This window comes from Hyaena hyaena, unplaced genomic scaffold (genome assembly GCF_003009895.1).
Source record: "Hyaena hyaena isolate Hyena2069 unplaced genomic scaffold, ASM300989v1 scaffold_289, whole genome shotgun sequence".
Classification (NCBI taxonomy): Eukaryota; Metazoa; Chordata; class Mammalia; order Carnivora; family Hyaenidae; genus Hyaena; species Hyaena hyaena.
Window position 1 is genome coordinate 215089 of NW_024080920.1, and position 136647 is coordinate 351735.

The window sequence follows — 136647 nt, forward strand, 5'->3', positions numbered from 1 at the left end:
TGTCTTAGCACTGAAGGGTGGTCAAATAAATAAATGAATGGGATGGATGGATGGATGGATGGATGGATGGATGGATCGATGGATCGATGGATGGATAAATGAATAGGTGGATGGACATATGTAGGTAGTGTATCAGAGTTTGCTCCAAATTCCAATGTTCTGCCACTTATAAGCTGGGAGACCTTGGAAAGCTTAATCTTTCTGGGTCTTAGTTTCCTTATTATAAAATGGAAATAATAATGCAGTGATTATTTTTCAGAGCTCTTTTCATTGCAAATTACAAAATCCCAACATAAAGTAGTTGAAGCAAAAAGTTAAATTTGTCATATCACATAATTAGGTCCATTAAAAATAGATTTTAGTCTACTTCAGCCCTGCTTGGATAAAGGGGTTCAAATGATGTTATCTCCATCTCTTAATTCAACCTTGAAATCCTTTTAGGGTGCTTCCTATTATAGATACGTACTCTTCTAGCAGCAGGAAATATGGGCCCTAGAAGCCTCATGTCTACATTTTTATAGTGAGCAATCTAAAACAGAGTCTCTCTGGGGTGCCTGGCTGGCTCAGTTGTAGAGCATGTGACTCTTGATCTTGAATTTATAAGTTTAAGCCCCATGTTGTGTGTAGAGATTACCTAAAAATAAAATACTGGGGGGCATCTGGGTGGCTCAGTCAGTTGGGTGTCTGACTGTGGCTCAGGTCATGATCTCATGAGTTCCAGCCCCATGCTGGGCTCTATGCTGACAGCTAAGAGCCTGGAACCTGGTTCGGATTCTCTGTCTCCCTCATTCTCTGCCCCTCCCCTGCTCATGTTCTGTCCCACTCCTTCAAAAGTAAACATTAAAAAAACCTTTTTTTGTAATCTTAAAAATAAATAAATAAATAAAACAGAGGCCCTCTTTCTCCTAACAGCAAATCTCATGAAAAGCTCCGACTAACTGTGTTATTAACACATACGCAGTTTCTCAATGTATTATAGCGGCCAGAAAATGGAGTACTCTGATCAGACCACTGTGATTGACAGACCCACCAAAGCCACATGAGGTGGGACAGGGGTTCCTTAAAGAAAACATAAAAAAGAGTATAGCGGGGCACCTGGGTGCCTCAGTTGGCTGAACATCTGACTCTTGATCTTGGCTCAGGTCTTGATCTCAGGGTTCAGGCCCCACACTAGGCTTTGCACTGGGCATGAAGCCTACTTTAAAAAAAAAAAAAAAAAAAGGAGAGGCAAGATGGCAGAACAGCATAGAAGTTTTTGCGTCTGGTGTCCATGAAATACAGCCATGTCAACACTAAGCCATCCTGCACAGCGAGAAAACTGATTTGAGGATTAATACATGGTCTGCACAGTCTGAACCACAAAACTCAGCCGATATATGGCATGGAGAGGTGAACTGGGGGAGAGAGAAGCGCCGGAGGGCAGGGAGCTGTTTTTGCTTGCAGAGAGAGGACAGAGATGGGGGGCGAGGGGGGGGAGGGCGGGGGCGGGGAGGAGTTCGGGAACAGCACCTCCAACAAAAGCAGCTGGAGAGAAAGTGGAAAAGTAGAAAAAGCTGCAGGGCCTGAACTAAAATGGGAGAAAGGAGAAAGGAAAGGGCTTAAATTCCATTAAGACTCTATAAACAGGAGGATGACAGAGTCTGAAACTCTGTAGCTTGATACCTGGCAGTGCTCTGGTGGGAAGGGCAGATCCCCAGGATCAGAGCAAATTCCGAGGGGTCCTTGGGCCCCACAGGGAGAGGCAGTTCCCCTGCTGGGAGGACATATGATAGAGGCTGTGCAGCTCCCCACAGGCAAAGGTCCCAGCAGACTCCAGAGAACAACCACATTTGCTGGTGCTAGAACAAGGTTGTTAAGGGTGAAGCCTGGTGCCAGATGTAGGTTGTGATTTTCCATAATCCCTGAAATGCTGCTGCTACACGATTGCACGAACTTTTTCTGGGGTAGGCTGGCACCCAGCTGCAGTCTCTGGGCATCAGCAGCAGCACGGTCCCGTGAACATTCCTGGGTACAGCCAGCACGCAGCCGTCGCTCACTGAGACTCTCCTGCAGAGGGTCAGAATGGGTCAAAGCTGCAGTTCCTCAGAAATGAGGGAAACACAGCTGCATCTGAGATAAAATTTAGGAGGGAGGTGCCACCTGGCAACCTGACAGCTTGGTCATCACAGTGTAAAAGTGGGGAGTGGACGGAAGCTGGAGACAAAGGACGGGAGCACAATTGCTGATCAGGGAGAACAGAGTTCTGATACTAGAGACTGGGTAGCTGGATGATGACTTTTTCCCCCCTCCCACGCATGAGCATACACCTACAAGTGCCACAACAATCCACCCCAGTAAGCTAAGCAGCGCCATCTAGTGGGAAATGGAGCCATTACACTAAGCCGCGCCCAACTGGGCCTACCTTGCTCTTCAGGAACACCACAAGTCTCATCTCCTGCTTAGTTTACGACTACAAAGTGCTTCATAGCGTGACTTCTAGGAAAAAATGATGTAATTTCAATCATATTTCAGTCTGTTCTCTGGTCCATGTATTCAATTTTCTTTTTTCCTTTTTTTTCTTTTTCATTTATTTTCTTTTTCTTGAATACAGAAAGAGAAAAAATATTTTTATTTTCAATTTTTATTAAAAATATTTTTCTTTAAATTTTTTCTACATTTTTTACTTTTTAAAAAATTCTTCAATTTTTATTTTACTTACATCATTCATTTTATTCTATTTCATTGTATTTCTTTTTTTCTTTTTCCCTTTTTGCTCTAATCTATCAAGCTCCTTTCAACACCCAGATCAAAACATACCTAGGATCTAGCATCATTTATTTGGCTTTGTGTTTGTGTTGTTTTTAATTTTTTAATTTTTTTACCTTATTAATTCCTTTTCTTCCTTCAAAATGATGATATGAAGGCATTCACCCCAAATGACACACCAAAGGAAGAAATGACAGCCAGGGACTTAATCAACACAGATACAAGTAAGACATCTGAACCAGAATTTAGAATCATGATAATAAGAATACTAGTAGCTGGGGTCAAAAATAGATTAGAATCGGGGCGCCTGGGTGGCTTAGTCGGTTAAGCGTCCGACTTTCGCTTAGGTCATGATCTCGCGGTTCGTGGGTTCGAGCCCCGCGTCGGGCTCTGTGCTGACTGTCAGCTCAGAGCCTGGAGCCTGTTTCAGTCTGTGACTCCCTCTCTCTCTGACCCTCCCCTGCTCATGCTGTCTCTCTCTCCTAAAAATAAATAAAACATTAAAAAAAAATAGATTAGAATCCCTTTCTGTGGAGATAAAAGAAGTAAAAGCTAGTCAGGATAAAATAAAAAATGCTCTAACTGAGCTGCAATCTCAAATGGATGCCATGGTGGCAAGGACTGATAAGGCAGAGCAGTGAATCAGCAATATAGAGGACAATCTCATGGAGAATAATGAAGCAGAAGAAAAGAGGGCGACTAAGGCAAAAGAGCACGATTTAAGAATTAGAGAAATCAGGGGCGCGTGGGTGCCTCAGTTGTTTAAGTGTATGACTTTGGCTCAGCTCCTGATCTCACAGTTCATGGGTCTGAACTTTGCATCAGGCTCTGTGCTGACAGCTCAGAGCCTGGAGCCTGCTTGGGATTCTGTGTCTCCCTCTCTCTCTGCCCCTCCCCTCTCTCAAAAATAAATAAATATTTAAAAAAAGAATTAGCGAAATCAGTGACTCATTAAAAAGGAACGACATCAGAATCAGAATCATAAGGGTCCCACAAGATGAAGAGAGAGAGAGAAAGGGGTAGAAGGGTTATGTGAGCAAATCATAATGGAAAACTTGCCTAACCTGGGGAAAGACATGGACATAAAAATTCAGGAAGCACTGGAGGACTTTCCATTAGATTCTACAAAAAATGACCAATAACAAGGCATATCATAGTCAAATTCACAAAATACTCAGGCAAGGAAAGAATCATGAAAGCAGCAAGGAAAAATTACAAGTCCTTAACCTACAAGGGAAGACAGATCAGGTTTGCAGCAGACCTATCCACAGAAACTTGGCAGGCCAGAAAGGAGTGGCAGGATATATTCAATGTGTTGAAATGGAAAAATATGCAGGCCAAGAATTCTTTATCCAGCAAGGCTGTCATTCAGAATAGGAGAGATTAAAAGTTTCCCAGACAAACAAAAATTAAAGGAGTTCGTGACCACTAAACCAGCCCTGCAAGAAATTTTAAGGGGGACTCTCTGAGGGGAGAAAAGACAAAACAAAACAACAACAACAACAACAAAAGACCAAAAGCAACTATGACTAGAAAGGACCAGAGAACACCACCATTAACTCCAACTCTACAAGAAACATAATGGCAATAAATTCACATCTTTCAATACTTACTCTAAACATCAGTGGACTAAATGCTGCAATCAAAAGACATAGGGTAACAGAATGGATGAGAAAACAAGATCTATCTATATGCTGTTTACAAGAGATCCACTTTAGACCTAAAGACACCTTCAGATTGAAAGTATAGGAATGGAGAACCATCTATCATGCTAATGGTCGGCAAAAGAAAGCCAGTGTAGCCATACTTTTATCAGCTATATACTTATATCAGACTTATATATACAATATAGACTTTAAAATAATGACTGTAACAAGAGATGAAGAAGGGCATTATACCATAATTAAGGGGTCTATCCACCAAGACCTAACAATTGGAACATTTATGTTCCAAATGTGGAACACCCAAATATATGAATCAATTAATCACAAACATAAAGAAACTCATTGATAATAATACCATAATGGTAGGGGACTTTAACACCCCACTTACAGCAATGGACAGATCATCTAAACAAAAAATCAACAAGGAAGCAATGGCTTTGAATGGCACACTGGACCAGATGGACTTAACAGATAAATTCAGAACATTTCATTCTAAAGGAGCAGAATATACATTCTTCTCCAGTGCACACGAAACGTTCTCCAGAATAGATCACATACTGGGACACAAATCAGCCCTCAACAAGTACAAAAAGATTGAGATCTTATTGTGCATATTTTCAGATCACAACACTATGAAGCTCAAAATCAACCATAAGAAAAAAATTGGAAAAGTAACAAATACTTGGAGACTAAAGAACATTGTACTAAAGAATGGATGGGCTAACCAAGAAGTTAAAGAGAAAATTAAAAAGTACATGGAAGGGGTGCCTGCGTCGGTTAAGTGTCCAACTTCGGCTCAGGTCATGATCTCACGGTTCATGCGTTCGAGCCCTGTGTCGGGCTCTGTGCTAACAGCTAGCTCAGAGCCTGAAGCCTGCTTCAGATTCTGTATCTCCCTCTCTCTCTGATCCTCCCCTGCTCACACTGTCTCTCTCTCTCATGTTTTAAATAAAAAACATTTTTAAAAAAAAAAGTACATGGAAGACAATGAAACTGGTAACACCACAGCCCAAAACCTATGGGACGCAACAAAGGTGATCATAAGAGTAAAGTATATAGCAATCCAGGCCTTCCTAAGAAAAAAAGTCTCAGATACACAACCCAAGCTTACACCTTAAAGAGTTGGAAAAAGAACAGCAAATAAAACCCAAAACCAGGAGAAGACAAGAAATAATAAAAATTAGGGCAGAAATCAATGCTATTGAAACAAACAAACAAAAAAATAGTAGAACAGATCAATGAAACCAAAAGCTGGTTTGAAAGAATTAACAACATTGATAAACTGCTAGCCAGTTTGATCAAAAACAAAAAGGACCCAAATAAATATAATCAAGAAGGAAAGAGGAGAGATCACAACCAACACAGCAGAAATAAAAACAATAATGAGAGAATATTATGAGCAATTATACTCCAATAAAATGGGCAATCTGAAAGAAATGGACAAATTCCTAGAAACATATAAACTATCAAAACTGAAACAGGAAGAAATAGGAAATCTGAACAGACCCATAACCAGTAAAGAAATCGAATTAGTAATCAAAAACCTCCCCATACCAAGAGTCCAGTGCCAGATGGCCAGGGAAATTCTACCAAACATGTAAGGAAAAGTTAACATCTACCCTCTCAAAGCTGTTCTAAAGAAATATAAATGAAAGGAAAACATCCAAACCCTTTCTGTGAAGTCAGCATTACCTTGATTCCAAAACCAGACAAAGACCTCACTGAAAAAGAGAACTATAGACCAATTTCCCTGTTGGACATGGATGTAAAAATCCTCAACAAGAGGAGCACATAGGTGGCTCAGTCAGTTAAGTGTCCAACTTTGGCTTAGGTCATGATCTCGCGGTTCATGAGTTCAGGCCCCATGTCAGGCTCTGTGCTGACAGCTCAGAGCCTGGAGCCTGCTTAGGATTCTGTCTCTCCCTCTCTCTCTGCCCTCCCCCACTTATGCACTCTCTCTCTCTCTCTCTCTCTCTCTGCCTCTCTCTGTCTCTCTCTCAAAGTTAATGAATAAACTTTAAAAAAAATCCTCAACAAGATATTAGCCAACTGGATTCAGCAATACACTAAAAAAGTTATTCATCATAACTAAATGGGATTTATACCTGGGATGCAGGGCTGGTTCAAAATCCACCAAGACAATCAATGTGATTCATCACATCAATAAAAGAAAGGACAAGAACCACATGACCCTCTCAATAGAGGCAGAGGAAGTATTTGACAAAATACAGCATCCATTCTTGATAAAAACCCTCAAGAAAGTAGGGATAGAAGGATCATACCTCAAGATCATAAAAGCCATACATGAAAGACTCAACACTAATATCATCCTCAATGGGGAAAAACTGAGCGCTTTCAAGGTCAAGAACAAGATAGGCATGTCCATTCTCACCACTGTTATTCAACATAGTATTGGAAGTCTTAGCCTCAGCAATCAGACAACACAAAGAAATAAAAGCACCCAAATCGGCCAGGAGGAGGTTAAACTTTCCTTCCTATTTCCTTGTCTCTGGGAGCTGACCAGCCCTTTTCCTCAAAAATCCTCTCTCAATTTCCAGGATAGGGAAGGCATGGTAGAAGTGGGTATTCTAGGCCAGGTTTCCCTCACGCTATTGCTCTGACTCAGCTTGGCGCATAGGAAAATGGGGTCAATTGGGGAAAGGGTCAGTGTTGGCTGGGCCAGGAAGGTGAAACCATAGAGTCCTTAGATGTGAGATACAGGAATTAGACATGCTTCCAAAAAACTTTCCCATTAGCAATGCTTGTCCAAGGAAAGACCAGGTCTCAGATGACAGATGCATAGGCACTGTGATGGGCCTCGGGGAGATTTTTTTTAAGTTTTTTTAAATGTTTTTTTATTTATTTCTGAGAGAGAGAGAGAGAGAGACAGCATAAGCAGGGGAGGGTCAGAGAGAGAGGGAGACATAGACTCCGAAATAGGCTCTAGGCTCTGAGCTGGCAGTCAGCACAGAGCCCGACGCGGGGCTCGAACCCACGAACCGCGAGATCGTGACCTAAGCGAAAGTCAGACACTTAACCGACTAAGCCACCCAGGCGCCCCAAGTTTCTTATAAAAGATATGAATCAGGAACAGCCAATGAAGACACAGAGGGCAGTCTGGGAGGGTCTCAAATGCAGAATTTCATGCTCTAACCCCACTAACACACATAAGGCACATCACCCTCCTGGCACATCGGTGTGTTCACCAACCAGGAAGTTCTATGAGCTTTGCTGTCCAGAGTTTTGTGGTTTTTTAATGTTTATTCATTTATTTTGAGAGAGTTCGTGTGGGTGAGAGCAGGGGAGGGGCAGAGAGAGAAGAGATAAAGAATCCCAAGCAGGCTCTGCACTGTCCACACAGAGCCCAACACAGGGCTTGAACTCATAAACCGTAAGATCATGACCTGAGCCAAAATCAAGAGTTGGATGCCCAACTGACTGAGCCACCCAAGCACCTCAGGTGTCCAGAATTTTTACTGAGATTTCATCGTGTAGGCATGACTGAATTATTGGCTGAACTCAATCTCCAGCGCACCTGCCCTTCCCAGAGGTTGCCCAGGCTCAAAGCTCCAGCTCTCCGGTAATATGGTTGGTCTTTCTGGTGACCAGCCCCCAGATGATCCTAAGTCATCTCATCTCTTAGCATAAACTCAGGTGTAACAATCCAAGGGGCTCATAAATAACAAAGACACTCCTATTACTCAGGAAATTCAAAGATTTGGGGCATCTGGGTGGCTCAGTAGGTTAAACATCCGACTTCAGTTCAGGTCATGATCTCAGTTTGTGGGTTCGAGCCCTGCATCAGGCTCTGTGCTGACAGCTAGCTCAGAGACTGGAGCCTGCTTCAGATTCTGTGTCTCCCTCTCTCTCTGACTCTCCCCTGCTCACGCTGTCTCTCTCTCTCTCTCTCTCTCTCTCAGAAATAAATAAAAACATTTAAAAAAAAAGATTTAAGGTCTCACTTTCAGAAATCAGGAACAAAGAGCAGTCAAAATTCTTTATTACGCAACAGAAAGGAAGAAATTTCTGGATGTAAAAAAAGAAAGCTTCAGGAGGCCATAACCAGAGATAGCTACAGCCTCACACAGGCTCACACACACATCACAGAACCCCCATGGACTCCCTCACCTTTACCCTCACTCTTCCATGCAGTCTCAGTCTTACACAGGCTCCACACAAGCAGGACTCTTGCTCTGCACCCATACATTTGCTGCTTCCAAAGATTCTACCCATTTGTCCATCTCTATCCGTCTTCCATGGCCTCCTGCACAGCACCGCTGCTCTTCTTAGCATACTGATTTCTTGGTCTCCCCTGGAAAGTAAGTAAGCAAATGATAAGATGAGGGGCAGAAGAGGGATCAGGGAATCTGCGAAGGAGACTGTGAATTCAGGTCAACACCCAGGTCCAAGTGTGTCTGTGAACCTGAGAGTGTACATGTGCCAAATGGGTGTGTCCAGTGATTGTATGTCCTTGTGTACTGTGGGTTTACATGCATTGTGTATACTTCTATGCAATCTATACATGGGTGTGTGTGGTGTCGGTGTGACTGTGTCCCATGTGTGCACCTGTGTGATACAGATGTGCTTCTGTCCCCAGTATTCCTATGTGTCAGTACCTGGATGGGTTCTGGGGCCTCTGGCTGCCCTTCTCTCTAGTGGCTCTATCTCTTTTAGCCTGGGTTTCCAGAGGAAGAAAAGGACAGTGCACATGGAAGGGAAAGAAAGGAACATTAAAGCTATGACCCTGGACACAGGCATCCTGAGTTCCAGTCAGGGCTGTGGTCTTTCCCACCTTAAAGCCCCTCAAGCCCTAACCCCTACACCTACCCACTCCCCCAGCTCTGATGATGCCAACAACTCTGAGGGCTCTGTCTCTTGGTGAACCAATGCCAATTCCCGGAAACATCTTTGGTGTCTTTTTACTCCTATCTCCTCCTCAACGATGGCTACAAGGTGCTGATGTCTTGTGGGTGGGGGGTGAAGAGTAACCAGTCTCTATCTCTCCCAATTACTTCCTCCATCACCTGGGCCTCCACTCACTATCTTACTCCTCTTCTCCTTGCCAAGCTCCTCCCCACGAGGAAGCCCCCGAAACAGGTTCCCAGATATGGTCCTCAGTTTCTGCCCCTCACACCAGGGCCTGCCAGGAAGTTTCAGGGCTGTTCCATTCCTTTTGATTCCAGGTTCACTGTCCTGAGAGGTCACCAGCTCTGTGCACCCCAGAACAGCCCTGGGTGAACCACATCATCTGAAGATCTCAGAAGAACTCTACAAAGGCAAGTCCAGCTCTTCCTAGCCCTGCCTTCTCCCTCAGAGCCCATGCCCAAGACATCCGTGACCCTGCCTCTCCTTCCCCTAGAACAAGTACCACAGTCATTAACCCGTGACAGCCCCAGAGAGAGCCCTGTGCCTGGGTATAAGGATGTGAATCATCGAGACTCCGAGGAACCAAGGACCAGAAGAGAGCACCAGGCTTCCAGCAACTCTGCACCAGACCTGACTTGGTGGGGACAGGGCCTGCAGTGTCAATGTGAGTCTGAGTGTGAGCAGGGATGAGTGTGGCAGGAGTACAGCTTCTCCTCCACACTCAGACTGCAGTGTATCCAATTAACCCCAACTGGTACCCACGGATGTCTGCCATCTTGTTTGTGGCCCAAGCAGGGCAAGAGAGGTATGAGAGAGGGAGAAAGAAAGTGTGGGGGGGGGGGGGAGGTAGGGGGGGGGGGCAGAGTAGTTGTATCCTTTCTCCACACTTCAGCCTGAGGGAACTTTCACTTCACTTATTTCTTTTTTTTTTTTTTTTTTCTAGGAGAGAGAGAGAGACAGTGTGAGCAGGGGAGGATCAGAGAGAGAGGGAGTCACAGACTGAAACAGGCTCCAGGCTCCGAGCTGGCTGTCAGCACAGAGCCCGACGCGGGGCTCGAACCCACGAACCGCGAGATCATGACCTAAGTGAAAGTCGGACGCTTAACCGACTAAGCCACCCAGGCGCCCCTCACTTCACTTATTTCTGGTCACTCTCTCCCTTACGTCCAGCCAGAAGGCTCCCTTCCTCTATCCCCAGACCAACTGGGACAGCTATTTCCAACACCTTACAATGGGTTAATTGCTCTTTCTGGGCTCTACTGCAGCACCCTCTGTTGCCTCCAACCAGTGTACCATTTATTGTAATAATCTGCCTTCTCTAATGCTCTATACCCATTCCTAGCATGATATATTTGCTGAATTGAATGACACTAGGAACAAAATTCACAGGAAGATAGCTTTCAGCTCAGAGAGGAAGGGCTGTAACCCTCTGGCCATTAACCAGGCCACTCACATAAGTACTCCCGCAGGCTGCTCCATCTAGGCTGGGCCCTCTCTGGAGACCTATTCCTCCTCAGACCCCGGTCATACAAGTGGAAAAGGGCAGACAAGAAAGGCAAGTGGTAGCGCAGAAGTCAAACAAAGAGGAAAAAGGATTGGGAAAACAGTACTGGCTAGCGTCTTTCTCCAGGGAGAGAGCTACAAAATCTGACTCCATCCGGGTGAAAGAAACGTCCGGTGCTCTGCATCCTAGTAATAAGGCCCGACTCCACCTCCTTAGGATAGACCCTGGCTCCACCTCCAGTGTGACACTTTGACTCCGCCTCCTCTGAAGAAGTGCTCGGACTTCGCTCCTTCCGGGTAATAGGCAAGCCCCACCCCTGGTGCGCGACGGAGTCCCTATGACGTAACAGTAACGGTCTGTTTCCGGGGTGGAGCCAGGGAGGGCGGGAGTTTAGGCTGCGCCGACCCCTGAGCCCCCCTCCAGGTGATCCCCACCCCCGAAATCCTCACCCAGGGCCCCAAATATCCCAGGTCCATGACCGCAAAGCCTTTCTCCCTAACGCCCCAGATCCCCGAGGTGACCGACCTCCTAATTCCTTAACGTCTGGTGCCTCCCAATTCTTCAATCCCCCACCCTGTCCCGATGTGGCAATTGAGACTTCCCGGGGGTCCTGCCTCAGATTACCTGAGAACAGGTCAGACGGGTCCTGAGAATGACAGAGAGGGGTACATGGGGTTGGGGAGTCCTTGATCCAATCATGCTGCTCCCCAGGAGACGTTCGGAGCCCACGACATGTCGGGATTGAGGAGATACGAGGTGGCGCTGGAGGCGGAGGAGGAGTGAGTGGAGGCGGGTTCTGCGGAGGAGGAACCTAGCTTCTCTGCGGGGGGGGGAGGGGGAGGGCACGAGTTTTCTGCGGGCGGGAGGTGTGGGGCCCCTCAAGGGGCGTGGGCCGCGGAGGGAACCGCCTCTTAAAGGGCGGGGCGGAGCCTTCCAAGAGAGGGGCGTGGCATCCGAGCCGCGGAATCTGTGGGGTCAGCCCCGCCCCGCCCGGCCCGCTCGGCCTTCTCTCCACAGGATCTACTGGGGTTGCTTCTACTTTTTCCCTTGGCTGCGCATGTGGCGGAGGGACAGGAGGTGAGGGAGCTGCGACGCCGCGGACCCGCCCGGGGCGTACGAGGCTCAGCCTCGGGGGACGGATGGGGGGAATCTGGGAGTCCCCTCCTTGTCTCATGCCAGTGTCGGGTTGCCCCGCAGCTCGGCGCATCCGCGGGAGCAGAAGCTGGAGCCTCTGCGAGGCCTGATGAGCTGTTTGTCAAGCGGCCTGGGCCCTGCCCCCCAGCGCTCGGGTCGCGGCCTCCCTCGCCGCACCCCCGCCGCCACTGCCCAGCCAGCCGGTGCATTAAAGATTTAAACCGAAGCCACCATGCTGCCCTCCTGACTCTGCCGCCGCTGCCGCCATTCGGGCTGGGAGCCCCTCTACACGCCTGCTTTTCGTTACTGTCAGGGCCTCCCTCTCTGATTGGGTGCCTTTCCATTTCCAGGCCCCCGTTATTCCTAAGGATCCCTCATCAGTATCAAGCCTCCCATTACTGTCTTTTACTGTCCTCCAACACCTAACCCCACCCCCACCGCCTCCACACCTCCCTGTCAGTTGCCTATATGCAGGTATTTAAATAGCCCTGTCCCGGTCTTCCTCCCAGCCTTATCCCCACATTGATGTGTTCCACTTCCCTCCTAGAAAGGACTTTGCCGGTTGTCAGAAGCATCTTCTTTCTCTGAGAGTGAACCTAAAATATTTTAAGCCCAGAGTTGTAGGAAGTAGGCTGAGAGGAGGGAAGATTCCTAGAGGCTGACTCCCTCAACCTGCCACAGGGGAGTGACTTGGGACTGTTGGAGATCTTTCTTACAGTTAATACCCCAACTTTTGGCTCCTCCAGCCGTTTCCCACGTTTAAAGATACTTGGCATCAGCTCACCTAGCAGTTCTTGCTATGTCTGTAGGAGAACTCAAAGGCTGCTGCTCCCTGCCACCCCTTTCTATCTTGTCATCTAGTTGACCTGAGACCCTCTAGCTCCTAAAGTGCTGAGGGTGAGGGGCTCCTGGTGGGCCTGCTTTTGTTAGGGACGGGGTCCAGCACCAGCAAAGGTACCAGAAGATTAAGTTAAAGAGACAGCCCAGTGTATGGATGGGGGCAAAGCTAACTTTCAGTCTGGGGCCACCCCTGCCACAGCAGCTTGTGGCTGGGGAGAGCACGTGGCCCTATCTTTGGAGAAGCCAAAGAGGGAGAAATGGGTACATGCCCAGAAGAAATCATTTTTTGCCCTCCCAGATGTCTGGACTGATTGGTCCAGGAAAGACCACAAAGTATGTGGCAGACAGCCAGCTGATGGAGATCTGTGATAAGACAATGGCACCTCAAGAGCTGCACCTGAGCTCTGGGGCACAAGTCCAGACTGGAGGGTGGGAGAGAGACCCCAAGGCCGCTGGTACTAGCAGTTCAAGATGAATGACCTCTGGGTCGTGGCCACCTTCAAGAACAGACCCAGCCTCTTGAGTCACTTCCTCATAATGTCTACATCAAGAACCCTAACAACAGTGGAGTACCCTGTCAAGCCCAGCCCTACATCTCATCAGGACACTGTCAGAATTCCTGAGTGTTCACAAGACAAACTCCAGGAAGAGGCCTTCAAGCCTCACCCTGGACAAAAGAAAGGAGAAACTTGAGTTGTTCAGCATGGGAGGGGGACTAGTTCCTACTCTTGGAACTGATGGTCCCTCCTGATTGTTTCAGCAGCCCTGCAGCAGAAAGATGCCCAGGACAGGTTTGAGTCTCTGTCCCAAGAGAAGGCCTGCCCCATAGAGGATAGCTGGCCACAGAGCAGAAGGCTACACAAGGCACCCCTGCAACAACCAGATAAAGTCTGGATGACTGGGTTATGGATCAGTTTGTTTCAAATACGGAGCAAGATTTGAGGGTTGAAATCCCCAGACCAGGAGTGGGAAATTCTTCAAGGGGCTAGGGGCACGAAACTTAGCAACTTGCCCCCACCATAGGTAGGTCCCAGTTTCCTGGAAAGCACAAGATGAGGAGGAGGACTTTTGCTTTAGGCGGTGAGGGGAAGATGGGAATTAGGGCTGGGTATAGGATAGGAGAGAAGAGACAGGAAGGAGATGAGAGGTTGGGGCTTTAGCAAGAAGATGGGATGCAGAGAGTGTAACGGTTGAGGGCTGGGTTGGGGCAAGGGTGGTATTACAGGACCTTGCTGGGGAGCAGGGAGAGGCTGGAATTTGAGTAGAACAAAAGAAGGCTCATTGAGCTCTTGAGTCTGATGTCTCCATAAACCAGAGACTTGTTCTGGAATCCCCAGGCACCCCTTCTGGCAAGAGGCTGGCATTAATGGGATAGGACTAAGCAAAAACAGGAAGGTAAGATTTCTTGGGTCTTTCCCTGTTGACAGCAACAACCTGGCACCAAAGAACTTTATCTTCTCTCACCTTCCTACTCCATCTTTCCTCCCTGTCTCATCTCCCTGGAGAAAGCAGCCCCTACCTCATCATTCCCAAGGTACCCCAGTGTCACCAAAAAGGGCCTCGTCCCAGCTTCTCACTCTGGATGTAACTGTTCCAGCCAAGACTCATCCTCAGCCAGAAGGGCTTGATCTAGGGACCCATTCCCATCAATTTCTCCTGATAAGACAGGCAGGCTAGGACAGGAAGTATAGAGGGGAAGATGAAGGCAAGTTGGTGCCGGCTTTCCCTCTGCTCCCACCCCACCCAAAATTCCCCTTCGTTGTGTGTGCTTTGTGATTGTGTGACTGGATGATTGTGAAGACACAGCTGTAGGAGTGGGACTTTGAGGACAGCTGGGGCTATATGATTCTGTCTTTGGTTGTCTGACCATGTGAGGTTGACTGAGTGATTGAAGTGTGACTGTGAATACGACCATGGGTATATGAGTGTGAATGTCCATCACTGGATGCCTTCGTGGATCTTTAGCTTCCCTTACTTGGTCACTGTGCCATCAGCCTTCACATCATGCAGTAGCCCTCTCTCCAGCTTCTTTGTCCAGGGCTTAGAAGCCATAGGAAATGGCAGCCCTAGAAGAGGAAGGGGTCTGTGGCAATTAGGACTCAGGAATGTCACAGGATGAGCAATACATCTTCACCTGCCTCTGACTCACCTCGTGCCCCAGGTAAAAGGCACCCAGATAAAAGGTAGGGGAGGAGGAGAAGAGAGAAGTATCCAGGCTGAGCAGCATGAAGGGGCCCTCACCCACAAGCAGCCTCCTTCTGCTACTGCTGCTGCTGTGCCAAGACCCTGGAGCAAGTAAGTGCTTAGGATTCTAGAAGCCAGGGATTTGGGTACAGGGAGGGAAAGGGGCCCAGGAAGTCCATCCTCCAGCTGTCTGATGGAAGGGTTTTGGGTCAGGAGCCCGCTGAACACATGGCCTCATTGTCCCCTAGCACTGCTACTGTCACCCAGCATTACCTGCTGTACTCAGCTCTACCGCCAGCCACTCTCGAACAAGCTACTGAGGAAGGTCATCCGGGTGGAACTGCAGGAAGCTGATGGAGACTGTCACCTCCAAGCCTTCGTGTGAGCTCTGATCCTGCCCCTCATATTGACCCCTGACTCTGACTTCAGTCCCAACCTGATGCTGACCCCAACCCCAGCCCCAGTTGCTAATTCTGATGCTGACTCAGGTTTTCATTTAGCCTTTGCCCTAACCCCTGGACCCTAACCTCATCTCCAGGCTATAACTATGGCCTTGCACTTTTCCTTTCCCAGGCTTCACTTGTCTCGACGCAGTGTCTGCATCCATCCTCAGAACCGCAGCCTGGCTCGGTGGTTTGAGCGCCAAGGGAGGAGGTTCCAGGGTACTCTGCCTAACCTAAATTTGGAGCTGATAGGGAAAATGGACCAGGACCCCCAGTAGCCAAAATAATAAAGCAGCATTGGACAATAGTCTCTGACTATGGTCTCTAAGTTCTATGCATTCTCCTGTGAGCCCTCAATCTGAAGCTGGGTGGCATGTCAATAAACAGAAGAACCTCCACATTCTCTTTATTCACATCTTCACAAACCCCTCAAGGGGCAAGGTCAAGAGCCAAGGACGCACACATACTCCCCAGGCATCTACATGCATAAATTTAAGGAACACACATTCTCTACCTCACATACACATGGGCACACATAGACACAAACATACTCATCTACACATAATACTCTGGTAGACCTCCGACTCTGAGATGAAATCAGACATCTGGGCACTTCCAGCTGGCAAGTTGGGAACACAGAATCTCATAGAAATGGGCTCCAAACAGAACTTCCAGCTGAGACCACTCCCCATACCTCTGCCTCCATGGGGATCTATCCTGCCTGGGTTTTATCTGTCTGTCCATCCACACCAGCAAGAAAGAGTTATAGGTGAAATCAGCTGAAGCCCTCCTGGGTCATCTATAGGTTTGGGGCTCCTAGAAGAAGCAGGAGGCAAATCAAGGGAGATAATAGGACTGGATCGTGGCCCAAACACTCTGAGAATTAAGGAAGGGACCCGGCCCTGAGCCCAACACTCCAAGTGAATAGGGGAGCCCACCCTGAAGATGAGGGAGTGTAACTGGCCCTAGGCCCAGGTACATCAAGAATAAGAGAAGGGACCCAGCTCTGATCCAAGATACCCCAAGATTCAGGATAGATGTCTAGCTCTGAGCTTAACACCCTGAAAATAAGGGGCCCATCTAGGAGCCCCAATACCATGTAGGAGAAGGAAGAGACCACTCTTAGCCCAAGGACTCAAGAATGAAAGGTCCATTCCTGAGCTCAGACAGAAGAATGAGGTGACCCAACTCTGATTTGCAACACTCTTAACAATGACCAGAGCATCTGACTCTTAATCCAGGCACTCAAAATGAGGGCACACATCTCCCAAGTCCAAACCTCCTAGAGGTCCTACTCACCTGGAAGTCTGTCCACTGGAATCACTGGAGCCAAGAACCCAGGCTTTTGGGGTCCCTCCTTACCATCTGGTCTCAGTCTCAGCCTGGAGCATAAAAAGGCAGCTGTCTCCCTGACAATGTGGGGCATCTCTGTCTCCTCCAAAACAGTGTATTAGTAAAGGGTCAGAAGAGAAATCAGTGAAAATAATGAAGTTGGGGGTTGGAGGGAGTAGGGGAGTCATTTCAGAATCAGAAAATTTTCAGTGGGAAATCATGAAGGGTGGGAATGGGTTTGGTCTGTGGGTATCAGAGCATCTGTGGGATGCTCTAATTTGAGAAGCCAATGGCAGTTACTTACCACAGCCCCAGTGCCAGGGCCCCAGCCGCCAGTCCCAGGAAAGAGAAGATTCCCAAAGATGCCAACACTGCTACCTGCTCCAGGGGGTCCCTGTGGTCTGAGGGGCAGGGTCACATGCCACTGTGAGAGAGAGGCTGCCTAACCAAATCCTTTCTCTCTGGGGCTTTCCTGTCCTATACAAGCTTTGTTCACTTGCCCGAGCTCACCAAGTGGCCGTGGGTCTGGCAGGAGGGAGGGCCTGGGGGGAGCAGGGTTGTCTGCCTGAGGCTCCTCCTCCAGCTGCTGGTATGGCTGGTCCGCAACTGGCATCTCCTTTGGCAGGGGCCCTGAAAGGAGGCAAGACCTGAGAAGAATAGTCCATGTAGGGAACAAGGGCGGGTGTGTGTGTGTGTGTGTGTGTGTGTGTGTGTGTCTGTGTGTCTGTGTGTGTCTGTGTGTGCGTGTGTGTGTGTGTGTGTGTGTAAGACAGGGCTTGCCAAGTGAGGCCAGGGCCTAGCTTGGACACAGGGGTACCCAGGAGGTGGAAGCTCAAAGGGGAGAGCCAGCTTCTGAGGACCTCACAGAGGTGGAAGCTGAGGGGCAGGGCTTAAGCAAAGGCAGGAAGGCAGGGCTGTAGGCAATCAAAGCTGAAGTGAAGACCGAAGACCCAGCTGACAGACCCTGTGGGGCCGGCCCTCCGGCCATGCCCTGGGCTCAGGGACTCAGTCTCTCACCGGTGCTTGGAGTCCCCCAGGCCTCAGGGCTCCAGGCACTCCAGGTGCCAGCATCCAGAAAGTCCCGGGCACTGACTCGTACAGCATGGGGCAGCCCAGCCACAGCATCCGTGATCACTTCCTCCAATCCAGCCGGCTCCACCTGGGAATGAAGATGATTCCTTGGCCCATTATCCAGGTTGTAAGTGCCAAGCCTACCTGGCCCCCAGCCTCAGTGAGCAAACAGCTCCCCCTTCTCCCAGTCCTGTCCCTGTCAGACTGCTGGAGCCATCTGGCCTCACGTGGGTTGGCTGGTGGTGTCAGGTCTACACCTAGTGTTTGAAAGACAAAAGTACATAATGGTTATGTAGACAGGCTGTGCCATCAGACTGGCTGGGTTCAAATCTTTGCTGTATCACTTACTGGGTAACCTTGGGCTGCTCTGTGCCTCAGTTTCTTCATTTGTAAAATAGAGGTGAATATACCTGAACAAGATAATGCACGTAAAATGTGTAGTATGGTGCCTGGAGGGCAGACAGTGCTCAGTAAATATTTGTTATTATCTGAGGCAGCTGCTCCCCAGACTTGATGCTAGCCAATCTTTAACATTCCAGAGGTGAGAATTCACTACTATCTTCATCTGCGTATATGAATGTTTGCATGAGGTTGTGCCTCTGGGTGAAAGGCACTCCTTTTCCTAGAAAAGTTATTTGTAAAAAGCCACTCCTGTCTTCCCATGGATGGGCTTATGTTACAGGTACAGCCCCCCAGGGCAGAGGCTAGGCCTGTTGGGCTCTGCTCCAACCCCAGCACCCAGCACAAAGGCTGGACCATGGAGAGCACTCTATAGGGGGAGGTTACAGGACTCTGGTGACCTGCCAGTGTGCCAGAAAGCCATGAAGAATAACCAGGAACATAAAACCAGAGGCAGAAGCCACAGCCCTAGATTGGGACATACTCCAGGTCTCACCGTGGACCAGGCTGGATGCTGCGCTGGACGGTACTGAAGTCGGAACTTGAGTAGAAAGTGGGGCTGGCGGGGCCAGGAGGCCGGGTATGTCCAGCTTGCATGCAGGCGGCGGGGGTAGCCAGGTACCGACTCGACTCGAAGCCCCTGAGGTGGGTCAGGGCGCACTGATGGGGGTAGAGACACAAAGTCAGGACAGGCAACAGGTGCTCGTCCCTTCTCCCCACCACCTCCCAAGGGAAGGTGGGTATATGCCTAAAGGTACCTGAGGGAGGCACTTTCAAGGGGGATGGGGAAATCTTAAGCTTGATCATCCATTGGGCTCAAGACTTGTCTGTCATCCCTATTATAAAATGAGCTGAGATCTGGGGACAGGTTTTTGAAGTATTTGTTTAGTGAATTAAAGAATGATTCTGCTTTCCATCCAAGGAAGAAAATTAATTAGCCTAAATTTCATCTAGAGCTTTAGTTTCCCTCTCACATATAGATCATTAGGAAAGAGGGGCTAGCAAGGGCTTACACCAGGCAGGGAGGACATGAGACATGGCTGCCTTCAACACAGGGACTAGAAGCAAAGAGGCAGCTCTGGGACTAGGCAGCCAGGAAGGACTCGTGGGCTAGGAAGCCAGGAAGGGGTAGTGGCAGCAGAACCCTGCATCCTGGGCTCTGATCTCTTTGGCTTCTGAGTCTCCATTGGGGGCTATCTGTATGTTAAAATGGGGTCTATGTCAGGAAGGAAGAATTTGGGCATTCTGGCAGTGGGAGGTTCTGTATTGGACTGTCTGTAGTCTGGAACCCATGTGGGGTCTCTGAGGTGGGGATCTGAGGAAGCAGTAGGAATAAGTACTCACAGATACTCTGCAAGCTCACATCCAGTAGGCGCGTACTGGCCCCTAGGGGGTTCACCTCAGTCACATTGATTCGGTACTGGCTCCAGAACTCTGCCCCATGGACGACACAGCGGGCAGCCCCTGGAGGATCCTGTAGGCATGGCCAGGGCCCTGTGGATGGACTCATCCTAGGAGGGAGGATGTGATCTTGGGGTTGGAAAGGCTCATTGCAGGACCCAGCTAGAGCCCCCAGCCTCTCCCTTCTGTCCTACCTCTGACCATCAGCTCCTGGTACTGTCTTCTTCCTGGAAAGGAAGGGGGCCATCTGAGGTCAGGAAGGAAAAGAGAATCCTCCCTCTCTCTAAGGCCTCCCCCAAGACCTCCCTCACCACCTCACATACCCATGTTGTGCCTGCACACCCAAAAGTATAGGCACAGGGGCGCTTGGGTGGTTCAGTCGGCTACGCGTCTGACTCTTGATCTCAGCTCAAGTCATGATCTTACAGTCATGAGATCGAGACCTACGTCCGGCTCCGCACTGACAGTGCAGAGGCTGCTTTGGATTCTCTCTCTCTCTCCCTCTGCCCCTCTCCCACTTGTGTGCACTCTCTCTCTCTCTCAAAATAAACATTTTAAAAAATGTATAGGCACACACACCCAATCATGCACACACCTGTAGGAGGTGAGGTAGCGGGTGGGTAAACCGCTGACCTGACTGGGACTCCAAGTGCAGGAAAAGTTCTCATAGTCAGCTGCTTGGCAGGAAACAACAGGGCGGGCTGGGGGGTCTAGAGGCAGAGGGTACAACTGGAGTCCGAGAAGTCCCCAAGTCCTCCCCCCCCGACCCAGAGGGCTTACTCAGGGCCTGGACTCCCTCCAAGAGCCCCTTGTCTCATCACTGCCACCCAATACTCTTTCCCCAACTCACAGCCCAGCTGTAGGGTCACAGTGCCCCCTAGTGCACCATCCAGGGTCCGGCAGATGTAGGTGCCTTCATCAGTGCTGTCTGCCCGGGCCAAGACCAGTTCATGCCCTAGCCCAGAGCCGGGTCCTTGGAGCAGCCTTGTCTCCCCCTCCCGAAACCAGGACACTGGGGCCCTGAGGATGAGATGAGGTGATGACAGAAGGAAGATTTAAAGTGTAAGCCATGCCACGGCTCTCTGTTGGCATCTCACTGTGCTTGCAGTAAAAACCAGAGTCCTTTTGCTGGCATACAAAGCCCTTGGTGATCTAGACCTTGCCTTCCTTTCCTTTTTCAGCTCCTCTCTCTCTCTCTCCCCTTCACCCACTGCAATCCAGTCACACTGGTGTTCTTTATTTTCAAAAGTATTGTGCTCATTCACACCTCAGGGCATTTGCACTAGCTGTTCCCTCTGCCTCTTTCCTGACCTTCAGAAATTAGCTTCAATGTTACCTCCTCAGAGAAGCCTTCCCTGCTTACCAATAAAAAGTAACCAATCAGTTATCAGTTCTCTCTCCCACATCACTTTCTTTTGATTTTCTGCCCTTCAGGTGTTAGTACCTAGCAAGATTCTTATTTGCTTATTGTCCATTTGCCCTACTAGAATGTAACCTCTGCAAGGGGAGGCATCTTGCCAGGCTTGTGCTCTGCTGGATCCCAGAGCCTAGAATAGACCACAGACTTAGCAGGTGCTCAATACAGATTGGTTGAAATTTTCTGTTGAATAAGGATGGTTTGAGAATTAGGATAGCTAGAGAGGTGAGGATTATAGACACAGTGGGCAAGGATGGGAGGGACATGAGAACTGGACAGAGTCAAGAAAGAGTCATGAGTATCAGCCCAATAGAAAGATGGGGCACTTACCCAGAAGTCACTCCAGGGCAACACAGCGTCATGGACCTGCCAGGCTGCCCATACTGGACCCCTGTGGAGGGCACTTCTAAGGAGAGGCTCTTCCTTTCCCTCTCTCCCATTCCAGCCCCCACCTGGTGAGCACAACTAGGTAAGGGGCAGACTTTAAGCCCTGTGGTTGAGGGGGCGGTCATTGGGTCAAAGCATCATGTTATAATCTGGAGACAGATGTGAGAAGACAAGTAGACAGGGGATGTTGCCAAGTTGGATGTTAGGGGTTGGGAGGGCGGTTACAGACTAAGCATGGAAAGGGCCCACAGTGAGGGTGGCAAGTCACAAGTCAGAGTTAAAGTCATATAGCAGGATTCTTCTCACCTGGGGGGCCCCAGGCTTGGGGGCAGGGGGAGGAGGCGGATACCAGGGCTATAGCCACGGCCACCAGGACCCTGCTCAGCCCTGAGCAACTGCTGCTCATCTGTGGGGAGAGAGATACGGTCAGCAATCCCCCATTCCCAGATTGGAGGCTAAAGCTTGCCTCTTCCTCTTCTTTTTTTAAAAATTTTTTTAAATGTTTTTATTTATTTATTTCTGAGAGAGGGAGAGACAGCATGAGCAGGGGAGGGTCAGAGAGAGAGGGAGACACAGAATCTGAAACAGCCTCCAGGCTCTGAGCTAGCTGTCAGCACAGAGCCCGACGTGGGGCTCGAACCCACGAATCGTGAGATCATGAAGTCGGATGCTTAACCAACTGACAGCCACCCAGGTGTCCCTGCCTCTTCCTCTTCTAAACTGGAACTTCTAGGAAGAAAACTAAGGTACCAAACTGGGTAAGGATATCAGAAAACATTAGGGGATCTGATCTAAGGTCCTCCTTTCTGCCATATATCCAGTGCTGCATGTGGATGCGTGCAAACACGCAAACACACACACACACATACACCCTCACACCCGCCATCTCCTAGGCCTGGGCCTAAGGCCCAGAACAAAACCCGGAGGCGACAGACTGTGCCAGCAGTCCCCCCCCCCGCCCTACACACACACACACCACCCTTGGCGCCCACCCCTGGCACCAAGTGCTGGCACCAGTTCAGTCACTCTCATTAACTACTCCAACCCAGCTGTTGGGAATTCCAGTGTCCACCCCCACCTGGCCCAGGGCTAGTCATTGCCTCTGATTGATCTGAGACAGCCTTCATCACCCTTGGGTGGGGGGCTCTCGTGGTAGGTCTAAGCCCACTCTGTACTCCTACCATGAGGCCTAACCCTGCTCTGGCTGCCAGGCCTCTTCTCTCCTGGACCTGGCTCCTTGGACCACTCATCTGGGCCTGACTCTGGAATCTTGTTGGTCTCAAGCCTGTGAGGCTGGAAGGGGCGAGGGTGCAGGCTGAGACTGCAGAGTTAAGCAGATCCAGATGCCTTAGCTGCTGCCAGAGGCTGGGGGCGGGCGAAGAGCCAGGAGATGGAGACAGGGTGTCGGGGAGGGGAGAGGAGGCTGAGAGGAGCTAGCAGCCTGCAGGGAAAGGGGCCTGGAGTGGAGGCTACAGAACCAAGAGATGCTCAGAGATCAGGACTGGGAGCTGGTAGGGGCTCAGTGAGGCAAGGGCTGGGCTTGGGCAGCAGGGAAGCAGAAGGGCAGAGGGAGTAAGCAATCATATGTGTATGGAGGTGGGGGTGCTGGGAGAGAGGGATTCTGGATGGGAGTGGGGTAGGATGAGAAAGGCAGTGGGGAAGTGGCCATGGGGACAGGAGAAGAAGCAGAAAGGGAGAGGCTCTGCCCAGGCAGGCAAAGGCTCCAGAAGAGGAAGAGCACAGACCCCTCACAAGTAGAGCAGAGCAAGGGCCTCCATGTGCCTGTGCATCAGCCTGAATGTGTCTAGTGGCTCACCCCTGCCCCTCCCCCCCTTCCCCAGGGAAGATTTACCCTACCCAGCCCCACCCTACCTCGGTGATCCCAGTGGCTGAGTGTCCATGGCCTCCAGGACTTCCTCCCACCAGCTACAGTACCCGTCTCAGCTCCACTCAGTTCTGGGACCCCAGAATTATCCCCTCCTTCCCCTTCCCTCCCCCCGCCCCTCTGGGCCCTAGAGCTCAGCCGCCCTGAGCTAGCCCCCCCCTCCCTCTTTCCTCCTCCCTCCTCTCTTTTCACCCCCCTCCCACCCGAGGCCCTGGGAAGGGAAGAGGCCTCCCCTCAGTCTGGAAAGGAAGCCACAGGCACAGCCAGGGCCAGCAAGAGAGAAAGGAGGGCTGCTTATGTCCCTGTCAGGGAGAGATTCCCTGTTTTCACCCAGCCACATTCATGTGTGGACTCAATAGGCACAATCAATAAAAAGACACTCCCTTAAACACATGTGGACATAACCAAATACAAAATCAGACACAGACTCATGCCCCACTCTTTTCACTCCCCAGTCAATATTTCCTTAGGGCATAGTTTGCTGGTTTTTGAGGGGAAGGGAGGCCCCAGGTTGGGGGATATAAGGAAAATCCAGAGTCCAGTTCCTCCGCCCCTGGACGTTCCAGCCATTTCTCACCTCCCCCTCCACTCTTTGGGCCCCAGTACCAGGAAATGCCTTTGGTCCCTTGGTGCCAGATACATAAGACCCATACTTACCCTCAGACACATACTCTCAGATACAGCCACTCACAGTCACATGGATAAAGTCAGACATTGTCACTCAGACTCGTACCCTCACATAGACACACAGATAATCAGCACCTTGCCCCTGGGATGGGGTCACAGCACTCCTTGAAAGCAAATCATCATGATTTAAGTCCCCTCTTTCAGGGAGCTCTTAGCATGGCAAATCCCACATCTCATCACTACCCCAGGCCCTCATGTAGCCAAAAAGACAAAGGTGAACAGGGAAGTCAGCCATAGGGGCACAGAAATGCACAGGACGTTGAGAGGCAGAACTAAAAAGCAGATACACAGAGGAGAGACACCTGGGGAGACAAAACTGTGAGGAGACACAGAAAATGACAGCTTTAGGAAGACAGTAGTAGTAGGGAGAAAAAAAGACATATAAGGAAACTGAGACAGGGAAACAGAAAATAAGGAGTAGACCAATGACAGGGACTCTAGAGCACAGTAAGAAAAAGAAGCCAAGTGTGTTGGGGTGGGTCTGTCTTTGTGGGACATTAAAATAGAAAGGTCAGTCCCATTGACTATTGAAGTTGGTCCCCAAGTACAACACAGCTCCACTCCTACACAATCTAACACAGGACACAGAATACACACATAGTACAAATCTCACTCTTGCTCTGCTACTGCTGAAGTCACACAATGGCACAGACAAACCCAGCCACCCACTCTCACACTGGCAGTCTTAAATCCCGGAGACCTTCCCAAAATGCATTCCCCATGTGGTCACAGGCCCTCTCACACAAACACAACCCAGCCTCACCAAAAACTGCACATTGACAGAAACACATCATCCCACACTTGCACAACCACATACAGACTCAACCACATGCACACTGAAACGCAGTCATATTAACTGACAGTTGCACCAAGTGATATTCAGTTACAGGTCCACACACTGACATCGTCACACTCACACACGCACACACACACACACACACACACTCTGATAGTCCGTCAATCACAATCACTCCAGGCCCTTCAGATCGTACACTACCCTGCCCCGCCTTCTCCTGGCAAGGCTTCCTCCAGTACTCCCGCCGGCCCCACCAGGCCTCACCTTCCGCGGCCTCCGCCGCCAGCGCCCTCCGCCCTCTGCCCCGGCCTCTACTCCCTCTCGCCCCGGGGCCCCCGCAGCGGGGGCGGCTCCACCCAGGCACCAATGGAAGGACAAGGGTGAAAAGAGGGAAGGTCTGGGCCCATTGGAGCCTCCAACTGCCAATCACCTCCACCCCACCTCTGCCGGACACTTCCTGTCCCGTCCCGGACTGAGAGACTGCTGGGGGACGGAGTCTTGAGCTGGGTTCCTGGATCCTTTTGCCTAGAGTCCTGTCCTCCTGAGACAGCAGGACTGGAAGTTTTCAGACCCATCCTCCTTCCAGCAGTCCAAGAACAAAGCCTCAAGTTCAGTGGCTCAGGAGGCATTGAGCAGGTGACTGGAGAAGCTGTGGTATCCCTGACTCCAGGTTAGGACTTCTGTGGTGCGATGTTTCTCATACTTTGCCAGAACACTGTAGTTTAAAATCGCCAAGCCACACTCCAGTTAAGTCTGAATGTCTGGAAGCTGGCCTTGGCATCAGTGTTTAAAACTCCCAAATGATCCCAGAATACAGCCAAATCAAGGGTGTTGCGTCAGGTGTTTGTGTAGGTGTATGCCTTAAAGAAACCAGCCACTCATCCAGGATTCACATCCACTCTCCAGTCACTGGGATCTCAAGGGAGATGTGTACCATGTCTGTCTGAGATCCTTCCAGAGACTCCAAGTCCCAGACCCTACCCATTCAGGGTCTTAAGAAAGAAAAAACCCTGGACTGGAAGGCAGGCAGCCAAGGTTCTGGGCCAAGTTATCACTGTCTAGTCTTGGCATGATAGCCCCTGCCAAACTCCAGTCCCTTGAGAGAAGATGGAGATAATAAGTCTCTGGCCATCCTTGCATTGCTCACAAGCCCTATCCTCACCTAAAAGTTCGGAGGGCACTAGGTGGCATCAGGTCTCCTGGGTTGCATGCCCTGTTACTGCTACAGTCATACATTCTTGTCAAGGAAACCAGTCCAGAGGGGAGGTAGTAGACCCAAGGTCACTCCAAAAACCATCCCCCCTCCTTCTAGTTGCTGGGGCTCCTGACTCTGATAACCCCTTCCCTGCCAGAGCCATTTTCTTTCTTCCCTTGCAATGATTGGGGCATGTGGGCAACACAAGTGTGCAGTGTCTGCACATATATGCTGCACATGAGAGTAAAGAAGTCAAGGACACAAAGCCATGTACACTCCCTACCCGCCCCTTCAGTCCCTGTGGGATGGAGCAGAGCCAAGCTGCAGTCTCTCACAAAGCCAAGGTTCTGGCCAGCAGCCCAGTGTCTGGCCACTGACCACCAGGACCAGGATCTGGCTCACCCGCTCCCCACCAAACCCTCAGGCCCAGGCTTGATGAGCTGACACCCTAGGGATGGTGGTAAAGGGTGCTCTGCCCTTCCCAAACCCTTAGCCACAGACAAGAACACAAGATTTTAAAAGTTTCTTAAATTGTGATGCCTTTGCTACTCCAGGGGTAAAAGAATCTATAGGCCAGACATAACATTAAGTATTAATTTTGTTCAGAGATTTGGAGTGGAATATTTGTACTCTAGGTTTTTGTACATCTGTAGACAAAGAAAAGTTGTGGCTGGCACTGTGCCTTTAACCCAGATCCTGAGGGTTATAGTTCATACTCCTCTGGCATTAGAATATGTGATTAAAGTTTGAGAAACACAGTTTAGTTTTATTGATCCCACATCTTCCCAAACCCTAGGCCCTGGTTCCCTCAAGCAGAAGGCCCTGTGGTCAGTGTGGTCAGGCGATGGTTGCTGTCTCCCTGTCCTTCTGCCCCAGGCGGTAATGAACCTCAGGAAGCATCCTTAGTCTCTCTGCAGCCTGGAAGGGAATAGGGGGCAATTAGGGAGGATAAGGGCTGCCCAGAATGGTGGTATAGAGGGTATGAGTAGAAGAGAGGTAATGAGTGGAGGGAAGACTTATAGGACCAGAAGACGGAGGATAAGGACTGCAAGAATAACCAGAGGCCAGAGCTGAGCAGCTCCCGAGTCCTTAGGAATGCCTGTGTTATACAGGTTCTCAGGGTCATGATCACTGGGCTCCTTTGGGTAAATGGTAGACACAAAAGGGAACCAAAGGACCCAGGATGCTCTGAAACCTGACCTGCTCAGGGGTGAGGTCCCTCTGTGCCTGGGCAAGCATTTCATAGCCAACCATGAATTTCCGGACGGTGGCAGAGCGCAGGAGTGGAGGGTAGTAATGAGCATGTAGCTGCCAGTGGTCCCAATTGGCTCCAGCCTCTGATCCTGTGGGAGCACCTGACAGGAAAAAGAGATAATCGGGGATGGCCATTTTTTAGTTCGCTGGCCCAGCCCCTATACCCAAACCAGGCTAGGTACCTGAAAACTACATCTCCCAGCATTCCCTGCCAGTGAGTAGACAAGGCATTGGAAAACACTGGGAGATATAGTTGCACCCGGTTTGCTGTTCCACCTTCAGTCCCAGCATCCCTGCTCTGGACACTTCCCCCAGCAAGTATTTCAAAGCCTACTGGGGGTTGCAGTCCACTGAGCTAGGTCTCAGGACCTCAGAAATGATGTTGGGGCTATATATATGGGTGCTCAAAAAGACTTACCGTGCCAGCCCATGGAGTAGGGAAAGGATGTCTCAAATAGATTGTCATACTTGGTTAAGAGCTTCTTCATGATGGAGGCTAGATCTGGAATAAGAGTCTGACTCTCAGCCTGAAGCCCAGATGCTGGCCCTACCAGAGCCATCTCCATCCAGTGCCTGGCCCAGGGTCCCAGTTGGGAGACTCACCATCACGCTCAGCAGGGGTCAGCTCAGGCAGGCGCCGCACATGCCTACGGGGCAGCAGCAGTGTCTGGAAGGGCCACACTGCCCAAAAGGGGACCAGCACTAACCAATGTTCACTGGTTAAGACCAGACGTTCCTGGACAGACCAATTGGAGATGAAGTCATCAAGGTAGGGGTTGTCAGCAAATAGCCAGGAGAAGAAGAAAAAAATATATCCAGAATCTGATGGCTGCTTACCACCTCCACCGCTACCACCCTAATCTAAGCCACCATCATCTTTCCTTTAGATTACTGCTATGGCTTCCCATCAAGTCTCTCTGCTATTTCCCTTCTACCCTCCACACACCTTTCTTTCTCTTTTGGGGTGAGGTTAGGGGCTCCTTGGGGAAACAGGGTCTGGCTTTCTCCTCCTACCTTTCTGAGCAGCTCCTGGTGGCCATACTCCATTAGTAGGGGCTCTCCATGCTGACTCTGATAGGCCCGCTGAGATCGCTCCTCACGCTGGGCAATATCTGGCAGGAAACTACTGGCCCACACCTATCAAGGGGAGGCAACAGAGAACAAGCAGATCCTCACCCCCAAGCCTCCAACATTATAAGCTTGCTTACTCTACCCCTCCAGTTTCCTTCCCCACAGGACTGCCTTGGACTCACCCCAGAAATCCACTGGGGCCCCTGACTCACTTACCTGGCAGTGGGGGTGGGGGTTGGAACAGCCCATCATGGCTCCTTTGTTTTCAAAGATCTATCAAGTAGGGGTAGAGAGCTTTTGTAGCCAAAGAGAGACGAAATCAGCCCCTCCGGACCACACCCCGTGAAAACAGGAATACCACTTCCCAGCTCCAAAGCTGCACCACGCCCTCCCTGCCCATTCGGGGAAGGGGACAACCTCACAGACCTGCACCCAAGGGTACTGGGCACCCAGCTCCTCTGTCACTGAGGCCCATGCATCGATGACAGTACGGATCTCAGGGACTGACATGAGTGGCAGCGTTACATCCGACCAGGGGTGGAAGCACATGACCTTACTAGGTGGTGATTGAGGGAGAGATGACAGATAAAGAGCTTGGCTGTGCTAGGGGCAGGGTCCAACCCCCGTGCTCAGTCCAAGCCCTGGGCTGAAGGTAAGAGAGGAAATCCATAGTTACCAAACTCCTCGAGCAGCCTCTGCTTGGAAAAGGGGATGATCACTTGGTCCTGAGAAAAAAGGGTATCACTCTCTGCAGCAGAAGTCCCCCAAAAGGTCCAGCCTCTCTTCCCCCCAACAACAGCTAGAACCTGGTTACCTGGATTGGGGGCATCAGGCTGCAGGGCTGGGAAGTCATTGTCAAACAGGTAGGTGCCATCATAGTAGGGATTCACCTACTGACAAGAATGGGCTAGAAGCATTTGCTGCTTCATACCCACCAGTCATCTGGCAGGCTTCAGAGGCTGGACGGGTTACAAGGGAGTGTGGAAGGTCCACTGTGGGGTCAGAAAGACTTGGTGGGATGTGACCCAGGAGGTCCACTTCCTTGTGGGTGAGGGGCAGATCTAAGGGGAAGCTACTACTCCTGATCCAGCTGCACATGTAGGTTCTAAAGTCTTACCTCTCCATTGGCCCGTGTAGCCCCGGGACACAGAGGGTTTTGGGGGTCGTGGCGGGGGACGGTCTTCAGGAGCGGGGGCTCTACTTGCCCCTGCCAGGGCCGCTTCATGCGGTGAGCTGACACCAGCACCCACTCATCTTGTAGCGGGTTGTAGCGGATATGTTGATGTTCTGGGGACAGAGAGGGAAGATCAGTCAGCCATACTCTCGGACCCCCTTTGCCCTAGGTCTCACCCACCAGCAGACCCAAGCTCTGAGGCACCCTCTTGGCCCTGTCCCGCTCAGGAGCTAAAGACCGGGGCTTGAGCTTTCCCAGCTCCAATTAACCTGCGACCCCAATTCCGGCGTGTCCCTTCGTGGTGCAACCTTGCCCGGTGGGCGCGCCGACCGGGGGTAGGGACGATAACTTCCTAAGGAAAGGGGAGGGCTCGGCTCCGCGTCCCAGGAGTCCCAGACGCCCTGCAGTTACCGCTCGCCCGGAAGGTTGTGGCCGTGGCCTCTGCCTCTGACGCCTGCTGGCGCTGCTCAGGGACTGATCCGCTGCGCGACATTAGATCACTTGCGAGTGTGGAAATCGTCTGAGAAGTCCGCAGAAAGGACTCTTCACATCCTCTGGGTAGGCCCCGCCCCGCTCCCAGTGATTGGCCAGCTGCCTGCACGTGACTGCGTAAGGCCTCTGGAAAGCCTGGCACTTAGGGGGGTGACTTTCCTAGTACACCCAGGACACCCCAGGGCTAAGTTACTACCCTAGAAGAATCTCTGTAAAAGCTGGTTATTGCAGATTCCTTAGCTCCAAGACACAAGATTTCTTTGCTGTATTCAGTCATTCATTTGGTCATTCATTTAGCAAATATTTACTGAATATCTACTGTGCACCAGGCACCTAGACTCCACGTGGGACAAAGGAATACTCCTACACAAGTCAGGCATGGCCTCTGCCCTCCCTCAGCTTAAGTTCTAGGGCCACGTAAGGGTATAACCCTGGATTCACGGTCACCTCACTTATTTGCTCAATGGTTATGGTGTAGGAGAGGCAAAGCAGCATGGGGGTGAGGGTGGGATTGATCTGCTTCAGCTGTACCCTGGCCTCAGCTATTACATAGAGGAGTGGATACTTTATCAAAATCATAGTTCATCCCCTCCAGGCAGGAGAACAGATTCGGGGGAAAAAGGGCTGAGTAACCATATTCTCTCTCTTATATGCTCGTGCCTAAAGCACAAGAAGTGGGCAATTTAAGAGGGCTACAAGAAATCTGAAAGTGGGGAAATGACTTGACTGTCAGTAGTGCCAGCCACCATGTGGGTGGAATCAGGGGTGTTTCCCTTACACACCCCTTCCTTTCTCCCGACTTCTCCCTGGATCAAACCAATTGGCTAATATTAGGATAAAATTCAAATTAATCCCTCTTCTGGCTCATTGATTTATTTATTATTTTAAGATTTTATTTTTAAGTAACTTCTACACCCAATGTGGCGTTCAAACTCATGACCCCAAGATCAATAGTTGTATACTCTTGGGGCACCTGGGTGGCTCAAGTCTGTTAAACGTCAGACCTCAGTTCAGGTCATGCTCTCACCTTCCTGAGTTTGAGCCCAGAGTTGGGCTTGCTGACAGCTCAGAGCCTGGAGCTTGTTTCAGATTCTATCTGACTGTTTATCTGTCTCTCTGTGTCTCTCTCTGCCTCTACCCGCTTGTGCTCTCTCTCTCAAAAATAAATAAACATTAAAAGAGTTGTATACCTTTTCAGTGGTTTTTTTTTTTTTTTTTTTTTTTTGAGAGAGAGAATATCCCAAGAAGGCTCCACACTGATAGGGTGGAACCCAATGTAGGACTCAATCTTGATGCAGGGCTTCATCTCACCAACTCCTGAGATCGTGACTTGAGCTGAAATCAAGAGTCAGAAGTTTAACTGACTGAGCCACCCAAGTGCCCCTCCCCCAGTACTTTTTAAAAAAATGTTTTATTTATTTTTGAGAGAATGCAAGTGGGATGAGGGATAGAGAGAAGAAGACAGATGATCTGAAGTGGGCTTCTGCCCTAACAGCAGCAAGCCTGATGTGGGGCCTGAACTCACAAACCATGAGATTATGACCTGAGTCAAAGTCAGACACTCAACTGACTGAGCTACCCAGGTGCCATCTCCATAGCAGTTTTAAAGAGATGTCTAAATATCGTTTGAACCTCCTCCTCATCCCACAGTGAGGAACAGAAGCCTCAAGTTCACCCAGAGGATGAGTGGCCAAGCTAAAATTTAAACCCAAGTTTCCAGGCTCTTTTCACTGCTCTAAAATGCCTCTGAGATTTCAGTGAGACTCAGGACAGAGCTTGGCAGTAGTAGGGAGACTCCTTCCCCCAACCCAGGCCAGGTCAACCTAGGTGTTTTGCAATTCAGATGCAAAAAGTGGGTCATAGTTCATATACCTAATCTCTGCCCTAGGTCCTCAGACAGGAAACTGAAGAGGCTACTAGGTGGGGGGCAGGGAGCAGGGAATTGGGAAATGAGGATTTTACGTATACCACTGGCTTTTCATTCTTGGGGGTGGGGTGGGGATGGAGCTGGGATACAAGATTTGCTTTCCTTCTCTCTCAGCTCTTTGTGGTTGGAACCACTGGATTTTGGAGGCAGCTCTATTTTTCCAAGAACACCAATGCTTTGGTGCCATTTCTTGGATCATGCCATCTAATTCCTAATCCCCTTCAGAAACATCTCTTCAGGAACATTTCCAAACCTCCCTGCTCTGTCTCCCTAAGATCACTTTTTAGGGGAAGAGTAGAATGGGTGAGATGAGGCCTATCGAGCTCTCTCCGTCCAAGATCCCAGAGGAGTTATCTCTTATACAACATTGTTAAAAAGAAAACCACAGGCCCAAACTGGCATCACTTAAATGGAGTCTCCAAATCGGGGCTTAATGCCTAAACCTATTGTGGTTTAGACGAGGGAGCGTAAGGTAAACTGAGGGTGAAGCGCACGCGTGTGTGCGCGCGCGCACACACACACACACACACACACACACACACACACAAACACACACACACCCCAGATGGGATATATATGGTATTCCTCAGGCACTTCTGGCTGCCCAAGAACAAAGGAAAGGAAAGAAAACAAATTGTAAACTGATAGAGATCATAGTCAAACAGGACATGAGTCTCTATCAGTTTACAAATATCTTAGCAAATTACAAGAAAAAGGCAATCTTATTGATAGCCTAGTATCCAGAAACCTATAGACCCAGTTTCCTGGAGCCCCAACATCACCCTCCCCTCCATGGTGATGTGGGGAACAAAGGCAAGAAGGAAATGGCAGGTAAAATTAAATTTCCTTGTAACCTGCAGCCCATTGACAAATACTTGAGGTAAAAATAGAGTATTAACTTTTCTCCAGGAACCCCCTACTGTTTTAATGTTAATACCTTACTCGAGGGAAAACAACCTTAGCTAGGCAATAGCAAGGCCCCTGGCACCTTAATGAGTCTTCTTTAGCATATCAAAGTCCTCCTGGAGGTCTCCCTTTTGCCTTTACCTCCCCCAACTCTATAGTATATAACCAGTCACTCTTCACAACCCCAGGGCAGCTCTTTCTGCCCACGGATCTTGTTCCCGTACTTTAATAAAATCACCTTTTTAGCACCAAAAACGTGTCAAGAATTCTCTCTTGGCTGTCATCTCCAAACCCCCATAGCTACAAAACTCCATCAGTTTCAACCTCCCCAGAGCTGTAGTCGTAACTGGTCAGTCAGGATTTTTGCAGTTAGCACCAGGGAGTCCCTACCCAGGCCCTTTCCTTACCCCAGAGGAAAATGAGGTAATCTGCATGATAAGATCCTCTGCTCTTCACCCTAACAGAAAAGGAACTTGCCTGAAACAGTCCTTTTCTTTTGCTAACTTCTATTCCAGATTTCTTCCTATAAAAATGTTCCGTTTTATATACCTCTTACTTGGAGGTCCCCTCTACTTGCTAGATGCTGTGCTGCCTGATTCATGAACTGCTTAATAAAGCCAATTAGGTCTTCAAATTTACTTGGTTGAATTTTCTTTTCTTTAAGAAAAAAAAATTTTTAATGTTTATTTATTTTTGAGAGAGTATGAGCAGGGAAGGGGCAGAGAGAGTATGAGACACAGAATCTGAAGCAGGCTCTCAGCTCTGAGCTGTCAGTACAGGGCCAGACATGGGGCTCGAACTCACAAACTGCGAGATCATGATCAGAGCCGAAGTGGGACACTTAACCGACTGATCCACCGAGGCCTCCCGGTTGAATTTTCTTTCTTTCTTTTTTTAAAAAATTTTTTAACTTTTTTTTTTTTTTTTTTTTAAAGAGACAGAGCACGAGCAGGAGCGGGGCAGAGAGAGAGGGAGACACAGAATCTGAAGCAAGCGCCAAGCTTTGAGCTGTCAGCACGGAGCCCGACGCGGTGGGATGTAATGTGACCGACCAAGAGCAAAAAGAAATAAATTTGTATAGCATGATCTCTGCTACTTGCCCCTACTGAAAAACCTAATGATCATTTCCCATCATTTTATCAGACCTCTTAATTACATTTGATTGTGTTGACCCTTCATTCCATCACTATCATGTGTGATGCTATGTTCTTCTAGTTCTCTTCTCGTTTATTTATGTAACTAACACATATGACACCACTTGCCAGGCACTAATTGCTTTATAAATATTAACTCATTTAACCTTCATCACAATGAAGGTATGTACTATGAGGTAGATACTTTTATTCATTCCACTTTACAGATGAGAAAACCGAGTCACAGAGTTTAAGCAGCTAGATGGCAGGAGCCAGGCTTTTAACCCGGTCCAGCTCCAGGGTTTCTTAATCACTGCACTCTTCCGCCTCTTTTCTCCTTTCCTGCTTTCTTTATCATTCCCTCCCCATAACCCTGTTGGTTTAAAATGCCCTCCTCTCACATTTTGTGCTCCAAAACAAAGAATGAATCGTAGGCCCCAAAAGACTCCTTGTCTCTTAATGATGCGTTTGTTCTTAGGGTACGTCTCATTCGCTGAATGCCCTCCCCATTTTTCTAAACAGGGTGCTCGGGCGTCACCGCCTCCAGAAAGCCTTCCGTAAGGTTCTTCGGTAGAGGCGCCTCCTCCCACTTTCAGTGCTAGCAAATATAACAATCACAAGTCCCGGAAGGCTCTGCTTCCGGGATCGCCAGCTGCATCATTGAGACCAAGCGGACCAGTCCATTCTTCTTGTCACAGGAGCCTACCCCCATTACCACCCACACACCATAAGGCCCTCGAAAAGACCCTATTCGTAGGCCCGAACACAGCCAGCTACAAGGACTTAGCCCCGCCCCCTCGCGTCAGGCGCGCCGCTCCGCCCCACCCCTTAGCGCTCCACATTCCCCACGAGGAAATGGTTCAACCCGAGGGGCGGTGCCCGGGTTCTCAGACTGTTCTGATTGGCCAGGGCGAGCCGTACCACGACTGTGGCGGGGGTACGGTTGTGGACTGCGCACCGCAGGTTTTGAGGCGGTAGGAGTCACAGCTCCAGGCCTCGGTGTGTTCCTTCGCTTCTCGGTGCCAGGACGCCTGCTGGGATGCAGTGGGCGGTGGGCCGGCGGTGGGTTTGGGCCGCGCTGCTCCTGGCTGTAGCTGCTGTGCTGGCCCAGGTGGTCTGGGTCTGGGTAGGCACGCAAAGCTTCGTCTTCCAGCACGAAGAGATCGCGCAGCTGGCCCGGCAGTATGCTGGTGAGCCGACGGGTGACCGGGGTGAACGGGTGGAGGAAGGGCAGGAGCCTGGGGAGACCCGAGCCAAGTTGGGAGTTTCAGAGACGTCTTTGCCGAGTTCGGAGTGGTTCTAGCTTAGACACTGCTGTGCCTCTGCCAGGGCTGGACCACGAGCTGGCGTTCTCTCGGCTGATCGTGGAACTACGGCGGCTGCACCCAGGCCACGTGCTGCCCGACGAGGAGCTGCAGTGGGTGTTCGTGAACGCGGGCGGCTGGATGGGCGCCATGTGCCTTCTGCACGCCTCGCTGTCCGAGTACGTGCTGCTCTTCGGCACCGCCCTGGGCTCTGGCGGCCACTCGGGTCAGTGCTGGCTGTGGGCCGAACTGGGAGGCTGGGGGTGTCCAAGGGCCCGTGCCCTCCTTTCTGATGTTTGGCCAAGACATAGATTGGTGCTGATACCCTGATACTCGGTGTCCATCTGAATTGTCCCTCAGGGCGCTACTGGGCTGAGATCTCAGACACCATCATCTCTGGCACCTTCCACCAGTGGAGAGAGGGCACTACCAAAAGTGAGGTCTTCTACCCAGGTGGGTCCCTTCATTCTGGGATGCCCATAATGTCATGGCATGGAAAGGGGGTGTGTTGGGGGCTCTCCCCTCAGTTCCCTTACCCTTCGCATAAGCCACAGGTCATTGGTTGAAGCAGGTCCAAGGGCCCCTGTTGCTTTCTTCTGTCAAAAGAAAACAAAACTTAACCACTTCCTGTTAACCACATCTGATTTTTATATACCAAGACACTGTTTTATTCATCCAATATTCCAGCAATTGCTGGGGAGACAGTGGGTAATCAGATATGCTCTCATACCCCCAAAGACGAGATAGACAGTTGTCCTTTCTTTTTTCTATAGTGAAATGTGTTTTTACATAAAAAGTAGAGCTATGGATTTCCACATAAGTGAGGTTGAGCATTGCAGGCATGACAGGCATTATGACTGAACATTTCTCAGAAAGCCTCACAAGTCTTAAAACCACCCCTCCCTATCCAACAGGCCCATCCCAAGTTTAGCTAAATTTCTGCCTGACATGAGTGAGGCTTGGGAATGCAGATTTCCAGGACTCCCATACAGTGGCCCCTGGCCATGTGAGGTGGTCCTCCTTGGCTTCCCCCCAAAGAGAACATGAGCCAGGTGATGCTACAGAGGAAAATTTAGGAGTGGCTATGTTGGCTTCTTACTCTTCCAGATGGGCGACCAGGCCAGTGAGGTAAGGCTTTTTCCTTTCCTGAAGCTCCTGCTCTGTTTCTTGTCCCTAGACAGCCTATGGGATAGGGAGGTGGCAGCAATGGAAGGGCTAGACTTCTTATGTGAGTGCTCCCTGTCCCCCAGGGGAGACCGTGGTGCACGGGCCTGGTGAGGCAACAGCTGTGGAGTGGGGGCCAAATACATGGATGGTGGAGTATGGCCGGGGCGTCATCCCATCTACCCTGGCCTTTGCACTGGCTGACACAATCTTCAGCACCCAGGACTTCCTCACGCTCTTCTATACTCTTCGCGCCTATGCCCGGGGCCTCCGGCTTGAGCTCACCACCTACCTCTTCGGCCAGGACCCCTGACCAGCCAGGCCTGAAGGAGGACCTGTGGATGAACAGGAGCGGGCAGGCCCGCATACATCCACTTTCTGGAGCCCATCTGAAAAGAAGGACACAATATGCGACTACTAAGTTCCTGATGTACAAGCAGGGACACACATGCTTATGTAACCAAATACAGAGACTCGTGGGAACATATGGGACATACATACAGATGCAATCCCATGTGTATGGCGGCATCATACATTCACAACCATCCAGAGAGGGAGCCCCACGTGTACCAAGCGGGCCAGTCATACTTGGACATACCACAAGCTTGATTCACTAACTCAAGCCTTTCCAGAGCTTTCCTTCCACCAGTGAGGGCTCTGGAGTTCCTGATGGGTGTAGGTATTATACTCTGTCTGGGCCTGACCTTCAACCCAGCAGCAGTTGAGGTGGGAGGGAGACGAAGGGTTGCCTGTGGAGGCCCCCCTCATCTCCCCATCCTCACCATATGCCTTACCCCATTCTCCTCCCCTTACTATGCAATTGCTATCATGGCCTGTCCCCACTCCTAGTAACCAAGTCAGCTGGGGGAACCATAAGAATGGAAAATACTGAGGTCAGGGTCCTTCTATCCTGAAAGATCCCCTGCCCTTCCCCCTTCGTCCCTTAGTAATGCAATTGGGGGAGGCTGGCCTCAGCTCAGGGCCCACTGCTGGGCAGAGGACCTAGAGAAGTTAGCCTAGGTCCAGCAGGCCATCCCTGGCCTACAAAGGCCTTTTCTGCACACATACACCCTTCCATCACAGCTTCCACACTGTCCTGATGCATTGTCCATCTGTCTCTGTTAATAAAGACCTCTTGAACAGTTTCATTTCTTTGTGTGTCTGAAAACTTGCTAACTTGAAGAAATTCAGGGCTGGGTAAGGTAGTGTGTATCTTGGTCTTGCTTTACCTCTGCCAGTGCCATTCTGAGTCTGGCAGTCTGATCCTGGATGGCCACGGGGTGGCAGTGTATACCCACTTTTGGGCTAATGGAGGCATAATAATTTTTGTTAACAGTGTATCCTCTCCACCGCCCTACCCCCAGAATAGGAAGTCCTAACTTCTCCAGAACACCTGACTTTTAGAGACCCCTCAGGGGTAGAGAGCAGGAACACCACCTGGTGGTGTCTCAGGTAGGTGGGGTTGTCATTAGGGTGAAGCAAAAGACTGATGTATGTTCACTGATGTAAGTAAGGTACACTCTTCCCAAGGACTCTATTTGCCTTCTTAAATTTTGCACCTTGGTGCCTCACTTACCTTCTCTGAGGTTGAGTAAGAAAGACTGAGGCCATTCTCACTTCTTAGGCCTCCTGATATATTAAAAATGGAAGGAACATGGTTGTAAAAAACATATATCCTAAAAACCCAACATTCTAGTGAACACAGAAGACTACATCTACAGCCATTTGGAAACAACATCAAAAGTTTATAAATTTCTGCCCCTGAGTGAATGTGAGGCCCAGGCAAGATGGTCATTCTGATACTCCCATTAGCACCATCATGTTGGCCATGACCGGACCTGGCTGGGGACTCTCATTGATAACAATGCAAAGTCAAACCTCTAAGGATTTCTCCCACCCTGTAACCCAGTTCTGCCTCTGCTCAGAGCCCACATCTATCAGGAATGCCCTGGCTTCCCTAATAATCTCCCCCTCCCTTCCACATAGGACTCTGCTCCCAGATTCCTCCCTGGAGGAATTGCTAAGTCCAGTGGCTATTTCTTAACTTTCATTTGACACATGTACTCTTAAAACACTCTTGGCTTCCAGGACACTATTCCTGAAATTGCCTCCTTTGCTTAATCTTTCTTATCTCTTCAACCTTTGACTTCCCAAGATTTAGTTCTCAGACTTCCCTGTCTGCACCCCTCCCAAGTGTTCTTAACCATTTCATGACTTTAAATAACCATCTATATGCCTCTTTTAGAAATAGTTTTATTGAGGGGTGCCTGGCTGGCTCAGTCGATTAGCATCTGACTTCGGTTTGGGTCATGATCTCGCGGTTCATGGGTTTGAGACCTACACAGGGCTCTGTGCTGACTGACAGCTTGGAGCCTGGATTCTGTGTCTCCCTCACTTTCTGCTCCTCCGCTCATGCTCTGTCTTTCTCTGTCCCTCAGTAATAAAAAAGTTTTATTGAAATATAACTGGTATAACATTCTGTTACTTTAAGGTGTACAATATAATGATTTGATCTATGTATGGTGAAATGTACATCCATCACCTCACATGGTTACAGATCTTTTTTTCTTGAGAATTTTCAAGATTTCTCTTAGCAACTTTCCAATATGTAATATAGTATTTAATATACGAATATACTACTAATATAGTATAAGAGCACTAAGCTCCACATTACATCCCTAGGACTTATTTATAACTGGAAGTTTATGTCTCTTGACTGCCCTTCTCATTCCTCCACTGGACCTCCACCCACCCATACCCCCTGCCTCTGTCAACTCAATCCGTTCTCTGTTTCTATGAGTTTGGGCTTTTTTAAAGATTTTGCATATAAATAAGAACATACAGGGGTGCCTGGGTGGCTTAGTCGGTTAAGCGTCCGACTTTCGCTTAGGTCATGATCTCGCAGTTTGTGGGTTCGAGCCCCGCGTCGGGCTCTGTGCTGACTGCCAGCTCAGAGCCTGGAGCCTGTTTCAGAGTCTGTATCTCCCTCTCTCTGACCCTCCCCTGTTCACGCTGTCTCTCTCTATCCTAGAAATAAATACAAATATTAAAAAAAAAAAAAGAACATACAGTATTTTGTCTTCATCTGACTTACTTCACTTAGCATAGTGCCTAGAAGGATGAATGGATAAAGAAAACGTACGTACATACATGCACTGGGATATCATGCAGCCATAAAAAAGGAAACCCTACCATTTACAACAACCTGGATGGACCTCAAGGACCATCTGTATGTCTTGACTCCCAGTTTTTATCTTAGCCTAAACCTCTCAGCACCAGATTCAGATATCTGACTGCCTCCCTCTCTACTTGGTTGTCTAATTGGTATCTCAAAATGGCCAGAGCAAACTGATTTCTGTCCCAGACCAGCACCTCCTACAATCTTTACTGTCAAAAGGTACCTACATTTACCCAGTTGCCAAAAACCTTGGAGTCATCTTAGATACCTTTCTTTTTTCAAGATTTTATTTTTAAGTAATCTCTACACCCAATGTGGGGCTTGAACTCAAAACCCTGAGATCAAGAATCACACACTGTACTGACTGAGCCAGCCAGGCTCCCTATCTTGGATATCTTTCATTCTCACATTGATACCCAAGCCATCAACACATCCTGTCAGTTTTATCTTAAAAACATATCCAGAATCTACCCTTGTCTTAACACTTACACTGCTACCACCTGGTCCAAGCCATCATTTCTTGCCTGGATTACTGCAACAGCCTCCTAAGTGGTCTTCATGCTTATATCGCGTATGGAGGATTCTCCACACAATAGCCAGAGTCAGACTTCCACTCTCTGCTCAGACATTGTTTTGTTTGGTTTTGTTTTTTCTTCACTCAGACAGTTTCGGTGGCTTCCATTTCATTTAGTCCCTTCACTGCCTCCAGGAACTTACTCCAAGGCCCATGTTACCTATGACCAAACATCCAGCCATTTACCCCAGCCACCCTATTTTAGCCCAGTGGTTTCCTTGCTTTCCTTTTGACACATCAAACAACCTTCCACCTCAGGATATTTGTACCTGCTATTCTGGCTCCAGTGCTCTTCCCTAGGTACCCAATTCTTCAATTCTTTCTTCTTCCTCTAACATTTCTGTAATGGTAGCCTCCCCCCACTCTCTCTCGCTCTCACTCTCGCTCTGTGTGTGTGTGTGTGTGTGTGTGTGTATTTAAGTAGGCTCCATGCCCAATGTGGGGATCAAACTCACAACCCTGAGATCAAGAGTCACATGCTCTACTAACTGAGCCAGCCAGGCATCCCCCCGCCCTCCTGTGGTGGTCTCAAAATAACTCCATAAAATTTTTTTATTATCCTTGGGGTGCCTGGGTGGCCCAGTCAGTTAACCATCCAACTCTTGATATGGGCTCAGGTCACAGCCTAACAGTGTGGAGCCCACATGGGGATTCCCTCTTTACCTCTCCACCCCTCTCTTCACTTGCTCTCTTTCAAAATAAATAAATAAACATTTTTAAAAATTGAAATTAAAAAAAAAATTTTTAATATTTTTCCCTTAAGAGGTGAAGACTAATTTCCTTCCCCTTGAATTGGACATTCAAGTAATTTTAGCTGGGCTGGACATTCATGTAATTTTAACAAATACATGGCAAAAGTGACTATGTAATTTCTAAGACTAAACCAAAAAAAGCATTGCTGCCTCCTTTAGTCTCTCTTGGGCCACTCTCTCTGGGGGAAACCAACTGCCATGTTGGGAGGGCCCTCAGGCAGGAGGTCCTTTCCTATGGAGAGGTCCATTTGGGGACAACAGCCTCCTACCAACAGCCATGTGAGTGAGCCATCTTGGAAGTGGATCCTCCAGTCCCAGTTAAACCTTCATGTGACTGTAGCTATAGCCAACATTTTTACTACCGCCTCGTGAGAGGCGGTGAGCAAGAACCATCCAGCTAAGCCACTCTCAAATACCTGATCCACAGAATTGTGAGAAAATAAATGTTGTTTTAAGCTTGCTGAGTTTGAGTGTAATTTGTTATAAATATGTAACATAGATCCTTTCCTTTCTATTCCCCTCAACCCAGATTTACTTTTCCCCATTTTAATTATCGCCATCTGATAGATTATGTATTTCCCCACCGGAATTATACCATTATAATAAGGACTTTGTTTTATTTACTCATATGTCCAACAGTGTCTGGCACAAAGTAGGTGCTCAGTAAATACATGTTGGATGAATGGAGATCTGGTCTGTCTGTCTGTCTTTGTCTCTGTGAGGTATAGGATCAGATAGGAGCTAAGTGAGGGTATGAGAGACATCCTTTCCTCTTCACAGATGAAGAGAGATAAACCAGGTCCCAGTCAAGCTTCTTGCTTCCCCTCAACCCTTCCCAATTGTAGCCCTCCTGGCCCAGATCCCCAAGACAGGTTTACCATGCTTGATTAATGATTGATTCCTTTCTTTGGGTGAAGGTGTCCAGTCCCTTGCCCTTCTCCTCCTCTACCCCCTGCAATGCTGCAAAGCAATCTCCAAAACTCAGAACTAGAATTTCTCCCAGGCCAGTTCCTACCTTTCCAAGAAGAATCTTAACATCTATCTCTCCAAGCACCTCCTCTTCTCTGAGCACTGAAGGGAGGGTGGTGTATGGGGAGCAAGCTGGCCATAGGAATTCTGCAGAGCTCTACCCTCTGCCAGAAGCCCCTAGGGCATGTTTGTCTGCCTTGACACATTCAGATTCTCCCCTCTAGGCCCAGAGAAGGGACTCTACTCTTCCCAGGAGTATTCACATCACCCAAAGCCACTGGGGAGGGAGCATAAGTACTGAAGGCAGTTGGATGACCAAAGCTTCATGGGGAGTTGGGGTCTGACTGGCTGTCAGGGCTGAAATTGAAGCAGGACACTGGAGTGAGCCAAAGGAGTGAGCAGGACTGAGCTTCAGTATGGCCAGAGATGGGCCAAAGAGAACAAGGACTTAGTGCCACAGTGGAATTTGGGTCAGGGACAAGTGTGGAGGCTAGAGACAAGGAGAGCAGAAGGGTGGGGCACCTGGGTGGCTCAGTTGGTTAAGCATCTGACCCTTGATTTCAGCTCAGGTCATGATCTCAAGGTTTGTGGGATTGAGCCCCAACTGGGTTCTGTGCTGACAGTATAGAGCCTGCTTGGGATACTCTCTCTCCTTCTTTTCTCTGCCCCTTCCCTGCTCTCTCTCTCTCAAAATAAATAAAAATAAACTTAAAAGAAAACAAAAATTTAAAAACTTAAAAAAAAAAAAGGAGAGCAGAGGGGTGTCACCTACTACAAGAATCTGGTGAGAAGAGCTAGTGGTCCAGGCTAGGGCAAGTTGGGTCTGAGACGAGGGGACTGATTGGGGAAGGGTGGGGGAGGAGAAAGGACGCAAAAGTCACACCTGAATTTATGCCTACTGGAGGAATGTTGGCCCTGGGAACAGTGCACCTCACTGTGTATGAGGTCAGGGGACAGTCCCTGCTGCTGGGTGTGATACAGCAGAGTTTTACACTCATGCCAGGTGTCACTCTGACAGATATGGGTTGTTTTGTTCTTTCATTTGGTAGGTCCACCCCCTTGGGCACAGGAAGAAACTGGGGAATGTATGAGGGTTCCTAAGAAATGGGGTCCAGGCTGCTCAGAGGAGAAACTGTGGCCTGCCACTCAGGACCCCCAAATAAAAAAAGGATCTGGGGAATAATTAGAGTTAGGGTGGATCTGGAGCAGTTGGCTGAAGGGGTCTGCAGATACAGACAGGAGTCACACACACAGGGTTGAGGATGTGTGTAAAGACGGGCAAAATTCTAATCACTGTTGAAATGTGGTATGATACTATTATACTATTCCCCATTCTTGTGTATATGTTTGAAAATTTCTATAATAGAAGGTCACAAGGGGTAAAAAAGAAAAAAGTGTGACTATGTATCTGCATGTGGTGTGTGTATACCCTGCTGTGGATGTGGAATCAGTTCAGAGACCTCTGAGTGCCAGAGTGCAGACATGTGAGTCCACCACCACGGGCACATATTGTACAAACTGCAACCTCTGTTCGTTGGGGACAGCACTTGTGCTGGACAGGGGGAGAAGCTTTTACTCTGTGCAGGCCCTCCATATTCACCTCTGCATCTTGCAGAGTGATTCCCTTTCATGATCACAACCTGCCCTGGCTGTTGGCGCTGTAGAGTCTGTGTTACCAAGTATGTGAGACAGTGCGCTGTGTGCCTGAACTTGTGTCAGTATGTGTTGCTGTGTGAACACGGCTGTTCGTGTGTGAATGCCAGGAATTGAGTGTGGATGTGGGGGGCACGGATTGTGGGTGTGGCGGGGCCCTGGTCCAGAGTCCAATGGTGTTAGACTCCTCACTCTCCTTCCAACGATTCCTGGCAGCTCTCCAGCGCCCCCTCCTCCCGTTCTGGCAGTGTGGAGGGGGAACACCTGTTGGGGGGCTGGGAGCGACAGAGCCCCCGGGGGCCTCTCCCCCCCCCCCCCGCGCCCCCGCCAGGCCTGCCCCTCTCGGGTCCCGCCCCCGCGGCCGCCGCCAGCAGAGCGGCGCGTGAGCGCACCGCGGCCAGAAGAGCGCGCGGCAGCGGGAGCGCACGGCGGGGGGACCCCGCGCAGGGAACAGAGCCGAGGTAGGGGCTGCCCGAGAGGCGGGCGGAGCAGAGGGAACGCCGTGGAGACGCCGGGGGCACCGGGCCGCGCCAGGCTGGTGAGTGCGGCCGCGGGGCGTGGGGAGCCAGAGAGCGGGCGTCGAGACCCAGAGATCCCCAGCCCGCCTGGTCCGGGGCTCTGATCCCCGCCACCCTCTGTCCTTGCGGCCCCTCAGTGCTAGTCCTTTACGTCTCGGCCCCGTCTCTCCGTCTGTTTTTCCCTGCCTCAGTCTCTGTCTCCCTCTATCTACTGTCTCGCCTTGTTTCTTTCTAATTTCTCTTCTCTCTTCAGTCTCTGTCTCCTGCTGTGCCTCTCTCTCTCTCTCTACCACTGTCTCACTATTTGTCTCTCTGCCTCTGTCTCTGTCTCTCTCTGGACTACCTGTCACTCAGGTCTTGGTATTTATCTCTTGCTCCTCTCTCTCTTACCTTCTCTATCTACCTAATATCTCTATAAATCTCATCTGTCCCCACCTCTGTCTCTCTGTTCTTGTCTCTGCCTGATACCTCTGTCTCTTCCCACCTCTGTCTCTCAGTCCCATCTCCATTTCTATTTCCATTATCTCCTCTGTCATTGTCTCTCTTTCTGATCTCACTTGCTCACTCTCGCTCTCTCTCTCTCCTCCTGTCCTTCTCTCTGCTTCTTGGTTCTTGTCACCCTCTCTGATCTGCTCAGTCTCTACCTGTCCTCTGTCAATGTCCATTTCTGTCTCTTTGGATCTGGTCTCTGGTCTCTCCTGCTCTTTCTACATCTGTCTCTGTTGATGTCTGAGAAGGCTGTGTTTCCGCGTTTTTTCGTATGGCCCCCTGTACTTCCTTGAATCAGTGACCACCTCCTCTTGTGCTGGGGTTGTGGGGGCAGCAGGGCGCAACACTCATAATTCCCACCCCCACAGGCGGCCCTTTCCTCGGGGCCACGCCTGGTGCCAGCCCCTCCACCAGCGGGGGGACTGCGCCTGGAAGCAGTAATGGAGGCCCTGCAGAGGCAGCAGGCAGCCCGACTGGCCCAAGGGGTGGGGCCATTGGCCCCTCAACGCCCACTGCCACCACCACTGCCTCCCTTGCCTGGTCCCCGGACCCTGCAGGCCCCAGAGGGGGCCTTAGGGGAGGTTGGGACTGAAGAAGAGGAGGATGCAGAAGAAGATGAGGAAGGGGAGGAAGCCGGGGCAGAGGAGGAGGCAGCCGAGGAGAGCCGTCCAGGGACACGGGGCCCCAGCTCACCTTCAAGCCAGCCCTCTGGACCTCATCCCCATGAATGGACCTACGAGGAACAGTTCAAGCAGGTAGGACCCCCTCCATGTCAGGCCCCCTCCCCTTCCTCCTCTCTGGGCAAAAGCAAAGCCAGGTGATTCGTATCTATCCACCCCCACTGCCCTCTGCAGGATGGAAAAACAGAGACACAGAGACCTGGAGAGAGAGAGACAGTGGGAAGACTGAAAGGTAGATCGTGACAGGGAAGCAGAATCAGACCCCCAGAGACATGGAAAGAAGTGCATAGGCACACACTGGAAGGTGCAGGAGATGCCCAGAAATGTGGAGGCATGATAGCCTAGAGGCTTTTGGTGAGGCTAGAAGGGAAAGCAGGAGGGGTGTAGGAGCTTCAAGAATTCTTTTCAGGAAATGGGAGCTGGGGAATGGGGATTCCAGTGCCAGCACCATCTTTCTCTACCTTCTCACACATCAAGTCACTAGGTCATATTCCAGCAACCACCGGGAGTTTCCTGGGCTGCATATTTCTGTCTCTGGAAGCAGGATGGAGGTTGCCACTCCTGTCACAAGCTGACACCCTCCTCATCTCTTCCCTGTCACATTGCCTCCATCCAAATCCTCTCTCTGGCCTGAATTCTATGGGTGACAGTTCCTAGCCTGTGATGGCCATTACAGCCGCAGTGTGACTAAAGGGCTCCTGTACAGTTGGGAATGACAAGATCTTACACTTAGAGCCTTAATTTGAGGTTCTTCCTCTGTGGAACCCATCTGGATGTTATTCTAAGGCACTACTTCAGGCTCTCATTATGAATGTATTATAAAGGGCTCAGATTCTAGGTGTGCTTTTCTGGTGATATTACTTGTAGGACATTGGTCTTGGGTATTTTCCAGAAGTGTTAATTTGTGGCTAGTACTCTGTAGCATTAGTGTAAAACTTGGAGTGTTACTCGGTGCTCTGTGGCTCTAGTGACTGTTTCTCCTGGGTATAATTCTGGGGATTATTACTTGGGAGAGCATATGTGTTATTTTGGGGGATCCATCTAAGACTTTGGGCTCTTTTCTTCTGGGAGTATAGATCTAAAGTGGATCTCTGGGATTTGTTTGTTTGTTGTTTTTTATTCTGAGAGTGCTTAGTGGGGAATGGAGCGTTACCTATTGGTGTTACTCAGGGACTGTTATTCTGGGTAAATGGCTGTTACTTGTTTGTTTCTGCTGGTGTTATTTGGGAGGTGATACTGGAGATGGGGTTTCAGGTGACTGGGATGACCTATGGGCCTTTCAAGTTCTGACCCTGTGGGTCCTGGGTAGTACAGGGCCATTACCTCTGTGGCAGCTTCTGTAGTGGGTAGGCCACTGTCCCTGGAAACAGACCAGAAGTGGGGCTGAGGGGCCCCAGGTTTCAGTGCAGGAGCTCTGAGCATCTCTACTCTGCCTGAAGGATGGGTTAGAGGCATCTCGGCCCCTCATCCCCAGCCATGGCATACAGAGATGTGAAAAGCAAGAAGCCCTTGCAAGAATAAACAAGAGTGAAGGAATGCCTCAAAGACATCTGTCAGCGTCCTCAGTATAGAAAAGTCCCAGACTGACTTCCTTCCTGGGGATCTTTGCATGCCCTGGAGGACAGGCTAAGCCTCCTAAGCTTCCTTTCCCCCTATTCCTCAGAGGGATGGTTTGAGCTTCCCAGGGCTCCCCTGGCCAGTGGAGGGTCTCTGTGTGTATTAGAAAAAAGTGCCCCTACCTGCCCCCAGGGGGAGAGAGTCCAATGTCAGGGAGTCCACATTTCAGACCCTACTCACTCCTTCAGCTGAGAACCCTTATTCAGGGTTTAACCTGAGTTGGGGTCCCAGGGGGTGGGGGGGGGGGAGTCAGTGGAGCTGAAAAATGACCTCAGTCCTTCCCCAGCTGTACGAGCTTGATGCAGACCCCAAGAGGAAGGAATTTCTGGATGACCTGTTTAGCTTCATGCAGAAGAGGGGTGAGTGGGATGATGTAAGGGAAGGACCCCCACCTACCAGTTTTGAGGAAGAGAGACCCCAGGGTTTAGTCCCCAGGTTGGGTCCTCTCTGCAGAGGCCTGAGCTTGGCAACACCTAGCCTTTGGGCCCTCAATAGCGTCTTTAACCTCTGACCCTGCCCCCTTCCTCCACCCAGGGATTAATTAGTGGCCAGCCCACTGGCAGGTTAATGAGTGTGGGATCAATTGGGAGGGTGGGAGGGGAGACTGGTTGGGGGCTGGCCTGGGGAGGGGGGTTCCCAGGATTGGGGGGCTGGGAATGCCTTCTTCCTCTTTCAGTGGCCCTTCGTCTAGCCTTGTCTCTCCTCAGTTTCCCCTTGCTTCAGGCAGGGGACATCCAATATGCTCTACAGCAGAAAGGACTGGGATTAGACTGAAGGAAGGACTTCTCAAGGGTAGGCTGGGGGCCATGTGAGTTGGGGTTGTGGAGGAGGAGGAATTCCTTCCCAGGAATCTCTGAGATAGAAGAAATGCAAGGGTCTAGGAGGAGATCAGGGTGGGCGGCAGTCCATCACTTAGGCTTCTCCCCAGATTCATGGGTCCGAAGACTGACTCATTATCTCTCTCTACAAAGCTAATTAACTCACTCGGAGCTTGGCCTGATAAGCCACTAATTAACTGGCTGCACTACACCCCCTCCCTTAGTGCAGCTGCTGGTCAAAGTCCCTCAGGCTCCCACCACAGGCCCAGCACCCCTTTTGGGATCCTTTCTAACCGGGGACCCTCAGTAGGGTCCCAGGTCTTTTTGCTCCCCAGGAAGGCCCAGTCATTCTGGCCCCGGTGTCCCCTCCCTGACCCTCACTGGGAGGTCTCCCTCCCGCTGGGGAAAGTGGGGTAGGGTGGTCTGAGCAAATCCCAGCAGTCCCTCCATCACCCTCAGGACGGGAGCTCTTCTTCCCTCTGGTCTTTGCCTCCGTCTGCAGGGGGCAGGGGGGGAGGAGGTCCCGTGGGACCGATAATTTCCCCACATTAATCAGGCCGCAGCTAATTGTTCGGGTCCAAAGGAGGCGGCGGAAAGGGACGGGATCGGTAAGGAATTAACTGGGGCCCATCGCTCAGAGCAGACAGGCTCCTTTGTCAGGACTGGCCGGCGGGGGCAGCGCGCAAGCTACGGAGTTGGCGAGGCGAGCGGAGGCGGGGGCTCCTGCTTCTCCCCTCCGCCATCCCCCAGTCTCTGGCAGCCACCCGGGGGCCAGGGCCGGGTCGGGGGCCGCTGCTTGAGGGAGTCCAGCTCTTCAGCACTGTCAGGAAGTCCTTACTACGGTCTACCCTAGGGGTCGGCAAACTAAAGCCGGCTGGCCAAATCTAGCCGCCTGCGAAATAAGAATGGTTTTGCATTTTTAAATAGTGAAAAAATTAAAAGACGAATAACATTTCACAACGTGTGAAATTCGAATTTCAGAGTCTGTAAATTAAGTTTTTGTTGGAACACAGCCGGGCTCATTCCTTTAAATATCCTCCATAGCTGCTTTCAAACTACAATGGCAGAGTCGAGTAGTTCGGACAGAGGAGGTTTGGCCCTCAAAGTCTGTAATACTTAGGTCTGGACCTTTACAGAAGTAGTTTGCCGACCCCTGATCTAGCTTCCTGTCCTTCCTGCTACAAGGCAGGGTTGGGAGCTCTGAGGGCTCCGCAGGGATTCCTCCCTCTCCCTCCCTCCCTCCCTCTTCCTGATTCTCGGAGATGCAGCCCTGTACCCTGGCCTCGTCCAGGCAATCGCCTCCTTCGGTCCTTGAGGATGTCCGCAGATAGGGTCTTAGTCCTAGTGTTCTGACTCTCTGTCCACCTCTCACCAGGGACGCCAGTGAACCGCGTGCCCATCATGGCGAAGCAGGTGCTGGACCTGTACGCGCTGTTTCGCCTGGTGACAGCCAAAGGCGGCCTGGTGGAAGTCATCAACCGCAAGGTGTGGCGGGAGGTCACGCGCGGCCTCAGCCTGCCCACCACCATAACGTCGGCAGCCTTCACTCTACGCACCCAGTGAGGCCAGGCGCGCGAGCGGAGGGGCAAGGCGCGGGAAAGGGGCCGCAGGGCGTGGAGGGCCCAGGGGCGGGCATTTCGTTGGGGGACTTGATCAGTGGGATCCAGCCTCCCATCCACCCCGCCTCGTCCGTCCACTCCTAGGTACATGAAGTACCTGTACCCGTACGAGTGTGAGACGCGGGCGCTCAGCTCCCCGGGGGAGCTCCAGGCAGCCATCGACAGCAACCGACGCGAGGGCCGTCGTCAAGCTTACACCGCCGCCCCGCTCTACGGCTTAGCTGGGCCCACACCCCGAGGCACTCCGGGCCCAATCTCAGGTCCTGGCCCCGCCCCGTCCACGCCCACGCCCAGCCCACGCCCTGCCCAGGGCTCCGCCTCCGGCCTGCCGGCGCACGCCTGCGCGCAGCTGAGTCCGAGCCCTATTAAGAAAGGTGGGAGGGGAGAGGATCTGAGGTTTGGGCGTCTGTGAGACGTAGGGGTGCGCTGAGATACAGAGAAAATTAAAATATGGGGAGTCTGAAGTCTGGGAGGCATTGAGGTATGAAGGCAGTAAGGACTGACATGGCACTGAGGTTTGCTGCACGCTAAGGTTTAGGGGTCCTCAGGTTTGGGGGTCAGTGAAACCGTGGGAGGTCTGGGGTACGGGTTACTGCGGTGTGGGCCTGAAGCTCAGGAAAATGTCCTTTATCTAGAGGAGCTCCATTCCACATCTGTCCACCTACAGCTCCTATTGGCATGTAGTTTTTGCCTCTTGTGGCCTGTATTATTTAATAACTGAGAGCAAGGAAAGGCCCCAATTGTCTTGGACCAACTTAGACATGTATATATTGGCCCTTTGGGCTCTCCAGCTTCAGAGCCTCAAGCTGAGACTCTAGATGGGAGGAGAGATTGAACTTGGTGCATGAGGTTGGTTGACTTCACTTGGCCTCAGTCCTGGGGCGAGAACCAAATGCAGGGGCAGAGGTGGTTGGACCATGGGAGTTGACTGAACTGTTCTTCCAGAGGAAAGCGGAATTCCAACCCCTCGACTGGCACTGCCTGTGGGCCTGGCTTTGGGACCTGCAAGGGAGAAGTTGGCACCAGAGGAGCCTCCGGAGAAGAGAGCTGTGCTGATGGGGCACATGGACCCACCTCGACCTGGAGCTCCCCCCAGTTTCCTGCCCCGTGGCAAGGTTCCCCTGAGGGGTGAGGAAACGCTTGTTGCTGTGAGGGCTTTGGGCCTGTACACTGAGGAAGGACAGACCCATCACCTAATAGGTGTTGGAGGTGGGACAGATAGATCCCTCAATAGACAACTGTGTGATTATAGGTGTGGAGCTGAAGTGGAATGGGGGCTGTCTATAAGGATGGAGGGGGGCTTTGAAAGTCTGAACTCTGATTCTCCAAAATGTGACTCCCCTGTCCCTCCTGGACAGAAGAGCGGCTGGATGGGCCTCTCAATCTGGCAGGCAGTGGTATCAGCAGTATCAACATGGCCCTAGAGATCAACGGGGTGGTCTACACTGGTATGGGTACTGCAGGCTGTCTACACTGGCATGAGGTCAGGGGTATTTGCTCTGGCATGGGGATTTTAGATTTTCTCAGCTAGCATGAGGTTCAGGGATATCCAAACTTGCATGGGTAATGTGGGGTTCAGGGGATTGCTACAATGGCATGGGTTAAAGGGGTATCTACAATGGCATGGGGTCTAAGGCATGACCTCTCTGGCATGGATTCCATGGGATGTCTGCCTTGTCATGGACCTATGTATCAGTGTAAATATTTCTTGTTTACTTGTTTGAGGATATCTGTATTGCCATAGGAGTCTCTAACTGACCTAAGGAGTTTGTCCACATTGGTTTGTGGCAGGTATATGTGTGTGGTGTTCTAACAATTAGGACACTGACTTTTGTTTTCCTCTTCTGTTTCTGTGCCCACCCCCTCCTGCCTGTGTTTTTCCTCCACCATCTCCTCACCCCTTTATCAGGTGTCCTCTTTGCTCGCCGCCAGCCTGTGCCAGCTTCCCAGAGCTCAACCAACCCTGCACCTCCACTCCCTACAGGGCCACCTTCCAGCACCTCACCCTGAGAACTCCCACTCAGAATTAAGAGTCCCAACCCCAGTGCTGAGGGGGGAGGATACATCCCCCCACACCTTGATTCTTCTAGGGTACCCAGTCTAGGACCCAGCCCTGGCAGATGACCCCTTCCCCCCCCCCCCCCCCCCGCCATGCCCTGTGGACTTGAAGCCAAAGAGTCTTCTTTTGATGTTACATCTACCTCATTGTAAAGGGAGAGCACCTCCTCCCTGGCCAACTCCAGCAGCATCTACCAAAGAGTTCCGCCCTCACTAACCCCCGTCATTTCCTCATGTGCCTCCCTGTGTCAGTGTCATCTCTAGAACCCCACCTTTTCAAATCAGACCTGCTTCTCTTCAGGAGCGAGGTGAAGGGTTAGGTTGGGGTTTTGTGAAGGAGATATCCCTCAGGTCACATCTGAATAATAAAGCTGCAGTCCCTCGCTCTCCAGTGCCTCCTCTCCTTGTTTGGGTCTGGGGGTTGGGAGGAATTATGTGGTATACACAGGCTGTGTTGGGCCAGGGGTTCTCAAGAGAGGAACACAGAATAGCAAAGATTCATGAAAGTAGAGGAGCTGGGTTTCATGAATCAGACTGCCTGGGTTCAAATCCTGATTCTGCTACTATAGTGCGGAGTGGCCTTGGGCAAGACGTTAATCGCTTGAACCTTAGAAGATTCCTAAAGATCAGAGTATCTCACAGAGTCTCCTACTGATCTATGGAAATGGACCAATCCTGAAATAATAGGTATATTTATATGGGCAGCCTGGGGGAATGGGGTAGGAAACGTCTCTGGTACCCTGGAATTAGAAGAAGAAAGGTAAGTTTGTCTGGACAAGCAGGAGCTGGAAAACTAGGGTACAGCCTGACAGGTAGTCGTTGCCTAGGTAACCAGACAGGTTTTGCCATCTTTCGCTGGCCCTGCCGGTCACTTCCGGCATCGAAGGGCTGGGTCGTGACGTCACTTCTCGTATTGAGGGCCACCCCTGCGCTCTGATTAGCTAGTCTTCTCTATTTGGCCGGACATCCCGCCCCGTGGCTGTTCCTCCGCTGAGGCGGGGCGGAGGTAGCCATGGCGGCTGTCAGCGATGTGCAGCGGCTACAGGCCCGGGTGGAGGAGCTGGAGCGCTGGGTGTACGGGTCTGGCGGGCCGCGTGGCTCGCGGAAGGTAAGCGATCTGGGATCCAGTGCCGCCTTTCTGGGGCAGAGCAAGAGCGGCCTACTGGCATGGTCCTCGGGAAAGGTGCAACCACTCGAACCTTGTTGCTGGCAGCCGGTCTTTTGGAATAACAAAGGCTCGAAACCTTCCGGGGCTTTTTGGACCCGTGGGCTCTATTTCCATGGAGGACACTGAAGGTTATTAGGACCCATTGTATTAGGACCCGTTGCGATTGGCTCACTGTGAACTGTGACTAAGACTGCCTCTGTCCTCTTGGGGTGGCTGGGGAGACCTGACACACCTGAGAATCTGACTAACGAGAGTTTCTGTAAAAGCTGAGGTCCACAATGGAAGGACTAGCATAGAGCCCTGCGTAATTAATTGCTAAATATTGTACAGAAAGAGGTCCGTGGGACATCGGAGGGGGCAGAGCAAAGGTGGATAAGGAAGGCTCCGGGAGTGAGATGAGGTCTGAGAGCCAGGATTAGGAAAGGAAGGGATTGGACGCCGGTGTTTTTTGCTTGTTTATTTAGAGGCGGGGGAGGGGCGGGCCAGAGCGCGGGCGAGAGAGAGAGAAAGAAAGAGAGAAAGAGAAAGAAAGAGATTCCCAAGCAGTCTCCCTGCTGTAGGAGCGGAGCCTGATGGAGGGCTGGATTCCACCAACCGTCAGATCATGACCTGAGCCAAAACCCAAGAGTTTGCTTGGGTTTTGCTTAACCCACTGAGCCACCCAGCGGCTGGAGTTTAGATATAGATGGGACAGTCCTTCATACCAGTGACTGAATTGTGACAACCCTGAAGCTTAGTTCTCCTACCTCACACCCTACCCCCCTTTTTACTATGTGAAGACTTTTTAACTGAAGGTGGAGTGTCAGGCATACCCTGGGGTTAGGTGCATCAGAGGTAATGATGTCTGTTTGTATACTTCTTGTGGTATTGTCACTAGCAGATTGTGCCCCATTTGAGAACTGATTTCTCGAAACCTTCGCTCCCTTTGACATCCACGACATAAATCTCCCTTGTTATCCCCCTACCTCTATGGCTGTTGCTGCTTAGTTCTATTTGCCTCCCTGTATATTTGACCCTTGAATATTAGCATTGCTCACCCTGTATTCTAAAACCTAGGTAAGATCATTCACTTCCATAGCCCCTCTCTCTGTTTGATCCTTTAATATGGGAATTCCTTACTCTGTACCCCTAAAGCCTAGGTAGGTTCAGCCAGAGAGGTAAGAACCAGGGAATAGACAGGTTATGCTAATGCCATATAAACTCTAACATAATTACCTTCACAATCAGCCTTGAAACTTCCCAAAGACTACATGATTATTTTCCCCTTCACTCTGAGGATTCCCAGAAGGTGGGGTTGCCTCTCCTTTAAAACAAGACAAGGTAGGGGGGAAACCTATTTTGCTGGAATAAGGAGATTTGGAAGTCTGAAGGAATGAGGCTTCTTTACCTTTCAAGTCTTGAGTCAGGCGCTGAATCTTGGAATTAACTTTCAATCCCCTTGCAGGTGGCTGATGGCCTGGTCAAGGTACAGGTGGCTTTGGGGAACATTGCCAGCAAGAGGGAGAGGGTGAAGATTCTGTACAAAAAGAGTAAGTGATTCCATAGGGTGCCTGCCTTCCCTCCTTCCCATGCCTGTGCTTCCTGGGAACTGGCCCTTGCCTTCCAGCTCTGTAGGTCATTAGAGTCACCCTATGGGGACAGAATGTGAAGATGTTTCCCTGCTGAAGTGATTTCTACTTTGTGGTTAAACTCCAAGCCTATTACAGTATCAAAGTTATAGGATAAGAGCTCTGCCTCAAAGGTCCTCTTGGTGAAGGAGGGAGGAGATATGGGATTTCCACAGACAAGGTGCAGAGGCAGAAATGAAATTAGGCACTGAGAGCCCAGGCTTGGCTCAGCCATACCTTTTTGATTATGTCAGAACCAGCAACCTAGAAATCAGAAAAGGCTCTGGCTTGTCTTGGTGGCACTGAGGGGCAAGGGACCTTGCCCCTTCTACCTTTGGTGAAGATAGGTCAGTGGGAATGCTGAGGTGCCAGGATAGTGGAGGCAATAGTGTTCCTAGCTGTAAAGGCCGAGTTTGGTCAGGAGGTATTTAGAAGGGAGAGACAGGGAGGTGGGGCCCAGTGGAGGCCTGCTGATAGACACTGTGGGTGTCATCTCTTAAGGCTCTCCCCAAGGTTGACCACTAATATCATTCTAATATCCCTTAATATCCTACATAAGACAGATTCCCCATTCCCCACCCCCATTCCATTTTCGATCTTGCTTCTTTTCTAGTTGAAGACCTGATCAAATATCTGGATCCTGAGTACATTGACCGCATTGCCATACCTGATGCCTCTAAGCTGCAGTTCATCTTAGCAGGTAGTGCTGGACAATGCGTGCACATGCATCTGGGCATTATGGATTATGGGGGAAGTTGGGCATAGAGATGGCCTCCCTGCTAGCCCTCTCATGGATACAGTTCTGGAAGCTGCTGTCTGGAATTTTGGCCTGGCTCTGGGCTGAGGCCTGAGGTCATCCTGTGGTCTTCTAGTGGACATTGGGTGTGATATACTTCTGAGCCAGCTGAGGCCATGGTGCCAGCAACAGTGGGAAATACTTCAGTGTTCTATCAATGGTCTGCCTCTACAATCTTCCTTCAGAACCTTTCTCACTTCTGCTCACTAGACAGAGGAACTTCTAGGAAAGGGTGGGAGCAGTAAGCATTGCATTTGGTAGAGGTGAGAATATTGGCACGACTTTCAGCATTTTTCTTTTACGTGAGAAAATGTAGGTGTTTCAGAATTTTAGGCAGGAACTATTCACCTGGCAATGTTTGCTGCTCAGACAACCACTCCATGAGGTAGAGTTTGCCAAGTACCTGTGTTTATTAATTCATTCAAAAGATGTTTAATGATCATCTTTTGTGATCCAAAGCATCTTCAGTGTGAGGCATACAGTGGTGAGCCAGAATGTCCCTGAACCATTGCAGTGGCTCAGGTACCAAGTGCAGGAGATCTTTTCCCATACTAAGTCTGGAGTCCAGCCTCTCCTTCCCTCCCTGGCCACTTCCTCAGTGTCTGTCCTCTCACACATGAACAGTTGCAATCTCCTAAGTCCTCTTCTTGACCCTAGTCTTTCCCTTTTTGCATGTGATCCAATATCATCTTCCCCAAACACATTTCCAGCATGCCACTTTGTCGTCTTTGGAACTTCAGTGTCTCTGTCTCTCTCCTCCTAGTATAAAATCCTACTTCCTTAAGCTGCCATTCAAAACTTTCTGTAATCTGTGTATCCTCCCATGCAGCCGTTTCCTGTGCTGTCTTTTTTTTTTTTTTTTTTTAATTTTAATGTTTATTTAGTTTTGAGAGAGAGAGAGTATAAGCAGGGGAGGGGCAGAGAGAGAGAGTGAGACACAGACTCTTAAGAGCCTCTAGGCTCTGAGCTGTCAGCACAGAGCCCGATGCAAGTCCTGCACTCATGAACCATGAGATCATGACCTGAGCTGAAGGCGGATGCTTAACCAACTGAGCCACCCAGGCATCCCCTCCACCCCTACTCTCTTTGCACCAGTTCAATTAAATTCTTTTTCCTCAATTAATTGATAAGCATTCTTGCCTCCAGACATTTGACATAACAGTCATCCCTTCCTTTTTTTTTTTTTTTAAGTTTATTTATTTTGAGAGAGAGAGCGCACACATGTGAACGGGGAAGGGGCAGAGAGAGAGGTAGACAGAATCCCCAGCAGGCTCAGCACTGTCAGCACAGAGCCTGATCTGGGGCTTGAACTCACAAACCATGAGATCATGACCTGAGCCGAGACCAAGGGTCAGGTGCTTAACCAACTGAGCCACCCAGCTGCGCAACAGTCAACCCTTCTTGAATGTGCTTCCCACTCCCTGAAGCCATTGAAACCTCCTGTGCCAGGCTCTGTCCAGATCCTGTTCTCCCCACTGGACTCTGCTTACTGCCCCTTCTCTCCAGGATCTTGTAATTATCTCTGCCTCTCAGGGCCACTGAGCAGAACCTGCCTGGTAGTCTGCCACATATCCCCTCTTTCATACCTTCCTAGGAATCCTTGGGTATGGGGACCCAAGTCTGAAGTATTTTGTCTCCTGTAGCATCAGCATTCACTGAGTTTGTTGATAGGAGGCTAAAGGAAGAGGCCTTAGAGTTAAAACATCAAAAAGGTGGTATTTGGAGAAACTTAGAGGCTCCTTGGGCTCAAGATGGGTCATACCAGAGGCATCTAGGAGAGGTGGGAGCAGAATGGGGGAATATGCACCTAGAGAAGGGGACAGCGGGCAGAGTAGCTGCCCCATGCACCAGGACTCACCATTTCCTCTGCCAGGTTTTCAGCCCCTTGCATGGAAGTAGCAGTGTCCAGGCTTGCCTCACTGCCACTGTCTTGTCTGTTTGTATCTCAGAGGAGCAGTTTATCTTATCCCAGATTGCGCTCCTGGAACAGGTGGAGGCTTTGGTGCCCATGCTGGACAGCGCTCACATCAAAGGTATCTCTTTAGGGCTGCCACTCTACCACTCTGCTTGGGGAGGTGGGTAGATGGACAGGACTTCCCTGTGCCCAAGGTTCCCTGTGTTTAAGCTAAGTCTGCTCCTTGTCTTTACTTTAACCCTGGAGGTTCCTGCCACCTGCATTGGGATTAAAATTGCCAGAGCAGAGAGTTCATTTTCAGAACCTCAGGTAGTTTGGACCTAAGGACACTAGTGTAAGTCCAGCAGCTCCCAACTCCGAATATTCCTTTTACCTTCTACCTCACCCCTCAGCATCTGTCCTTTAGGCTGCTATATAGCCCAGATTTTACTATAAGAGATCCTGCCAGGTGTGTGAATGTGTGTAAATTCTTCCTGCTGCATTGTTGAGAGCAGTCCCTGGGCTTGAGTTTTGACAAGCAGACAGTGACATTAATTGAATCCAGATATCCATCTTGTCTGTCTCTGGAGGTATTTTTTCCCGTTCCCCCCTCCCTACCCCTGATCAGCTATCTGCTGAGCGTCTGGCAGCCTTAAGCTACAGGCCCAGCATGGTGGCCAGGGCTCTGGGTGTTGGATTCTAGGTGTCCAACTAAGGAACCTGGCATTCATCCTCAGCCCACCTGCAGGCTCCCTTTTCCAGGCAGACCTGTACCCACTGGACTGAGAGCAAAGGGGCAGATCCCGTAACAGGCAGAGCTTTCTTTACTTCACCCTGCTTACAGCATTGGGGTGCGGGTATGGGACAACTCTGGGGACCCCAAGATTTATTTTCTCCTAGGGCCCTGTATCTCTCCCCGCCACCTGCCTTGGGTCCTAGAGTAAGACTGGGATGGGCAGGGAGCCCCACCACCACCTTTAGCTGCAGTGGTCGATGAAGCCTGGCGTTTGCTTAGCTTCTCCACTCAATACTCTAATCCTGCTGAAGACCTAATAGACTATTGAGCAGTCCCGGGGGAAGGCACAAGCATCATCAGGCAGTGTGCGTTGTGTTTTACAGCCGTTCCTGAGCATGCCGCCCGCCTGCAGCGCTTGGCCCAGATCCACATCCAGCAGCAGGTATTGGAGGGGAGAGGGCTGGAAGGGAAAGTAGAAGTGGTGAGGCTCCTAGTCCCCACCCCTGCCACCTGGGCAAGCAGCCTCAGGCTACCTTAATGTCAGCTCCAGGGGAAACCTGAGGCTTTATCCTTTATCTTCCCCCTCCCTTAGAGAGGGGAAGGGACTTGCTTATGGCCACATCAGGATCTCTTGCCTCTCTGACTAGTACTATTCTGAGATACCAGAAGGTTGATGATGGGAGGTACCCAAGAATTTCTGGGGATGGTGTGTCCTTGACTATGGGTGGAGGAGCTGTTTTTTGTTTTTGTTTTTGTTTGTTTTACCATTCCCAGGCCCCAAACTTCAAAGAGGGTTCAAATATAAGGGACAGGGGAGGAAGACACATAGTAGCAGGAATGTTTCCTTAAATATGTGGTTCACTCCTCCTTAAGACTGCTGTTAGGGTACTGATCCCAGAGCCTCATTAGAAATGTTTTTTGGCGGGGCGCCTGGGTGGCTTAGTCGGTTAAGTGTCCGACTTTCGCTTAGGTCATGATCTCGCGGTTTGTGGGTTCGAGCCCCGCGTCGGGCTCTGTGCTGACTGCCAGCTCAGAGCCTGGAGCCTATTTCAGAGTCTGTGTCTCCCTCTCTCTCTGACCCTCCCCTGCTCATGCTGTTTCTCGCTCTCTCTCCTAGAAATAAATAAAAATATTAAAAAAAAGAAAAGAAATGTTTTTTGGCTCTGGGGTGAAACACTACCTTTTCTAGGCTTTCTGGGGTGTGAAGGTCCCTGTTGAGGCAGGAAAGTTAATGGAAAGTAGGGGCTTTATCTAACTCCTTTCTCTGCCCTACGTTGTCCTCATAGGACCAGTGTGTGGAGATCACTGAGGAGTCCAAGGCTCTCCTGGAGGAATACAACAAGACTGTATCCTTTCTGCTCAGCTAGGCTTCTGAGGAATGTTGTCCAAAGCCCTGTCCTTTTGTTCCATCACCAGCTCTGTCTCTTTCATCCCATCCCAATCAACCTGTCTGTTTCCCTCCTCCCTCACCCTTTGGCAGATGTTAAATCTGTCCAGTCCCTCACTCAGGCTCTTGTTCTCACCTTGACCTGTCACCAGACGATGCTTCTCTCCAAGCAATTTGTGCAGTGGGATGAGCTACTTTGCCAGCTAGAGGCCGCCAAGCAAGTGAAGCCAGCAGAGGAATGATGGTTGCTCCTCAACCCACAGTGGGCCGGGACAGCCAGTGTCCAGGGCCTGTGCTAACCTGCCTTTGTAACAGGGCAGAGGCAGGTCTGTATTTATTGGAGTCACAGCCTACTTGCCCGTATTCAGGAACTCTGAGATCAGAAGTCTGGCTACTTGAGATTTGCTATTTGCATCCCCTCCCCACATCAGTGTCCTATTCCAGTGACAATAAACTATAGAAATCACTGGAGCAGTGTGCCAACTTCCTGGTGTAGGGTGGGAATGGTGGTGAGGGTGGGGGTGGTAGAAGGCAGTATTGTCAGCCTTCCTAGTGGTTGGACCAGGAGTTTACTCATCCTGGTCTGGCTTTCTGGGAGCTGTAGAGCTCTCAGAACCAATGCTCTCATTTGATCGATACGAATGGAACATTTGTTTGTGTATCCATTTATCCCACATTTACCAAGTATCCTGTAAATTTCAGGTGCCATGCTAGGTGGGGAGGACACAGGTAGGGTCCACTTGATCCCTGCTCTACACAGACTAGCTGGGAAGACAGTCAAGGAAAAGAGCAGTCCTACCAAGTGGGTACAGGGTCCTTTGTGGGCACAAAACAAAAAGGAATGGGGGAGGCAGTCCTGGAGGGTGATATGCAGGATGTTTGAGAGCAAGGGAGCAGTATGTGTAAAGGCGAAAGGAACCTTCAGGTTCCTCTCATGGGAACTTACTTGGTGCCACTAAGCGGGAAGAGGAGCCCAGAAGAGGTTTGGTTGCAGGGCTTTGGGCTCTGGGGTGGAGCTGGGGGGGTGTGTATGCTTGGAGGGTCGGGAGTTCCTGGATGGTGAGGGAGGGAACCTGAGAATAAAGAGCGGAGAGGAAGGTTGGTGCCTCAATCCGAGTGTTTGCTGCCCCCTTGTGGTCTTAGGGAGTGCTGTGGCCCCAGACCCCTTTTCAATGGTATGCTGGCCACCCAACGGTTTCACTATCATCTCAAATTCAGCATGTCCGAAGTCTGAAACCGTGGGTCATCCTAGACTCTTACCTTCTCAGTCCAAACAAGTCACCAACTGCTCACCAAACCTACCTCCCAATGTCTCCCAACTTAATCTACTTTTCTGTATTCCCACTGCCATTTCTCTGTTTAATTCTCAGAAATCATAGAACAACTAGTTGAGCGCCTATTATACACTAGGCACCACACGAGTCTCAGTGGACACGCCCCCGGGACCCCACGGCCTGTTCACCGGCGTTTGAGGCCCAGTTCCCCCCTCACACCCCCTCTGGCGGCAGCACAAATTGTTCTGCCGCCGGATGAAAACCCTCCGTGATGTGCCATGCCCACGGAATGAAGTCCAAGCTCAGAACTCGGTGACCAAGGCTCTCTCCCGCGCAGCAGCAGCCACTTCAAACGGATCCTCTTGCCGCTGTCCAAAGTGAAACCCAACTGGTGACGCCAGCTGAAACATCTCAGGGCCAGATCCTCCCCATCTTTGGGACGCGAGTCTCTGATGGTGGCTCCATTCCGCAGGGCTCTCTCCACCCCAGTAGGGATGCCCTTGCCCCAGGGTGTAACATCGTAGATTGCCGGTATGTTCACGGTGGCGGGACGTCCTGGTTCAGCGCACTCACAGACGTCCCGGCTAAACTCCGCTTTCCGGCTGAGGCGCGTTGAGGCAGGGCCCTTCAGGCCCCGCCCCTATGAGGCGTGCGCGGCCCCGCGGCTTTGGCGCGCTCCCGGCCCGCGCGCCATCTTGGCTCCAGATCGAATTTGAGGCGTGCGTGGCCGGGGCGGTGAGAGCTAGAACGCAGTGGGGTGGGGGCCCCTCGAGGTAGGGGGAAGAGAGGGGAGGCTGGTTCCTTGGTCTCTGCGGCTTGTCGAGCTTTGGAGTCCTCCCGTGGCGGTGGGGACGGCCGGGCTCTGGACCTCACTCTAGGAGTAGCCCAGGCAGCCCTCCGCAACAAGCCTCTGCTGCCATTTCTGAGGGATCTGGGCTGGGGGCGTTGACACTGGGAATCTCAGGGTGAAAGGTGCTTGGCCCTATCCTGAGGATATCGGGGTGGGGGAGGGATTGAGTTCTGTTTGAGGAGCATATGGACGAGGGTTCTTGGCTCTTTCCAGGGAGCTTGGAGTGTAGCAGCCATTGCGAGCAGAGTGAGGGGCCCTTGTCCCGGTCTTGGAGAGCGGTGGGTGAGGAGCGCTTGGTCTTGTTTTCGAGAGTCTGGGGCAAGGGTGTAACCGGGGCCCAGGAGTGCAAGAGCACCTTGGTTTTGGAGGATCCCAAACAGACCAGATTCTGCCATTTCTGTCTGACAAAATCCGAAGGCAGAGAGCCAAGTGGTGGTGAAACAAAGTAATTTATTTCAGTAAGGCCAACACCGGAAACAGCTGCCTAGGCTCAAAGACTGTCTTCAAAGTGCTGAAAATACTTCTAGGTTTATATAAGGAGAATGTGAGACCAAGATCGGTCTGTAGGTGCAAGAAGCAGTAATGGGCAGGTTGATCATTGTCTTGGGACCAATCAAGGGGGTCTTGGTGGCATTAGAGCAGCTATTTTTGCTTGAGGGGTATTTTTGGTTCCCATCAAGGGATGCTTTGCCTGCAGGGTCATTTCCCTGAGTTAAAAGATAAGCTGGAGGGGCGCTTGGCTGGTCGGTAGAACATGCAACTCTTGATCTTTGGGGTTGTGAGTTGGGGCCCCACGCTGGGTGTAAAGCTTACTTAAAAAAATAAAACGTGGGAAGAAAAAGATAAACTAGAAAGAACTTTATTAATTAGAAAGTACAGATTTAGGTAAAAATGGAGGTTCTCGAAGTCCTTGTTTAAGGGCACAGGCCCTGTCCCAAGGAACTCAAGATGAGAGAGGTTCAGTCCCAGTTCTGTGGAGCTTGGAATGAGGGGGCTGGCCCCTATCCTAAAGAGCTCAGTGTTTGATGAATTTGGTCCTGTCGCAGGGACTCCAGGGTGGGGGGAGGGTTATGGCCCTGTCTAGAGGAATGGGGTATGTGGGATACAGCCCCTTTCCAGGGTAAAGTAGGCATGGTACCTGTGCTTAGAAGCCGGGGGTGAGGGGATATGGTCCTGTTCCTGGAAGTCTGGGATGAATAGGATCATATCCTGGAGAGCTGGGGTTGGGGGTTGGCCTGGGGCACATTGCCCATCATTCATCTAACACTTCCCTGCAGTGGGCCGTGAAATTCAGACACAACAGCAAGTGGGATGGAACACTACCGGAAAGCTGGCTCTGTGGAACTCCCAGCACCTTCTCCGATGCCACAGCTACCTCCTGATACCCTGGAGATGCGGGTCCGAGATGGCAGCAAAATCCGCAACCTTCTGGGGCTGGCACTGGGTCGATTGGAGGGTGGTAGCGCGCGGCATGTGGTGTTCTCAGGTTCTGGCAGGGCTGCAGGGAAGGCGGTCAGCTGTGCTGAGATTGTCAAGCGGCGGGTACCAGGCCTGCACCAGCTTACCAAGTTGCGCTTCCTGCAGACTGAGGACAGTTGGGTGCCAGTCTCACCCGACACAGGCCTAGATCCCCTCACAGTGCGCCGCCATGTACCTGCAGTGTGGGTCCTGCTCAGCCGGGACCCCCTGGACCCTAATGAATGTGGCTACCAGCCTCCAGGAGCACCCCCTAGCTTGGGCCCCACATCAAGCTCCAGTTGTGGCCCACGACCCCGAAGAAGGATTCGAGACACTTGGTCCTGAAGATCTGCTGAGCAAACTATTCTCCAGGCATGAATGTCTAGGATGGCTTTTCCTTCCCTGAGAAGCCTCTGTAACTGCTCAACATCCCCAACAAGACTTGAATCCACAGAAGTGAGCCTCCCTACCCTGCTTCCTCTTCTCTCTGGTGTGTGAAAAAGGACTGCTGCAGTGACAGGTGTGCAGTCTTGGATGGGTTCTGGATTGCTTAAGAAGGGCTTACTCGGCCTTCTACCTACTGTGCTTCTGTCCCTTTTTCTGACAGAGATCCAGGGAGTGGTTAGGAAATAAAGGTTCTGCCTAATTATCTGATGAGCCTCTGCTTGACCTGCTGTGTGAAAGTGGGAATAAGGGAGGGGGAGTCCCTGCACCCCCCTCCCCCTGGTTTAGGGATATTTTTCTTTCTCTGCAGCATTTATTATGGTATAGTGGTTAAGGTCATGGTCTCAGGTAACAGACTGCCTGGATTTGAATCCTGGCTCTGCCGTTTGCTAGTAAGTTACTGCTTTGTGACCTTGGGCAAGTTACTGCTCTGCGCCTTAGTCTTCTTATCCATAAAACTGGATATACATAGTGCTTACCTCATAGGGTTGTTATGAAGATTGACTTTTTAAAATGTTTATTTATTTTTGAGAGAGCAAGTGGGGAAGGGACAGAGAGGGGAAGAAAGAATCCCAAGCAGGTTCCATGCGGTTAGCTCAGAGCCCATTGCAAGTCTCAATCCCGTGACGCTGGGATCATGACCTGAGCTGAAATCAAGAGTCATGCTCAACTGACTTAGCCACCTACACCTCCCAAGGATTTTTTTTTTAAGTTTATTAATTTTGAGAGAGAGAGAGAGAGAGCGAGTGAGCACACGAGCAGGGGAGGGACAGGGAGAGGGAGAGAGAATCCCATGCAGGCTCTGCACTGTCAGCGCAGACCCTGATGTGGGGCTCAGTCTCACATGCTGTGAGATCATGACCTGAGCCAAAACCAAGAGTCAGACGCTTAACTAACTGAGCCGCCCAGGTGCCCCTATGAGGATTAGATGTAGAAATATACACATATGACTCTTAGATACCACCTGGGCATATGGTGCTATATAAATGTTAATTGCTATCATTATTAATGACTCCACTTACAAAGATATTTTCTCCTACCTTAAAAATGTAGCTAATGAGGCATCTGGCTGGTGCAATTGGAAAAGCATATGGCTCTTGATCTCAGAGTTGTGAGTTTCAGCCCCATGTTATGTATAGAGATTACTTAAATAAATAAACTAAAAAAACAAAACAAAACAAAACAAAAGCAAGCCATAGCTCAGTCTCATATCTTCCCTCCAGGTCTCATCATTTCCTTTTTATCCCTTGGCTGCTCCTTTTCTGTCTCAACTTGGCCTTAGACTCAGACTCACATTGGTAAGGTCGGGGGCATGAAGAGAGAGGTAAAGATTGCAGTGGTAGCCAGGGGTCTGCAGGGACCAGAACAGAATTGTGGACAGTGGTAGACTCAGTGAAGAGTTGAGTCAGTTGGATCTCCCGCTGGATTTTGAGGTCTTCCCCAATGTTTCCAGTGAGTGAGTGTCCAGTCACTAGAAAAGCATAAACTTGGGGCTCTTGTGGGTTCACATTGTGGCAGGATGGGCCCATCAACTTGAAAGTGTTGAAGCAATGTTTGTCTGAGTCTAGGCAGGAGGGGTTGGATTGTTGGGAGAAATGGGGGACTGGAGGCCTTACTGAGGGCTTAGGGCAGGGATGAGGGGACCATAAGGCTAGAAGGCTGTGGTCAAAACTTTGAACACTGTGTTCTGTGCTTTCCAAGATAGGTTGGCCAGAGTGATGTGGAAGACCCTAAGGGAGGGGCAGTTGATGCAGATTGAGGAGATATTAAAGACAGGAACCCTCTGAGGAGTTGCCCAGTCAGGGAGGATCAAGGAGCATCTATCTACTACACCCCTTAGAGGCTGTGGCAGGGACACAAGGCTGGTGTCTTGCTACCAGCAACTGCCTGACTTTTCCCCATTCCTTGGTGCTAACTCAGGTTTTTGCTCCCTCCCAGCTTCTGTGTATTGCTTTTTCTCTAAGTATCTTCATTTGTGTATCTTCTACCATAAATAGCTGCCTGAGTGTCATTGTTCCCCAGAGCTTTGGGGCCAGGCTACTTGCAGACTGCTGATGTGTAGCTCAGCATCCCCCATCCTGATCCAGCCTGCCGTGGCCAGGGTGAAATAATCACATGGAATAAGCATGTGACCTGTGCTCAAGGAATGATTCAGTAACATGGTATCACAAGCTCTGGAAGTCCTAAGAGGGACTCCCATTTGGTCAGTTCATTAAGGTACCACCTAGCAACTCCAAGATGATGGCAGGGGTTATGTGTAAGAAACAGCTGGCGTCAAAATCTCTTGGAAGGAACAGGATCTAGAGCTCAGAGAATCAGGAAATAGGCCATAGGCTGAGAGAAGGATAACTAGTGATTCTGGGGCCTTTTCCCTCCTCCAGCACCCAATTGGAGCCTAGAGGAAAAATTTTAGGAAGAGACCCTTTAAGAAGATAGACCTTTAAGCGTCAGAAAGCTTGACCCAATGTAAGAGGGAGCATAAGAGTTGTATATAATTGCTGATTCAATTTCTTCCCATTTTCTCCTTAATTCACTCCAGTATGGCTTCTAAGTCCATAATTTCTTAGATAAGGTTATGCCTTGTCATGAAAGATAAGGAAATGGAGACCACTCTTTCAAGAAGTGGCATTGAATGGGAGGAGAGAGGTGATAAATAGTTGTACAGGAATGTGGGATGCAAAGTTTTTTATTTTAATGAATTAGAGATTTGAGCATGTTTGTAGGTTAATGGAGGAAGCTAATAGGGAAGAGATTAAAGAGGCAAGAGACTGTGGATAACTTATAGAATGAGACTCTTCAGGTGGTAAAAGGGAATGGGACCCAGAGACATGGAGGTATGGGCCTTCCAAAGGGAAGGGGAGAGATGACTCCCTGTAAATTCCCAGGGAAGGAGTTGAAGATGGGTATGCATGCGGGTGAGTGTGGAGGTGAAGGTGGGACAGGAGAGAGTTCAGAAGGTCTCTATCTCCTCTTGAAGCAGGAATCCGGCTCTGTTGCTGAGAGTGGAATGAGGAGGCTGGTGGGAAGGAAGTATGAAATCGTTGTTGCAGGAGAGATAACCAGGGGTTACAGGAGGATGACCAGGCAGGGCTAAAAGCCCAGCTGAGGCTGGTGACCATGAACTTGTAGTTTTATCAATCAAGGTGTGTGAGCTCTAGCAGCATCCTTAGGAAAGATGAGGACTTCGAGAAATCACTGTCACATTCTTCCAGACTGAGGTTAAGACAGGCAGGAATGATGGAAGAAGAGTGAGGAGACTAGCAAGATGTAGTGAAGGATCAAGGAATCCAAAGTGGGTCAGGAGAGAAGTGAAGACAGGGGAAGGAGTCACTGTCCTGGAGGTCCCTATGAAAATGTCTGGGGTGGGATGGGATGCGATGGAGTAGTTGAGCAAACTAGGACAGAGCATTGTGGCTATACCCATTTCTAGGGCTGTTGTACCAAAGTATCACAGATTGAGTGACCCAGAGCAACAGAAATTTGCTGTTGCACGGTGTTGGGAGACTAGAAGTCTGAAGTCAAGGTGTCAGCAGGGCCATTTCCCCTTTCTGAAACCTATAGGAGAATCCTTCCTTGACTCATCCTAATTTCTAGTTTGCTATCAGTCTTTGGCCTTCTTGGCTTTTGGATGTATCCACTCCAGTCATTCATCTTCACATTTCCTTCCCTTATGTCTATTTCTACGTCCAATTTTCTTCTTTTTATAACGACACCAGTTGAGGTGCCTGGGTGGCTCAGTCAGTTAAGTGTCCGACTCTTGGTTTTGGCTTAGGTCATGATCTCACACCCCACATCAGGCCCTGTGCTAACTGAGCCTGCTTGGAATTCTCTCTTCCTCTCTCTGTTCTTCTCTCCATGCACGTGTGCATGCGCTCTCTCTCAAAATAAAAATAAGTAAGTAAGTAAGTAAATAAATAAGGACACCAGTCATATTGGATTAGGGCCCACCCTAATAACCTCATTTTAACTCGATTACATCTGTAAAGATCTTATTTACAAATCAAGTCGCTTTTTGTGATACTAGGGGTTAGGACTTAAACATATCTTTTATGGAAGGAGATTATTCAACAGTAGTTAAAGGATGAGATGGAAGAGTTGCGGATTTGAAAGTTTTGGTTATGGGCATGAAAGTGGATAGCTGAGTGGCCTGGAGGGAAAGTCACTGAAGATGAGGTTGAGGAATTAAGAGGCTGGGGAGGGTGGTGGCATGTATTTTGGGGGCAGAAGGGGGGCATCAAGGTGGGCAATGGGGTCATCCAGGATGGAATGTGCTGAGCATTCTCACTGCTTGCCTTAGAGGTGGCGAGCATAGTGAGTTTGTTCACCTTGAAATGGGGACTTAACACAATCTGACAGGAGGGGTTATATACCTTCCACATGCAAGCACACAACAAATCCCTCCATTTTTACTTCCTAGGTGTCTCCATTCCCACAGCCTCTGTTATTTTGTGCCCCTCATTATCTTGCAGCATTCTCCTTAACTGGTTTCCCTGCTTCACTCCTTTCTGAGCTCCCCTCCAAATCAAGCCACTAGCTTTTCCCTTTGTTTAGAATGCTCTTCTGACAGATACCTGTGTGGCCATCTCCCTTCCTTCTTAAAGCCTTCATTCAGATGTCACCTCAGCAAAGGCCTATTTTGCCCAATCTATTTAAGACTGCAGGCAAGCACTTTTCTCCCCGCTTCATGAGAATGTAACCTTGGAAAGGGCAGGAATCTTTGTGTGTGTGTGTGTGTGCAAAAAAGTGATTTTATTAAACTTTAGGGACAAAACCCATGGGCAAAAAGAGCTGCAAGGAATCTTTGTTTTGTTGATTAACGTAACCGAAGGATCTTGAACACTGCTTGGCATATAGTAGGTGTTTGATAAATTGATGAATATTTTAATACAAGAATGAATGGCTATTGAGCCTCCAAGTGTGTGGCCATGCCCTCAGCCTCCCCATGTCCAGATTAGAGGAAAAAATCCAAATTAGTTCACTGGATAGTCTTAAGGGACCCCCTTGCTTGGTCACTGCCATGGCTTTGTCTGTCTTTGGCCTAATCCCCTTGGACTTGGGCTCTGGGCACACTAACACCTTATTCTTCCCACGTGCCATGAGATTTTCTGCCTTTGAGCCTTTGCTCTTGTCATTTGTCTGCTTGGAACCCATCAAGAGTGTTCAAAGGGCACTAGTAATAGGCTCTGAGCACTTGTTCCTGAGGACCTATCTCTCCACTCCCCAACCCCTCTCAATTTGGGATGAAGCCTGATTCTGTAAGGTGCCTCTGGCTCGGACTTTGGTCTTTGCTCTGGGAAGGTGATGTATGGTTGCACTTCTGAATATGGGCACAAGGTGGCAGCATTTACAAAGGGATAGCCCATCCTATTGCGGGGTTGTACAGGAGCCTCAAGATTGAGACACTAGTCTTAAGCTTGAAATTTGGCCGTCACTGGGCTCAGAGATCTCTCATTTGTTCCACAAACAGCTAGTGATCACCCATAATGTGTCAAATATAGTCACTAGCTTCAGAACCTCTAGTCCCAGCTATACCCACATATATAGATAGTTTCACTATTGGTATGATAAGTACAGAGATTTGGAAAGTTCATTAGACTTTCAGGAGTTCAGAGCCCCTCCATCCAGTCTTTAGGAAGAGGCAAAGCTTCAGAGGAGAAGAGATGATGCATGTGTAGAATCTTGAAGAAGCACTAGAAGTATAAAGGACATTCTTGGTAAAGGGCTGGCACGAATGAACTAAGTTATAAAGGTGAGAAGAGCACAGAGAAGAGCTCATCACTGGAGCATGAAGTTCAAGGCAGGGAATGTGAAGAATGAAGCTCAGAGATGGGTGGGGGCCAGACTGGAAGGGCCTGAGTGTCTGCCCAAGGAGCTTGGGCTTTGTCTTGAAGGTGATGGAGAGTCACTGAAAGCTTTAAGGAAGGAATGATGTGGCATTCATATTGGTGTTTTAGGAAGAGCTCTGGCTGCTACAGTGTATAAAATGGGTTGGGGGCACAGGCAGGAAGGGCAGTGAGGAGGTTGCTGTAGGGATCCATGGGGAGATGGTGAAGCCAAAATTATGGCTGAAACAGGCCTTAGAGAAGCCCCTCCCAGCTACAAGGGCTTTCATGGCCTGGCACTTTGAAAGAGTTCTTGGCCCTAGGCACCCTCTTCCCCACCATTTAAGCCACCTCAGCCCTTCTGTTTCTGAGGTTCCTTTCGGCTCTACCTTAGCTCCCCTGGTTATTCTGGTTGGAACCAGTGTCTCTGTCAGTTTCCATGTGGGGCCCACAATTTCCTAGGTCCCACTCTGTTGGGAGTTCTTTCAGCCTTCAGCTCACCCTACATCCCAGCCTCCCTCAGTGTGATTCTTTTCATGCACATCCTTCTTTGACAGAAATACCAGATAAATGTGTGACTGAGGGGCCTCCTCCACCAGGGCTGTCACTCTCTGCCGTGGTCCCCCACCCCTGCCAGCATTCATATGAACACATGTGTGGGTACCATCGACAGGGCTGAGGCTGAAGGAAGGGCATTCCTGGCAGGCAGAGGGTTATCACCTGAGGAAATGTCTGGAGGTAGGAAAGTACAATGGAGTGTTTGGGGAGCAGGGGGAATGTTGTTAGCAGGGTCTGGAAGGGACTGGTTAGGGCCCTTGACGTTAGGCCTGGAGCCATGACCATGTACTGCAAGCAAGAGGCCCCACAGCCAGGTTTTAAGCAGAGACTAGGAGAGTCACCTTCATTCAGTCTCATGAATATGCACAGAAACCTGTTGAATTATGCAGACTGAAAGGATGTAAATGTATATGCAAATTTGCTGCTGCCCTTCTTGTTGCTATGGAAACCAAAGAATAGCAAAGGGGGGCCCAAACCCTGGGGACACCAGACTGGAGAGACTGGAGACCAGGAGACTCTCCTCTGTCACCTGCTTTTCCCTGTCCCGGTGTTTTGATCTTTTTCTTTGCCTCACTCTGTCTTTGTCTCCATGCTCTTTCTTCCTCTGCCCCTCTTGATCTTTCTGTCTCCATCTCTATTTATCCTTCCTGTTTTTTTGTTTCTGTCTCTCAGTCTCTGAGTTTCTATCTGTCCATGTGTGTATATCTTTGACTCCATGTCACTGTTGCTCTATGACTCTGAGACAATGTTTCCCTGTGACTTCATGTCTCCCCTTGTCTTTGTCTGTGTCTTAAATTCCATGGCTCTCCCTCCTTCTGCATCTCCCTGTCTCCATGTCTCTGACTCACATCTTTTTTTCTCTGCATCTCTATTTTTGTGTCTGACTCTAATTGTGTCTATTTCTTAATCTCTCTTCCAAGTTCTTTCCCTTCTCTTTTCACTCTGATTCTATCTCTGAACTTCTTATTCCAATGCTTGTCTCTCTCTGATGGGAAGGACAGGAAGCTGCACATCTGTTCTTGACTGATGGCCCAGCCACCTGCATGTTCCAAGATTTCTAGGTGCCCTCCCCACATAAAATCCTGTTTCAGGTCTGGCCCCTGTCAGTGTTGCCATAGGATCCCTGTGACAGGCCCACTCTGGCTGCCAGTACACCAGAGATGCTGTTCTAGCCTCTGCCTTCTGTGTGACCCTGCCTAGTGTTTGTCTCTCTGGATCTGTAGTCTCATCTCTCTCTCCTTGAAGCTGGTGGCCATCTTGAGGCAATGAGGTGTAGAGAATAGGGAACTGAGAGGTGAATCTTAGTGGTTCACCCATCTGGCCCTCTGCCCAAGGGCTGACGTGAGGGGCCTGGCTGATGCCCAGGTATGGGGGTGTCTAGGGCTAGTTGAGACCAATCCTAGCCCCCAGAGGAGACTTCTTGCTGATCCACAAAATCAAGCAGCAGCCTATCCACAATCTATCCATGCTTCTGCCTGTTGCAGCCTTAAAAATCCAATTACCTGTTCAGGGTCCTTTGTTTGCCCCTCTGCCATTGGGTTTACATTTATAGAACATCTATTCTACACCATGCCTCTGCCTTCACAGGTCCACAGTGATAAAGAAATGTCATCTGGACTTTTTGCATCCTCCCCCTCCCCCTAAGAAGGCGCTCTTTGGTCCAGGTGGAAGAACACAGACTCTTCAACCCCCATAGCTTCCTATCCCTGGTGGGTTCATTTGGGGGTGTAAAGCATATGCAGCTGCAAAAGTCATGGATCAAGTTTAGGAAAAACAGAGACAAGAGAAACTGGATCTATGGAGGCAATATGTCTCCATACAGGGTTTGGGATGTTGTGTGGGAAATTTAGGGCAGGACTGAGGGTGAGGGTGGGCCAGAGTATTTTGAGGGCAGGTAAGCTACCCTATGTAGAGGTGGAAGCTTCTTTCAGTCCTGGGCAGGATGCCTTACCTCCAGGCAGGCACTAGACATGGGGGATCTGGCTGAGGCCCAGGTGTGGGGGCAGTCAGAGCAGTCAGAGCAAGCCCCCTCCTCTAAGAGACTGCCAATCTAAGCCCCCAGCTCTCCTGTCTCGCCAGAAAGGACACAGACATAATCACTCTTCCCACCAACTGTGATTCACCCATGTTCAGGCCCAGGCGTGATCATGCTGTCAGGAATTCCATGTTTGAATTAAAAACCTCCCTGGACACCCTACCCCACCCCACCTGGGCTAGTTGTGCCAATGGGGGTTGGAGCAGGGTCAAACAAGGCTGTCTGGAGGACTTTAGGCAAAGCCACACATGGAGAGAGAAAAAGGGATTGGGGAAAGATGGAGAGTGAAAAAAACTGAAAACACTGATGGGTAGAAAACTAAAGCCAGCAGATGAAGGGGGCTCTGGTACCCACCAGGCTGGTACTGAACACTTGACTGGATTATCTCATTTAACTGTATCCTCACAATAGTCAGAGGCAATAGGCACTGTTATGATCCCATTTTACTCCTGCGATAATTGAGGCATAGAGATATTCAGTCATTTCCCTGAGGTCACAAAGCCAATAAATGGTGAAGTAGGTATTTGAACCTTTCAGTCTCATTGAAGAGCCAAGAAGAGAGACAGACATAGAGACAGAGGTTGGGACAAATTCCCACACCAGCACTCATGGCAAATCTCGGAATCCTGGGATTATCAGGCAGCTGTGCAGGGGAAAGCCTTCCCACAGGCCAAAAAATATGCAGCTTCCTATCCTTTCAATCAGAGACCGGGACTGTGACAGAGAAACATAGAGGGAGAGAGAGACAGAGACATCAAAGTAGGGAGAGAGATGGAATTCTGTGCCACAGGATTCCTTATCTTTCTTCTTTCTGCCAGGTGTGCAGCCTGTCCTGCCCCTGATTCAGATCTAGTCCAGCAGACACCTTGCTTTGGTGAGGCCCAGGCTTTGAGAACTATTTTTTAAAAATGCATTTATTTTGAAAGAAAGTGCATGGGAGAGGCAGAGAGAGAGAGAGAGATTGAATCTCAAGCAGGTTCCACACTGTCAGCACATAGCCTGACTCAGGGCTCAAACTCACGGACCATAAAATCATGATCTGAGCCAAGATCAAGAGTCAGATGCTTAGCCACCTGAGCCACCCAGGCACCCCCCCAACACACACACAAATTTATTGAGCACCTACTAGTAGAGAGGGACTCCTGCTCCACATATCCTACCTCTTTGTCTTTCACTATTGAGAAATCTTTCCGATTGTCTAACTTCGGGCCCCTAGGATAGGTTCTGCAATAAGGGATCAAGATTAGAATTTGGGGACACTTCAATATGGAGGGTTAGCCTAGCCAAGTGCAGAGAAGAGGCCCCTGAGGGCTAGCTTTGGGTACCTTCTGGTTGGAGGCCCCTTCTAGTTGGTTTGGAGAAGAGGTCATGGCTCAGCTGGTGGGGCCTAGAGAGCTGAGCTGTCAGCAGTAGGGAGGATAGGGTTGAGAAGAAAACCAGGAACTATCCTGAGGGAGCCAGGGAGTTGGCGTTATGGTTTCTAATGTTTTAACCCTGGTTTCAATTACCCCCAGGGTCCCCAGAGTTCCTTGACCGTTGTGGGCTCCCAAGCTTGAGGAAGGCTCAGGACCCTCCTGGGAATGCCAGAAACTAGAGGCTCAGGGATAGGAGTCTGGGGGCAGGGGAGCATTTCCATCCTCTTCTTCCATGTGTCTGGCTGAGAGACGCTGCCAGACCAAGCAGGGCTCTGGGGACAGCAGGGAGGCTGGGGAAGGAGGGGCCTACACTCTGCTCACAGGCTTCTGTGGAGGGTCTGCATCAGCCAGCTCCTTAGCACCAGCTTGGTCCCATTGGCCTCAGCCCAATCCTGGCTGCTAAAGCCCAGAGCTCTTTCTTGGCCTCACCAGACTCCTTTTTGGTCTTGTGACAACCCTGACTCCTGGCTTTCCTTCTGCCTCTGGGGCAACCACACCTTCCCTGCTCACCCTGTTTTTTAAAATTTATTTTTTATTTTTATTTTTTGAGAGATAGAGACAGAGTACAAGCAGGGGAGGGGCAGAGAGAGAAAGAAACACAGAGTTGGAAGCAGGCTCCAGGCTTTCAGCTGTCAGCAAAGAGCCTGATGCAGGGCTTGAACTCACAAACCAGGAGATCATAACCTGAATTGAAGTCAGATGCTTACCCAACTGAGCCACTCAGGCATCTCTCTGCCCACTCTATTTTTTTTTTAAATGTTTTTTAAATTTATTTCTAGGAGAGAGAGAGAGAGAGAGGGAGTCACAGACTGAAACAGGCTCCAGGCTCCGAGATGGCAGTCAGCACGGAGCCCGACGCGGGGCTCGAACCCAAGAACCGCGAGATCATGACCTAAGCGAAAGTCAGATGCTCAACAGACTAAGCCACCCAGGCGCCCCTGCCCACTCTGTTTTTTGATCATGGTTCCTAGGGCTTCAGCTTCAATTCTTTCCTCCCTTCCTCCTCCCTCTCATCATCTTTCTCCCTGCTCCTGTGATCTATCTTGTTACTTTCCAGCACGTTCAGAGTGCCCAGATCAGCCCGAGGCCTTAATGAATGCCCGTACAACCAGCAAGAGCCAGTTATAGGGGACATTAGGAGCTGAACAGGGACTGCACACTTCCAGCCAGGTGGCCCTCTCTCACCTTCTGTGTTCTTCCCATCCTTGTCACTGCTGGGCATCATCCCACAGTCCCTTCAACTCTGTGGATATGTCAAGCCCCAACTCTCTCCAGCTCAGTGAATGGCACTATCATCTCCCAGTTACTCATGCCAAAAACCTCAGAGTCATCTGTGCTTTTGTACACAATGTTCCCTCTGGGCCTGGCACATAGTAGGTGCTAATAAATGTCTCTTGAACTGAACTTAATTCCATTTTCTCTCTTGGACTCCCATCTGCCTCTGTCTGTTTTCCTGGGTCTTGGTGTCTCTGGCATTCAATCTTTAATCTCTAATTTTTCTCTGTCTTCTGAATCACTACAATTGAGTTTCTGAGGGAGAAGCTGGAGCTTCTTTTCTTTCCTCTGTCCCTGCCTCAGGGAATCACAGGCTGGCTCTGGAAATGGAGCCATGGGAGATGAAGGGAGGAAGCCAATCTTGGGGTCATGTGGGCCTCAGTCCTATTTGGAAATAGGGAGGCAGCTCTACAGCAGCAAGGACCAAGGTCAGACTCTGGGCTGGCACTGGAAGGAGACAATCCTTTGAAGACATATGCCTTCCATGAAGAATTGGGGGAAAAAAGGATCAAGACGAACTGGTGTGGGAGAAAGGGTAGGTGCTTTGTGCTTTCGAGTAGGGAATTAGTTTCATGCAAAAATTTTACAACACAAAATGAAAAAAAACCCTGCATCTGTGATTTTGCAAGTCCTTGCTCCAGCCTTCAAACACACTTGGTGTCCTAAATCTTGACTTCTCTGTCCTCTTTTGTCCCTCTCCCCACCATCCCTTCTGATTCCTCTTTTCCTTCCCTGACCATCTACTGCTCTTTCCAAACTTATCCAGACCTTAGGATCACTGAGGGAGGGTCCTTGGAAGAGCAGATGCTAGACTAAGTGTCCAGGGTCTGTTCTCTGTGTATAGGGCAACACAGGGGTTCCTCTGTCACGGGAGCAGATGGAGATGAATCTGAGCCCTCCCCTCCCCCCTCCCCCAACAAAGCCCTGTTCTCTCTTCAGCCCCAGGGCCCTGCCCCCCGTCAGGTTGGAGGTCTCCCTCCCACGGGTAACTGCAGACACCTCTTTCCTGGCTGCCCCACCTCCAGCCTTAGCCTTTCCCACCACCCTGTACAGCAGCCTCAGTGATCTCACTAAAATGCAGATCTGGTTATGTTCCTCACCTACTTTATGCCTTTTGAGGCTTGTGTGGCCTTGGCACTAAAAGCTCTTCGGGATGTGGGTCTCTGAGCCACTCAGGCTATCTCTCAGTCTGCCTTCTGCCTTCTGGGTCTCTGCTTAATCCCATACTGGATACCAAATCCTCTTTGCCATCCCTTGAGGATGCGACCCATTCAGATAGGCTCCCTCTCCTGTGCCCTGGGACTTTTCTCCTCTGGGTCAATGTTGTCCTGCTTGCTTACATCATTCATTCATTCAACATTTATTTAAATCTAGTTCGAATGTTAGGAGTATCTGTTCTATGCCAGACCCAGCTCTAGCGGCCACAGGGCTGCCCTTATGAACTCATAGGCACCACACAAGTAACTAGGTAGTTTAACATCACACAAATTACTATAAGGAAAAAGACTATGGCACTATGGGAGAAGACAAAGGGGCTTAGTCTAGGCTTCTTTTAGGTGACATTTAGGCGGTCACCTCTTGCCTAAAAGGGTCATGGATTCAGACACAGTACTCTGTCATGGACAAATTGTATACTTGCCTATTTTGTTTAGTATCCATCTTCCTTGACTAGAATGGGAATCCCATGAGGACAGGGGATTTTTGAGACAAAAAAGTAAACAGTAAAGTACACAAACCTTAAGGGTACAGATCAGATTTTGACCTATGTGTCTACACTCTTGAACCCTCCCCCCAGCAAAGTTAAGTACAATTCTGACTTTTATCACCATAAATGAGTTTTGCCTATTCTTGAGCTTTGCATAAATGAAATTATTCAATATGTGGTACTCTTTTCTGTTTCTTTTTTTTTTTTTAAATATTTTTATTTATTTCTAGGAGAGAGAGACAGCGTGAGCAGGGGAGGGTCAGAGAGGGAGACACAGACTCCGAAACAGGCTCCAGGCTCTGAGCTGGCAGTCAGCACAGAGCCCGACGCGGGGCTCGAACCCACGAACCGTGAGATCGTGACCTAAGCGAAAGTCGGACGCTTAACCGACTAAGCCACCCAGGCGCCCCTCTGTTTCTTTAAAAAAGATTTTTTTCCTAGTATTTATTTTTGATAGAGTGCAAGCAGGGAAGGGGCAGAGAGAGAGAGAGGGAGACACAGAATCTGAAGCAGGCTCTAGGTTCTGAGCTATCAGCACAGAGCCTAACGCAGGGCTCGAACCCATGAGTTGTGAGATCGTGAGCTGAGCTGAAGTCGGACACTTAACCTACTCGGCCACCCAGGGGCCCCCATTTCTTTTTTTTTCTTTGCTTGACATTTTGTCTGTGAACTTTATCCATTTTTGTTCTGTGTAGCCATAGCTGTTTTTTTTTAAATGTAACTATATCATAATCTATTCATCTATTTGGGTTGCTTCCAGCTTGAGACTATTATGAATAAAACTGCTATGAACATTCTTTGTGAGGTAACAAGGTACATAGATGTTCAGCTTAGTAGATCCTGCCAAACAGTGTTCCAAAGTGGCTGTACCAACTTATAAACGTACCAGTAGTGTGTGGAGTTCTAGGTGCTCCATGTCCTTGAGAGGGCAGGGCTTTTTGTCTGTTTGCTTCATTGCTATATTCTATCATTTACATCACTATTTGGTACATAGTAGATGCTCAATATATACTTATTGATTGTCTTATGAATGGGGGAGCCATGTGCATTCCTGGGGCCCTGCTCTGGCCCAGGCACTAACTTGCTGTGTGACTCTGGGCAGGTGACTCCCCCTCTCTGAGTTGTTCCCTCGTCTGTAGCATAAGGGGACTGACAGTGGAGGCTTTACCTTCCAGTGCCAACTAGGCACTCTGGGAGCTGGACACCTGTTCATTCATTCACTCCACTTGTGTCTGTAAGGTCCTACTATGTACCAGGATGGTGAGGGTGTGATCTGTGACATACCACTAACAGCCTCTTTCAGGTCAGCCAAGACTAGAGGTCATTGCCCATCTTGTCCCCAACTCATCCTTCTGGAGTCTGTTCTTCCTTTTTCTGTCCAGCCCTGACCCCAGGGGGAGGGGGTCTGGACTGAGCATGTGGATGGAAAATGTGATTAATAATCAAAAAAACATCCAAGAGGAAGAGACCAGGAAAACAACTTGGGGAAAGCTCCTCGCCCAGGGGAGGGGGGCCATGTCCTGGGCCTTGGGACAGCTCCGGCTGCCCTCCCGCCGCCCTTTCTGGGAAGCTGCCACAGGAGTGGGTAATTTTAGCCAAAAGTGAAAAAAAAGCCACTCTAATTATTTATGAAAAAAGATCCCCCCACCCAATGTAAATTATGCTTCTCCTGGAACTGTTACTCTACTGTTCCTACTGTTACTCCGTTCCTACTCCATACCTAGTGGTCCCTCCACTTGATCAGGCTTGGGGGGCGGGGGGCGGTGGTGGCTAGAGATACTGGGCTGGGGGCAGAGGAGGAATTTCAACATAAAATGTTTTGTTCATTAGCAGAGAACACAGGGGAAAATTCCCTTTTTTGCCTGGTCCTGGGCACCTCAGGCCATTACCCAAAACCTATTGTGAAAAATAGAGTCTGGGCTGCAGAGCAGGGTGGGGGTTTTACTGGGGTGGGGTGGGGAGACACAGATGTTTTCTCCCCTTCTCTTAGACTCTGGACTTTCAGGGGTTTCTTGAGCCTTAATCCTTCCTCCTTCGGGGATTTCATTCCCAATGTCTCAGGTTGCCCACAAACTTCCTTCTTAGCAAAACGGGAGAAACTGGGGTTAGATTGGCCTTAGAACTTCCAACTAACGAAGAAGGGAGGATATCAAAGAGAGGGAGGGGAGGTCTTGGACCTATCCAAATAATTCAGAATTCTGGTAGAATATGTTGGGATCAGTAGGTAGCAAATCTGAGGAGGGCCGGAAGCAGGAATTAAACTACCTCTTTCTATCAGAGTGGATTTAGAGGGCCCCAGTGAGGAGGGAAGTACGTAGATCGCTCCAGAGAGTTGAGGGCAATTCCAAGCTGATCACTTAGGTTTCTGCATTATAGTTTCAGCTCTCTCCTGTTCTTTACCTTTAGGGAATCTTTGCCCTTTCCTGGTGCCAAGGTTAGAAGGGTCAGGGCACTCTTAGGCAGTGGTCCAAATGACAAGATTCCCGAAGGGGCTCTGCAGCATCAGGGTGTTGTAAGTGGGCCCTAGGTGCTGTCCCAGGATAGAAGTGAGTCCTCCCTAGGGTGCTAGGCTGGACCCTGAGTGTGTGTGTGTGGGTGCTCAAGGGGCCCCCCTGCATAGCTCGGCCTAGGGCTGTGTGGGGATCGGGTTTCTCGGCGCCTGGAGCCTCTGCGAGGCCGAGCTGTTCCCGGTCCCCGGCCAAGCCGCCCCGGGCGCTGGCACTGGGAGAGGAAGCGGGGGGGGGGGGGGGGGGGGGGGGGGGGGGGGGGGGGGGGGGGGGGGGGGGGGGGGGGGAGGGGGGAGAGGGGGGAGCTATGAGGGCTTTTACGTAACTGCCTCTCAGAGCCCGCCTCTACTGCCAAACCTCAGTGTGGGACTTTGTGTGATTGAGAGTGTGTGTGCCTATGTGACATGTGGTGTGACTGAGTACATGGCTGTGTGTGACTGTGTCTGTGTGTGGGGATGGTGTAGAAGTGTGTGATTCAGGGGGTCCTGCCCTTCTGGGACCTCTAGCTGCCAGTCCCAAGCAGAGGACCCTGACTCCCAGTGTGCCATAGGGAGGTTGAATATAAACCTTTGACTCTTTTTTTTTTTAAATTTATTTCTGAGAGAGACAGCATGAGCAGGGGAGGCTCAGAGAGAGAGGGAGATACAGAATCTGAAACAGTCTCCAGGTGCTGAGCTAGGTGTCAGCACAGAGCCCGACGCGGGGCTCGAACCCACGAACCATGAGATCATGACCTGAGCTGAAGTCGGATGCTTAACCGACTGAGCCACCCAGGCGCCCTTAAACCTTTGACTCTTTAAAACTATGTTATTTTACGTTACGTGTGTTTGGCATTTGTAGGCAAAACAGAGAGCCTATGTGTGTTTGTAACTTTGGGTAGCCAAGTGTGTGACCCACAGTGGAACTTTCTGATGGTATAGGACATTAAAAGAGCATCATTTCCCAAAGGAGCACTAGATAAGGTAGACCATAGGAGGAGGGATAGAAGCTCTTCTTCCCTGAGTCTATCAGTAGGAATGGGGAAGAGTCCTTGCATCCGTGATGGAGGAGGGTTGAGCCAAAAGTCCTGCCAGAGCACTCTCTTTCATGGCAAGTGTAAAACTCCAAGGACTCAAAAGTCAAGAAGAACTTGCTCCAATTTCCCAAGTCCTTCTGGGGTTATCAAATCTGAAATCTACGTCACTTGCAAGGAACTAGGGCCCCAAAATGAAGGCGTTATTTCCTGCTGCCCCTCACCAGAGAAGCAGATGTTGAAGATGGGCGAAGAGAGGGTGGGATTAAGGGTGCAGCGTCAGTGAACTGGGGTTTAGCTTAAGAATAAGTGTGCCATGACAGAGAAGGGGGCTGGTGCAGAGCTAAGGCCATTAGAGATAGAGGCGCCTGGCTGGCTCAGTCCCTTAAGGGTGAGACTCTTGATTTCAAGGTTGTGAGTTCCAGCCCCACGTTGGGAGTAGAGATTTCTTTAAAAAATAATAATAATACAATTAAATTTTAAAAGGCTTGAGAGGAGACAGGGCCAGATCCTGCAAGGGTTTTGAAACCCCACCTAAGAAGCCTGCTTTGCCCCCACTGCCGGGGTATTGGGAAGGTTCAACACGGAGGCTTAGGAAGCTCAGAAGCTCGTGGGGCAGATATGGCTTTGAAGGCTCTGGGAGCGGAACCCCACGAGTAATCTGTTGCCCCAGCCCAGATGGGAGCAAAATCAGTTCTTAAGGCAGCCGAAGTGAAGGAGCCGCACCCTAGCTGTTCCATAGGTGGGCGCCGCCTCTGAGCTGGAGCCGCAGCCTTGCCGGGGGGGGGGGGGGGGGGGGGGGGGGGGGGGGGGGGGGGCGGGCGTTGGAGGGTGGTACGCACGTCCCTCACCGCCCGCCAGGTGTCGCTGCGGTACCGGGGAAGCGGGCGCGGCCAGGGTGTTGCGCCTGGAAGTTGCTGAAGATCAACGGACGCCGGGATCCGGTCCGACGTGCGCCTCTTGTCCTTGCTAAGCCGCGGACACACCGACACGTCAGGCTCCCGGATCCTGGTTGCCTAGCGCAGACCCTGGCCCGGCACCCGCGGACTTCGGTACTGCTGACTACAGCCCCCGAGTTCCCGTGTGGAGAGGGGACGTTGTCGGGGCGGAACTCCCCACTGCTCTCCACCTGGCAGGAGGCAGTGGCTGGGACACTGGAGGAACTGGAAGTCAAGTCAACCCAGCAATGACCTGCCGATCTTGGCACCAGTCGGTCCCTCGAGGGGTACGCGACCCCCTGAACACTCAACCTCATCCAGGTCTAGTTGCTGCGCACGGTGAGGGGCAATTCCTGACTCTCACACGCCCCAATTTCGTCCCGCCACCCCCGCTCTTTCCCAGTGTCCACCATCTCATCCCCGTCCGTAGGTAGCCTGGGAATCTGGAGGTTGCGGGCCGAGAGGCCAGATAGGGGACACTTACTGTGGGTGGGGATGGGCGGGATCTCAGCTGAGTGCTACTATTTCGCTGTGTATCTTTAAGCCCCAGCTGGCCCTCTCTGAGCCTCAGCCCCGGCTGACCCCTGCCGACTGCTCTGAGGGGATTCCGAAGCCACGGAAGTGAAAGTGAAAAGCCCAGGCAGTGGCGGGAAGAAGGGAGTCCCTGAGGCACTTCTTGGGAAAGGGCCCGGCGCTTGGGCAGCCTACTGGGAAAGGGTGTGAGGAAACTGCGAGATAGTTCTTTCCCCTCTCCCCGCCCCCAGCCCTGGAGCAGCTCCCGGGAGGGGCCAGGCGCAGGGATTATGGGTCAAAGGTCGGGTGAAAAAATCCATGGGGTGGAGATGGGGGTGGGCCACTCAGTTCTCCGTCTCTGGCATTCAACCTTTCTGTTGCTCTCTCGCGTGGCCTCAGAAGTTGGTCGGGTTGTCTAGCCTTAATCCTCCTTGTTGTAGCCAGACCAGAGGCCCGGGGGGCAAGTGAAGTGAGCACACTGGCCCCTCAGAGGCTGAGGCTGCGAAGGGAAAACTCAAAGGGCGAACCCCCGCGCCAAACACGCGCGTGCCCCGCATTCTGGAACTGCCAGAACTGTCCAGGCATAGAGGGTGTGCCCTCCCTACCCTGTTCATCCCCGTGAAGGTTTCCACCCAGGCCCTGTGTCTCGCAGGGCGAGGAAGGACAGAGTAGTTATAGTATCACCGGAGACTTGATGGGAGACGAGGGCCTGGACTCCCAGCCTGGTGCATCCTGGTCAGGGGAGCGTCAAGCCACCTTCCCTCCGCGTGAGGGGTGTATGTGTATGTGGCTGGGAAGATGGTCATTGCTGGGAGCAGTAGAATAGGGGAGGGGCGGAGACGGCTGGTCTCCAGTACCCAAAATGGGGCCTGGGGACTCTGGCTCGAGCTTCTCTCATAGAGATGCCTGAGGGAGGACCCTGAGAATTGGCCCAGGGTGTGCCAGGGGGTCGGTACAAGGCAGTCGAGGCCTGAACAAGCGGGAGCATTGAGCAGCAGAAACCTGGCTAAGGCTGACTGAGAGAGGGAGTGTAAATGAGAGACCTGGGAGGGAGGGAAGGGGGCGCGCCCAGCGTCCCTAGGGGGTCGGGCGGAGTGGGTGCGGGTACGTGTGCACGCCCGTTTTTGAGACCAGCGGTCGGGCCTGCGCGTGAAGCACAGGGGCCACAGCCGTCTGGAGGGCGTTCCTGAGGAAGGGCGAATGTGAGGGGGCCACGCGTGCCAGTGCGGGCGAGTGTGCCAGCGGGGGGAGGGCGTGTGCGAGCGCGAGTCGAGTGGGAGTGGGGGCTCCCAGGCCTGCGCAGAATGAGTGTGCCCGCGCGTGCCAGGCGCGGGAGCGTGCCAAGGCGGGGGCGCGCGGGGGCAGTGGCCGGGAGGGGGTCGTGGCGCGCGGCCGCGGAGGCGCGGGGAGACAAGGCGGGAGGGGGAGGGGAGCGAGGGCGCGCGCGGCCGAGCGGGCGCCCGCGGTCACATGGGCGAGAGAAGGAGGGAGGGAGCGCGCGAGGGAGGGAGGAGGATGGGGGGGTTAAAGCCGCCGAGCGCCGAGGAGCCGGTGCAGAGCGGGCGGCGGCGGCGGCAGCGGAGGCGGCGGCTCCAGCCGGCGCGGCGCGGGGCTCGGCAGCGGGATCCGGCAGCGGTGCTAGCTCCGCGCTCCGTGCCTCGCTCCCTGCCCGGGGTGGTCAAAGGGCGAGGCGCGGAGCCCCGGCGGCCCGAGGGCGCGGTGAGTACCCCGCGGCGGACAGCGCGCGGCCGGACCCTCAGACCCTCCAGCTGACCGACAGACCCGCGGCCCTCGTGCGCGCGGGAAGAAGGAGAGGACACGCGTGGGCCCGCGACCCCGGGGAAGAGAGAAACGGGAAAGTTCAAGGGAAACTTTGCCTGCAAACTCGGGGGCGGGGGCGCGTGAGAAGCGGCCCCCCGCGTCCCGGCGCGTCGGGGGGTTGGGCGTGGTGATGATGGGGGCGGACAATCGGCTGGGGGGAGGTGGCCGAGGCGGATCGTCCTAGCGTCCCTATTCTCTTACCCCTCAGCCGCGTACGCGGGGTCTGGGAAAATTCCGGAACTGGGGGGTTGTAGTGACCCCCGCGCGCCCGGAGGCGGCTTCCTTCTCCCGCAGAAATCTAGACTTCAAAGCGCCCAGGGGTGTGAACGGACGGTTGCGCGTTTGCTAGTGTATGTGTGTCCGTGTGAATCCGCGTGTGTGTGTCTCGGTGTGAGCCTGCCTGTGGTTTCCTCGTGAGTCCGCCTGTATCTGCATGTAGTGGGTTTCCTCCAGTGTCTCTTTGTAAGACCTCCTCTGTTGTGTGTTTGTGAGTCCGCTTGTGGTGTATCCCCGTCTCTTTGTGAGTCAGCCCGTGTGTGTCTCCTCTAGTGCGGCTCTGTGTGAGCCGGCTTGGGTGTCCCTGTGTTGTTCCGAGTAGTGTATCTCCCCGTGCGTGGGGGCTGGGCCGCGGGGAGGTCACCAGACGGACAGCTCTCCTCCTCGGTTCCTCTCCTCTCCCGAGCCTCTCCTGCGTCTAGTTCTCGCGCTCGCTCGCTCCCTTGGCCCCCTCCCCCCTTCAGTAGCTTCAGGCGGGCAGGACTATTTCACGCCTTGTTGAAAATTCAGGATTTTCTTTCTCTTTCTGTCTAGGCTCTCTCTTTGAGAAGCGTCTGTGTGTGTCTGTGTGGCTGGCAGCTTGTCTGCAACACTAGGTGTGTGTCTGCATGCCACTGTGGGAGTGTGTCTGCTGTAACACTAATTGTTTTGCTTGTATTACTTGGTATGTTTGTGTCTGTGACACTGGGGGTGTTCATGTGGCTCTAATCATTGAGGTGGGAATTTGAAATGCTGGGTGTGTGTTTGTATTGACAATTGCTGTACATCCAGGGGGTCTGAAACAGTGTATTTTTGTGTGTCTAACTCTGGGTGTACCATTGCTTGTGAAGGGATGTGACTTGAACAATTGAATATTCCTATGGCTGCAAGGCTAGCCAGGGCTTGGGGATGGAGTGGCCTATGTGTCTCAATAAAGTATGCCTCTCTCTCTACTGTCAAAACCCACACAAATTCTCTGGACTGGTTCTTGGGGTTCCTGGTCAGGATTGGTGACATGTAGCTAAGGTTCACACTCCATCAGGGTTAATACTCCGAGGGACCCTAAACCTTATGCAAAAACAGGAGTTTAAACTACACATTCAAGACTTCTTGGAGCTTCTTCGGAATTCATAGATTCACACTGGGATGCTTAAATGCATATGGACATACACTCAGATTCACACTTAAATTCTGGGGCTCATATCCAATTGTACACTTCAGTCCTAGGGTTACATCGGATTCATATTGTGACTGATGCTCACACTGCAATTCACATTTCTATTCTGAGGCTCATAGACTTACACTGAGACCTAGAGCCCATGCTCAGAATCTCACTGGGGTCCTAAAGTTCACACTTGGACTCACACTAAGAACCTGGACCTCCATTTTGGATTCACACTTGCATTCTGGGGCTCATAGCTAGAGTCACATGAAGACTAAGAGCTCACGCTCAGTCTCTCATGGGGATCCTGGGGCTCACATTTGAACTCCAGGATTCACACAAGACACTGAGGATCACAGACTCATCTTTCCATCTTGGAGCTCACACTCAGATTCACATTAGCAAGATTCTCACTTCCATCCTGGGATCACTCAGGGACCCAGTGTTCACATTCAAGACTAGCATTCCTGGTGATTACATTAAACTCACTTCCATCCTGGGGCTGAGACTCACACTAGACTTTTATATTCACATGGGGACCCTGCTTAGTTCACACTTGGAATCACACCCAGTTATGCCTCCATCCTGGTACTCACATTCAAACCCAAACTAGGGTTGTGGTGAACTCATAGTCAAATACACCCATGCTTTTTAAAATTTACGGAGTAGAGCAGGGCAGTTGGGTAAGGAACAGAAACTGCTACAAGACAGGTCCCCTCCAAAGGTGGGAAGGAAAGAGAATACATGTTTGGGCATGTCACTCACTTGGGTTGTGGACTGATGAAGGTTGTGGGAAACACTCACCCAGTTAAACCTTTTTGTCTTTCTTTCTGCAAGGAAACTAGGCTGTTGGTAGGAAGATCTGAGAGGCTTTTTGGTACAGGAGTGATACGTACCCTTAGAGTCCCCATGTGCCATGTACAAGCATATCCCTCTTAAATAGTTTTGGGTACCCCCTCTGTGGTGAGGGAATTGGTGTGGAAAAAAGACTCATGTCCTCTCAAGACATTTTTCCCATCCCAGTCATCCTTAGTATGGGAGGAGTGTCAAGACTGACTTGGTGAGAGGGTAGACCTCTGGCTCCTTTGACCTTTCCAGGGTATTGAATCTCTGGTTCTAAGGGAGATCGTAGCCTGAATCTGTGGTGAGAAGGTAGCTGAAGGAGGAGACTGGACTAAAACCCACCCTCTTCTCTCCTCTGCCCTGGCTGGAGAGGGGTAGGGACCAAGTTCTGTTATATCTCACAGTGTCTCCTGCAGTGTCTGTGGAACTCTTACCTTGTCTCTGTGGTATGACCAGCGTTCTCTGCTGTACTCCCTAGAAAAGCAGTAGCCCTGTAGGGGAAGGTTGGGTTAGGCTGTAAACTATGCTGGGATTCCACCTGCCCAGGAGACATTGCTGGGCTTTTACATCCTTCCACTGTGGAGGTCAGCAAGTTGGGGCTGCCTGAGGTGCATAATTACCCCATGGGCACCCCAACAGCAGTACAGATCTGGCCCTCAGGCTCAGATGGCTCCGTTGTATCAGCTCCCTGTCCCTTAAGAGGACACATGCTCCCCAGCCTCCCTGGGCGGGGGGGGGGGGGGGGGGGCTTGAAGGACTGGCGTCCTGGTCTCTGCCCCCCCATGGTGAGTTGAAGTGTAAATGAATGGAAACATATGGAGTAGATTTTCTTTGAAATGCAGATGGGTTGGGGGGGACCATGTGTGCCTGATTTTGGGGGGGGTGTCCCAGAGAGCAAGGAGGCTGAGAAGAGAGCTGACCCCTCCTCCAGACCGACCATGGGGTGAAGAGAGTTGGGGGGACCTCAGCTGTGTAAACTGTGGCCCTGGGTGACCACACCCACCCAGGCTTCAGCTTCCTGTGAGGAGGGGGTGGAGAGGCCAGTGGTCTCTGTGGGCTGAGGGTGCTGAGACCATCACTCCCTTTTATCTCTGTAGAGGGTAAAGAGAGCCCCCCAAAGCACAGAGTTATGTTGGGTTGGGGGTCACTAGAACCAAGAACCCTGGGGGCCAAGAGGTGGAACGGGGAGCCGGGGCAGATGTGGGGAAGTTAGACCCTGGTCCTTGCAGAACCAGCTCCTGGAAGCTGAGGATACAGCTACAGTGAAAGGAACTGAAACTAGACTATAGTGGTGACTTCTAGTCAGTGCAAGGGCTCCTGGAGTTTAGGAAGGGGACTGAAGGGTCCTCAATCCTGCAGATGTTTTTCCAGGCCTGGGATGGTCAGTATGCCACACCATACACTATAATTTTCCCTCACAAAACTCGGCAAAGTTACAGAGTAATTGCCTATGAGCTCTGTGGGACCCGGGGACTGGGTCTCTCTGCTCACTACTGTACCCTGCCCCTGGCAGACCTGGGTGGTGTTGAGTAAACAATACATCTTTTTCTTTCTAATCAGACTGAGTGCTTCATGTGGGCAGGAGCATCCTCCATCCTCAACTGCCAGGACAGTACCTGACACAGATTAGGTGCTCAGTAAATGTCGAGGAATGAATTGAGTGGGAGAGACTGTGGGGAGAGGGGACTCTCTGGGGTTTGTGGCTTGAGACTCAGCAGCCTCTGTTGTATTACCCCTATTTGACTTGAAAGGCCCTTGAATGATTTGCAGTCTAGACTAAGAAGGACCTTCTTGCACTCAGGGAAGGGGTGCAGAGGATAGGCAGCTTCTTCCTTGAAAAATTTGGGACTAAGGGAGACTGGGGCAGGGCGATGACTGATTCTGTGGCAGAGGTCAGGCCACAGAATCACTTCTGTCCTCTCCTTAGCTTCAGGATTTTTCAGGTGGGAAAGTCCTTTTCTCATGTGGTTGTGAGCATGACCCTTGGTCTCTCTAGGTTGGGGTTTCTAGGACTCTAGCCAAGGCAATGGACCCCATCTCTAGCCACTGAGGCTAGGCTCTGAGGTTGTTTAGCTGCTGTGGGCATCACAAACTGTCTGTATTGGTTATTAATGTCTGTCTGAGAACACAGGGTTCAGATCCTAAAAATACCGTGTCCAGCCAGAGCCTGGGAGTTGCTGGTGGGGGCTAGTGTAGCAGTGGCTGCATTTTGATAAGATAGACACAGAGCCAAGAGAGACTAGTAGAGTATTCGGAAACTGAGGCAGCATGGGCAAGAGATGCACAGGAGACAGAGATGTTGTGTATGGAACAAAGGTTTATAAAAATAGTGATGCCAGTTCTTCAAATTATGGCAACGTTTAGAGTAGTCTGTTTTCTTATACTGTAAAGAATTTTCTTCCTGGAGAGTTTGAAGATACATTTGATATCAGATGTAAAAATTAAGTAGTCAGTGGTAACCATTTCAAGTCCAGCTTCAGGATATCCCAAAATAAGTATGTGGCAAAGAAAAAAAATCTTCCTTAAGTAGCCTTTTCTGAGCCACTGCCCCCATCCCTACCTCCTAGAGCCATTCCTTGCAGCCTGAGTCCGAGTGGGGTTCTTGTACACCCCCTTTTATAGGCCCCCACCTCACTTCTGATCCCCCACGCCTTTGTGTATCCCCTCTTCGCTGGAGATGGATGCTGCACAGTGGTTCCAAAAAGGTAAGAAGAGCCTGGCCTCTGAGGGCAGATGCCGTGTGACCTTGGCTTGTAAGCTGACCTTTCTGGGCCCCTCTGTGAAATCACAGGATGGGGGGGCTGGGCCCTGGCCCAGGCCCGGAGAGAAGGCGGTTTTGGCACCCATCCAGGTTCCTGACGTCAATGATTCTCCAAATAATGGAATCAATATTGGGGGGGGGGGCAAGCGTGAACCAGGCCCCAGCGATTAGAAACAGATCAGCACAAACCCGCAGCTGATTCTGATAGAGCTGCCTTGGAGAGCTAGGGTGGGAGGCCTGGAAGGAGGTGGACCTGGGGGGGGGGGGGGGCTCAGGAATGGAGGCGGAGCCACCCAGTGTCCAAAGCATGAGGATACACAAGTATACAGAGATTCTGGGTTGGAATGATGCGGTGGGGGCTGCTGAATTAGTTCCTTCCTCCTTTGAGTCTATGGGGTTCCAAAGCTAGGGGAAGTTTGTGAATGGAGACTTCTTTCAGCCAGTGAGTGATAAAGAGTAGGCAAGGGGAGCTTGGAGTTTATCTCTCTGTTTCCTACACTTGGGCCTCTAGGCCATGTTAGGGGTCACAGGTTTTACCTAGGATAGGGGAGAGTGCTAAGTGAGACCTAAGGGAGATAGATAGTCTTTTACTTGGAGGCAGAGGGCATTAATCTAAGATAGATGGTTATTCTCTACTCAGATTGGGAGTCTGGTCTCTTCCATCAGTTTGTGTCCTCTCAGCCTACTAGAAGGCAGCAGGTGAGGATGGCGAGGGCTGTGGGGTCCATAAGGGCCTGGCCTGGTGGCAGCTGACAAAAAACAGGAAGGAGGGCTGGGGGAGCAGCTGTAATTATGGGGCATTTATTATTAATCAGATGAAATTGCTGGAACAGCTGGTGTAATGTAATGTGCGTAGTGATACAGACTCTGCATGCGCCCCCAACACGTGTGCATACACACATACACACAAGCCACTCACAGCCTGAGCCTTGTTTGCTTACACAATTTTTTCTTGTGAAGGTTGGAGGACTCTTTTTTTTTTTTAGTAATCTCTATATCCAACATGGAGCTCGAACTCACAACCCCAAGATCAAGAGTTGCATGCTCTACTGACTGAGGCAGCCAGGTGCCCCTAGAGCGCTCTTTATGTGTGTCTGTATCTTTTGATGTTGGTACGTATTTGTCTGTGTTTTTTCATGTCTGCCTGTATCTTCCCCTCCCTCTATTGTCTCGTTTCCCAAATGTCTGTTATTCTTTGGCCTGATGTGTGTCTCTGTGTCTGTAACCCCTCCGTCTCCCTCTGTTTGCCTATCTCTTGGTATGTCTGTATCTAGTACCACCAGCCATCCTATCTCTAACACCTTATTTTAGTTTGTGGTCATCTCTGTCTGGTTGCATCTTTGGTTAGAGTTGGATGACATGGATGACCCTTTCTCATAGATATGTGTTTAGGCACCTGATCATGCCTTTGGCAGACACATTTGGGACCTGGTTTTTTTTGGGCGGGAGGGAAGGGGAAGTTGGATCCTGAAGATCTGTTCTGTTAAGTGACTGGAGCCCATTGAAGCAGCCCTGAGTACAATGCTAGCTCTCTTATCAGCTACCAGTTGTGGGGCTTTGGACAAGATGCTTTTGTTCTCTGAGCTTCAGTTTCCTCATCTGTAAAATGGAAACAGAATTAACTCTAAAGTTGTTTTCATGATTCAGTACAAAACCTATGTTAAGTACTTATCATGATACCTGACTCATTAAGAACTCTGAACAAGAGTTAGCTGTTACTATTATTAATGGGAAAGGCATTGTGCAGGCAAGAGAGAGAACTGCAGGGGCAAACCAGTATAGCACAAAGGCTTTTGAGCTAGGCTTGGACTCAAATCTATGCACTGGAACTGATCAGCTATATGGTCTTAGGCAAGTTACTTAACTTCTCTGAACCTTGTTTTTTTTCCCAACTGTCAAATGGGAATAATAATAGAACCTACCTCATGGAGAAGTCATGAGCATTAAATGAGATAATGCATATAAAGTGCTTGACACAGTTCCTGGCATGTAACAGATGCTCAATAAATCACAGTGGTGATGAGGAAGAGGATAGTATGATGGTGGGTGTTTTTGCCCTGCTGGTGGCCACATGAGAAAGTGTGTGATGTGGAGGTACTACTTGTGCCTGTGAATTGCTTGTGGGGGGACTTTGGATTGTCTGTGGGTATGAGTATGTATCTGTGAGTGGTGTTAGGCTACTTCTGGCCTCCCTTTTCCCCTGTGGTTTAGAATCTGAAGTCAACTTGGGGTGTTGGAGGGAGTCTGGACTATTCTCAACTTTTCCTTTTCTAGACACTTATCTGTTGCCTGTTTCAGTCTCCCCTTCTCTCAGTGGCATTGTATGGAATGAGTTCTTTTTTTTTTTAATGAGAGAGACAGAGTGAGCAGGGGAGGGTCAGAGAGAGAAGGAGATACTGAATTTGAAGCAGGCTCCAGGCTCTGAGCTAGCTGTCAGCACAGAGCCCGATGCGGGGCTCAGACCCATGAACTGTGAGATCATGACCTGAGCTGAAGTCGGATGTTTAACCAACTGAGCCACCTGTATGGAATGAGTTCTTAGTTGGACTAAGAACTGTGGGTGCTCTGTGACCTCTGATTTGTGCCCTTTGCCCTTCTAGAATCCAGCCTTGTCACATCATCCCGCCCCCTTGGTTTTGGAAGTCTTGGAAAGAGTTGGTCTGGAGAAGGAGGACATTGATGTGCTCAGTGTACAGCCAGTGGTGAAGAGGTATGTGTTGGGGACCCAGATGGGCCAAGTCTGTCTTAGGGTATAAGGCTGGTGCAGTGGGGCTATGGGTTTGGGGATGTGAGTGACGGAGGGCCTGAGATCCCTTGCTTTTCTTTCTCTGTTCTTCCTCCTGAGGCTTTTCATGCCCCTTTGATAGGCCCACAAAGGGGAAGGGACTTGCCCGCAGTCACACAAGCAAGGGCAAAGCCAGGTCAGAAAATTGGGTTCTGTACTGAGGGCCGAGTCCTGGATGTGGGAGTATGTGTCTGTCTCATTGTCAGGCTCCCTCTCTGCCCCCAAAGCATCTCTCTGGCTTGATTAGGGAAGCAGCTGGGCTTGGAGTAGATGGGATGGGGGTCGGAAATTCCAAAATCTTCTGGGGCCAGCCATGGGGCTGGGCTTGACTCTCCCTGCCTTTCATTAAGGCCAGCCAAGGCCCCCGATTGGCAGCCCGGGGTGGGGGCGTCCAAGGAATCAAGGCGGTGGAGCGGAACGGAAGGGCCTATTGTCCAAAACCCGCCAGAGGCCCACAAAGGCCAGCCGGCTTTTCATCTCAGCTCCCAAACAGACTGGCCATTTTCCCGGCCCAGGAGTAGGGGACTGACTGACCCTTCAGAACTTAGGACTGGGATTTTTTGAGGATGGGGTGGGGTATCCCAGGCTGACACAAGGCAATAAAAGGGCTTTAAAATGGAGGTGGGGTTCTGAAGAGAAGGGAGGCTCCAGAAAGCTTTAGAGAGTTAGGCTTCCAATCCACTGTTCCCAAAGGACCTAAGGACACAGGGTAGGGTATTTGATAGAAGTTCAGATTTACACAACAATAGATAATAAATATTTATAGGGGCACACCTGGGAGGAGTCTCCTGGCTTGATGATAAAGTAAGCTACTTCTATGAGGGCACAAAATCCTCCCCCACAATTGGGATCACCTTATTGAGTTGGTGAGCACAGGCTGGAGAAGAGAAGGCTAGTAGTGATTGGGCAACATACTGGGCTCCCTGCAGCAGGAGGGACTGAGGCCAGACAGCAGGAAGGACTTCCTGCCAATGAACAGTAGCTCTGATGCCCTGACTGTGTCTCTGGGGATCCCAGAGGATCACAGAGAGCAGGGGAGCTAGAGAACACTCCTGGGGTTAGTTAAGGGTTAGGCAGCTTCTGTGGGAGCCTGAAGAGGAGGCTGGGAGGGAAGACTTGGCAGTTCTGTCCACCCTCCCCTCACAGCACCTCCAGCATCCCTTTAAAAACAGCTTTTTAATTTAACAAAGTGGATGAAAAACTGTTTTTGGAAATACAGATATCTGCTGTCTCCCAGGCTAGCACTGGCCCTTGCAGAGAGCCTCTCTCCAGGTTTCTCCCCACTGCTGGTGGCTCCTTTCCCCTCTCTCTCTTTTTTTGTTTATTTCTGCTCTGCGGGCCCCCCAGCTTCCCCTTGGCCTCCCATTACCCCCTCCCATATCAGCCTCCCTGAGAGTCTCATCCTCAGTCTCTTATCTCTGTGTCTCTACATCTCTTTTTTTCTCTCCTCTCCCAGTCTCTCTTCTAGGGCTTGTCTCTCTCCTGAATCATCTCTGTCTCCCAGCCTGTCTCAATCTCTGTCTCCCTTCCCCCCTTCTCCCCCAACCCCTGCTCTAAATGGGTCTATTTAAAACACCCGACGCTGCCAAGTCAGAAAAGCGTCTCCTGATAAAGCGCATTAGGCCGAGGGAGGGAGGAGGAGGGAGGAGGGAGCAGGGAGCAGCGGGCGGATGGATTGATCCAAGCCCGTAACCCCATTAATCAGGCATCGTGGATCCTCCTCCCTCCCCCAGCTTCAGCCCCTTCTGAGCTAAAAGCCCCTTAAATATTTATCACCCCTCCCCCCTTGGGGTGAGGGGAGGGGTGTGTGGCCCTTGGTGTGAGCATCCCCAGGCATCTGCCTGGTGCTCCCCACTGTGTGTTTACACATGTGCACATGTGCTCATAGGTGCATGTATGGGTGTGCATACCTAATTGGCCCAGGGCCCATCTTGTCCCCCTTCACCCCCCACCAGGGAGTAGCATGGTTCCTTGGGCAGCCCCTAGGGACCCTGGGAATCTGGCCTGGTTTTTGCCTCTCTTAAAGAGTTGGGCATGTAGAGTAGGCAGATCTTTGGGGTCAATTGAGGGTCCTTATACCTCCCCCCAAAGTGCAGTAACTGGAAGATTGGGTGGCATTGCACTATTATTCTCAGAGGTCCGGAAGGTAAGCTGGGGTTCAGTGTCCAGATTCCCACAAATTCCCAGAGCAAGAAGTAACTTAGGGAATAGAACTGGGGACTCCATGCTCCTAAAGTGCAGGAAGGTAACTTGGAAGCCTGGCTGAAGTTTCCCTTTTATCCTCAAAGGGCAGGAATGTGATGTGGAGTTGAGTTGGGCGCCTACCATTACTCTTAGACATTTAGTAACCGTGACCTGGGCCTGGGTGTGGGTCGCTATCACCCCCAGAGAGTAGGAAGGTGGCCACTCTTTGGGGGTGATGTGGGACTGGGTCCCACATCTCACAGCTTATTGATCTCTCCTGGCTACAGAGGTCACTCAACCCTGAGACAGGCAGGGGTCCGCCCGAGTTGGCCTGAGGCAACTTCGTCCTGGGCGGGGGAAGGGAGGCCCGGGCCGCCCTGGGTGTGAGGAGGGGCCGCGGCTCAGAGCCGAGGGTCCCTTCTCCCTCCCCTCCCCCAGCATCAAGTGCCACATCTCCTCCTGACTCAGACAATTAGATTCAAAGGATGACCTCACTGCCTGCCGTCCCTCACTCGCTCCCTCTGCTAGCTCGCCTCGCTCGCTTGCGGCGCGCTCCTTCCTCCCCTCCTCCCGGCCCGCTCGCAGCCTTGCTCGCTCGCTCGCTCACTCGCTCGCTCACAGCTCGGGCCGGCCCCTAGCCCGCCCGCCCGTCCGGAGTCGCGGTGTTGCGGGGGGCTCCTGTCCCCCGGGCCGGCCCGGGCCTCCTGGGCCCGAGCCCCGGGCGCCCGATGCCCGCGGGCTGCCGGGCGGACCCACGGAGCGCCGGAGGCACCGACGGGGCGCCTGCGCGGGGACCCAGGTCAGTGGCCGCGCGGCCGCAGGGCCGGAGAACTTGTCACCCCCACTGCCGCGGCTGAGACGCCCCCGCCCGCGCCGCCCGCCAGCCCGCCTCGGAGCTTCCCGCTCCTTTCTCGGCCCCCGCCCCCCGCGGCTGCTCGGCGCGCTCCCCCTGCCAAGCTGTCTCTCTTCTCTTTCTCTTCCCCCCCCCCCCCAGCCCCCCTGCCTCTACAGCCGGTGGGAGGGACTGGGACTTCCTGAGGTCCCAGGGATGGGGCTGGGGCCCATTGGCTGAAACCGGCCCAAGCCTCTGAGAGAGGAGGGGGCTCTGGCCTTGTCCGTTGGCCTGGGGGAGGGGACCGCCACCATTGGCCTGGGGGAAGGGGACTATTGAGAGAGAGGTCCAGGGTGTGGGGGTGACATCTACACAGAGGGGATGAGCTCTTGGTATCTTTCTTTTCTCACATCCTGTGGGCCTCTTGCCTGGCCTCATTTGTCCCCACCTCCTAGCAAACTTTAGTCCCCACTGCCTAGTTTCATTTGGTCCCCACAGCCTGTGTTCTTTTGGGCTCTGTCACCTGGTTTCCCCAGACCCTGCTGCCTAATTTGTTTTGTTCCCACTGTCTACTTTCCTTAAGTCCTTATCACCTGGGCTTTATGGGATTGCCCTACCTGGTTTCCTTACAGCCTGCTGTCTGATGTTTGCTCCCCTACCTGGCTTCCATGAAGCCCTACCAAACTCCCTTTAGGATAGGGTGTTAGGGCCCAAGCTACACCTGGAGTGGCAAGTGGTAAGGATGTCAACAGCATTGCCAGTTGTTCCTGGGTTGGGGCCTGGCCAGCACAACTTGGATTCCATTCTGCCTGGACAGCGACAGAGCGTCCTCTCTTGTGATGGGGGGCAGGGCTGCAGGGTCCAAGGACACTTTGTGACTCTTGTTCTCAGTGGTTAGTTAGAAGAGCACTTGCTTGGCCAGTGCTGTCCCCATCTCTCTTTGGGCCTAACAGTGATGACAGGGCTTTGGCAGGGGCTAGGGGTTGAGGTCTGAGCCGTATCTCCTTCTCCTTACCTTGCCTCTTGCAGCCAGGCCTGACACTCAGGTGCACTATAGATAGTTGTGGGCACAGAGAGGTTTTGAAAAGGACTGGGATCACACAGCAGGTGGCTAGGTTGAGAACTGTTGCTGATCCTCATCCTGGAGAAGAGGGGGTGCTGAGGGGAGGAGGGTGGTTTTGGGGAGTGAGCTGATTTCTGGGGTTTTTCTGGCTCTTGCTACTAGTACCACCATCTCTTCACCCAGGGGCTTCCTTACACTGTCTGGCCTGGATCTAAGCTTATTCTGGAATGCTGGGAAAGCAGGGTCAGGGAAGAAAGGAACCACCTAGGAAATTACCAGATATTTATTTGCTTTTTGGGGATGAACAAAGTTCCTCCTTTCCTTTTCCTTCCTTCCTCAGGCTACTCTGAGCCTTAGCACCCTCCCCCCAAGAGCAGAACCCCCGGCAATCCAAGGCCCCAGCATGGAGTAGCTATTCTGAGTGTGTATCTTTGTATTTCTCACTGCTGAATGTGGGAGCATGAGAGGCTGAGGGTGACTGAGGGACTCCGAGTTTCTGGAGGTGCAATGATATCTGTGTGGAAGATAGACTGTTCTGAATGTATGATGGCATCCATATGTGAGACCGTGCCTGTTTTGAGTGAGCATGTGTGAGAGTCTGTGTGTATGACTGTGACTGTAATACGTGTGTGCATGCACAGTGTGTGTGAAGTTGTGGCAGTGGGCGTCCCTGTGGGAGGGCCAAGCTGTGTGGTCACAATGGTGAACTCTGGATGCCAGTGTCTGTCAGAGGCTGCCTGGGTGTGTCTATGAATCTCTGACTCTGTGTGTGTGTGTGTGTGTGTGTGTGTGTAGGTAGGTAGGGAGGGAGGGAGGGCTGCGGGGAGCTCTGCCAGGTGGGATTGAGAGTCCCCAGTGTGTGCTATGTCTTGGGGAGAAGTTGAGCACTGGGTGCTGTGTGACCCTGAATTGCTGGTGTGTGTGTGAGCATGTGTGTGCACGTACTCATGCCTGTGTTTACCCATCAGGAACAGATTGCTCTGGCTTCCCCACTGTGAGGAGGGAGTAAGGGGGAGGAAGGATGGCTTGCTTTTGCCCAGCAGACCAGAAGCTTCCTCAGAAGTAGTGTGTGCAGTGTGTGTGCGTGTGTTAGGGGGGCAGGGAGAACAGGACACTGTTATATGAAGACAGGCAAAGTTTCTGTTCCTCCTAGTCCATTCTAGCTCTGTCAGAAAGACCATTTTCAGTTCTTTTTGTTAGAAACCATGCTTCACAATGCAGTGTCACCCCTGACCCCCACCCCACCCATGTGTGTGTGTGCGTGTGTGTGTATGTGTATACAAGCTTGTAAGCATAGGCCTCTGTGTATGTATTAGAGGGTGTGTCTGTACCATAACAGTGATGGGGCCAGGGGTGGGGTATAGTGAGAGATGCTGAGGCAGATAGGTCTTTGTCCCAGCTTCCAAGTCTGGAAAGCTATTCTGTCCATCCTTCTTTTTCCATGGAGGACCTTGCAGCCTCCTTCCTGCCCTGCCTCATCAGCTGGGATGCCCCCACTCCCCCTGCCACTGTCATTTCTCTGCCCACCCCCCACCAACAAATGGGAGTTCTTTTAGCTATCTAACCTTCTGCTGCAGCTGTCTGTCTCTCCAAGAAGAGCAATCCCCACTCCTTGCAGACTTAACCTGACTGGCACATGGCCCTCTTCTAGGTAGAGGGGTCCTCCTGATTCTCCTAGAAGCCAGAAGAGATTCTGGACTGAGGCTAGGGGGATGGGGAATTTGGCACTTGTGCCCCAGGTTCTTTGAAGTTGTCCAGAGACCATGTGCCCAAAGGGAAGATATGCACTTACCTGCCCCTTCCTGTTCTCTATTTGAAGGCCAGGGTCTATCAGGTTGGACCAGATGACCTTTGAGGGAGAAAGCCAAGACCTTTTGCACCTAGAGGGCTGCTTAAGCCCAAGCCTGCATATACGTGCATATCCAGCCTATGCCAGGTCACCAGGCAGCATTCAGGGCCCTGAATAGGGCTCTACATGTGGGCATGGGCTCGTGGGATTCAGATTCCCACCTCTCCAGGACATCTTCCTGCCATCCAGCCAGGCCCATCATGGGAAGGCCCCAGACTCCCCCCACAACACGCCTGCACTCACGTGCAGCAGGGCACGCACATGCTGATCTCAGGGTCCCCACGGTGCAACAGGCTGGAGGTGGGGGGTTTGAATACTCAGAGTCCTGGCTGCGGCCAAAATCCATTGGAATCTTGTCCCCCTACCAGGCCCCCATCTCCAGCTGTGGAGGTTACAATAGCAGGTGCGGATACCCACCCCCCACAACTCACTCACATTGGGCTCCCTCCTTTTCCACAACCTCAGCGAGAGGCTGGAGCTAGGGGACTGCACCCCTGTCTCCCTCCTGGACCCCTCCCACTGGTGCTCAACTTTTGCCCCCTTCTATGGAGGGAGATAGGGACCTATGTTTGGGTGGAGTCCTTTCCCCTGAGCACTGGGGCTTAACCCTGGAGTAAATGGGGATGTGGTAGCACAGGAGGAGATAAGGCTTGAATCCTGAATCCAGGCATGGCTCCTATGCCCCTCGGGATGGGGGTACCAGTAGCTGAGAGGAGAGCCAGGTCTGGATTCAGAGAGAAAGCAGACAGCCAGAGACAAGAGACTCAGAGATAAAAGGTAGAGACGCCACAGGGAGTGTGAGCCTGCCCAGTGGCCAGCCAGCTCCAGCCCCAGAAGCTGGCCCCTGACCCAGGCCCGCCCCCTCCCCGGTGGGGGGTCTGCCGGGCCAGCTGCCAGGGGCCAGGCCTCCCTCCTCAGCCTGTACCAACCCCCCCCACTGCTCAGGCCTCTGCCCCCGCCCCCACCGCCCACGCTGTCCAGGCTGCCTAGGCCTGGTGGGATCTGGGGGCCTCTCGGCCTTAGCCCCTCCTCCCCTTCTTGGAGCTTCCAGCCAGCCCTGACTGTCTCTCAGGCTCCCCTTCAGCCATTGCTGCTCCTCCTTGCCCACCACATCCTTGTCCCTGTTACTGCCACTGCTCTCTCATTTTCTCTCTCTACCTCCAAGTAAAGGTGTCTCTTTTCCTTGCTCCACCCTAATTCCTCTGCAGGTCTGAGGCCTCTAGAGTTCTCTAGGCTTTTGAGTCCCTCCATGCTATGTCCTGTTCTGTGTTCTTGCCTTTTCTAAGGATGGGTCCTCTACAGCTGCTCTGGGGAGAGAGGAAGGGGACAAGGTCCTAGGACAAAGTGTCTTTTCTCTCACACTGAAGGATTCTGGAGTCTGGGGTTACCTAGGAGGACTAGAAGCTGTGGAGATATCACCTTGGCCATGCCATGGGTCAGATGCCCCCCAGCAGATATGCATGTTCCCGAACTCACCTGGGTGCAAGTTCCTGTGAGGGTAGTCCAGGCCAGTGACTTTGGTTGGATTTCAATTTTGGGGAGTACCACATGGGCCTTCCTTGTTGGTTCATTGTTCAGACCAAATTGAGCCTACCTGAGCTCAGCATACCCACACTAACTAATGCCTTGAAGCTCAGAACATATTGTTGCACATCAATACTCACACACAGTTAGAGCTGGGCCCCAGCCAGTGATGCTCAGAACCCCCCAGTCCAGCCCTGGATGTAGCAGGGATTCCTGAGGGTTGGGCTTTTGTAACCTTCTGCAGGGATAAATAGGAGTTCTTCAAATTCACACCTCCTCTCCCTCCGGTTCTGCCTTTAGCTGGGCAGGGGGTGGGGGGGGGGCACAGGGCACCTGGAAGTTTGCTGGAGCTGGCAAGAGGGGTCCTAGGTCCCTCATAAGCCTGACTCAGAAACTGAGTAATTGAGGTCCCTCCCTAATCTGGAGTCTGTTGTTGTGTCTGTCTGTGTCACTGCTAGTGACTGTCAGCCTCCATGGTACCAATAATACTGTGAGCTGATTGTTATTCTGTATGACTGTCCATGTTACGGAGTCTGTCACCATCCCTGTGTTACTATGAACACACCATCATTGTTACTCTATGTGACTGTCAGTCTCATTGCTTCTCTGATTCTGAGATTACTGTCACTGTGATTGTGTCAGTGTCAACAAGTATCATTGCCCCATTTGTTGGTGTCATTGTATGTGACTGACACTCACTGCATTGTTGCCACTATAGAGACTGTCAACACCCCTCTATGTCATTGTCAACTATGGAAATGTGTCCTTTTCATTGGGTGTTGTTATCACTGTGTAATGGTGTCTTTGTGGGACAGTGACAGTAAATTGGGAGCCCAGGATTTGTCTCTTGATGTGTCACCCGTGTGTGTATGATGACACTTGTGAGATTTTACATCAGGAGAGGTGCTGGCATCCTTGTGCTAATGGGGTTTGGGGCTGCTAGGTACTGGCCTCCTTTCTTATTAGTGGAGTGCCCTCTGTTGCCTCCTCATTGTGGGGCTGGGCCTGGCTGGAGGCCAGGTTGGCCCCCTGGAGGGCTCTACAGAGAGCCTCAGCCAGTTTGCATAGCCCCTATCTGAGGTTTTATGGGATTTACCCTCCAGATCTATCCCAGGGCCATGGGGTGTGGACTAGGAAAATTCTTGGTGAAGATGCTCTTTGCCCTGGAATGGGTGGCCTGAGGAGAGCTAGGGCAGAGCAGAGGTATAGCCTGGATGCCTCTGGCCTCAGCTTCCCTAACTAGGAATGGACCCAGCTGGGACTTTGAGGGAAGGTGGAAATGAAATTGGCTTGGGGCTTTTTGGATCTGCAGGGGCAGAGATAGGGTAGGATAGGGTGGGGCTTTAGTCTATGCTGATTCCCTGAGAGCTATGCTCTTGGATCTCCAGGGAGAAAGAAGCCCCATAGCCCCCAGGAATGCTGCACGGATACCATCCTCCCTTTGGACTGGAGGAGATGGATGGGCTTAGAGAGATGCTCTAGGGTAGACACAGAGACCCTCTCTGGGTTTATCCCTTCCTCTGCCCTTGAATCCCTGCCCAACCCCTGTGGTCTCTATCTTTCTTCCTAGGTCTCTTTCCCATTTCTCCCTATCTTGATGTCTTCTTGTCCCCTGGGTCTTGGCTCATGGCCTTCCCTGTCTCCTTGTTTCTCTCCTCCCCACTCCCTGGGTCTTTCTCTTTTCTGGGTGCCCCCAGCCATGCAGTGTCAGTCTTGGTGTACCCCATCCCCCACTTTCTGCAGCACTTGCTCTCGGCAGCGCCCGTCTCCCATGGCTGCAGCCCCGTTGGCCCAGGGCCCGGCCCTTACAGTAACTCATCGGGCTGATGGAGGCGACTTTGATGAAGAAGTCACCCCTCCCCCTGAGGGGGCCTGAGTGTGTGTGTGTGTGTGTGTGTGCGCATGTGCGTGAATACATGCATGCTTGTATGCATGCACACTCATGCCAGGCTGTCTCCTTGCCCCTGCACTGCCAACTGGGACCAGGAAGGAGTTAGGAGCAGAGGGCCACCCTGTCCTTCTTTCATCCTGTGATAACATTGGTCCCCTCTGCCTCCCCATGGCCTGGTTCCTGCTCCCATGTGGTAGGCAGTGGGGCTTGGCACTGAGGTAGAGTATTTTCCTGGCTGTGCAGAGAAAGGCATGGACAGATGGCAGAGGTGGTAGGAGAGTATCTGAGGGCTACCTGCAAGGGTTGAAGTGGAGAACTAGGTAGGCCTCTAGCCTTTTGTCTCTCTCTTTCTCTCCCTCTCCTTTCCTCCTCAGCTCCTTCTGAATTCAGACAGTTCCTGGGTTTATTTCCTGGCCCCACTGCTTGCTCACTGTGACTTTGGCCATTGTCTTAACGTTCTAGGCCTGAGGAGTAGTTGAAGATAGGGGAGTGACTGAGGATCAAGAGGAGTCAGGTCAAGTGGTAGCTAAGGCCCTGAGAGTCACTGATGTAGGAGGGGTAGCCAAAGCCACCCAGGGCCTAGAGAGACAAGCTGTGCCAGGGAGGGGCAGTCAGAGCACCTGTGGCTGTGGCTGGAGGAAAACCAGGTGCAGATGTGGGGACTTGCCTGGTGAGGGGTTAGTATAACAACGGGCAGGCAGGAACCCTCTCCTATAAAGGAGCCCCTGGATGTCAGAATCTCTCCAGTTCTCCCACCCGCTGCTACAGGCTGACACCCACATTTGTCTCCTCCCTGCTATAGCTCTGTTTGCAGTTTCTCTGGCAGTTCTCTGGCTGTATGTCTGGCTGTTTGTCTGGCAGTATTTCTGACAGTGTCTCTGGCTGTGTCTGGCAGTGTGTCTGTGTGTCTGAGTGTCCCTGGCAGTGTTTTTAGTGGTGTGGATACTTCCTGACTGAGCATCTGGCTATGTCTCTGGCTCTCTCACTAGCTGTATTTTTGGGTGTATGCCTGTTTGTGTCTATCAGTTTCTCTGGTATTTCTCTGCTTGTGTGTCAGGCAGTTTCTCTGGCATGGTTTCTGACAGTGTCTCTAGCTCTCTTGCTATGTCGCTGATGGTTTCTCTGCCTGTGTTTCTTGCTCTTTCTCTGGTGGTATGTCTGCTTGCATGTGCCAAGCATTTTACAGTATTTCTGGTGGATCCTTTGGTTGTGTGTCAGTTAATTTCTAACCATGTCTCTGCATGGTTATCTGGTTACAGCTGCCTGTTTCTCTGGTTTTATCTGATTGTGCCTCATACAGTATCTTAAGTATATCTCCAACCATGTGTGGAGCTCTTTCTCTGGGATTTTGTGTGGTTGTTTTGGGCAGTGTCTCTGGCCAGTGTCTTGGCTGTATGTCAGGCTATATCTCTGACACTACCACTCAGGCTGGTCGAGTGTCTGGCAGTATTTCTCTCTAGACTCTCCTTCTGTCTGGTTGACAGTCCCCCTCTCTCCTCACAATAGGGTAGGAGAGTCGTATTTGAGGCTTTTTCTGTAGGAAATAGTTATTTCCCTGCCCTCAGGTGTGATCATGTGCTGAGGAAGAGTGGGGTGCAGCTGGATCCATCCCATGAAGCAGGATAACAGATTAGGGGGCCACTGGATCCATCCTGGCTTCTGGGGACATACCCTCACTGTGCTTTGTGAACCTGCATAAGTGTGTGTAGACACTGATGCACATCTGCTCGGCTGAGGGTCTCAGGCTCCTGGGGCATATGTCTGGGGTAAAGGATTGGTTGGGTCCCCCAACAAGGTCTTATATGTGAAATACCCTCTTTCTCTCCTGGTCATTGTACACTAAAGCAAAAGCCACATCTGACCTTTGTACCCTGCCACTGTGAACATCCCAGAGCCCAGTGGCAAGGCTCATGGGGAGGGTGGGGTGCAGGTATGAGGGGCTTCTAAACATCCAAGTTTCAGGTTCTCTCTCCAGGAGCGCAGCAGGGGGCCTTCCATTCAAGGCAATTTGGAGAAGTATAGACCTCATGCTAAGTTCAAACATTACCCTTTCAGTTTGCAGTGTTCATAGCTGATTAGCCAACTTCACCAGTAAAGTTATTTTGTTTTTAGAAAAATGGCCCTAGCATAACCAATGTTGCATAACTCATCCGTGGTTGACTACATCCTGCAACCAGCAGCATTATCGAACAACAAACCACTATAGGTTGCCTTCTACCATCTTAGCAAATGTTTGCCTACAGATGCCAATAATGTTGCTTTCTATTGCTTGGAAGAGAATCCTGAGTCCCATTAAGAAGGGCATTTGGGGTCAAGGTGTCCTAGCCCTTGGGCTGGGATTTCCCAGTTTTGCCTGAGAATAGGGAGGGGCTCCCCAGGAGGTTCCTGCCTGGGCTGATGCTGCCCCTTCCCCCACCATCCTCCACCCTGTTTCTCCCAGCAGATGGCTGCTCCTGTCCCGTGGGCCTGCTGTGCTGTGCTTGCTGCTGCCACTGCCGTTGTCTACGCCCAGAGACACAGTCCTCAGGGTGAGTGCTGGAGGAGAGGATTCTGGGGGGTGGGATGGTGCTCTCTGCTGATCCCCACCCAGAGCTGAGCATGAACCCTTCTCACCTCCTTGTGCATCCACCCAAGACCATACACTGGCACTTGCTGGCACAAACACATGAATATACAGAAGGACATGAGTCATATGATAGTGATATGCTGGGTGACCCACTGATGTTGTCTCACATGCACAGTCCTCCAGTCACTCCATGTGGTCCTGTGCTGATGGTATCTCTGGCTTGATGATCTCTTCCTCTTCCTACTAGAGTGGCTATAGGGTAACAGGCAGGTGAGATAGGAGTTGGGGGCTGCTATGGGTAAGGCCCTGTATATTATCTGATGAAATGGGATCCCTGGGGGTGTGTGGGAGGTGTAGTGGAAGGCATTGAGAGAGACAGTGGCCTAGACTGCTTTCCCCTATCCCAGAGGGAAGATGGAGGCAGAGATGGTGGACTGAGAACAAGACGTGGGCAGGGTGACAAGTGGGAGTGGTCTGGCATGCTAAGGAAGGGGACAGGTCAGTCAGCTAGAATGGGGGAGGCAGGGATTGCTCATGCTGGGTCATTGGCAGCCTCCTGCCCTTCCCCTACCATTTGTCTAGTGAAGGCTGAGTTCTTCCCAACACCACAGAGCAAGATGCTGCACCCCTGCTGGGAAACAGGTGCCCTCTTAACTTGACCACCAGCACTCAAACTGCATTTGAGACAGCACCTTACATGGCCACATCAGTATAAGATCTGACCCCAAAACTCTTTGAGCAAGCCCTAAGTTGTTGGGAGTTTCCCCTTGGATGGGTCCTGCCCCCACCCCAACCTTGGCTGGGTTAGGTAGAGGCAGAGAGGGTGGGGACACCTCTGGGACCCAGGCACAGAGCAGATCCTGCCACCCTCAAGGGTATGGGTTCAAGGAGGGCAGTGGGTCAAGCCTCAGGTGGCTTCTTCCTTGTAAGACCGACATTGAGACCCAGAAAGAGCCTAGCCCACCCCAGGGATGCTGCTCCCCAATGGGCAGGGACTGAAAGGACCACAAGGTTAACCCATTAACCCCCCTCCTGCAGTCAGTCTGTCTTAGGCTCCTGTGCTGACCTCACCTGGTTAGACCTGCCAGTGGCCACTCCCATTGGCTTGGGCCCTGCCCTACATTGTGTGTAAAGGCAGAGCCACATGTGACCAAGGGTTTGAGTGTTAAGTCTATATCTCTGAGAGTTTAACTGTCTTTGTGCATTAGGCTATGCTCTTGTGTGGGTGACACCATGTCCTTATTGGAATGCATTTCTCTGTGTGGCTGTATCCTTGGGGGCTCTGCCCTGAGTGTGACATTGTCTGTCTGTGTGTGACCACACTCTTTGTGGAGCTTTGTCCTTGCGGTTGAGATTGTATCCTATGTTTGATAGTGTGATAATTTCTATCTCTTTGTATGTTTGTGTCCCTGTTAAATTGTCTCCCACATGTGAGACTGTGCCCTTAAACGTAACTGTGCCTCTGGGTGACACTGTGCATGCCCTCCCTGTGTATGCATATGATCATCTTGTATCAGGTGTTAACCATCCCTGAAGTGGGATGGTGTCCCTGTGTGGCTGTGACCTTGTGGACAGTTGTTCTGTGTGTGCTTGTTCTTCTTGTGGTGACTGTCCTTATCCCATGTGTGTGGCTATGTGAAGTTACTTAAGACGCCTGGGGGAACTGTTTCCGGCATGTGGTCCCCATGTGAGCCTGTGTGCGCAGGTGTGAGGGAGCCCTCAGCTCTGTCCTTCTGTGTTCTCCATGTCCATGACCTCATCCTGTCTCTGTCTCTCATCCTGGCTTCTAACAACCTTTTCACAGCTGATTCCTTTGGAGCATTTGTCACCGCGTCAAGGCCAAGAACCCCATCCTCCCCCTGCTGCTTGATTTAATTTCTGAAATGGACAGCACATCAGTAGGGGCACCCACAGGGCGGGAGGAGAGCTATCCAGAGACAAAGGATTAAATCATTCCCATCTTTAGAGCTGTTGCATGGCTGCCTGTATTGCTGTTGTTGTGTTATTGTAGCAGTTGTAACAGTGTGTATCGTGTGTGATTATCATGTCATATTGCCCCCTCTACCTCTGCATTGTGGCCTGTGGTTGTCTTCTGTCGTTGCGTTGTCTTGTTTTCATTCCTGTCCTGCCCTTATATTGTTGGTTTGTCATTGTTGTCAGGTTGTGTTTCTGTTCCCTTTGTGAGGCAGACAAGGTGACTTGGGAGTGTTATCCCATTGCCATTATATTTGTTGTGCTGTTAGGTGGCTGTTTCCTCATCTTACGGGTGTACCTGCCCTGCAGTACTAAAGAACCACATTGGGTCCAAGTTAGTTCTGAGCTGCTCTTGGTCAGTGTTGATGTGTGGCCGCTGGGACCATGGTGGCCACACCCCCTCCCCTACGGTCAGTTTTCAGCCTCCTCCTCAGGCAGCTGGTTGCAGAATGTCTGTTAGTGAGGGAGGGGGCAGGGCTCAGAGAGAGGGGCTTGGCATGTTTCCTGGAAGCTCCAAGTTTTGAGAAGGGAGGTTGGAGGGGGGCTTAATGGCTAGGGCTGGTGGATGGGTGGGCGGGGGGGGGTCTATGGCTTGAGCCTTGGACACTGGGCCTCTGGTCAGGGGGAGGCCCCCATTTAGTCTCTGGTCCAGCCTCACAGCTGTGGCCTCCAAGGCCCCCAGCCACCGCCCTTCCGCCGTTCATCCTTTGTTTGGCTGGTCCCGGCCCCCATAGGACGAGTGGTCAAGGCTGGCTGGGTTTCCTACTTCCCTCTCCTCCAACCAGGGACAGGGACCGAGAGGCTCAGAGAGGGGCAAGACAGAGACAGGCAGCAGGGGAGAAACCTGAAGACAGAGAGACCCTGGCACCGGAAGGGTGACAGAGGCAACAAACTGGGGACAGATGTTCTAGCACAGAGAAAAGCAGTACTGGGGAGAGGGCTGCGATGGAGGGGAGGGGTGGCTGGTGGCATAGGGGGATCCCTACCCCCTGCAGTCCTGGTGGTGTTAACAAGTCTAATTAAGAGGCCACTGGCCCAAGTTAATTGGCTCGTTAACAGGAATTGCCTCTGAAAATCCCCCAACTCAGCGGGGTGGCTCTCTAGAGGGGGGATGTAAGCGAGTGTTAACGAGGGATCCCGCAGCCCCCCTTACCCCGCTGCCCCCCTCCCGCTTTGCTCTTCCCCTCCCACCCTCACTCCACAGATCTGGCCGAGACCTGGGAAGCATCTGTCCTTCCAGGCTTGGGGGGCAGGATGAGGAATGAGGAGATTACATTCACATCACCCAGCTCTACATATTTGCTTCTCTGCTGTTGTCTGTAGATCAGTGTCCCGATTTTCTGTGTCCTACTCACCTCCCCCACCTAGTGCTGCCTCTTGACAGGTGCTCCCTCCCACCCTTCCACTCCAGTCTCCTGGGCTCAGTCCATCATGCCTGGGTTGCTGAGGCCAGAACTGGGGTTTGCTTTTGGCTCTGACAGGCCTCTCATGGGGGCAGGAGAAGAATGGTCAGAGAGCTCTCTTGGTCCCAGCACTACCCCCATTCCCCCCACCTCAGTAGTTCCTGCCTCACAAAGTTGATAGCTGCCAGGAGTCCCCTAGGGCTCCTATCCTGGATCTCCCTTCTCCTGCTGCTGCCCAAGCCCTGGATGGCTGAAGTCGGGCAGGTTAGGGGACAGCTTGTCAGGGGGGCCAGAGTTGGGGAGAGGGAGAGTGGCAGGACAGGGGACAAAGATGGGGACAAGAAACAGAGAGAGGAGTCCAGAAGTAGGGCCCCTCAGCTCTAGCTTGTCTGGGTAGCAGATGTCAATGATTGGGGCTGAGCCTATAGGTGGCAAGAGGTTAGGGTCATAGGGGTCAAGAAAACTTTCTAAAGGACCTAGTGACTGAACGTGACCTGGATTTTCAATGAGATTTAACCCCTTCCAGCATGCTATACAAACTTTCTTTCTCTCACACATGTACACACAGATCATCCATCCACACACAAAGTCCCCAGATGTGCACTCACACATACAAATTTGGAGACACTCACATACCTATACACTTGCACAGCCACAGAGAACATTTACACACTCCTCCTCTCCTGATAGGCCATCAGACACAGAGCCTCTTGGCCTAGACTCCTCACAGTGTCTCATCCATGCACATTCACCTGGTGGTGCCAGGCAGGCCTGTGACCTGTGAGTTTTGCCCTGTGCTCTCCCCACCCCCTACAGAGGCACCCCATGTGCAGTACGAGCGCCTAGGTTCAGACGTGACTCTGCCGTGTGGGACAGCAAACTGGGATGCAGCGGTGACGTGGAGGGTAAATGGGACAGACCTGGCCCCTGACCTGCTCAACGGCTCTCAGCTTGTGCTCCGTGGCTTGGAACTGGGCCATAGTGGCCTCTACGCCTGCTTCCACCGTGACTCTTGGCACCTGCGCCACCAAGTCCTACTACATGTCGGCTGTAAGTGTTGCTCCCAAGCCCTCATCTGACCTACCACTCCACATAAGAGGACTGTCTGTGGGGCCCAGACCCTAGCTCAGATCAAGTCCTCTTCCTTTTAGGGAGGGGGGCTGTAACACCCTGACCCTTGTCCTCCAATCACATCCTAGCCTTCTCTTCTGACCTCTGATCCCAGTGTTTCCCACTGAGTTGAGACCCCTGGGCATTTTGCACAGGTATCGCAGCCCCGTCCCACCCCCAGAGGTCTTTTAGATCCAGAAATCATATTCCTTATGACAAGATGGGCCGGGGAGGGCTGGCAGGGCATGGCCTAGCTGGGGCCTGGCAGGGAGGAATCTTAAGGTCGCAGCTCCGAGCTGGAGGGAGCCAACTTCATGGTGTGCTCTCACAGAGGCTGGTTCTGTGGGTATAGGAATGGGCACTCTGGGAGGCTCCAGGGAAAAACAGAAGGCTTCCTGGAGTAGAAGGCACATGGAGACTTGGGAGATTTGGAGGTTACATTGAAAAAGTCACTTCTGGCCGAGAGCTAAGTATGACTGTAGGCTTTCAAGGCTAGGAGAGCATGAAAAGGCTTCCAAGGCTAGGAGGGTGGTGTAAATGAGGAAAGGGAGCTAAAGAAGGGAATGATCCTAGAAGCTAGGGAGTGACATGATCAGGGTTATGTTCTTAAAAGATCCTTCTCACTGTGGTGAAGAGAGACAGGTTGGATGGGGCAGTGCCAGGGCAGGAAGGAGGCTGTTGCTGGGGCAGGAGAGATGATGAGGACCAGGGACTGGGACATGGAATTGGGGAAGTTGAGAGGGGCTGTTTGGACCTCCAGGTGTTGGTGGTAGATTGGAGGTAAAGAGGACAGGAGAGTAGAGAGCAGGAGGAGTCAAGACAGCTAATGCTACCAATCACTGTGACAGAGGCAAGGTGGAAATGTCCGTGGAGGAAAAGATAGTGTATTCTATTTGGATACTAATATGTAGGTAGTCTTAGTTTGGGTTTCCTGAGAATCAGGTTCTAAGATGAGAATTTGTATGCAAGCAGTTTATTTGCAAGGTGGTAGAAACACCGTAAGGAAATGAGAAAGTGATAGAAAAAGGAAGTTAAGGTGACCAATAAAGACAGATTTATCCAGCCACCAGTTACTCAGTTACCCTCTGGGCAGCTGCAGTTTAACTCTGGGAGAACTCTGAGAGCCCATGCAGACATCTATCTCAGGAGTTCTCCTGCAGGGGGGTGAGGGAGCTCAGAAGCTCCTGTCCATCCTTGGTTGAAAAAGTCTCCTGGGGGTGGGGGCAGGGATGCTTTAATTCCCCTGCACTTTTGGCCTAATGCCTCAGCAGGCAAAGCAGATTTTGGTGACCAATGAAAGCTCTTAGGCAAATAACTGCAGAAGAGGGCAGTAGGTATGGGCCAGGGATCTGCTGCAGCACCACCAACATCTGCTGTAGATGGGTTGGGTTGGGGTCCTTGGGGGACATCTGGGAGTTGATGGCTGTAGCCAGTGGATCTGAGGGTCTAGGACTCAGGAGAGGCCTGGGCTGGGGATGGGATGAGAAAGGCCTTGGATGGGGTAAGATGGCTAAGGGAGAGACTCTGGGATGAGGAGAGAAGAGGACCCAGAACTGGGCCCTCAAGACCATCACTTTTTAAAGGGTTAATGGAGAGAAATGAGCCACAAAAAGAGATAAGGGCCAACAGGAAGGTAGAGGGAAGAGTGAGTGAATGTGATTCAGAAGACAGGTTTAGAGAAGTTGGAATGATGAACTTATCAGTGTTGCTGAGGGTCAGGTGAGCAGGCACCGATCTCAGCCAGAGCCACCCACCAATAGGATAAGGATAAATGCTCTGAACACAGATCCATTTCTTTTCTCCTTGAGCCAAAGATTCATATTATTCTCTGGCCTCATCCCATTTTGGTGATGCCCCCCACTTTCTGAGGGTGGTGTCTTTATTCCCTGAGAGCTGCTGAGGGGAGGAGATGCTTGAGGGAGCAGGCCCTTTGCCCATTGTCAGGAGATTGTTATGGACAGTCACTGGAAATGTTAGACTGAAAGGTTGCTCACGGTCATCCACAAAACACTGACCCACCAGTGGGATTAGAGGAGGGGTGAAAATATGTTTTGGGAGAGATATTCCTTTTCACACAGAAAAGTTTTCTATGTGTTTAAACTGGAAATATGGCAATCATAGCCAGCTGTCTTAGTTGCAAGCCAAGGGTGGAATGACCCCTGTCGGCCAGCTTGAGAAATACAGGACCAGCCTACCTGAGTTCTCTCTGGCCCACCATGAAGGCCATTGCAAGTGGAACTCTCTGCCTAGCCCCAGGTCCTCACACACAGAAAAGGCCATACACTGAGTGCCATGGAAGAAGGATGAGACCAATTCGACACCCCAGTCTTCTCAATTTGAGTCCCAGAAGCCCTTAGGATGGACAAGGCTGGCCAGGATGGCTAGGCCTTGGTGACATGGGCCCCCATTCCTAATGACTTGATCTTTGAGAGGTCATTGGAGGGAAATTGGGTCTGGAAGTAATGTCTATAGTCTATACCCACAGGACATGCTCACAGCTGCCCTGTTGTCACCAGAGTCCAGACCTTTTATATATAGTGCTTGATCATTCCCCAGGCCCTGCCTGTCAGAGGAGAATTGGCCATGAATTGGCTATAGTAACAGGTACTTATCTCTCATTGCCTTATTTCCTTCTAAAGAGCTGGTGGTCAGAGGCACAGGGCACATTAATCATGATTGTCTCAGTCACTTTATATTAGTAACAAGAGACTGGGTTTGGCAACACTCAATATTAAGTTATTCTTCTAGCCAGCACTCAGAGGACAAGACAAAGTTACCCCTGATTTGTAAGTAATTCGAGCCAAAAAATATTTCATATTTATCCTAGCTGTATATGATTTTCACATTTCTATTTTCAAGGGAAACTGATCATAAAAATATCCTCTTGAGGAGCACCTCGGTGGGTCAGTTGGTTAAGCATCCAACTCTTCATCTTGGCTCAGATCATGATCTCATGGTTCATGAGTTCAAGCCCCAAATTTGGCTCTGCACTGACAGCACAGAGCCTGCTTGGGATTCTCTCTCTTGTCTCTCTCCCCCTCTCCTGCTCACGAGCATTCATGCTTTCTCTCTCTCTCTCTCTCAAAATAAATAAACATTCAAAAAAATGTATCTATTTAAAGTCCCCTTAACCAGACTGATCCCTGAACTACTTCCCTGCCCTCAAGTGGATGCTCACAAAAAGCCCAAAGGAGTCCCCACCCAGGATGATGAAAGGACTGCCCATATTAGGAAATGGTATCACAGGGTTACCTTTAGTAGCATCCTTTTGTTTACTAGACTGTTGATTCAGTGTCTTTCTGATTTTAAGCTAAAACAAAACAAATCAGAGTAATTTACTAATTTAAAATGGACAGTTCCTTATCCAATTTTTAAATATCTATTTGGTTGGTCAGGACAGGAACTCCAGAACCCCTGGTTCTGCACTGCTTCCCCCTCAGGCCTGTTTGGCTGAGAAAGAAAGAGCAGCTTGTGGTTGAAGATGTCAGGGAGAAAAGGACAGGTGGGAAGGCAGGACAGGGGTATGTGGGAGTCCAGAAGTTGGGGTGCACTGAGAGATATCATGAGATAAGATTGGGACAGGCCATGGGTTTGATGCCAGACAGGAGGAGTGTGGGTGGGCCTGGGCAGGGCTGGAGCTGGAAGGGTCACCCTGCCCCGCCCAGCCTGATCTGGCCTGGCCAGGGGTGTGGGCAGCCTGTTTCTCCTTGTCTCTGGGCCGGCCAGCAGGCCTCGTGCGTGCCGGGGGCTCCAGCCCAGGCAGGCTGGCGAGATGAGAGGAAAAACATGCGGTTTGGTAGACTGGACATGGAAAAACAAGCCAATTAGGAGGAAAACAAACAAACCCTGGGCCAGCGGGGGCAATGTACACGCATACACGGCCCCGCATGGGACCCAAGGACATTCTGCCAGCAGGCTGACACAGTCACTTGGGTATCTCAGGAGCCCCCACAAGGGGCAACCTGGGATGCCTGGGCATCCAGGAACATGTCTGTATGCCCAGACTGTGACAGGACACAAATACATTTGAGCTTTTGCTCACACAGAGCCACTAACATGTTCTCACATGGTGTTCCGCTCATACATGTGAACATACTTGAAATTCTGGGCACTTTCCCACACCCACAGTTTGAAAAAATACATTCAGGCTTAAGCTCCATCTCCTATATAGTGTTTCAGGTATGTTGTCTTGTTGTCACTGCATTTTAGACGCAGTGGCGTACTTACACACATTCTCAGAGAGTACCTCAGCCACTTGGCCGTACACATACAGACAATCTTGAAATCAAACAGCCCTGCCCGGAATCACACATAGCCAATTGCAAAGTTACACAACTGCCCAGTCAGTCACACACATGAAGCCTCTCAGAGTTAACACACAGCCTCACAATTGCAGTGTCTTAAAAACAGCTTCTTCCCCATCTTGCAGCACACTCACAACAGGCCTGATCACACACTGTCCCACAACCTCACACTTGGTCTCTCACAGCACCCCCACCTCCGCCCACCCGGCCCCTCAGCTGGGCTCCAGCTGCAGCAAGTCACTCCTTTTCTTCCTTTCTTTGTTTTTCTTTCCTCCTTTTCCCTCTGAGAAACCTGGTCCCTGTCAGGAAACCGAAGCCCTTCCCTACTCAGGGCCCAAGGCCAGGCAAGAGTAGCCAGATGACAGACAAAGCCCTGCCTGGCCCCCTGGTCCCCCATGACCTGCCCAGTCAGAGAGAGGAACTGGTTTGAGGGGGAGGCTGGTCTCGGGGGTGGATGGTCAGAGGGAATGGAGGGGACTGGTCAGTGGGGAGGCTGGCTGGGGGAGGGGGCCTGTGAATCTAGTGCCATGGCCTGCTCTGCCCTCCAAAGAGTCCCAGGCAGCAGGGAGCTGACTCTGCAGCCTTCAGTACCCAGCACCCCACCCCCAGCACCCTTCTCCTTTGAAGCTGGGGGTAAGGGAGGGTGGCAGGAGCGGGGAGTGGAGGCTTCTCAGCCGACCTCGGAATGTCCTTTCTTCCTGGGGTGGCTGCCAACTCTGGCCTGGCCTACAGGCCCCCACAAGGCACTTCCTGTGTCCTTGGCCACCCCCCACCCCACCCCCATGCCTCTGCGCCCCTGGGCAGATAGGGAAGGGATAGGAGAGGCACACAGGATGAACATGGAACAGACACAAGATGGACACAGGGCCAGGAAAGCTTCCCAGGGGAGGCAGACAGCAGTGGATAGAATGCAGGTTGCCCCTTGTGGGGGCTCAGCTGGCTCTGGCTCTCCCCTGCAGGTCTGGGGCATGGAGCTGCCTTTGCCCACAGCATAGCCCACCCTAGCTGCTACATACACCCAAGGTTTCCAGATGCCTCTCTGACCCCCTCAGCTCTCCTACTGCAAAGCCAGATTGGGCCCTGGGGGTTCGGCCCCAATACACATATACTTCACACATATTGGACATGTACATGTAATCACACAGAGTCAGTCACCATCATGTGTACACTGTGGATGAAAGCCCATAGTTCCTTGTGTGTCACCATGGCCACTCAGCAAGTGTAGACATGCACTCCCCCCTTCACAGTCCCTGGCTTATTCAACTGCCCCCCTCCCATTTCCTGTCCACCTGTCAGGCAGGGGGTGTGGGGGGGGGGCACGGGAGGGAGGTGTCAGTGTCCCTGGAGCCACTGACGGACATTCCTTGCCTGGGTCAGATCACAGAAGTTGCCTCCTTCCAGGAACCTGAGCCGGCTGTCCTCACGCCTTACCCAATGCCTGAGGGTGGGACAGCTGGGCTAAGTGCTCACAGCAGCAAGAAGTGTGGTTAGATAGCAGAAGGGACTTCCCAAGTGTGTATGTGTGGTCATGTAGGTGGGTATCCCCATCCTGGGGTTTAATCCCAGCCCTAGCTTGCTGTGTGACTCCAGACAGATCCCCATACCTCTCTGGGACTCCCCATTCTGGAGTGAAGGCAGCTGGTAACCAAGTAAAGAGCTTCTTAAAGTGTTTATGATGGAGGAGCTGCGGGCTAGGGCTTGGAAGTGAGGTATATACCAAGGGAACAGTAGCTTCCTCTCAATAGGCCTGTGCACACACATGCAATACTACGTGGCCACACAATCTGAGCCATGCCCATAGATACCTCTACATTCCATCATGGGTTGTTCACAGAGACACATGTAACATATATGCCCATGCATGTAGACACCTACACAGAGATACACACATGTACAGCCACCCAGTGCCACTGCTTCTGTGGAACCAGCAGGCCTGTCCTTGTGTTTCTTAACACAAGGGGAAAGCCTGGGATGACTCTTCTTCAGGGAGCACACTGACTACTCCAGCAACCAGAGGACCCAGTCAGGACCATCTGCTCCCCCCAGCTTCTGTTGCACAGTTTTTCTCTGGGAATGGACACAACGTGTCAGGAGACGTGGGGCTGGGGCCGATTCCCCCAGACATCATCTCCATCCTGTGATTGATGAGCTGAGGCCCACAGCCCCCTGTTCCCCCACAGTTCCCGCCTCCACTGAGCAGGTGGGGGGGGCTCCCTCTTCATATAGCCCTTGTTTTTCTTTAATTAAACATCTGGCTGTCTGCGGCCTGGGAAGCCTCAGACCCTCGCTGACAGCCACCCCTCCCCAACCTCTGGCATTGCTGATGGGTTGAAGGGGGGAGAGCTGGGGTTCTGGGGCCCACCTGTCCCCACACTAGTTCAGGGGACTAGGGGCTCCAAGAATACCCTGACTGTGCTGTCCTCACCCCTAGTGCCGCCGCGGGAGCCTGTGCTCAGCTGCCGCTCCAACACTTACCCCAAGGGCTTCTACTGCAGCTGGCATCTGCCCACCCCCACCTACATCCCCAACACCTTCAATGTGACCGTGCTGTGAGTAGACTTGCCTGTGACCCGGTTCCAACCCTGACCTCTGACCTCTCCTTCAGCCACCCACTGTGCCCTCAGTCCAGACCCTAGCCCAGCCTTGGGCTTGACCTTCCCCCAACCTCTGCCCCACCTGACCCTTGATGTTGGTAACAGTGCCTGGGCCTTACCCTTCCCCAGGCATGGCTCCAAAATTATGGTCTGTGAGAAGGACCCAGCCCTCAAGAACCGCTGCCACATCCGCTACATGCACCTGTTCTCCACCATCAAGTACAAGGTCTCGATAAGTGTCAGCAATGCCCTGGGCCACAACGCCACAGCTATCACCTTCGACGAGTTCACCATTGGTGCGTGGGGAGGGGGTGGTCCCTGCAGCATACTCCAGTGGGAGTGTGTAAGTGGGTGTGTGCCAGAGATGTATATGGGCATTGGTGGGGATAGTCACATGTGTGCATAGGTATATGTGGCATGTATAGACATGTGTACATGTGTTCGTGGCATGTATATACCTGTGAATATTTGAGTGAGTGTCCTTTACCTATAGGGTCCAAGAGACCTTTCCAGCAGCTCTTCCCATACTTTCTCTGGCTCTGAGAGTATTCAGGAGGGGGAGGGGGACAGGCTGGGCCAGACCCTTGTGCAGCTGCAGCCTCCACCCCCCGCCCCACGCTAATGGCTTCCTTACGGCCTGTGATGAATGAGGTGTCAGAACAGGAGACAGGACTGGGACAGATACCTCCCTCACCCCACCCCCATCCCAGCCAGACCCTCTGCCTGCCCCTGTCCCACCCTAGCCAGACCTTCTGCCTGTCCCTGTCCCACCCCAGCTAGATCCTCTGCCTGCCCCTGTCCCACCCCAGTCCGACCCTCTGCCTGCCCCAATCCCAGCCAGACCCCTTGCCTGCTCTTACTCCATCCCAGCCAGACCCTATGCCTGCCATTCATGCCTTGGCTGAGTCTCCCAGCCAGACTTTATCTACATGACCTGGGTCCTTAGACTCCTGGAGTCCAACCCAGATCTGCCACACCTGTAGACTATCTTTTAACCTTGACGCACAGAACAGCTTCAAATCCAGACTCTTCCAGGGTAGACTGTATCCCAGTTTGGACCTGGAAGAGTTAAGGTGAAAAGCTGAGCTTGAGGGGAGTGTGTGATGCTGGTGCAGGAGGGGGTGATCCATATGACAATGGAGGTGATGCTGGTAATGGTGGAGCCATCATTTAGACTTGGTAATTGGAATGCTGGTCATCATGAGCATGGGGCTGGGATGATGGGATGAAATTTGGGATATCGTTATCATGAGCTGGTGACAGTGACTGTAGTGACGGCCTTTGGTGGGAACAGGAATGTGAGAGGTAGAAATAATGAGATGGTTGTTAATGGTGGTTGCCAAAACTGATAACAGAGAAGAGGGGTGGCAACCATGACAATTATGACAAGAGTTGGCAATGTGAGATGGTGGACATGGTGACTGGGGTTGACAAAGTGGGCTTATTCCCAGAGATTAGTGTGGTAATGAAGCTGTGTCTCCTTAACAGTGAAGCCTGACCCTCCAGAAAATGTGGTAGCCCGACCAGTACCCAGCAACCCTCGCCGGCTAGAGGTGACTTGGCAGACCCCTTCAACCTGGCCTGACCCTGAGTCCTTTCCTCTCAAGTTCTTTCTACGCTACCGACCCCTCATCCTGGACCAGTGGCAGCATGTGAGTGCCCTGCCTTGCCCAGATCCCAAGTGCCAGAATCAGAGCCACATGGCATGGGAGGAATCCATATGGCCCATGTCAACTGGTAGCTATTCCAGTGTGAAGCCTGAGGGCAGTCAGAGAGGCTTTCCTCTGGGAGAAGGGATCAATCAGATAGGCCTGGGAGGCCAGATGGGGCTGAGGGAAGTATCCTGATCTGAGGTTCTAAGGGGTTCCCAGTGACGTCCATTAGTGTGATGGGAACACATCTGTTTTTGTGGCACCTGGGGTAATGGGGAGAAATCCTGGAAGGGAGATGGTAGGCAAGGCAGTTAGTATTTCCCTTTCCTTACCTCTGGCTCTCCTTCCTGATCAGGCATCTCCCTCTTACACTCAGGCCCAGGCTGCGGTCTTGTGCTGGACCCAAGGAGCAGGACAGTCCTTGTCCTCAAGGAGTTATAGTCTCAAGGGCTCAAGGGCTCAGAATCAGGCAGTGGAGTCAAGCTTGTTCCAGGGGTATGAGTGAGTTCAGGCAATGACTAGTGTCAGGGCTCCAAAGTCAGATATAACTTAGGGGTCAGCTCAAGGTTACAGGTCAGAAGGTAGCCAAGGCTGGGAACTAGGCAGTGGATAAGGGCTGATATGGGGTCAGGCTGTGGTCTGGGATATTGATCAAGCTACAGTAGCTCAGGGGAGCAGCCAGGGGTTTGGGGGAAGACTTAAGGGTCTCTCTCCTTTGACAGTACTGGGCCCTTAGGGTTGTAAGTGCTCTTTATGGCCCCTGAGGTCTGTGGGGTCAGACTGGGGCTGGGCCACAGGCCAACCCAGGCTGGCACCCAGGGGTCAACCCACCCACCCAGGCTTCAGCCCCATCTCCTCATGCCTCCCATCCAGCTAGCCTTTAAAGTGCGTAATTTGATTCCAGGGTGCCTGTCCGGGTTGCAGGCCTGGCCCCCACAAAGGCTGCTCACTTATTCCCTGACAGAGTCCGGAGTCCCTCCCGCCTGGCCAGCTGCCCACACCTAATGCATTGCTAATAACCAGGGTCTAGTTTCACAAGCCCCCCTCCCCTGCTAACAAGCTACAGGCAGCAGCCCTGCGCATCGCGGTGCACACGCCTCACAGTGGACCTGGCATACTGCCCACCACACACATGGGAACATGCATACATACACGTGGTCTCCAGCAGGAACCATGCTCCGTACATGTATGTGACTAACATGCCAAGGCCATGCACAGCAGAACTGACCCCCAAACTGATGTGGACAGAGCAAAATATTCAGACTCTGTGGTAAAAACATGTATGACCTGGCATGTGCTTTTCCTGTTCCATATCTCATTGGCATTGTCGTTGGCAGATTTATGGCTCTTCTGAGCTTGACTTTTGCTCTAAATACAGTCTACTCTCTCTCATCCTTAATATTGGAGAGAAACAGGTGTATTGATTGGTAGGGGGGAGAGAGGGATGAGGAGAGAAAAACATTGGGTTTTCAGGAGGAAATGAGATATACAGGCCAGGAATTATACAAGAATGGACACCATGAGGTCTCACAGGGGCTATCTGTGCATGGACAAGGGGGAGGCGAGTATAGGGTCCCAGCACGGGTTCCCTGAATCTTCTGCTCGGCCCTAACTCAGCAGGGAGGCTAAAGGGCATGTCTGACATGTGCTACAGCAGCCTGGATGGAGGACTCTGAGGATAGGCAGATGTTAGTTACTAGAGAATTCCTGCCAACTGAAGAGCCGTTCCCTTAAGGAGATAGATTAAGGGATCAGTGATAACCTAGCAAGAAGGGCCCAGGCTTAGGAGATGTGGCTGCCAAGAAAGGATTGGTTTCCTGGGCCACATTTCTAGAGGTATGGTGCCCACCATAAGCCCACCAATAAGGTGGTAATTTGATCTGCTCCTCATAGCTCTCTCCCTTTGGGGAAAGACGGATGTGAAGATCTGGGGGGATAGAATCAAAGGAGAAGCCTGAGGGTCAAATCCTGACAAGAGGGAAAAGGAGCTGAAGGAGCTGGGGCTACTCAGTCAGAGGGGGCCTTTGCAGGGCAAAAGGGTATAGGAGACCAGAGGAGGAACTGGGCCCCAACTCCAGGAGAGGAGAGTGCATGGGGCCCACTGATCTTCCAGGTCTGGGAGTAGGGCTTACTGAGCCCAGGTCTGGGCCCCAAATGACTTTCACCCTGACCCTGACCTTTACCAGTGCCTCCCACCTCAGGGCCACAGATGGGGGATGGAAGGGGGATTATTGGAGGGCTTCCTGCTCTACTTAAACCCACCTTCACACATAGGAATGCACATACACGTGTGCACATGTATTCACAGCCTGTCAGGTAGGTAGCCCAGACCCCAGTTTTCTGGGAAGGAAGATTGGAACAGGGACCAAAAAAGCCCTGAAGGCAGACGTGGCCCAGAGCAGCCCCCTCCTCCGCCCCTGCCGGCTGCCCCTGTTTACGAGGAGGCTTAATGAGGCGGCGGGTGCCGCTGAGATGAACCAGAGCCCAGCCTGGGACTGGGAGGGGTGCCGGACAGGCAGGCCAGCCTGAAGGGTGGGGGAGACCAGCAGAATAGGGCTGGCCTGGGCGGGGGTGGGGGTGGTGATGCCTCCAGGAGGAAACGGAGCAGCTGTCCTGCTGTCCTGTGTCTTGGGAGCTGCCCACCCCATCCCCTTCCACCTCAGGCAAGGCGATAACTATACTGCAGTCTTCTAGAGTGGGAGGTCTCGTTGGGGCCAGGCTAGTGGGTGCACTGGGCATCTGGGAAGCCAGGCTCTGAGCTGGAACCCATGATGATGACAGAGCTGACTGAAGTGTGTTTGGTCCCCATTATACCCCTGTGAGATAGGGTTTAATGCCATTTTACAGCTCAGGACAGCAAGGCATATGGAGGTTAAGTAACTTGGTCACCTGGCTCATAGGGAGTGGAGCTAAAACTTGGACTCAGGCAGCCTGGCTGTGTTTGTAACCTTCCTTCTAAGCTGCTTCTGTTGTTTTGTTGTGTTGTGTTGTGTTTTGTTTTAATGCTGCTTCCTGATGGGAAAGAGTAGCATATCACCAACCCTCTCTTACTCTGTTACTCTTGTCACCTCCAGGCAGGGGCTGAGATCAAGGCTCAGGTTGGGAGCTGTGAGGAAGCGGGGATGACAACAGAGTGAGACACTGTGCAAAGTCCTCCTTCTGCTCCCCTGGAGGTGCTTCCAGTCTCCTTAAAGATTTTCTTATTCTCCTTAAGGATCGTCCTCCCTCTCTCGGGGTCTCCTCCCTGAGATGTCTTTACCCTTCTTCAGGAATATTCTTAATATCTCCTCTCTCTCCCAAGGAAATCCTCATTTCCTCCAGGGGGGATCTTCGCTCTTCTGTGCTCAGAAGTGTTCTCAGTTCTTTTGGGGGTGTCTCACTCTCCTAACCCCCAGGGCCCCCTACCCCTCTCCCGTGGTCTGGCTGCAGGTAGAGCTGTCAGATGGCACAGCGCACACCATCACAGATGCCTATGCCGGGAAGGAGTACATCATCCAGGTGGCGGCCAAGGACAATGAGATTGGGACATGGAGTGACTGGAGTGTGGCCGCCCATGCCACGCCCTGGACTGAGGAGCCACGACACCTCACCACTGAGGCCCAGGCCCCGGGTGAGCCCATCCCCCACCCTCTGTTCTCTCAGTGACCTGCGCTGTTGCCTGGTTCTATCTCGTGCCTTCCAACTCCTTCCAGGACTTAGAGCCTTAGAGCCTCTGCCCCAGGTACTCTGTGACTGCCACACTCCTGTCTATCTGTCCTGCCCATGATGTTCCTGGTCCTTGCTGTCTGGACATTCTTGGTAGGGGCCATTGGGTGGAGGGGTCATCTCTGAGCGTTAGGGAAGCACGATCTGCCTGATGGGCGAGGCAGGATGTGTTTGAGAGAGGAAGTAGGGGCTGTCTGATGGGAGAGGCAGCACTGTCTAACACAGGGAGCAGGAACAATACACCTCATGAAACCCCCCAGAGCTGGGTTGATCTGTAGCCCTGGTCCTGCCCTGAGTTCCCCCCATGTTCCCCAGAGACCACGACCAGCACCACCAGCTCACTGGCACCCCCACCCACCACGAAGATTTGTGACCCTGGAGAGCTGGGCAGCGGCGGAGGACCCTCGGCACCCTTCTCGATAAACGTCCCTGTGACTCTGGCCCTGGCTGCTGCCGCCACTGCCAATAGTCTCCTGATCTGGTAAGTTGAGTAAGGCTGGGTGGCAGGGGGGAACCTGAGGGGATCCCCATCCCACCCTCATCCCTCACAGCCCCCTGCCCTGTCTCCCCAGAGCCCGGCATCCCGTGAGGACATGCCAGCGCACCTGCAGAGGAGCAGGAGGCCGGAGCTGAGCCCGCAGACCCCAATTTCTATTTTGCACACGGGCAGGAGGACCTTCTGCATTCTCTTCAGACATGATTTGTAGAGACCCCGGCAGGCCCGGGCCTGCCACCCCCTAGCTCCGCCACACTTCACCGGCCCTCCTCCCTCCGTCAAGAGAGGAGGATCCTGTAGCCAACCCACCCACCAAAGACCCAGCCCCACCCCCACCCTGGCCCCTTGGGCTGGACCCTCCAATGCCAGCGACTCCCAGGAGCCCTTGGGGGGTCTGAGGGGATCCCCTCACATCCATAATTTCTCCTCCTGCCCCAGCCTCCTGTCTGTCCCAGGGTCTCTGTTGCCACCATCAGATTATAAGCTCCTGACGCTGGGGGGGCCCAGCCATCCCCTTCCCCCCAGGGCCCACACTTTTTCACTCCCCCATCTCTGCCCATTTTGTATGACCCTTCCCTTTCCCTGCTCCTACCCCACAGTATTTAATGCCCTGTCAGTCCCTTCTAGTCTGACTCAATGGTAACTTGCTGTATTTGAATTTTTTATAGATGTATATACAGGGGTGGGAGGGTTGGGGGTTCTCATTAAACGTCATCATTTCATGAGTCCTTGGAACAGACCCACTTTGGGAGGGTTTCCTTCTTCCAAGGGTTCCTCCCCTTCTAGGCTTGGAGGAGGGAAGAAATTCTAATTGGAGAGAGACAGTTCTCTCTATATAGGTGGGAAGAGGCAGTTTAGCTCTCAGGCAGATGTGTGGAGCTTTCTGCTTCTTTGGAGGATAGGGCTCCCTGGAGGCCAGGGATAGAGTTGTGGGGAATGAGGGGTCCCAGTAAGGCAGGTCCCACATGAGGATGTCCAGTCAGTCCTAGAGGCTGCTGAATCCTGACAGGGGAGCAGTCATCTCCAGAGCTGCCTTCCATGAATGCCTAGGCTTTACCCACAGAGGCAAAGATGCATGGTGAGAAGTTCAGACTTCATCCTTGGGATAAGAAAGGTGGTCATCCCTGCCATTCAGGAGACACAGCCCAGGACTTCTAGAAGGTCAGGCCTGGGGCTCATCTTGGCTACAAGGCTCAGAGTGCAGAGCATACTGGGCCTGGGCAGGCTGGGAAGCTGCTTGAAGGAGGCCACTTGGAATGTGACTAGGGCTTTTACCTGTGCTTCAGGACTGGAAATGTGGGGTACAAGGTTTACCCCAGTGTCAGATTATAGTCAGGACTCTATGTGAGCAGGAGAGAAGTAGGCTTTGGGTTTACAGGGTGCTCAGTCTTTGGTCCGGCTCTATACCCTGCCCACACACTTCTAGTTCTCAAAGTAGGATTCCAAGGTCTCTTTGATTTCTTCTCAGAGGAGGGGCTCCTGGCTACCTCAGGCCTGCTCAGGGCCAGCCCCCTTGTAGAAGCCACCCCACTGCAGCTCCTCAGCTGAGGATGCCTAGGGCTGGGGCCAAGTTGGCAGGTATCTCTGGCCTGGGGCTGGGAGCAGAGGATTAGACCAGAGCCCCAGCCTGGGGAACCAGGCTTGGCCTTGCTCTGGGTTGCTGCGACGAGAGAGAGATGGAGTCAAAGCCATGAATACACTGATTTGTGCACACGCTCCCCACAGTAGGTGCTGAGCACCACAACTACACTAAGCCGCTAATACCGTGAAGCCATCCACACATACTCCAATTCAAACCCTTTTCTTCAGACCAGGGTCAGAAAATGGATATTCCTTGCTGATCTCACCAGGCCTGCCCCTGGGAGGAGGGATCCATAGTGCCTCAAGCACTGATGAGTTAGGCCTGGACAGGAGCTGGGGCTGGGTGAGGGGCTCAGAGTGAAGGTGGCTAGCTCTTTTTCCAGACCAGGCACTACAGGAGGAGAGGGGTGATCCAGGTGGGAAATCCCATGGAAAGCAAAGGCCTGATATCAGGGTAGAGGGGCCTGTGGCTTTTCAAGCTGAGTAGTCTCAGCTGTGGGAATGCATGGCTCCTCATTCACAGGAAGAGGCTCCCAGGATGGACATACTAAGCAGTGGCTGTGGACCCCCGATTTGCCTGTTTGTCTGGTTCCTGAGAGGTGTGGCTTGGGCCTGAACCTATATTCTGGTTTAATGGGTGGAGGGAGCAGGGGGTCACAGACTCTCGCCCAGGACATTGTATTCTTGGGATAGGTCTGAGCCTCCGCCTTCCCTGCCTTTGTGGTAGTGGGGTTAAAGTTCAGGGATCTCTGGCCTGTGCTGCCTTCCTGTCTTGAGAGTCTCGGTCAGCCCTGACCCACCCACTGCCCACACGGGGCTTGGGCATCAGTAATCTGGCCTCCATTAGCAACATGGGAGAGCTATTATGTGGGGTCTGGGGAGGAGAAAGAGAGTAGGGGGCCAGCTGGTGCCTCAGAGTCCAATGGAGAGGCGAACTGGACCATCTCCCTTGTCCCCAAACTCAAGAGAGAGACCCAGCTCTGTCCTAAGCCCCGACGTGTCTGGAGAGTCCGTGTCATTGCCTCTGATGGGCCTGGGCTTGGGGGTAGTCATTCCTCTTTGGGAGTTCTGGCCCTCAACCTCACAGAGGCCGCTCGCTTTGGAGGGGCTTGGGAGTGCTGTCTGCTGCCTCTAAGTACTGTCCCTCTATGTCATTTCCCATGGTGGTTCTGGGGAGCTCAGGTAAGTATAGGTATCAATTCTTAATGCTAAATCAGAGCCCAGAGATTTAAAACAGTGCTGAGGGGGGCTGTCAGGGGAGGCTTGGTTCCAGGCCCAGTGTGTACAGCAGCCCACCCTTTCAGCTCACTAGTTTTCTTCGCTCTACCAAGGGGCACTAGGGATGGGAACCTTCCTCTGTGCCATATTCCTGTAAGGCTAACTTGCTTTTGCCCCCATCCTCTTCTCACTGAACCCATTTCCATCTGTCTCTGTCCCATTCCTATCTCTTAACAAGTCTTTGTCCTCGTTACTATCCTTGTGTTTCTCTCTGTATGTTTCTATTCTTCCCCTTCCTCTGTATATGTCTCTAACTCCTGTCTCTGTCTCCATCCCTGTCTTTGCTTCCCTGTCTCTCAATCTTCCCTTTTCTGCCTTCCTCCCTGGTCTGTCTCTGTACGTCAATCCCCATCTTGGTCTCTGTGCGTCTCTCTGTCTCTGCATGTACCTCCACCCCATCTCTTTTGTTTCTTTTCCTCTTCCCTGACTCTATCAGTCCTTTTCTCTCCTTGCCTCCCTCTGTGTGTTCCTGCCCTGGTCCAGACCCCAGCCTGAGGCCACAGTGCTTCTTTGGCCTAAGCTGGGGGCTGTCCTGGCTTCTGCTGCCCCCTCTCGGCCACCTGCCTGCCCTTCATTCCTGCTCCTGGCCAGGCAGCTATCAGCCCCCTAGCCCCACATCTGCCTTCCAGCAGCCAGCCAGGAGAAAGGAAGGTGGTCAGGAGATACTAGGCAGGAATCCTTTTGGGGCAGCCTCTGGCCCTATGAACTCCCCAGAGCCAGTGGGTGAGCTCATTAACTCGCTAGACTGGGACTTTGGGAAAGTTCATCTTACATGAAAAGAATGGAGTGCTTGGGGACAGAAAAGATGGGGGTGTATTCCTCACACCTTTCCCTCTCCTCAGAGGAGGTCAGAGAGGAAGGAGGTCTGAGGAGGGGAGTCTGATTGAGCCAGCATGAGGAGAGGCTGGAAGAGAACTTATCTGACAGGGATACTCCAATGGGGAAGGCTAACCTGAAGGTGAGTGGGCCAGTGTGACAGGATTAGTCTGCTGATGTGTATGTGTGTGTGTTTGTGTGTGTGTGTGTATCCTGCTGTATAGCAGGACATTCTGCTATACAGCTCTTTGTTGGAAGGGCCAGTCTAAGGGGGTAGACTGAGAGAGTGTCTGAAGGGTCCAGTCTAAGGAGAGACCACTTTGAAAGCACACGGTTCTGAGAACAGGATCACAAACCAGTCCTAGTTTGCCTGGGACTTTCTCAGTTTTAGCACTAAATATCTCAAGTCTTGGGAAACCTCTCAGTCCTAGTCCTATTTGAGAAGGCCTTGCCTAACAGTGCCAGTCTGATGGGAAAGTCGATCTGTGGACTAGTGGATCTGAGGGGTCCTGGTTTGACAGTGTCAGCCTGAGGGGAGAGAGAGGCTGTTTAAGGCTGGAAGCTTCTTTGGGCCGGAACCATGCCTGCAAGGGAGTGGATCATTAGGGTCCTTGAAGAAGGGCAATGGCTAGGGGAATGGCCACCAGGGGGCAGAGCAAGCTCTCAGGAGAATCAGAGGTAAAGGCCCCAGAGCTGGGAGCCAGACAGTGCAGAGCTGTGTGGAGTACCCTACATATCATGTGTCACTGTGCCATCAACTGCAAATTTGAGGTGATGATATACAACCACACAGTTCTGTTTTTGTGTGACTGGGTGACCAGGGGCACATCTGTGGTATGTTAGCATGTAGCCTGTAATGGAGAGTGTGCCTAGTGTGGCCATGGCTGAGGCCTTACCTGTGGCTGTAGGGAAGAGAAAAAGAGAACCCTGGCAGAGAAGTTATCTTGGGAGGGGCTGAGATGAGGAGAGACAGGAACTATGCTTCCCTACCTGTACCTACCCTTGTTCTCTATAGTGTTCCCTGAGAGTTCAAGAGCTAGTAAGTACTTTGGTTGTATGCAAGGGCAACCACCAGACCAGAATGCCTGCCTAGGCCCTGCCTGCCCTACTCTCCAGCTTCTCTCCACCTGCTCCCTTCAGCTGGTACTCCTCTAGCTGGATACCATCCTCCGTTCCCCAGTCATTGTTCCAATCTCTCCTACTTCTATGCTTTGGTTCACACTGTGCCCTGCCTGGATGCTCTTTTGTGAAGCATTTGAGGTCCCTTTGATGCTGCCTCCTGTCCATTCCTGTACCATGGACTGAACACCCCCTATATACTAATGCCTTGTTCTGTGGGTCCCTGTTTCACTTTAGGGACTTGGAAGTGCTAGGGGCTGCTAGGGTCTTGCTCAGAGGAGGGCTCTGAGGGGAGTTATAGACAAAGCAAGGCTGGGGGTCTTGGTTAAGACGGCAAAGTGAAGACATCATAGAATCACCATTCCATTGTACCCCCCATGCTAACGAAATGAACAAAAGTCCCCCTCCAAAACAAAAACACTGCTGCAAACTCAGATCAAACCAAACAAGCAAATTCTTTTTATAAACCTTAAAATGTGATAGCCAAGGAAAGTAACAGAAGATTCTGGTGCAACAAGTGAGTGGTATGTCTCCTAATCCCATTGCCCAAAAGGAGTGTTGAGAAAAGATGAGTCAACAAATTACCAAGAATTGTCACTAATATACTGTAATCTGAGGAAAATGGATTGTTGAGTGAGTAGGTAGCCTTAGGAAAAGTCTGTGGAAAAGCCTTTGTAAGTAGAAGCCTCTGTGTTCCTCCAGGAGACCTCAGGAGAGGCCAGAAGAGCTGCCATTGCTTGGCAACCTCCCAGCTGAGGTTAGGGGGACAAACCAAAGCCTACAGGATGGGATATGTGTCACCTCCCAGCTGGAAGAGGATATCTAAGGGGGCCTCAAAGGAGAGACAGCACTTAGACCACATCAGAGTCAGCAGGTAGCCCCAGCCAAACCATCCTCATAGCACAGAAGTGGGGTGGGTGAGTTTGAAAGCAAAAACCAGCTTTCAAACCATAGCTCCCAGGGAAGATAAACGGGTCCAGATGGGAAGGGGTTCAAAGACCTACACTCCAGAGAAGGGGAGGTCTACTAAATGTGAACCATGGTAGATAGTTGAAAGTGGAAAGAGAATGGCCTGGACTTTAGGCATTCAGACCACAGCCACAATATAGGAAGGAAGGAAGTAAAGAGGGAAAATGGGAAGGGAGGGAGGAAAGAGAAAGGAACAAGGAAGACAGGATGCAAAAAATAGATGAAGAACCCAATCTAGAAGAAAATCAAAGGAATAAGAGATTGCTGGCAAGTTCTTCCATTAAAAGCCCATTAAAGGCCCATCCAGAGAATAAGAACTCAAAGACAAGATGATGAAACAACAGAATGAGATGGAAAGGGGGATTACAGGGGTACCTGGGTGGCTCAGTTAGTTAAGTGATTGACACTTGATTTCAGCTCAGGTCATGATCTCATGATTTGTGAGATCAAGCCCTGTGGTGAGCTCTGTGCTAACAGTGCGGAGCCTGCTTGGGATTCTCTCCCTAGCTCTCTTCCCCTTCCCTGCTTGTGTGCTCTTCTCTTGCGTGCACGCGCTCTCTCTCTCTCTTTCTCTCAAAAGCATTTAAAAAAAGAAAAGGGAGATTACAGAACTAAGGAAAAATAATAAAGGAACAAAACAATACCATTACAGATATGATAAACTAGCAATAACAAAACACAGAATAGATATGGCTGAAAATCAAAGTAATCTGTAGGAAAGGCTTTGAGATACTGAAAGTGAATATGATGAGAAAAGTTAAAGATATTTAAGCAATCAAGAGTGAAGTTAATAAACAGGACGAGACAAGCTACTATAAGCATAACTGTTGGCAGTCCTAAAGTAGAGGCTCCAAAAATGGAACAGAAAAAGATACTAAGATACGAAATACAGAAAACCTTCCCTAAAATTAAGGAAGCACTGAATATCCAGACTGAAAATAAACACCATATGCCAGAAGAATTGATACAGAATAATTGACATTAAGACATACTGATTTTGTTACTAAACTTTGAAGATAAAGTAAGAATCCTTTAGGAACCCAGGCAGAAAGATCAACTTGTGTATGTATGGGGGAAAATTCAGTCTGATCTTAGGTTTTCTGCAACCTAACTTTCAACAAACCAAAATAATGAAGCAATATCTAGGAAGTTCTGAGGGTAAAAAAAGTGTTACCCCCAAACATAATCAACAAACTGGTTGATCTCAATCATGAATTTGGGGATACAGAACTCATGAGAGCTTCTGAAACAAAAACTACACAGTGACAAATTCAGTCAGCAAGAGACTAGTCAAAATAAGCTGAGCAAGGGGGAGATCTACAGTGAAAGGATTGGTGGTGAATATTTGTTCCACTTAGGTGAAGATTAAACTGGGAATTTTAGTTGCAGAATAGAATGTAAATATAAATCCTTATAAAGTGAGAACAACATTGGCAACATAATCTGGAATGGAGAGAAGCGGTGAGAAGGAAAGCAGACATACTAATCACATTTTCTTTCATAGTTCAGAGCAACTAATAGCTCATAAAACTGACACAATGATAAAAATCCTACTCTAACCTCTTAATCAAAATTGTTTTTAAATTGAGAGGGGTCTCTTAGGAATGACTAATTTTTGAGGTGAAGAAATGCTTAGCTGCAAGTTCAACTATTCCTCCATTTTCACTTAATTTTATTTACTTTTTAAAGCAGGCTTCGTGCCCAGCGCAGAGCCCCATGCAGGGCTTGAACTTACGACCATGAGATCAAGACTCAGACACTTAACTGATGGAGCCACCCAAGCACCCCACCTTCATTTTCACTTTAGTTTCTTTTCCCTCAATTAAGTTCAAGTAAAAGTCTGTTTTGTATGTTAAGTTAGAAAAAAACTGCTTCTGCAGTATGTCCCATTCACCTATAAGTTTTCTACCTGTCTCTCCTTACATACCATTCTCTTCATTCCCTGCCTCCACCCAGTACTTTATTCTTACTAGATGTTAACCCTGACTATCTCTGGGTGGTGAGACTTAGTGATAGGTTGCATTTTCCTTTGTATTCTTTTGTATGGCTTATAATTTTTAAATAACAAGCATGTATATTTTTCAGTCTATTTTTTTTACAGATTTCCTATCTGTCTGTCTATCTATCTATCTATCTATCTATCTATCTATCTATCTATCTATCTTGTTTTAAGGTAAATCACTTAACCTCTATGAGCCTCAGATTCCTCATCTTCAATCCGGGGACAGCAAGATTTACATTAGAGGAGGCTTTGAAGATTGTGAGATAATATGTGGTAGTCTTAATAATTGGCCTCCAAATATGTCCACATCTTCATTTCCAGAAACTGTGAATGTTAATTCATATGACAAAGGGATTTTGCAGCTATGATTAAGTTAAGGATCCTGAGATGGGAAGATTATCCTGGATTATCAGGTAGTCCTGATTTAATCACAGCCATCCTAGTAGAAAAGAGGCAGAAGGGGTCAGAGTCAAAGGAGAGGTGATGGGATGATGGAATCAGGAAACCGAAAGATGGAGGAGGGGTCTACAAGCCAACAAATACAGGCAGCCACTAAAAGCTGGAAAGGCAAGGATGCTCATCTCAGAGCCTCCAGATGGAACCAGTCCTGGCCACGTCTTGACTTTATCCCAATGAAACTGATTTCAGACCTCTGACCTTCAGACTGTGACAATAAATCTGTGTTGTTGGAAGCCACTAAATTTATGGTATTTGGTTAAAATAGCAACAGGAATCTAATACACCTTCCTATGTGCTGTTCCCTTGGAACAGTGCTTGTCCCCACCCATCTCTTTCATCCCTCCAGTTCCCATTTGTTCAATATTTGATTCAAGTTTCCCCAACATTGCCTGTCTTCCACTGCTGCCCAGAGATAGGGTATTTGTCTCTCATCACAGCACTCACCACTCTGGGTTACTGTTGCTCATGGATAGGTCTCTCTCCCTCACAGGCTGGGCATGGGTTCCAACAGAGCAGGGCCCAGTTCTCTTTGTCCACCTAGCCCAACAGAGGACCCAGCTTGGTATTAAGTTAACAGATGAATGAATGAGGGCTAGGTGAGTAGTTGGTACCATATAACAAACCATTATTCTATTCCCATGGTGTTAAGATCGCTCCCTTCCCTACCCACTACCTGGCTTTCTCTCCCACCAGCCTGTCCTCTACATACACACACTCTTTCATTTCTAGAAAACCAATCTGTGTCTATGTATGACTTCCTTCTTTGGTCCCAGGTCTAAAATACACTCACAGACACCTGTTGTAAGTCTGTCAATAGGTTTACCTTCGCACGCACATGTGTGTGCATGTGTGTAGGCTATGAAGACCTGTGAACCTCTTTATGTGTGTAACCTGGTATGTGGTATGTGTGTAGTGAGTGCAAGACCTGTCTATCTGTGTTTAAATGTGTTTTCATGTGCACACCTGTGGTCTGGGTAGATTGTTTCTGTGTATATAGGTCTTTGCTTGTATGTGTGTGTATCTCTGTTTGTGGGTTGTGTATATGTATGTTAGTGTGTGTCTGTATGTGCAGGGAAGGATACCTTTAATTTCTGCCCCCAGGGGATTTGATGGCCTGAGGCAGGAGTTGGTATGCCTGAATAACTTACTGAGATGTTAACAGAGCGTTGTTCCAGTGCAGTCTTCCTTCCTTCCTTCCTTCCTTCCTTCCTTCCTTCCTTCCTTCCTTCCTTCCTTCCTTCCTTCCTTCCTTTCTTTTCTTTTTTTTTTAATGTTTTATTTATTTCTGAGAGACAGAGACAGACAGCATGAGCAGGGGAGGGTCAGAGAGAGAGGGAGATACAGAATCTGAAACAGGCTCCAGGCTCTGAGCTAGCTGTCTGCAGAGCCCAACATGGGGCTCGAACCCACAAACCAGGAGATCATGACCTGAGCCGAAGTCGGATACTTAACCGACTGAGCCACCCAGACGCCCCTGGAGTCTTCTTTTCTTGTCTCAGGCAGAAGGTTGGGCCTTTTTTTTTTTTTTTTTTAATATTTTATTTATCTGAGAGAGAGAGACAGTGTGAGCAGAGAAGGGTCAGAGAGAGAGGGACATACAGAATCCAAAGCAGGCTCCAGGCTCTGAGTTAGCTGTCAGCACAGAGCCCGACGCGGGGCTCGAACCCGTGAACCATGAGATCATGACCTGAGCCGAAGTCAGACGCTTAACTGACTGAGCCACCCAGGCGTCCCATGGGCCTTTTTTCTCCCTGTCTTTTGGGGTGAGCATCGCAGGCCCAAGGCCACGTCAGCCTCAGACATCTTCCTGACTCTAGCCTTGTGGAAGCCTAAGCTTCTTCAGGAGATTATGCTAAGGAGAGAGGAGATGGGGCAAAGCAATCTAGAGAGTACCCCTAAATGAAGAGATCTGTGTTTGCATGACTAGGTGGGACCCACAAATACTGCCTACCGACACCCTATGAATGGGGACAGGGTGAGCTTGGGAAGGCAGGACCCTAGATATTGAGCTCCCAAACTGGGCATCTCAGCAAAGAACATGCGAATCTCAGCATAAAATACCCAGGACTTTTGCACAGGTGGGGAGGAAGGGGTGAAAAGGTTCTTCCAAAATGACCTTACTACTAGTTCTAGGGGCAAAGACCTGGAAAAGGAATTACAGTTAGTTTAGTTTTGTTTTACCATTTTAACCATTTTTTTAGGTGTACAGTTTTGTGGTATTAATTATATTCACATTGTAGTGCAACCATTGATTTCATTTTTATAAAATAGAGAAACATTACTAATTTTACACACCTGAGCACACCAACCACTGGGCTCAGTGTCACCAGAAAAACACATACCATTCATGGGGGCACTATGGAGAGGGAGATGACACCTCTTACCCCTGGGGGGGAGCCCAGGGAAGGTTGGGAGAGAGAGGCAAGAATAGTGAGGACCCTCCTGTGGTCAGCAGTGGGTCAGGTAGGATCTGGGGCTGCAGAGGAGGTGGGGCCAGGCAGTCTGGGCTCTGAGAGCCATGCTGAGGTTCAGGAACTTCTACTGAGAGTCAGAGGGCCCTGGGAGCTGGGAAGACTTGGTTAGATTTGTGTTTGGGAAAGGCTGCTCTGGTGGCCCTGCAGAGGAGGGCAAAGTGGGAAGAGAATGCAGAAGCAGTGGTAGCTGAGAGGTACTTTGAATGAATGATGTAGAAGGCCTGAGGGTAGACAAGAGAAGAACCAAGTCGTGGTCAGAGCACATAATCACATCTTGATGAACATGGAGGGGAGGGGAGGGAGTGGGAAGAGCCTTGTACAACCCTGTTGACTGGGAGATGGTAGGACTATTTATTGAACTAGTTAGCAAAGGGGGAGGCCAGGCTTTGGGGAAGTTGATAATAACCCTGGCTCATACATTCAATCACTTGCCTATGGTTATACAGCAAGTAAGGGGCAGATAGGCTCAGATTAGATATGTCAAGTGTAAGGCACCAGTTGGACTTCTTGGTAGAAGGCCTTAGGTCAGTAGCTAAGACAATGGACTTGGGTCAGACAAACCTGGGCTCCTGTTAACCTTGGACAAAGGTTAATCTCTCTACAGCTCAGTTTCCTTAAGTGGAAAATGGAAAAATCTTGTACCTCATAGAGTCCTTGTAAGGATTTAATGAGATGATATATATAAAGAAATTAGCACAGTGCCTGCCATGTTATAAATGCTCCATAAATAATAGCTTTTAATAACAGCAGCAGCAGCAGCAGCAGCAACAAGCACCAGTATGGGACTTGGGACTGAGGTCTAGGTTAGAGTTAAGGCATTGTCAGCTCAAAATGGGCACAGAAGCCATAATGCAGAGGAGGACCTCAGTTAAGGCGAGGAGAAGAGAGTGGGTGCAGATAGCACAGCCCCAACAAAGAGGAGGGTTTAGGGAGGTGAGGGAGGGAGACACAATGCTAAAGTTGAGGGCAATGCAGCAAATCAGAGCTTTAATCCAGATTGTATCATTGTTGCTCTGGGGTTTCAGGAAAACGTGCAGATTACCTTGAGTCCCTGTTCCTTCATCTGTTCCATGGACCTATCTTGCACGCAGGTGAGGGATATCCATGATGAATGTAAAGCTCTGACAGAGTCTAGATGCTTAATTAACAGTAGTTGTTTTAGGAGGAGGAATAAATGTTCCCAAAGAGGGTGGCTTCGTGGAAGGCACTGAAAGATGGAGTTTCAAAAAGGGATCAACAGCCTCAATGCTGCCAAGAAGTCAACGAAGATAAGCACTAAAAAATATTCATTAGATGTGACAAGGAGGTGAAAGTGACCTTGGCAAGCCAGCTCCAGGGATGGTGAGAGCAGAAGGTGGGGGCAGTGGCTGAGGAGTGATGGGGGGTTGGGAAGAGGATCTGATAAAGCAGGTGACAGCTGGGCAGGGATGCTGAGGAGCGAGTAGGCGGGTAGGGGGCAGCAATAGGCACAGTTTCAAGATAAGGAAATCAGAGCAAAGTCATAGCAATTCTGCCTGTCCCAGAGTATGACTGCCTTATGCTCACCCTGCCCCCACCAGCTGACGACTGGGTCCAGCCTTGGGATCCTTTGCTCTCCACATAAGGCCTCTCTGTCTGGGCACAGACCACAGTGCAATCCCAGGACCCTGGGTGTGTCCTGGGTCACCCAGTGCTGAGGTCAGTCACCTCCTTCTCCTTCTCTGCCCTCCTTGCTAGTACAGCCGAGGAAAAATTGAAGTGGTTCATACCTTCTGCCAGATCTTAACTTCTGTCCCTTTTGGGTTTTTTTTTTTGCCTGCCTGGATCTGCAAACCCCAGGGGAGATGGACAGTAATAACAAAAATAGCTACCAATTATATTCTTTCTCCAGGTTCTTTCTCACCAGTATTTAAACATGCCCATGTAAGAAACATAAAAGAAATTTTTAGAAATTAAATATAAACCTCCACTGATTCCACATCCTTGTGTATCTATTCCCCTTCCCCAACTTTTTACAATCATCTTGAGTCATCTGTATTGTATTAGCTTCTTACTAATGAGACCATTCAGATCTGGTAGCCACCACACACCCCATCTCCACTGCCCACTTTCCATCGCCCACTGGAACAACTTCTTGCCAAGATAATCAACAGCATCCTTTCTTTTAAGTCCAATGGTCCCTTTTCTATAACTACTGGACCTCTCTGACATTATGGATTGCTGAGCTCTCCCTCTTTCTTGAACCTCTGTCCTCTCTGGGCTTCTCTGAAACACTGTTCCTCCCTGGTTTTTCTTCTATCTCTCTGACAACTACTTCTTTATTTACTTCACAGATTTATCATTTCCCCTGCATCCATTAATGTTAGTATGGTGGACTCCTTTATGTATTGTTTGGATAGCCCTCCCTTCTGGTGGGAAATGCCTTTCACTCATACGGTTATCATGGGAGCCACCATATAATGACCTCACTACCCCACCACACCCATGGATCACTAGTACAGGGAATGGCACCTGACCAAAGCTAGGCTCATGAGAGCAAGTCCCTAGGAATTTTAAAACTGGAACTGAGAAGGGTAAATTGGAACTAGAACTGAAAGAAATGAGCCAATATCTTGTTGGGTATGCCAGGATTTAAGCTATAAAGCTGAGAATTGCCAGAAGCTGGATTTATTATTATATGGACTGAGGCATAGGAAGTTTGTCTGGAGAGAAAATGGGAGAGAGAGGAGGCAGGATGGGGACAAACAAGCAGGACTTCCCAATTCCTCTGATTCTCCCAGTGTAACACCATCTTGATTGCTAGAACCTCTCAGTTTCTTAGTTGTCAGCATTAGAGAACAGTCAAGAACTCAGCTTCTGCAATTCAGCAAGGTATATAATGATCTAGCTTCTAGCAGTCTGAGGTGAAGACTGAAGCGTACTTCCTTATCCAAGCAAAATACTTACACTATTGTCCCCTAAATGCTTGTGGCCCACCCATTTTTGATGTTCCTACCTTGCCAGGCAAATGTGATGGTGCTTCTCATCATAAAGTAAGTTGACTGGAATGTAGGTAAGGCAAGGGCATCAATCCAGGGCAGGTTGAAGAAGAAAGGCTTCCAGCCCTGTCTCTCCAGTGTATGATTTCCCATGAAGCCAGAGGCAGATTTAGATGGATTGAAAGTGCCCCTGTTAACACTATGAAAAACATAGTACTAAAAAAGAGAAATTGCTCCAAGAGCTTGCACAGGCCCTGTATTTTTGTGGCAAACCTGAAGATTCAAATAGCATGGTTCTACAAATTTTTAGTATTGATTATGGTAGTATTAATATGTTGTATTCATAGCTGTCCTTCACCTTTTAAATAGTGTTCATATATGGGAAAATTCACATTTTAAAATCCAGCTTCCTGGGATACGGGTGGCTCAGTCAGTTAAGTGTCCGACTCTTGATTTCAGCTCAGGTTATGATCTCACGGTTTGTGAGTTTGAGCCCTGCATTGGGCTCTGTGCTGACAGTTCAGAGCCTGCTTGGGATTCTCTCTCTTCCTTTCTCTCTGCTTCTCCCCTGTTCGTGTGTGCATGCTCTCTCTCTCCTCAAAAAAGAAATTTAAAAAAATAAAAAATCCAGCCTCCTTAGTATAGAGGTCGTAACTAAAATTTCCATCATCCTTGTTTATGGGTAGCTTGTGTATAGGCATGCTCCTTCCCCCATGTGAAACTGATTTGGAAGAGAGCAATACGAGTGAGGTAAATATCACTAAAGTTCAATGTTTCTGGTTCTCCTCTCCTTCTGAGCACCAGGAGGATTGCACTTCTCTTGTCCCCTGATGTTAGTTAGATATGGCCATGAGATTTGTTTTGATCAGTGCAATGTGAGCAGAAGCCAGTATACATTTTTACTCACTCTCTTTTACCACAGCAAACACCGAAGGTTTCTAACAAGAAAGTGGTATCGGATGCCTGGCTGGCTGGTAGAGCATTTGACTCTTGATCTGGAGGTTGTAGGTGTGAGCCTCACATTGGATGTAGAGATTACTTAAAAATAAAATACTTTTTTAAAAAGTGGCATCGTCATAGGATAGTGAAGCCTCCATCAGCCTCGCTCACAGTGAGCAGACTCCTCCTCCCAGTGTCACCCATGCTGGACTGTGGCAGGCAAGAAATACATCTTTGTTATTTTAAGCCAGTAAGATCTGGGGGTTGTTTGTAACCATTGTTATTTAGCTGATTCTAGGTACCTAAGAAGGGAGCAGGTTGGACATAAGACTTCAATTTCTGCTACTGCTGGTAGTACAAGTGTCCACTTTTTGGTGGTAGTGGTAACAGTGGTGATTTCCCAGTGGTCGCAATATTGAGTTCTTACCGCAGAAGTGCTATGGAGCTTGTAAAGTTGGCAGTCCAATTAAACTCTCAGTACTTAGTGTTTGGAGTGGCAATGGCTGTGGTTTCCTCAGCAGGTTGTGTGTGGTGGTTTGAGTGTTGTTCCTAGAAACTGAGCCTCAAATCCATTTCTCCAGCCCTCCTAATGTTTCTGAGCTAAATAATATCTTTTAGCAAATACCTTTTATGTTTTAACTATCTAGGGTGGATTCTATTATTTGTGAAAAAGAACTGATAAAATTATATATTTAATAAGTCTCATGTTCCATCAATTACAAGAGGCAAATTATTTTACGAACTACAGTTGACCCTCAAACAACACAGGTTTTAAAAAAAATTTTTTTTTAATGTTTTATTTATTTCTGAGAGAGAGAGAGAGACAGCGTGAGCAGGGGAGGGTCAGAGAGAGAGGGAGACACAGAATATGAAGCAGGCTTCAGGCTCTGAGCTAGCTGTCAGCACAGGGCCCAATGTGGGGCTCGAACCCATGAACTGTGAGATCATGACCTGAGCCAAAGTCAGACGCTTTACCAACTGAGCCACCCAGGCGCCCCAGACAACACAGGTTTTAACTGCACGAGTACACTTATATGTGGATTTTTTTTTTATAGCACTGTAAGTGTATTTTCTCTTCCACATGATTCTCTTAATTATGTTATTTCTCTAACTTTATTTTTTATAAGAATATAATATATAACATATACAAAATATATGTTAATCAACTATATGCTATTGGTAAGATTTCTGGTCATTAGTAACTGATTAGTTAAGTTCTGAGGGAGTCAAAAGTTATCTGGTTGGGTCAGTGGGAAATGTGTGTGATTATTGATCTCGGAGTTGTGAGTTTGAGCCCTATATTCGGTGTAGAGATTACTATTAAAAAAAAAAACAAAACACTTAAAAATTTTTTTTAAAAAGTTATACATGGATTTTTGACTGTGCAGGGGGTTGGTGCCTCAACCCCTGCATTGTACAAGGGTCAACTGTACTAGGAAAAAAGAAGGTACAAAACTATTACATGCCCCTTTTTGTAAGACTATATTTTGATTTCAGTTTAAATTGGGGGGGTGTGCTTTGGGATGAATAAGCAATTAGCAAAAGGAATTCTCCCCCAGATGAAACTGACAGCTGATGATGATTTTAAAAGAATTGTATCATCTGGGAGGAAAATAAAACCACACCCAATCCTCATAATTGCAGAGGTCTGTGATTGCTCAATCCCAGGATAATCCCTAAAACACCCCCAGAAAGTGTAATACTAATCAGTACAGTGCCCTACAGAGAAATCCTCCACAATTATGCTCTCAGAACACTGGATAAGGGATCACGTACTTGTGGGCAAAACCTGGGACAGCCAGATTGGCTGACTGAGAAACTGTAGCTAAAGAAATGAGTCAACAAACAGATGCCATGAGATTTCCTACCTCACAATTTTCATTGTCATTCATGGCCAAATAACATAAATGATACCCTTTCTCCTTCCTTTTCCTTTTCCTTTTCCTTCCTTCCTTCCTCCCTTCCTTCCTTCCTTCCTTCCTTCCCTCCTTCCTTCCTTCCCTCCTAATATTTATTTATTTATTTTGGTGGGGGGGGGGGGGCGAAGAGAGAGGGAGAGATTTCCCAACTGGGAGATCATGACCTGAGCTGTGATCAAAAGTCAGACGCTTAACCGACTGAGCCGCACTTACAGTGCTTTCCTTTTACTCTATTTTATTCTTATTTCTTCCATCTTTAGATATCAGGAATTTGGGGTTGTTTTTTTGAGGGGGGGTAGTGGTTTAAAGGAGTTCCAAGGCAGTTCAAACAAAGGTAATGATTATTAGAAGCCATACTCACACCTTATAGAAACCCAGAGAACCTATGTATGAAGAACAGTGGTCCTATGATATAACCCCAGAAGCAGCAGTAGCTGGACGTGTTGTTGATCTGCCCTACACTAGAGAGGAGGTGAATTTATTGGCATATTTGTAATGGAATAGCTGGAATATGTAGGTGGGGACATTTTTGGAATCATATATATAGGCAAACAATGTGTACCTGTTGGGCAAACATGGGGTGGACTAGAGTGAATACCTGCTGTTCTTCATTCTCTCTTCTCCTAGGACCACCCCCTTGTCCCCCAAGGCCATGTTAGGCAATTT

At 50.7% G+C, this 136647-nt stretch overlaps 9 protein-coding genes across 22 annotated transcripts; 7 read left to right on the plus strand and 2 right to left on the minus strand.

Annotated features, from left to right (window-relative positions):
• Nucleotides 1–8380: 8380 nt before the first annotated feature.
• IL11RA (interleukin 11 receptor subunit alpha) lies at nt 8381–25068 on the minus strand. 4 transcript variants are annotated; one of them, XM_039247062.1, is made up of 14 exons: nt 25020–25068; nt 21694–21793; nt 21331–21391; nt 20434–20603; nt 20179–20293; nt 19778–19810; nt 19527–19693; nt 18679–18842; nt 17730–17871; nt 17223–17342; nt 17017–17113; nt 16680–16762; nt 14729–14819; nt 8381–8721 (listed from the first exon to the last, which is right to left on the minus strand). In XM_039247062.1, the coding sequence occupies exons 2-14, from the start codon at nt 21791–21793 to the stop codon at nt 8511–8513; spliced, it is 1554 nt and encodes a 517-aa protein (XP_039102993.1). In that variant the 5' UTR covers nt 25020–25068; the 3' UTR covers nt 8381–8510. The 4 variants fall into 4 exon arrangements, with proteins under 4 accessions (XP_039102993.1, XP_039102994.1, XP_039102995.1 ...); XM_039247063.1 differs by lacking the exon at nt 25020–25068 and adding an exon at nt 23260–23279; XM_039247064.1 differs by lacking the exon at nt 14729–14819 and having other exon boundaries at nt 8615–8721.
• On the plus strand, nt 11134–12139 carry LOC120241741. Of its 2 annotated transcripts, none has more exons than XM_039247072.1 (4): nt 11134–11202; nt 11491–11558; nt 11797–11856; nt 11977–12139. In XM_039247072.1, exons 2-4 carry the CDS (start codon nt 11512–11514, stop codon nt 12131–12133), a joined length of 264 nt encoding a protein of 87 aa, XP_039103003.1. In that variant the 5' UTR covers nt 11134–11202; nt 11491–11511; the 3' UTR covers nt 12134–12139. The 2 variants fall into 2 exon arrangements, with proteins under 2 accessions (XP_039103003.1, XP_039103004.1); XM_039247073.1 differs by lacking the exon at nt 11134–11202 and adding an exon at nt 11211–11413.
• Nucleotides 13946–15687, plus strand: CCL27 (C-C motif chemokine ligand 27). The gene is made up of 4 exons (XM_039247069.1): nt 13946–14148; nt 14915–15048; nt 15186–15318; nt 15511–15687. The coding sequence occupies exons 2-4, from the start codon at nt 14979–14981 to the stop codon at nt 15656–15658; spliced, it is 351 nt and encodes a 116-aa protein (XP_039103000.1). The 5' UTR covers nt 13946–14148; nt 14915–14978; the 3' UTR covers nt 15659–15687.
• A 1621-nt stretch (nt 25069–26689) lies between the features above and the next one.
• GALT (galactose-1-phosphate uridylyltransferase) lies at nt 26690–29981 on the minus strand. Of its 2 annotated transcripts, none has more exons than XM_039247015.1 (11): nt 29861–29981; nt 29393–29562; nt 29090–29165; nt 28952–29000; nt 28702–28831; nt 28492–28548; nt 28219–28341; nt 27808–27940; nt 27623–27706; nt 27151–27305; nt 26690–26868 (listed from the first exon to the last, which is right to left on the minus strand). In XM_039247015.1, exons 1-11 carry the CDS (start codon nt 29940–29942, stop codon nt 26788–26790), a joined length of 1140 nt encoding a protein of 379 aa, XP_039102946.1. In that variant the 5' UTR covers nt 29943–29981; the 3' UTR covers nt 26690–26787. The 2 variants fall into 2 exon arrangements, with proteins under 2 accessions (XP_039102946.1, XP_039102947.1); XM_039247016.1 differs by having other exon boundaries at nt 29780–29951.
• Nucleotides 29982–34946: 4965 nt separating this feature from the next.
• Nucleotides 34947–37523, plus strand: SIGMAR1 (sigma non-opioid intracellular receptor 1). The gene is made up of 4 exons (XM_039247011.1): nt 34947–35097; nt 35237–35437; nt 35572–35664; nt 36462–37523. Exons 1-4 carry the CDS (start codon nt 34947–34949, stop codon nt 36686–36688), a joined length of 672 nt encoding a protein of 223 aa, XP_039102942.1. The 3' UTR covers nt 36689–37523.
• Nucleotides 37524–44948: 7425 nt separating this feature from the next.
• On the plus strand, nt 44949–51687 carry ARID3C (AT-rich interaction domain 3C). 2 transcript variants are annotated; one of them, XM_039247094.1, is made up of 7 exons: nt 44949–45263; nt 47092–47164; nt 48999–49182; nt 49327–49616; nt 50188–50370; nt 50601–50690; nt 51152–51687. In XM_039247094.1, exons 1-7 carry the CDS (start codon nt 44949–44951, stop codon nt 51250–51252), a joined length of 1236 nt encoding a protein of 411 aa, XP_039103025.1. In that variant the 3' UTR covers nt 51253–51687. The 2 variants fall into 2 exon arrangements, with proteins under 2 accessions (XP_039103025.1, XP_039103026.1); XM_039247095.1 differs by lacking the exon at nt 50188–50370.
• A 582-nt stretch (nt 51688–52269) lies between these two features.
• DCTN3 (dynactin subunit 3) lies at nt 52270–59354 on the plus strand. Its single transcript, XM_039247014.1, has 7 exons — nt 52270–52408; nt 53913–53997; nt 54689–54775; nt 56821–56904; nt 57885–57943; nt 58788–58847; nt 59041–59354. Exons 1-7 carry the CDS (start codon nt 52313–52315, stop codon nt 59128–59130), a joined length of 561 nt encoding a protein of 186 aa, XP_039102945.1. The 5' UTR covers nt 52270–52312; the 3' UTR covers nt 59131–59354.
• A 1479-nt stretch (nt 59355–60833) lies between these two features.
• RPP25L (ribonuclease P/MRP subunit p25 like) lies at nt 60834–63127 on the plus strand. 5 transcript variants are annotated; one of them, XM_039247030.1, is made up of 2 exons: nt 60834–60897; nt 62290–63127. In XM_039247030.1, exon 2 carries the CDS (start codon nt 62324–62326, stop codon nt 62813–62815), a length of 492 nt encoding a protein of 163 aa, XP_039102961.1. In that variant the 5' UTR covers nt 60834–60897; nt 62290–62323; the 3' UTR covers nt 62816–63127. The 5 variants fall into 5 exon arrangements, with proteins under 5 accessions (XP_039102961.1, XP_039102962.1, XP_039102963.1 ...); XM_039247031.1 differs by having other exon boundaries at nt 60846–60935; XM_039247032.1 differs by having other exon boundaries at nt 60857–60881.
• Nucleotides 63128–80477: 17350 nt separating this feature from the next.
• CNTFR (ciliary neurotrophic factor receptor) lies at nt 80478–120147 on the plus strand. 4 transcript variants are annotated; one of them, XM_039247018.1, is made up of 10 exons: nt 80478–80520; nt 90137–90246; nt 102108–102192; nt 106424–106657; nt 113453–113570; nt 113745–113911; nt 115104–115267; nt 118697–118877; nt 119288–119453; nt 119545–120147. In XM_039247018.1, coding segments are annotated over exons 3-10 (1116 nt in total). In that variant the 5' UTR covers nt 80478–80520; nt 90137–90246; the 3' UTR covers nt 119546–120147. The 4 variants fall into 4 exon arrangements, with proteins under 4 accessions (XP_039102949.1, XP_039102950.1, XP_039102948.1 ...); XM_039247019.1 differs by lacking the exon at nt 80478–80520 and adding an exon at nt 82273–82413 and having other exon boundaries at nt 102105–102192; XM_039247017.1 differs by lacking the exon at nt 80478–80520 and adding an exon at nt 82273–82413.
• The last annotated feature ends 16500 nt before the right edge of the window (nt 120148–136647 follow it).

Coding starts and splice junctions, on each gene's coding strand:
- GALT (XM_039247015.1), bottom strand. CDS start 29,942: ATGTCGCGCAGCGGATCAGTCCCTGAGCAGCGCCAGCAGGCGTCAGAG. Junction 27,941..28,218: donor ACCAGGAGCTGCTCAGAAAG/GTAGGAGGAGAA, acceptor TGGTCTGTCCAG/GAACGTCTGGTCTTAACCAG. Junction 27,306..27,622: donor CTACTCCATGGGCTGGCACG/GTAAGTCTTTTT, acceptor TTTTCCTGTCAG/GTGCTCCCACAGGATCAGAG.
- RPP25L (XM_039247030.1), top strand. CDS start 62,324: ATGGAACACTACCGGAAAGCTGGCTCTGTGGAACTCCCAGCACCTTCT.
- SIGMAR1 (XM_039247011.1), top strand. CDS start 34,947: ATGCAGTGGGCGGTGGGCCGGCGGTGGGTTTGGGCCGCGCTGCTCCTG. Junction 35,438..35,571: donor GGGCTCTGGCGGCCACTCGG/GTCAGTGCTGGC, acceptor ATTGTCCCTCAG/GGCGCTACTGGGCTGAGATC. Junction 35,665..36,461: donor AAGTGAGGTCTTCTACCCAG/GTGGGTCCCTTC, acceptor CCTGTCCCCCAG/GGGAGACCGTGGTGCACGGG.
- DCTN3 (XM_039247014.1), top strand. CDS start 52,313: ATGGCGGCTGTCAGCGATGTGCAGCGGCTACAGGCCCGGGTGGAGGAG. Junction 52,409..53,912: donor GGCCGCGTGGCTCGCGGAAG/GTAAGCGATCTG, acceptor ATCCCCTTGCAG/GTGGCTGATGGCCTGGTCAA. Junction 53,998..54,688: donor GAAGATTCTGTACAAAAAGA/GTAAGTGATTCC, acceptor CTTCTTTTCTAG/TTGAAGACCTGATCAAATAT.
- IL11RA (XM_039247062.1), bottom strand. CDS start 21,793: ATGAGCAGCAGTTGCTCAGGGCTGAGCAGGGTCCTGGTGGCCGTGGCT. Junction 17,343..17,729: donor CTGGGGGACTCCAAGCACCG/GTGAGAGACTGA, acceptor GCCTCCTTTCAG/GGCCCCTGCCAAAGGAGATG. Junction 17,114..17,222: donor GCCAGACCCACGGCCACTTG/GTGAGCTCGGGC, acceptor CCTGCCCCTCAG/ACCACAGGGACCCCCTGGAG.
- CCL27 (XM_039247069.1), top strand. CDS start 14,979: ATGAAGGGGCCCTCACCCACAAGCAGCCTCCTTCTGCTACTGCTGCTG. Junction 15,049..15,185: donor GTGCCAAGACCCTGGAGCAA/GTAAGTGCTTAG, acceptor ATTGTCCCCTAG/CACTGCTACTGTCACCCAGC. Junction 15,319..15,510: donor TGTCACCTCCAAGCCTTCGT/GTGAGCTCTGAT, acceptor TTCCTTTCCCAG/GCTTCACTTGTCTCGACGCA.
- CNTFR (XM_039247018.1), top strand. CDS start 102,108: ATGGCTGCTCCTGTCCCGTGGGCCTGCTGTGCTGTGCTTGCTGCTGCC. Junction 113,912..115,103: donor CTTCGACGAGTTCACCATTG/GTGCGTGGGGAG, acceptor TCTCCTTAACAG/TGAAGCCTGACCCTCCAGAA. Junction 115,268..118,696: donor TCCTGGACCAGTGGCAGCAT/GTGAGTGCCCTG, acceptor GTCTGGCTGCAG/GTAGAGCTGTCAGATGGCAC.
- ARID3C (XM_039247094.1), top strand. CDS start 44,949: ATGGAGGCCCTGCAGAGGCAGCAGGCAGCCCGACTGGCCCAAGGGGTG. Junction 45,264..47,091: donor ACGAGGAACAGTTCAAGCAG/GTAGGACCCCCT, acceptor GTCCTTCCCCAG/CTGTACGAGCTTGATGCAGA. Junction 50,691..51,151: donor CAACGGGGTGGTCTACACTG/GTATGGGTACTG, acceptor CCCCTTTATCAG/GTGTCCTCTTTGCTCGCCGC.
- LOC120241741 (XM_039247072.1), top strand. CDS start 11,512: ATGTCGGGATTGAGGAGATACGAGGTGGCGCTGGAGGCGGAGGAGGA. Junction 11,559..11,796: donor GCGCTGGAGGCGGAGGAGGA/GTGAGTGGAGGC, acceptor TTCTCTCCACAG/GATCTACTGGGGTTGCTTCT. Junction 11,857..11,976: donor ATGTGGCGGAGGGACAGGAG/GTGAGGGAGCTG, acceptor GTTGCCCCGCAG/CTCGGCGCATCCGCGGGAGC.